Genomic DNA, 106744 nt, shown 5'->3' with positions numbered 1-106744 from the left:
TGGAGTCCTCATGAAGTTCCCCTTAGGTGTGACACTCTTCTGAACTCCGAGTATTGGTGCCTTGCTGGAGTCCATATCGTCCTCTCTTCAACAATTACATAATGCCTACCTGCCAAAACAAACCCAAGAAATATATGAACACAATTACAAGACACTTTTCACACAAAGTTGGAGATAAACAATTGGGAAAAGATTAATTGTTCATGGGTAGGCCGAGCAAATATAATAAAAATGTCAATTTTACCTAAGTCAATCTATTTATTCAGTGTCATACCAAACTACCAAAAATTCTTTTTAGAACTAAAAAAAAAAAACAACAAAATTAATCTAGAAGAACAAAAGGTCAAGAATATAAGAAGAATTAATAAAAAAATGCAAAGGAAGGTGGCCTAGCCATACCAGACCTCAAATTGTATTATAAGGTGGTAATTATCAAAACAATCTGGTTGTTAAGGCTAAAATTCTAGCTAGTCTGTCTAAAATATCTAATGAGTGGTCGCCAATAAATTATAAGCTTTAGCAAGAGTTAGACTTTTAAGCATTTATTAAGGAGAATAAGAATTTGGTAAAGAGAGAGAGAAAGGCCTAGATTTCTATCTATTAAAGGGAGAGCACATTTTTAGCTCCCTTCTCCGCCAGCGTCCCCAGGAAAAAAAAAGCGAGCCCGAGCGCCAGTCTCTTCCTTCCTCCTCCCACTAGCCCGCGTCACTTCCTGACTCCTGGTCTTGCCCTCAAAGACCTTCCCTTCATGGGCAGAACTCTTCTACAGTAAGTATCCAGCAGGTGGCGTTATTCCAATCGTTACAGTCCCCCCTGTTGTTCCTCAAGAAACAAAATGTTTCCTTGACGGAACAGTAAAAAGAATATAATAACTATTGCTAACTAATAATATGTGAACAACAATATAGAAAAGGAAGAGAGGAAAGTTTTGTCCAGAGGGGCGATTTTTTTTTTGTCCTCATGAACCGACGCTTTGACATTGGTCTTGCAAAGGGAGGGCCTCTGCAGAGAATACATGTTACAGATGGTGTATATTATAACAGAAAGAGAAAAAACAACAACAAAAACAACAAATCAAAACTGTTCATTTAAAGTCTCTGAAAGTCTTTTCTCAGATGTCCTCTAGGTGTAGTCATGGAATGGAAGTCTTTTCAGGGGTTGATGTGTGGATGCTGGTAATCAGCCAGGAAAATTTCCTACAAAATCGAGCTTAACACAACTTTAAAATAGCTTTGTCAATAATCAAATCAAACAATGAAAGTTCTCAAAAACATGTCTAAGGGAATTCATAATCTTAGTTGTTACACATGAAACATATAATAAAACAAAAATTGAACCATTCTTTAAAATTATATTATTATTATAGTCCCCCTTTATGGAGGGTAATTGAGAAGACAATTGCTGCGATATTAATTTTTTAAAATAATTTTTATCTTTGTTTCATCATTTTTTGCATCATCTGCCTAATTATCCTCATGCCATTATGAGAAATTTAAAAATCTAATATAATTGGTAACAGGTGTCAAGGCCAAATTCAACACTGTATTTATCATGACACCTGAGATAATTATGGGGGTTACCATAAAAGAACAGAGAAATGATGGGATATGAGCATTCCCACACTTGAGCAATATGTACTGCCCATGCAGTATGTCAGGCTTAAAATAGGTGGATGGAATATATGTCCATGCCACCGAACATATTGGAGGAAACTGAGTCAGACTTAATCAGATGCATGGGATTGAGATGTCCATGGCATCAGGCATATAGGAGGGAGCATAGAAGCCAGGTGTAGAAGTGAGATGGGTGGGATGAATACTTCCAGCCATCCGTACAATATTGTGGGGAAAAATAAAATAAAATATTAAACCAAGAGAATCCAACCTCAACATTTGTCAAAAGCCGTTCCCTCAGTCATACCTTGACTTCATGCATGTCTCCCCTCATGTGACAGTTCAGTGTCTGCTCTCGCATGTATTCCTCTTGTGATTGGATGGCATCTTGGCCAACTGGCATCTGATAACTCAGAATAAAGGCAATTAATGTCTTAAATGATAAGTTCCCATAATCCAAGTCTCATATGGATTTAAAATTGAGGATAATAAATGATTGCAAAAAATGTGAATATATCTTGACTCAAAATATAATATATAATTATGCAACAATTTCAAATAATACCCTTTTTTTTTACTTAGTATACAATTACTTTTGTGAAAAATCAGAACATATTTAAATACAAGTTAAAGCACAACAGAATCTCAAAGAAAACTTTTTTTTTTGAAAAAAGAAAACTTTTACAAATGTTCCCCTCTTTTTTTTTTTTTTTGGAATATGCTTATCAAAAATAATACTTCTAGAATCAATTTACACTTGCCATGGCAAACAATTTGCCAGGGAAATGCTTTAAAGAGTTTGATCAAATAATCAGTTGAGAAAAAATAACAAAAACAAACAACTCAGAATATGGGAGCACAATACTCCTAGAATTAACATTGTATAATAAAATCAAAACCATCTTGCAATGTTTCAAAATTAGATAGACAAATGAATAGAAGAAAATACACATGGAACAATAAAATACAGTGAAATTCAAACTAAGGAAATCTAAATGAATATGAACTTAATATCAATAAGAGTATTATAAAATATAAACTTGATCATATGACTATAAAAAGCTTTACAAATATTCTCCTTGTTTTAGAAACTAAGTATAAGACACAATCTCAAAAGCATGAAAATCTCTATGAAAATAAACCCATACCATTAATTTCAAAATGTATATGTAATGGCATAGAAATCCTATGTAACCTCTGAACTGACATTAATACTCTGAGTGAATTCAGAACACTTTTGATTCCGGTATCTAAAATTCCCAATACTCATATCAATACCTTGCTGCTTACTTCTACATTTCTGTAAAATATATACCCTTCCATGGCAAAAGAAGCAGAGTCTTGAACTATGTTGACTGTCATTCTTATTCAGCTTAAGTTTTTCTTCTTTAACCCCTCTATATTGTCTGTCGGACTTTTCACCATACAAATGCTTTATAAGATTACTAATTAAAGACAAAAGCAGGTTAGCAAAATTATGAACAAAACGAGCATATCTGGAATTTAAAGAGTTTTCTAAGATTGTCTCAAAAGCACAGCCAAGCCAGGGAAGGGCTGAGCCTGAAGCTGCAAATGCAGGTAGAAAAAGTTGAGCATGCGCATCAGATCTCTGGACTTCCCAGGCAGGGGAAGCTATGGCCTTGGCCATAGGAGGAGTAGAGGGTGGGGTCTGGAGAGGAGGGGAGGGACCAGAGCAATTTGAATCAGACTTGATTTTGAACTCAGGCCTGGATTCCTCTTCCCCCACTTTGCCTCCAGGTGCTAGGGGATTAAAAGCTTCTAGAGGGTGGGTCATTGCCTCCAGGCATGCAAAATTAGAGCAACAATTAGTGTTAGAACTGGGAAAAGCTGCGGGAATCTCTTCAGGTTTCTCTGAAAAAGCATGGTTGGGAGAGGGAGAGATATTTCCTTGTGTGAGTACGTTGCTGGCTCTTTTAACAAAAATAAAAAGAAAAATAGAAAATCCACAAAAACAAAGCATTAACATGATCTTATCCCCCATTTGTCTGGTTAAACAGACTAAAATCAAAAATAGGGTAATTAGGGAGTTTAAAAGGTCCATTTGAAAAAATTTAAAGGTAAAACACAGCCAGTACGCCAGTACTTAGCAGTTAAAGGGAGAGGGAGGGGAAATTTCTTACCCAACCAGAAGATCAGAAGAAGACTGAGGGTTAGCTTATCCCTTCGTGGTCAGCCATCTGTTAAGGCTAAAATTCTAGCTAGTCTGTCTAAAATATCTAATGAGTGGTCGCCAATAAATTATAAGCTTTAGCAAGAGTTAGACTTTTAAGCATTTATTAAGGAGAATAAGAATTTGGTAAAGAGAGAGAGAAAGGCCTAGATTTCTATCTATTAAAGGGAGAGCACATTTTTAGCTCCCTTCTCCGCCAGCGTCCCCAGGAAAAAAAAAGCGAGCCCGAGCGCCAGTCTCTTCCTTCCTCCTCCCACTAGCCCGCGTCACTTCCTGACTCCTGGTCTTGCCCTCAAAGACCTTCCCTTCATGGGCAGAACTCTTCTACAGTAAGTATCCAGCAGGTGGCGTTATTCCAATCGTTACATGGTACTGGCTAAGAAATAGAATGGTGAGTCAGTAGAGTAGATTAGGTACATAATACATTGTAGTAAATTGCCATAGTAATCTAGTATATGATTAACCCAAAGAAGTTTTGGGGGCAAAAACTGATTATTTGACAAAACTGCTGGGAAAACTGGAAAGTAGTATGGCAGAAACTAGGTATAGACCAACATCTCATACTATATACCAAAATAAGGTCAAAACAGGTACATCATTTAGACATAAAGGATCATAACATGAGCAAGTTAGGAGAACATAGAATAGTTTAACTGTCAGATCTATGAATAAGGGAAGAATTTAGTTCCAAACAAGATATTGAGAGCATTGCAAAATATAAAAGAAATAATTTTGATTATATAAAATTTTAAAAGATTTTGTACAAATAAAACCAATGCAACCAAAATCAAAAGGAAAGCAGAAAACTAGGGAGAAATCTTTGGAGCAAGTTTCTCTGCTAAAGGCCTCATTTTTCAAGTATTAGAAAACTGAGTTAAATTTATAAGAATACAAGTCATTTCTCAACTGAGAAATGGTCAAAGAATATAAACAGGCAGTTTTCAGACAAATAAATTAGAGCTATCTAGTCATAAGAAAAAATGTTCTAAATCACAATTGATTAGAGAAATGCAAATTAAAACAACTCACACCTATCTGATTGGCTAATATGACAAAAATGGAAAAGGGTAAATGTTGGAGGGGATCTAGTAAAATTGGGACACTAACACACTTTTGGTGGAGTTGTAAACTGATCCAAACATTATTTGAACTATGCCCAAAAGGCTATAGCAGCTGTTTTTGTAGTGGCTAAGAACTGGAAATTGAGAGGATGTTCATCAATTGGGGAATCCCTGAACAAATTATAGTATATGAGTGTGATAAGATATTATTTTGCTATAAGAAACAACAAGCAGGATAATTTCAGAAAAACCTGGAAAAACTTACATGAACTGATACAAAGTGAAGTGGACAGAACCAGGAAAATATTGTACACGGTAACAGCAATATTGAATGAATGAGGAAGACCTGTGAATGACTTAGCTATTCTCAGCAATACAATGATCTAAAACAATCCCAAAGTACTCATAATGAAACATTCTGTTTGCCTCCAGAGATAGAACTGATATTGTCTGAATATAGACTGAAGCATATTATTTTTTGCTTTCTTTCATTCTTCTTTTGTTCAAATCTTCTTGTACAAAATGATTAATATGCATCATTGAACGTATATAACCTATATCAGATTGCTTACCATCTCAGGGAAGGGGGAGAAGAGGGAGGGAGGAATAGACTTTGGAATTCAAAACTTTAAAAAAAATGTTTGAAATTGTTTTAATAGTAATTGGGGGGAAATAAAATATTATTTTTTTAAAAGGTCACACTCCTAAGATACTGCCATCCTCAGGTGACTGGCTTTCCACTTGTATCTGTAGGTACATCCTCCCTAGTTACCATTTTTACTGCCTCAGGTTGGCAGAGGGACCGTTTCAGTTTTTTCAAGTTCAGAAGGACATAAACCCAGTCAATTCTATCTCTGGATACTTATTCACCTAAGATTGAAGAACAAACTCAAGAGAAATGTAGGCACTATGTGCTTATGAACACAGTGCTGCTGGATAAGGGAATGCAACTTGCCTTTACTCATTATCTAGAAGAAAAAGAGAAACAAAAGGAGTGGAATGATGGGCAAATCACTCCTTTTGTTAGTGTAGCTTATGCACTCCTGAGTTATCAATACTATGACACTTCTGCCAACTGAGATCCATTACCATACAGTACCAGAACCTCAAGCACCAAGGCTCCACATGGAGTTGGATTAGAATGGTTCTTCCCTGCTATGGAAATTTATTTTGATTTGGGGACCCTACCTTTAGGCTGAGATTAGAAAGCCTTAGGCCCTCAGGGTCTCTCCCCCTCCTCCTCAGCTTCAGCTGAGTGAAAAAGCCCCGTGGGCTATACAAGACACCAGGTCAGACAGCTGGGGGAAAATAAAAGCCCCAGCTCCCTCCGACCTGAGCCCTGAGCGGAGCTATCCAAAAGATCCTGGATAGCCCGTGCTGAGACACGAGCTGCTCGAGCACCCCGCCCCCCCCCCAGCTGCAGCTCTGGCGGGCGGATTAGCTTGGTCTGTGGGGGCGAAGGAAGCCCGGAGATTTGAGTGGAGAGAAGAAAAGGTATATATAGACCTGGGAGTTAGACACCCCCCCCCCCCCCCCCCCGGGCATTGCCACTTTCCAAGACTGCCTACTAAGTCACAGAAGTATCACAAGCTACATCATTGAGAGGATTACCCACAAAAACAAAATTACAGGAATACTTGAAATTAGTGAAATAAATTTCATGTTGCTATTTTTAATGGTTTCCCCCCTCCACAAGTATTAGACAGAGCTTATGCAACTCTACCCTATCTCATCTGCCTTTTCTCCAAAGGATCCTGCCTCTGCAAAGTCATTCTGATCAGTGTTAATGATCCATTTTTCATGTGTTCCTTCATTTTCTTTTACTCATCCACTCCCAGTGTGCTAGTGCTATTTAGGTAAAGTTGAACCCAAGCTATATGGTATCACAAGATCATAGATATAGAACTGAAAAAGAGGGGGCAGCTAGGTGGCGCAGTGGATAGAGCACAGTCCCTGGATTCAGGAGGACCTCAGTTCAAATCCGGACTCAGACACTTGACACTTACTAGCTGTGTGACCCTGGGCAAGTCACTTAACCCTCATTGCCCTGCAAAAAAAAAAAAAGAAAAGAAATTAAAAAGAGGCAGTGCGACATAGTAGATACAGTGCTAGACTTGGAGTAAGGAAAACTTGAAATCAAATCTTAGATCTGACATTATTTATCTGATGGTGAGCAAATCATTTCCCTTCTAAGTCTCAGTTTACTCATCTGAAAAAGGAGGGAATTAATGGTCGTCTCCAACTTTAAATCTCTCATTTTATCATCCAACCCTTTTACTTTACAGGTAAGGAAACTGAGTCTTAGGGAGGTTCGGGTCACAAGCAACAGAGGTGAGATTTGAACTGAAGTCCTCAGACTCCATGAAAACCCATGAATTTGTTTATATTTACATAGTCATAACTTGTCCCTAAACAATGTCAGTTAAACTCTCTTGTTATCCTATTTTAATAACTCTGACTCACCAAAAAAAAAATTGATTGCAGAGCAATTAATTTCATTTCAGGGTGTTTCTGTTGTGCCAAAAAGATCAACTTGTTCACACAAGAAGAAAACTATGAAACTATACAGATTAAACACAGGCAATAAGAATTTAGATTTAAAAAGCATTCTTGCACATTAGAACCTTAGTTCAGCTTAAACAATATTAAATGTTTAAGGTTTATATGTAGGCCAATATAGAAAAGATGGCTGGCACACATATGGTATGGATAGATATCTCTGGAGTCTGGCCCACTCCACTTGAAGAGAGACCAGATTTTGAAGAGAATAGGAAAAGGGACATGGCTGGGTATTTGCTCTTTCCCCAAGAGGGATATTGAACTATCATGATATCAACCACACTTCAAATATAGTTTGTCTAGAGGTTAAGAACAAAAACTACTTCTCTAATCCCTCTTAGGTGGGAGAGTAGCCTTTAGTTTATACTAATCCTCACCAACTTGAGGTGTCCCCATTAAGTATAGCTACTCACTAAAAAAAAATCACAAATATATATATATATATATATATATATATAAACATATATATATATATAAAACCTATATCAGATTACCTGCTGTCTAGGGGAGGGGGGAGGGAGGGGAGGGAGGGAGAAAAATCTGAAATTGTAAAGCTTGTATAAACAGAAGTTGAGAACTATCTTTACATGTAACAGAACAAAATAAAATACTTTATTAAATTAAAAAAAATATTTAGGAAAAAAATCACAAATAGCAAATAGAATATAAATCCACTTATTTAAACAAAACAACAAACAGTAATCAGAGAAGTTATACTGATTAAAATATACCAAAGAATACATAAAGTAAATGAGCTCTTCATCTGGAAGCAGATCTCAGCTTAACCAAAGAGAGAGGGAATGATCTCACTGAGAGGAGATCCAACCTCAGCTGTCTCCAGAATTTCAAGCAACAAAACAGATATGTCATGAGACATTAGATTCATTCATTCATTCATTTGTTCCTTTAATTAATGTTTATCAAATACTAACAAAGCTGACTACCCTTCCTTTGGAGCATCATATCAATAGCCATCTTCAGAAAGGAGGAACAAAATGTTTCTAAAAAGAAAGGAATGTAGTGAAGTGAAATGAAGTATCTGGTTAAAAAGGAGTGAACTTCAATCATCATTGTCAGGAAACTTGAGTCTCATAAGACCCAGGGTAGTTATTGTGAAGCTAAAAGAATAAACGATGTATCTGTAGATTTATTAGGCCTCCACTTGCAATTATTATTCCCTGTCTCATTTCCTTAGCCAATGGCTGCTATTTTCCCCATATGTGTCTGTCCAGCTCATAGAATTACAGAAAAGCTGGAAGGGACTTCAGGGATCCTTCATTCCATTTTTAGATAACTTAATTGCAAAGGAAGTTTTTCCTTATATCAAGTCCATCTCCTTCCCTGAAACTTCTCCCATCACTTCTACTTCTGTTTTCTGAGTACAAGGAGAAAAAGGCTGATCCATCCCTCTGTTCACATGACAAATGCTTGAAGATAGCTATCATGTCTCCCTACAGGGTCTCTTCTCCAAGCTAAGAATTTCCATTTCTTTCAATGGATCCTTATATCGCATGAGCTCTAGGGCCCTTCACCGTCTTAGGTACCCTCCTTTGGCCACTTTCCCATTTATCAATGTCCTCTCTTTTAAAATGTGGCACACAGAACCAAAAACATTTCAGATGTGTGTCTAGGGAAGAGTAGGAGATTATACCTCTCTACCCTAGTCCTGGATACTCTTTCTTTTTTTACCTTTTTTTTTTTTAATTTTTTTTTTTTTTTGCAGGCAATGGGGGTTAAGTGACTTGCCCAGGGTCACACAGCTAGTAAGTGTTAAGTGTCTGAGGCCGGATTTGAACTCAGGTACTCCTGAATCCAGGGATGATGCTTTAACCACTGCACCATCTAGCTGCCCCCCTGGATACTCTTTCTTAATGGAGCCTTGATTACATTAGTTTTTGTGACTGCTATATCATACTATTGACTCATATTGAATTTTTGATCTACTAATACTTTATCTACTAATATTTTATTTTTCTCAACTGTATATAAAAACAAGTTGGGGAGCAGCTAGGTGGTGCAGCGGATAAAGCACTGGTCCTGGATTCAGGAGGACCTGAATTCTAATCCAGCCTCAGACACTTAACACTTACTAGCTATGTGACCTTGGGCAAGTCACTTAACCCTCGTTGCCCTGCCAAAAAAAAAAAAAGAAAGAAAAAGAAAAACAAGCTTAATATCCATTTTTATTATGTAGCTTTAATTTATTTAGATACTGATTAAGGACCCAATGGGAGTGCTTTCTTAGGAGAGTGGTGTTTTTTTTAATTTTTGAAGAAAGGCATTTTTTGTTGTATAGGTTAAATTTTTGAGTTCCAAATTCTCTCTCCTTTCTTCTCTCCCCCTCCCCGAGACAGTAAGCAATTTGATATAGGTTATACTTGTGCAATCATGCAAAACGTATTTCCATATTAGTCATGTTATGAACGAAAACAGATTAAAAAAAAGAAAAAACATGAAAAAAACAAAGTGAAAAATAGTATGCTTCTATCTACATTCAAAATCCATCAGTTCTTTCTCTAGAGGTGTATGGCATTTTCCATCATGAGTCCTTTGGAACTGTCTCAGATCACTGTATTGTTGAGAACAGCTAAGTCATTCACACTTGATCATCATATAATAGTGCTAAAACTCATCTTTTTCAAAGGTCCTACAATTTACCCATTCTTCTCCTGCCTTATAATTGTGATTTTGCTGGAAATCAAAGTCTAGCTCACTAACCTATTAGATTTTAAACTCCATTCTCTCTCTCTCTCGCTCTTTCTCTCTCTCTCCACCCCCCCCCATTTTGAAAACTAGGACGATACTTGCCTTTCTTTTTTTTTTTAATTAATTAATTTTTTTTTTTTGCAGGGCAACTGGGGTTAAGTGACTTGCCCAGGGTCACACAGCTAGTAAGTGTCAAGTGTCTGAGGATGGATTTGAACTCAGGTCCTCCTGAATCCAGGGCCGGTGCTCTATCCACTGCACCACCTAGCTGCCCCAATACTTGCCTTTCTTTAATACCAAACCTTTAGACCCTGACATATGCTTAGTTCTCTTCTAGTACTGGCCCTCAGTTCCTTAAACCAAATTCTTCTATTACTCATTCTCTAAGATGATTAAATCTATCTAGGCACACCTTTGTACTCCACCCTTATACCTACCCTAGCTTGAGATAAAGATTGAAGTTTGAATATGGGAATACTTCAGCAGCTCTCTGATACCATCTGTGTAGCTACTCCCTTTATTCATGCATTCTACAACCTATAAATTCCTTCTTTTGCGGTTCAACGAATTCTCCATATCCTTCTATAGAGGATGTACCCAACATCCTAGTCTTCTTAATATTTTTTAGTATTTAGTCAGTGTCAGTGCAACACTTGAGTAGTTCATCTGTTATCATTCATTTTCACTATGTAAAAAATATCTTTCTGAAATTTTTTGCATAATGTCTTTTACACTCATTTTTGCAAGTAAGTTATTATTGTTAATATGCCACAGCCTACTTACACCCATCATGCATCTTTTCACTGCCCTTTGGATCACCAAAGCTTTGATTCTTCTATGAATGTGTTATTCCATAATTCACAGTCATATAGCTATACTGCAATGTAAGGGGCTAAAATTCTAGCTATACTGTCTAAAATATCTAATGAGTGGTCGCCAATAAATTATAAGCTTTAGCAAGAGTTAGACTTTTAAGCATTTATTAAGGAGAATAAGAATTTGGTAAAGAGAGAGAGAGAAAGGCCTAGATTCATCTATCTATTAAAGGGAGAGCACATTTGTAGCTGCCTTCTCCACCAGAGTCCTCAGGAAAGAGCATGAGCCAGCACACCAGCCTTTCCCTTCTTCCTACCACAAGCAAACGTCACTTCCTGACGCCAAAGAAAAGACCCATGGTCCTGCCCTCAGAGGCCCTCTCCTCATGTTGGAGCTTTCTTACAGTAAGTCTCCATCAGGTGGCGTCATTCCAATCATTACAGCAAGAATATTAGTATTAAAAAGATATGCTCCTTGGGGGTAGCTAGGTGGCGCAAGTGGATAAGCACCGGCCCTGGATTCAGGAGTACCTGAGTTCAAATCCGGCCTCAGACACTTGACACTTGCTAGCTGTGTGATGTTGGGCAAGTCACTTAATCCCCATTGCCCTGCCAAAAAAAAACCCCAAAAAAACAAAAAACAAAAAAAAAAGTCAAGGGAGATTTTAAAAAAGATATGCTCCTTGGGGCAGGTAGGTGACACAGTGGATAGAGTACCAGCCCTTGAGTCAGGAAGACCTGAGTTCATATTTGACCATAGACACTTGACACTTACTAGCTGTGTGATGTTGGGCAAGTCACTTAATCCCCATTGCCCTGCCAAAAAAAACCCCCAAAAAAACAAAAAACAAAAAAAAAAGTCAAGGGAGATTTTAAAAAAGATATGCTCCTTGGGGCAGGTAGGTGACACAGTGGATAGAGTACCAGCCCTTGAGTCAGGAAGACCTGAGTTCATATTTGACCATAGACACTTGACACTTACTAGCTGTGTGACCCTGGGCAAATCACTTAACCCTGATTGCCTTGCAAAAACAAAACAAAACAATATGCTCCTGTGGCAAGGAGAAGCTTGAGATAATTAAAATCACTGTACAATTATCTAAATTAGATAAACCTGCTATCTTCCTGTTCGATTCTTTTTGGGGGTGGAGGGAAGGCAACTGGGGTTAAATGTCAAGTGTTTGAGGCCAGATTTAAATTCAGGTCCTCCTGACACCAGGGCTACTGCTCTATCCACTGCTCCACTTAGCTGCCCCTTTCCTATTCAATTCTTGATCCAGCTCATTATCCATCTGCAATAGCTGTCCAAGATCCATGCATTCTTGGACTAACAATGAGTTAGTCTGTTCAATTTAATGTTATAATCTAAGATATATGCCTAATTAATCTTTCATTTGTCTCCTTTGAGTAACCATGAAGAGGTAGTTAAGGGTAGTGAATAGGGTGCTGGACATGGAATCAGAAAGACCTGAGTTGGAATCTAGCCTCAAATGCTTACTGACTCTGTGACCCTTGGTAGGCCACTTTATCTTTGCCTCAATTTCCTCATCTGTAAAATGGGGATAATAAGAACAACTACCTCACAGGGTTAGTGTGAGGATTAAGTTAGATCATAATTATAAAGCAGTTTGCATATAAGTGTTACCTCTTGTTATTTTTATTATCTCACTGAAGAAGTTCTGTAGTGTTCTGAGGCTCAATGCAATCAAGATGTCACCTGTAAAAAGGAGTACCCAGTAGTTCCCATAATCTATATATGAAATCTTTTCTACTGAATTTTGTGCAAGATGTCTTTCATAACAGTGGTAAACATAATGGGCAAGCACAACTCCCTCTCACATGCCTTACTTGATTTTGAAAATAAGAGTTTATTTGAACAAAGTTATCTCTATGATTGCAAGGATTCTTGCTTCATCTTAAATATGAGAGAAAATTTGTTTGAAAAGAGACCTTAAGGCTAGATTTTGCTTCCGGGAGTTGTTTTTTTTCCTTAATAGTATTTTATTTTTATTTTTTACATGTAAAGATAGTTTCCATTATTTATTTTTGTTGGATTTTCAGTTCCAAATTCCCAGAGTTTCCTCTCCTCTCCCCAAGACAGGAAGCAATCCGATATAGGTTCTATATGTACAATCATGTTAGTCATGCTGTGAAAGAAGAATCAGAACAAAAGGGAAAAACCACAAGAAAGAAAAAAACAACACAACAAATAAAGTGAGAAATACTATGATTCAATCTGCATTCAGACTCCATGATTCTTTTTTGGATGTGGAGGGCATTTTCCATCATGGGTCTTTTGGAATTGCCTTGGATCATTGTATTTCTGAGAAGAGCTAAATCTATCACAGTTGATCATCACACAGTTGATCACAGCAAAATGTTGCTGTTACTGTGTACAATGTTCTCTTGATTCTGTTCAATTCACTCAGCATTAGTTCATGTAAATCTCACCAGGTTTTTCTGAAATCCACCTGCTCATCATTTTTCATAGCACAATAGTATTCCATTACATTCATATACCACAAACTTGTTCAGCCCTTCCCTTGTATGGGACAAATTTGCCTCAGTTTACCCAAATAATTCGAGGAGACCACCAAATCAAGCAGAGACAGATTTATTACATTTTCGTGAGAATGAGTGACCCCATGCAAGGGATGAGGAGCGCACTAATGAGCTCACAAATTGGTTTTTTATGGAAGTTTTGAGGGGGGGTCCCCTAGTGCACAGGGTGAGCTCACAATCTAACATCCAATCCTGTCGCACCCAGGATGTGTGTTCAATGCGTGATCATGGTATAGATACATGTTCCAAGAGCAAGGGGGAAGGGAAGGGGAAAAAGGTGAAATCACAGGAGGGGGAAAGGGTGGAAACCACTCTACCTGTGTAAGGAGGGGCAAGGGGGAAGAGGGGAGAGATGGTACCAGGAACTGGGGCTTAGAAATGCAAGAAGGGAGAGACAGTATCAGGGTGGGTCTGCGCTAGCAGGAGACAGCTCTCCTGCTTGGTCATAGAACAAGGGGGGAGTAAGAGGTGTGTTGTAACAACCATGGCTAACCATAACAAGGACTGGGGGCTTTGGAATGTTGGCAGGGAGGGATGGTACCAGGGTACATCAAGTTCAATAAAACAAAATACATGATTCCGGTTATTAGCAATGTAATAAAACATGAATAGAATAATCTAACAATAATAGGGACTGGGGACTGGGTACTTTCCAGACCTCATCCTCAGAATCTTAACTGACTCAAGTCCACTGTATCTCATTCACCCCAATTGATGGGCAACCCCTCAATTTCCAATTCTTTGCCACTACAAAAACAGCTGCTATAAATATTTTTATACATGTAGGTCCTTTTCCCCTTTTTATGATCTCTTTGGGATACAGATCTAGTTAGTGGTATTGCTGGATCAAAGGGTATGCACAGTTTGATTGCCCTTTGGGTATAGTTCCAAATTGTTCTCCAGAATTGTTGGATCAGTTCACAACTCCACCACTCTTCTTGCTTTAATTTTCTTGAGAGCCATTTCTACTTCTTCATGGTATATTAGGAACTGTAAGAGTTCTGGGATGGTTCCATTGGCATTGATAAAGAGAATAGATCATTATAGAAATGTAGCTGTCTCATTTGGCTTGTCTATCTAATTGAACATCATTTTATGGATAATAGGTATTTATCCACTTGGTTTTTCCCATGTGGATAGTTATACCACACCTTTTTAAGTGGTTAATGATATCATCCAGTATTCTCTTCAATGTTCCAGGATTTGATGCACCCAGCATAATGTTATCTTCAAATAGGAGTATCTGGAGGAACTCACCATCAAAAAGAAATTCCTGGGGGCAGCTAGGTGGCGCAGTGGATAAAGAGCTGGCCCTGGATTCAGGAGTACCTGAGTACACTTGACACTTACTAGCTATGTGACCCTGGGCAAGTCACTTAACCCTCATTGCCCTGCAAAAAACCCAAAACCAACCAAACAAACAAAGAAACAAAAAGGAAATTCCTCTTCAATTTGAACTCAGGTCCTTCTGAATCCAGGGCCAGTGCTTTATCCACTGCACCACCTAGCTGCCCCCCTGTTTTACATATATTAATTGATATTAATGATCAGAACATCTTTAACCAAGGTTATCCCTACTGTGATAGCTTTCGGAGACTCTTATATAATTTAAATGTATGCATATAATAAATCTAATTGGTTTTAAAGTAGCTCCTTGATCTGCCAAATCCAAAGCTTTTTTATAGTTAACAATAAGCATAATTGATTCTTCCCTTCTTTGCATCTTTCATTGATTGTGTGATGGTAAATACAAGGTCTACTGTGGAATATTGCTTATAAAAGTTAGCCTATTCCCACTAATTTACCCATTAAACATGCTTTTCCCACTAACCCCTTCCTGAATGATATTTTCTATGCATGTGCATATTATTTTTATAAAATTGTATATAGAGAAGTAGTGAAAATTAATATTAGCTTAAAGAAAGCTTGATGAAGGTCCTAACTAGAGTGGAAGATGACTTGAACTTCATCCCATGCAACATATGAAGACTTAAAGGAACTCATACCAAAGAAAGTAAACACAATCCGGAAAGCTATATACAATGATTTCTACAATAATATAAGTGGAAAAAACAACAAAAAATAAAAAACTGAATGCTATGAAATTATATTCAAGGGGGGGTGGCTAGGTGGCACAGTGGATAAAGCACCGGCCCTGGATTCAGGAGTACCTGAGTTCAAATCTGGCCTCAGACACTTGACACTTACTAGCTGTGTGACCCTGGGCAAGTCACTTAACCCCCAGTGCCCTGCAAAAAAAAAAAAAAAAGAAGAAATTATATTCAAGGTGTGCTCCAAAGAAAAGATACAAGAATGATACAAGAATGCACTTCCCTTCTTTCTTTGAGAGGAGCACTGTATAATATGGTTGTCCTTGGTTGATATGTTCATTTTTTTTTAAACTGTTTTTTCCCTTTTTTAATTCTTTGGTAAAAGGGACAGCAGAGTATCCTTTCTAAAAGGAAAGAAAAGACTAAGAGAGAACAGTCTACCTACTAATATGACTTATCGCTGTTTAGTTGTTTCAATTGTGTCTGACTCTTCATGACCCCATTTGGGGTTTTCTTGGAGAGGTTTTCCATTTCCTTCTCTAGTTCATTTTACAGATGAAGAAACTGAGGCAGTTAAGTGGCTAGATGGTGGCATTTTAATGGTAATGAGTCCTTTTCTTTTTGCTTTACTTTTTGCTTCATGCTTTGTCCTTTGAAGATGTAAGTAACAGAGTAGCAATAAAAATGTATGAAAATAGGGGGCAGCTGGGTGATGCAGTGGATAAAGCACCAGATTCAGGAGGACTTGAGTTCAAATCCAGCCTCAAACACTTGACACTAGCTGTGTGACCCTGGGCAAGTCACTTAACCCTCATTGCCCCCCCCCCCCCGCCCAAAGTATGAAAATAATGATCCTCTCCATAATCAAATATTGACATTTTAATCAGAGGAGGGTTGTTCTTGAATTGTTCATTCCTTTTGAAAATTTTGCATGGTCATTTTTTATTTTCCTCCCAACTTTGCCATATGATACAAACTCTGGGCCATCGTCAGTCATGTTGACTTTTGTCTTGCCACTGGATTCTGATGACTCTGGAGGAGAAAATGAGGCTGATGACTTTACATTGCTCTGCCTCACTTAAATCCAATTACTTGCAAGTCAAGGCATCACCATCTTGATACCATTGGTCCTTTATGAGAACAAAGGAAGAACAGCAACAGTACAAATACACGCAACTGAAGCCCATAGAGGCAATGTATAATAAAAGAGACACTGTACCAGAAGTCAGAGCAACTCACATCTCTAACTAATGAGGAGCTCTGAAGAATTAAAGAATGTTGTCAAAGAGTTATATGACAGTAAAAAAAAAAAAAAAAGATGGGCCGATCATATTATGACAAAAGGACAAATAGAATGTAAGACACAAAGGCTAACTAGTTAGGCACGTGCAGAGAGAACATACAGAGCAGTGGGATACCTCATGATTCCTAGCCCTGAAATTAATTTTCTCCTTTCATGAGGGCCCCACCCAGTTGCCTTCTGGGAGTCATCAAAGGATGAGTCGCTCCCTTGCTCAGTGGGCCTAGCTCGTATCTTGGCTGGCCTGAATCAAACAGGTTGCTTGGCTACTGTTCTTTCTGCTTACCAGCTGCTGCTGCTGCTACTAGCTCCAGGACTCTAGATGTTCCTGAAACCTCAGATGGTTTTAATAGATCTCCAACTCTCACCATTTACCTGGGCACTTCAAACTATTCATTTACCTAAAATAAAGAAATAATAAGCACTTAAGAAACAAATGCCATGTAATGGTGGACATGTCGTGGCTGGGTGGGATATAGGGCCTGCTACCCTTTTCCCATGCAGTGGCTCAAAGCAATCTTCCTCACTCAGAATCTACAAGGGAAGAAAGAGAGGGTCTGCTCAAACTTTTTGTATACAACATCAATTCCAATTTGTCAGTCAGTAAGAAGACTCTTTATCATTATTAGAGGCAGCCAATGGCTCAGTAGACAGAACACTGGGCCTGGAGTCAGGAAGACCCGAGTTCAAATACAACCTCAGATGCTTCGTAGCTATGTGACCCCTGGGCAAGTCAATTAACCTCTGAATGCCTGACAAAATGGATCTGCTGGATCCACTAGAAAAGGAAATGACAAACCACTCTAAGTATCTTTGCCAAGAAAATCCCAAATGGGGTCACAAAGGATTGGACGTGACTAAAATGACTGAACAACAACATTGTCATCATTACAATACCAGTCCCTTTAGTCACTTATGGCCAGAACAAGGTTCACCAAACCTCCACATGTTGCATTAGAACCAGGCAGGAAGTATTGCATATGGTCCAAGAACTGGAGCTTCATTATAAATGGTTTATTTTCATTCTATAACCATAAGACTAAAGACAGACCTATGATTTCAATGGTATAGAGAACTGTTTTGAGGAAACTTCCTTTATCAAAGCAAGTCCCATATTCTTTGCAACTTATGGTTTTAGACAGTTTTTTGGGACACTATGATGGTGAGTGATTTGCCTATGTTCACACAGACATTATGTGTCGGAAATAGGACTTAATCTTTCAGCCTGAGAGGCTAGCTCTTTATCCAGAACAGGACAATGTCTCTCCAATTTTCCTTAAAACATGTACTAGGTTTGCCACCAGTGGGATTTTAAGTTGTGTAATATGGGCACAGCAGTCATTTTGGTGATGCTGATTCAGACCCATAGAGAGCAGTAATTATTGCCATCTGGGCATGTCTGGTAATAACTATATTTTGACCCTGCCAGTTGAGAAGGAAAATATCAGTAATATTTTTTTCCATTCGGCAGTTCTCCAAGTGTCTAAATGTTTTATTCTCACTGACAACCAGGAAAACACACTGAAGGACAAGCCCATGGGGATTTATAGAAATCAGTATGCAATAATGTCACTTTACTGGTCTCTGAGAGATATAAAGTTGGAAAATGGAAAGGAGTGAACAGACAAAAATTAGGAGGAAGTCTACATGTCTTACATAGACCTTTTTCCAGCAGAAAATGAAGGTTTTTGTTTTATTTTATTTTGGTTTTTATTTTTAGAAATCATGGGTTTGAACAAATCCCAGGACTTCATTTTAAGTCAAAAAATATTCAGAGTACCTATTAGGTTTAGACTACCAAGCTAGGCATTTAAAGTATCTCTCTACCTCCAGACAGAATTTATCAAAATCATTCTGAACAGCCACTAGAATTATTTATTTATTTGTTTATTCGTTCAATTCATTCATTCATTCTTTTGTTCATTCATTCATTCATTCATTCATGGGGCAATGAGGGTTAAGTGACTTGCCCAGGATCACACAGCTAGTGTCAAGTGTCTGAGGTCAAATTTGAACTCAGGTCCTTCTGAATCCAGGGTCAATGCTTTAATCCACTGCGCCACTTAGCTGCTCCCAGTATTCCTTTTTTTTTTTTTTTTTTTTTAGTGAGGCAATTGGGGTTAAGTGACTTGCCCAGGGTCACACAGCTAGTAAGTGTTAAGTGTCAGAGGCCAGATTTGAACTCAGGTACTCCTGACTTCAGGGCCAGTGCTCTATCCACTGCCACCTAGCTGCCCCTCCCAGTATTCCTCTTTAAATAATTGCACCCTTTCACATGCAAATTCAATTAGAATAAAATAATCTTTTATTTAGGTGCTAGAGAAAGTAACTAAGAGAGATAGACTCTTGAGGGGAGAAAATGGTTTAGAGACATGATTCTCTGAAACTCATTTCTCCTTGAACAGAAGAAAGGCAAAAGCTTTTATAAATGATAAATGGAGTTACCAAATGGAGTAGCCACCTGACAATGGAAAGTTCCCTTTGCTGGTGGGGAAAGTTTGAGTGAGAGGCAGTGGTCTGGACTTGTGGAATTATCTCTGTCCCCTGGCACCCATCAGACAGCAGCCACTCTTAATAGGCTTATCTCCCTTGCTTCTCAAGGTGTGTCTGTCCTTTAGTTTAGCTGGCCAGTTTAAACTTTAATAGTCCCAAATTCCTTGATATGTGCCAACCCTATAACAGAAAGTATCTTTATAAATGCCTAAGAACCTCACTTTATATAACGTATGAATTCCTAAAAAGTTATTTCTCAACTGAATTGCTACAAATTAAATCTTATTTAAAATACGCTATTTGAGCTACTATTTAATAATGTAAACTAAAACTCCAACATATATTTTGTAAGTTTAAATTTTTATATTTCAGGCTTTTTTTTTTAAGTGAAGTCCTACTCAAAATATAAAAGTTAGCTAATCTACCTCCCTGGTTTTACAGATTAAGAAACTGAGGTGGGAGACAGCTAGGTGGCACAGTGGATAAAGCACTGGCACTGGAGTCAGAAAGACCTGAGTTCAGATTTGACCTCAGACACTTGATACTCACTAGCTGTTTGACCCTGGGCAAGTCATTTAACCCTCATTGTTCCCCCTCCCCCCCCAAAATAAACTGAGGTTAGAGAAGTAAAGTGATTTCTTTCTTTCTTTTTTTTGTGGGGCAATTCAAAACGATAGTTTATGAGCCCCAAATATTTATTTACTTTTACCATTGAACCATCCTAATATAAAATGACACATTTAAGCACAGGCCCACCAATGTAGTATTAGCAGAGCTGTGAATCGGTCTGATCATTTGTGCAAAGCAATATGGGACTATACTTTAAAAAAAACCAAAACTATATTCTTTAACCTAGACACCCCACTTCCAATCATATACCCCAAGGAAGTAAAAGACAGGAAGAAAGTTCTCATGTGTACCCAAATATTCATAGCAGTATTTTTTTATAGTAGCAAAGAACTGGAGTGAAAATAGGTGTCCATTGATTGGGGAACAGCTGAACAAATTGTGGTATATTAATCTAACATAACATACAGATAAGAAATAATGTATTTGAAAAATTCAGAGAAATAGAAGACATATAACCTGATACAGAATGCAATAAGTAGAATTTTAAAAATTATACATTCTATAACTCCCCCCAAACACCAGGCTTTGCAAAATCTCACAACAAAAACCGCATTGCTTAGGGGGGAAATGGGGTTAAAGGGCACAACAATCAGACATTTTGTCAGGAACACATAAAAAAGATAGAAATCTAATTTTTAAAATGGTAGCACAATTTTATACATGTTTAATGGTTAAAAAATACTAACTACTACAACAAATAGTGGCAATGTCTGCAGTTTTAGGCTGCTGCTCAGCCTTCGCCCAAGGCAAATTGAGCAGGGACAGGCCCCAACTGTGGGCCTGGGTGGGTGGGGCCTTGGGCTAGAGGCCAAGTCAAAAGAGGAAGGGGGAGGGGATACTTCAGATGGGCCCAGCTCACAGCTCCTACAGCAGATATATAATAAATATGGCACTTTACCTTAACAAAGATGAAGTTTTTATGTGGAAATGGGACTGAGAAGGGTTACAGTTTGGGAGTTATTGTGAAGTGGTATCGTTTTCTACATTATTGATGTTTCTCCCAGAAGAAATCTGAAAGAAGCCAAATCAAAATTTGGATTATGCTCAAAATCTTCCCTAATGTATTATTCTCATTGGAACACATTTGCATTTTCAAAACACACATTATAGCAGAACTCGCTGTCTACACAATAACTATAAAAATGCAAGTGGAAAGGGGCAGCTAGGTGGCACAGTGGCCCTGGATTCAGGAGGACCTGAGTTCAAATATGACCTCAGACACTTGATACTTACTAGCTGCGTGACCCTGGGCAAGTCACTTAACACTCATTGCCCCACCAAAAAAAAAAAAAAGAAAGAAAAGAAAGAAAAAAAAATAAAAAAAATGCAAGTGGAAAGAACAACAAAAAGAAAGAAAAGAAAATCAAATGCTGTAGAATCATTATGGAGCAAACCTGGTCCCAGAAAAAGAGTTGAGAAAATGCACTTCCCTCCCTTCGTTGTCAAGATAGTGAACCATGGTTTTCAAATATTATCAGACATACTCAAAATATTGCTTAGTTTTATTAAGCTACTTTCCCCCCTATCTTTTAAAAATCTTTGTTAGGAGGGGTGGATAGGAGGGTGGGAAAGGATATAGACAGAAATGAATGAGATGAAAAAATGAAGGCATGAACATGATTAAATTAATTTTTTAAAAATTTCATTTAATCCAACATTTTATGTGTCTGAACTCCTAAAACTATAGTTCGTTGCATTCTGTTAATGTGAAACTTCAATAATTTGCTTGTTGACACAATTAGGTCAAACGCAAAGGTCTTTTTTGCCATAGCATGAACAATTGTAACAAAACATTCCCTAAAAAAATTACTACAAATACATATGGTGTCAGCGGGAAAAGTGAGTATATGGATAATATACAGTAATAGAGATATAGAGGGAGCACACGTGGCCAATACAACTTATATCTCTGACACAACAGAGCCCCAGTGTCTTCTCTTATGGTGTCCTCATGCTTCTCCCCTGAGCATAACATCTCTACTGGGCATCTCATTTTGCTGAGTTCCCTGGGCCTGCTCATATCCATAACTCAACTTGACTTCACAGCTGACTCTCTCTTGACTCTCAGGAATTGCTCTTGACTGACTCTCCTCAAAGCTATCTCCCATTTTAAGAGCTACCAAGTGATTGACTGATCCTTCAACTAGCTAGTTGAATGGCTAGTCAGCATATAATTCAATCCAGCAATTTGAAGAATTGTTTTCATACCTCATAAAGGAATAAAGATGTACATCTGTCTTTTACAACTTGTGAATGCATCACTCTGAGTTTCTTACTCTTTATAATTTGTAAATTCAATGTCTGAAATAAATAAGGTCTGAAATGACATTTGTCCCACACTGGCCACATATGTGAAGGTATACACACGGAGGGGATACTTGTAAGGTCAAGACATACAATGTGTCCAGGGAAACATACACTTCTGAGGTTTCAGGGCTGTGCTGATGTCTATTCACCACTAGTCATCATGTTGTCTCTGGCGGTTGTTTCAGGTTGAGTTTTTCTCTGTTACTCTCTTCCGAGTTTTATTTCTTAAGAAGTATCCATTGGCTCTCTGTTCCCATCTACTAAGGCATGGTGTCTGAAAACATTCTCCCTAACAAGTGCAGGATGTACTCTTTTAGTTCATAAGTGAAGTTATGAGCTACCAACCTAGCCTATAGAAGTTAACCACAGTGACCCAAGGCTAAAAGGTATATTCTTTTGACGCCCAATATCTGGTGTTAATTTGCAGTCCATTGTCCCAATAATTATATAATGTAATGTTAGAAATTTCTTTATAACTCTCATTTAACCATGAAAAGAATTCCTGTGCCCCCAGAAGATTTCATTTCAGGGATCTTTCCCCCCAAATACCCCACCAGAACTGTGTGTTGGCTGGGGCTATTAAAATATAAATAAAACAAAACAAAAGCTAAGCAAAGAGGATAGTAAGGTTATCATCGGGGGTGGCTAGGTGGTGCAGTGGATAAAGCACCGGCCCTGGAGTCAGGAGTACCTGAGTTCAAATCCGGCCTCAGACACTTAACACTTACTAGCTGTGTGACCCTGGGCAAGTCACTTAACCCCAATTGCCTCACTAAAACAAACAAACAAACAAACCAAAAAAAACCACTAGAGAGCAAAGGAATAGGTGGAACTTCCCTTAAAATAATAAGTATTATCTACCTAAAACCATCAGCAAATATTATATGTAAAGGGAATAAGTTAGAGGCATTCCCAATAAGATCAGGAGTGAAACAGGAATGTCCATTATCACCTCTATTATTTAATATTGTATTAGAAATGTTAGCTATAGCAATAAGAGAAGAAAAAGGAATTAAAGGAATTAGAATAGGCAAGGAGGAAATAAAACTTTCACTCTTTGCAAATGATATGATGGTATACTTAGAGAATCCTAAAGAATCAACTAAAAAACTGCTTGAAACAATTAACAACTTTAGCAAAGTTGCAGGATATAAAATAAACCCACATAAATCATCAGCATTTCTATACATGACCAACAAAGCTCAGCAGCAAGAGATAGAAAGAGAAATTCCATTTAAAGTAACGGTAGACAATATAAAATATTTGGGAGTCTACCTGGCAAGACAAACCCAGGAACTCTACGAACACAATTACAAAACACTTTTTACACACATAAAATCAGATCTATGTAATTGGAAAAATATTAATTGCTCATGGATAGGCCAAGCTAATATAATAAAAATGACAATTCTACCTAAATTAATTTACCTATTCAGTGCTATACCAATAAGACTACCAAAAATTATTTTATAGAGTTAGAAAAAATAATAATGAAATTCATCTGGAAAAACAAAAAGTCAAGAATATCAAGGGAACTAATGAAAAAAATGCACAGGAAGGTGGGAAAGCTGTACCAAATTTGAAGTTATACTATAAAGTAGCAGTCATCAAAACTATTTGGTACACGGGGCAGCTAGGTGGCGCAATGGATAGAGCACCGGCCCTGGAGTCAGGAGTACCTGAGTTCAAATCTGGCCTCAGACACTTAACACTTACTAGCTGTGTGACCCTGGGCAAGTCACTTAACCCCAATTGCCTCACTAAAAAAACCCAAAAACCAAAAACCAAAACCAAAAAAAAAACTATTTGGTACTGGCTAAGAAATACAGTGGTGGCTCAATGAAATAGGTTAGGCACAGAAGACACAGTTGTAAATGACTATAGTAATCTACTGTTTGATAAACCCTAAGACTCCAGCTTCTGGGATAAGAACAAAGTATTTGACAAAAACTGTTGGGAAAACTAATATTGTTTTAGTGTTTTGTTCATTTTCTCCTGAGTCTATCAAAGAAGAAAAACCAAAAGGAACAAAAAATATATTCATGATTGCCTATCGTTTCACTACTTAGAAAATTTTTCTTCACTTATTTCTTCATTTCATATTTTAGATTTTATATTATTCTTATTTCTTTCCCTACTTCAAAGTACCTTTACTTCCATTCTATTGTAATCCCTCTTCATAGTGTGGAGGTGACCTGGATTCTTGTGTGTGTGTGTGTGTGTGTGTGTGTGTGTGTGCGCGCGCGCACAATGAGGGTTAAGTGACTTGCCCAGGTTCACACAGATAATAAGTATCAAGTTTCAGAGGCTGGATTTGAACTCAGGTCCTCCTGAAAACAGGGCCGGGGCTTTATTCACTGTGCCACCTAGCTGCCCCTGTGACCTGGGTTCTTGAAGGTTTTACCAGCTCCTACCAAAGTGGAACTTTGAATACTACCTTGTAATAACTGAAGTTCAGGCTAAATTTGGAGAGATTAATCAGAACGTTAACCAACAGATGACCATTTTTTTTTTCAACCTTAAATACCTAGTGAAGATTATTTTGCCAAGTCATGGAAAGGTTTGAAGCTGTTTTGGTTGAGGGAGTATTCACATTGGTAATATTATAGATCTTCTGAAATATTAAAGCATATAGTACTCCAAAATAAACATGTCAAAAAGTGGATTTATCTTCTTAACTCCTAAAACTGCTCCTCTCTCAATTTCATACTTATGGTTGATGGCATGACCATTTTCCTAGTTATTTAAACTGGAAAATTTGGAGTCATTTTTAGCTCTTCCTTCTCCACAGAAACAGATCAGTTGCCAAGACACATTTAGTCTACTTCCATAATATTATTCATGTGTCCTCTTTTCTTCTTCTATTAATGCTACCATCATCCTAGTTCAGGCCCTGATGTCTTCCCTCCAGGACTATTACAATAGCCACCTAACCAGTATCCCTTTCTTCAGTCTCTTCTTCCTTTTCAATTGTCCTTTACTCAGATGTCAAATTAATTTTTATAAGGCACAGTGCCTAGCACAGTGTAGGTCTATTGATAAAGGCACAGTTCTGAATTTCAGTCCCTGGCTTGAAAACCTTTAGTCACTCCCTATTGCTTGTATAGTGCAGTTGAAACAACAGTAGCCCTAGAGTCAGGAGCCTGCTTCTGCTATTTACTACCTGTATGACCTAGGACAAGTCACTTATCCTCTCTGGGCCTCAGATTCCTCTTTTGTAATATCAAGGGAGTGGAATTAAAGGATCAGAAGTTCCTTCTAGCTGTAGGTCATTGATTCTGTGATCCTACGGCTATCTTGAATGAACAGGTCCTTGAAAATGCTTGTTGAATTGAATTTATTAAAGTAAATAAATTTTTTCCAAAACAAAGAAAACTAGTTTAATTCTTTATGTATGATTCCAGTAATAATAATATTGATACATCAATTTTTAAAATTAAGGTATGCACAATGTGCAAAGCACAGAAGTAATTATGAAATAGCATTTAAAAAACCCAACCCAACAATCTGTTCTATTGGGGAATCATAAACTAAGTAGCTTATTTTTTTAATTAAAATTTTTTAAATTAATAAGGTGGTTTTCTTGTTGTTTTTTGTTTTTTGCTTTTTTGTGGGACAATGAAAGTTAAATAACTTGCCCAGAGTCACACAGCTAGTAAGTGTCAAGTTTCTGAGGCTAGATTTGAACTCAGGTCCCCCTGAATCCAGGGTTGGTGCTTTATCCACTGTTCCACCTAGCTGCCTCCTAATAAGAGTTTTAAAAAATTAATCTGTTACTCTTGCTTCCATGGCCCCATTAAGCAAATTTTTTGTTTGTTTGTTTTTTAGTGAGGCAATTGGGGTTAAGTGACTTGCCCAGGGTCACACAGCTAGTAAGTGTTAAGTGTCTGAGGCCGGATTTGAACTCAGGTACTCCTGACTCCAGGGCCAGTGCTCTATCCACTGTGCCACCTAGCTGCCCCAGGCAAATTTCTAAAAAGCAAACACCCTAAATAAAGCTCTCAATACATAGCTGCAGAATCTGGAAAAACAAATTCCTACATTAGTCATATCTGAAAAAAAAAGTCTCTTTCTTCATCTTAAGTTCATTATTATTTTGTCAGGAAGTGAGGGGCATATTTCATTTTCATTCTTTTGGATTTGTCATTTATCATTCCATTGATCAAAGTTCTAAAGTCTTTAAAAGTTGTTTTTCTCCAATACGTTATCATTATATAAATTGTTCTATTTCTGTTCACTTTGCATCTGTTCATAGAGGTCTTCCAGGTTTCCTCTGACACTGCCCATTTAAATATTTTATATGGCACAATAATATTCCATTACATTCATAAACCACAATTTGTTTAGCCATTTATCAATAGGAAGACATCCCCTTAGTTTCTAATTTTTTGCCTACTAGAGAAAGAACTGCTATAAATATATTTTTTGTAAATACAGATCCTTTTATTCTTTTATTTCTTTGGGGCATAGGCCTAGGAATGGTATAAGTAGATTAAAGGCAGCTAAGTGGCACAGTAGATAGAAGACAGGGCTCAGTCAGGAAGACCTGAGTTCAAATGTGATTTCTGACACTTTATGGCTGGGGCCCTTGAGCAAGTCACTTAAATTCTGCTGATCTCAGCTTCCTTGATTGTAAAATGAGGATAACAGCTGTGGGCAGCTGTGTGGCTCAGCACTTGACCTGAAGTAAGGAAGACTTGTCTTTCTGAGTTCAAATCTGGCCATAGACACTTACTAGCTCTGTGACACTGGGCAAGTCACTTAATCCTGCTTCTCTCAGTTCCTCAACTGTAAATTGGACTGGAGAAGAAAATGGAAAACTATTCCATTATCTTTGCCAAGAAGATCCTAGTCAGACATGACTGGAAAGAACCGAATAAACTTGACAGAGGATCAAATGGAAGAGTATTTATAAAGTGCTTAGCACACTGTCTGGCACATAGTAGGTTCCATATAAATGTTTGTCCTTTTTTCCTATCCCTAAAAGGGTACATACAATTTGATAACTTTCTAATCATAGTTCCAAATAATTTTCTAGAATGGTTGGACCAATTCACAATTTCACCAACAGTGCACTAGTGTACCTTTTATCCCACAGGACCTCCCAATTTGTTATGCTCCTCTTTTTTCATCACTGCCGATCTGATAGTTATAGGGTAGAAGCTGGGTTGTTTTAATTTATGTATCTCTAATTATTAATGATTTAGAGCAGTTTTTCACATCATTGTTGATAGCTTGGATTTCTTCCTTTAAAACCTGCCTCTTGGGGAAGCTAGGTGGCACAATGGATAGAGCACCAGCCAAAGTGTCAGGCGTGAGTGAACAAAAATTTCTTATTTTCTTTAAGCTTCAAATAATATAAAGATTTTAAATATGTATGTTAGCATATTTAATAATATCCACCATAAAATTAAAATTTTCTAAGGAACAATAATTTGCACTTAAAATATTTTAATTACCCAGATGCAAGAATACAATTTGCATTGTCACTCAATTATTTTCTCAGTCATCAAAAGAAGAACTGACATTTTCTAAGAATCCAGGCTTTCCTTCTCTGAAATTCATGATACTTGCATACTTGCTGCCAAAATTACTCTTTGTGGGACTATTTCTCTTTCCCACTGAACATGGGCATCTGGACCCAGAGTGGTCAAAACACCCTCAGTCAGAACTCTGCACATCTTTAAGTATCGTGCAACAATGTCTCACCATTTTTAAGATGCATGAAAGCAAAAACCCAGGGAATCCAGCTACCCCCTACACTCATCCCACTGCCTCAAATTAGTTGTAGATGTGTAGGAGTTACAAAATCTGGGAGAGTACCTAGTCACAAAGGCAAAAGAATTCATCAGCATATTGATTTTGCAAAGGGTGTGAGAGTCAGTGCTGGAGAAAGTGGGTGGTTTCCCTAAGAGAGAAAGGAGTTAATTGCTCTTAATCACATTTACAAACGATGAACCAAAAAATTCTGATTATTTCAAGAACTTGTAAAATCATATTGCTGTTATGGAAAGAACTGTCATCTATGCACAGAATTGTAAAACTTCCGTTTTATTCCTGTTTTTGCATCTCCCGAGACATCCTAAATTATAATTGCATGAGTTTTTGAACCTAACCTTTTGTTTTGAGAAAGGTTAAATACATAAAATAAATTAGATTATACCATAATCAACGCTAATTTTAATGAAGGAAAGAATTGCTATTTCTAAATTGTGTGGGCGTGTATGCCAAGGTAGGGGGTGCATAGTATAGACAAAAGTTTGTGGTTAGGGAAATTGCATAATTGGTAAATTGATCTGTTCTGAATAAAAATAATAATAGATACATTCTATTCTGGTCTCATTACAGACCACCTCCCCTTTTCCAGCCTTAGGGGAGGGAGCCTTTAATAATGGTCTGTGTAAACTGATGCCCAAGCAGAAAGAGTTTGAAGAAGAGCTGCTTGTACAAGTTAAAACCGAAGAAAGAGCAACCAAAAAGAGAACAACCCCTGAAACAAAACAGAACAAAAACTTTTAAAAAGTAGAATTTCAAAAAATGGCTCTCTTTACCAAGATCTTGAAAGCCCATTACAAGCCAGCGTTAGTGCCCGAGTGGAATGGGATTTTTGATCGTCTAATTTTTGTCAGCAGGTTTCACCAGCTGCCCAAACTTTCTGGCCCCCAGAACCTGGAGGTACGGAATAATGCGGCAGGAACGGGAGCTGAGGACAAAGAAGAGGAGGAGATGGTGGCGGCAGGGGTAGGGGAGGTCCCGACGGCCACCCCGCAGCAACAGCATCCAAAGGTAAAGACCCTGGAGGAAATGCCAGGGCCCAAAACCCTGGCTAACCTGGTGGAATTCTTCTGGAAGGATGGCTTTAGCCGCATCCACGAAATCCAAGTAGGTATCTCTTTCTATCAAGGAGTGCTTTAGATCCCCAACCCGTCCCTCCACCCAACACCCCGCTTCTGCTTGCTTTGTCTTGCAAACTAGCCTAGAACTTAATTGATTCTTCTGCACACCAGCCTGCGCTGGATGTCACTGCTAGTGCTCTGTAACTTAACCTGCCCCAAGTACATTTACGCTTGAAATCTGTTTCAAGGCATCTCGAGAATTCGAAGTGGGATTTTGGGGAGGGGGGGGCCAGTTATAAGCACAGAATGTTTCAGCGTCTAATTGAACTGCACAGTCCCTTTTGGCTGATTATGTAAGGCGGGAAAGGAGAAAGTGATGAGGTTTGGGGGTTTTTTGTTTGGGTTGGGGGAAATGGTGGGCTCTCTTTGCCACATTTTTTTTTTTAATCCGTGTAAACCAGACTGAAGAGACTTTAGGACTTTTACCCATTTATTGACTTTAACCAAATATAGCTTTAAAAAACTGGCAAGCGGAAAAGAGAGGAGTTTGGGTTCCATAAAGTGAGATTGAGGGCTGAGGTAAGAGATGTTGGGTGTATGGGGTGTGTGCGTGTGTGTCCCGCGCACAATGTTAAGAGCCTAAGTTGCACAGTCTCGATAAAGTGGGTGGCTCTTTTGCGCAGGGCAGCGGCAGCGACTGAGTATCGTGTCGCGCGACAGAGACTATTGCTAGAGGCTAGCGAGGTGAGGGTGGGGAAAGGCCTGAGAAACAGGGTTTTCCTGATGGGGAGACCGGAGGTACTCGGTGATACTGCCTCATGGAACCCAGGGGCGAATGAGAGACGGGCTGGTGTGGGTGAGAGCTGAGGAGAGGTAGATTATCGTTATTATCGGAGAGACTAGCAACATCAATGAGAAGAAGTTCTCAGAACTAACTGGTTCATTCCTTTTTTTAATTTGGCGCGTTCGCAGAAACCGAGAGAAAATGAGAGACTAGCGATGCGGCATAAATTTGCGCTCCTCACGGATGGCGATTTTAAAACGCCAAACGTCATCCCATTCCTCCCACCCTCGCGCACACTAAGGGCGGGCGATTCGGTCTCGAGCCCCTCCTTCCAAGGCCTCCACGGTAAGGGGCGGGGCTCAAGGGCTTTGATCCAGCCACTCGCTCCCAGACCAAGGTCTCTAAGCTTGTCTCTGCAAGGCGCATGCGCAGGGGTAGGCTAGTTCGGTCCTGTAGAGTGTCGAAAGTTGGGGAAGAGGGGGGAAAGATTCGGTTCGTTCACGGTGACTCTACATGGGTGTGTCAAGAGTCTTCGGTGATTAGAGAAGGAAAAGCACTTCATCCTCTATTCCAAGGACGTTTCTTTTGTTTTGGGCGCCCATCTCTCCAGTGTTTGGAGGTTCTCAATACTCTTAATATCTCATTATTACTAGCACCCCCCTCCATAATCTAGAATAAGCAAGCCCAAGCCAGTGGTTGCTTAGGAGACACTGGCGGTCACGTGGAGCTCAGGGGAGATAAGGGAAGGAAGGTGCAGGGAGGAGTGCGGGCGGGGCGAGGGCACTTTTCTGATTGGTAAAACATCATGCAGTGGGCGGGGAAAGGTCCTTATGCAACTGCCCTAGTTCTAGTCCAGGCGGGGCTGGCCTCTGTTCTAGCGGATCTTTCACCTCTGTGCTTCATGGTCTAGTCTGTCAGCCTCGCGTGCTGTGCTCAGGGCGTGATTTATCTACGGCTATTAAAATTTTGGGATGACAAATGGAACCTTCTTTTATGAGGTTATTAGTCAGCCCCTTACGTAGTTTTCGAACTGTATCCTGCCCAAATGCGGGCACCCCTTGGCACAGTCATCGCTGTGCCATTCGTTATGCCCGGGGTCGACAGTGCAAATTTTAAAAAGTGAATCTGTAACTTTCTCACACACGTGTACACATCCTGCTTCTATTTTCACTCGTCATTCTCTGCTTTACACAAGCCCAGTTCGCCGAATGTCTGAGTTGGAATTAACCTTGTCTGGTTCCTATTCATTTTACAGATGAAGAAGCCGATGGCCTTAGAGATGATTTGCTTAAGGTTTCACAGCTAATAATTGCATAGTTAGAATTTAAACCACCTTCCTATTTACCCCACTGACTCACAGGGAGTAATTATTTCCATTAGAAAAAGATGCTTGTTACAAAATCCTTGATCATAAAATGACAGAGATGTTCTCCGGGATCTCTTCCAGCTTTAAATCCTATGAGATGCCTTTAATTGGAAACTTCTTTGGTACATTTCAGTGCTTAGTGTTTACAGATCATTAACTACTGCGGAGAAGGAAAGAGAAATATTGAAACTAAAATGTTGGGGAACCACTGACAACTGATAATCAGAAGAAAGACCAAGGATCTATGAAATTAGAGTAGAAATCAAGGGGAACATGATTTGATTTACCAAGCTGAAAAAGGTTTTAAAGAAATTTTCAGAAAACTATTTTGTAAATCATAAAAATCTATAGTTCCCTCCAGAAAATTCATTCTTGTATTATTCCATAATTATTTCTTAGTGTTTTGACGTCATCACTATCCCTTCATGATACATTTTAAACTTTTTTTTCTTTTTTTAAAAAAACCTTATGCTGGGTGTCCATCAGTGCCCTCCTAATGATTTAAAGTAGTTACAGGTCCTCCACAATCACTCGGTGAACAAATATTTATTGAGCAGCTCTTTTGTACGGTGTATTTGTATTTGGTGCTATTGGTTCTACAAAGGACATTTTAAGAAAGCTCAAGAAATTTATAGTCTAGTTGATCAGATAAGATATACATACGAAGGGGGCAGCTAGGTGGCGCAAGTGGATAAAGCACCGGCCCTGGATTCAGGAGGACCTGAGTTCAAATCCGACCTCAGACACTTGACACTTACTAGCTGTGTGACCCTGGGCAAGTCACTTAACCCTCATTGTCCTGTTCCCCCCCCCCCAAAAGATATACATATGAAAAGTTAAATAAGGCAAGGCAAGGTGTAGAAGCACAGAAAGGACATTTTCAAGATCAGCTAGTGCTTGATAAGTGGTACAGTCAGCAAGTACTAGATGCCCAATAGAGAAATAAATCACTGGATGGGGAGAGTCAAGAAATGGAATTTGAGCCGGGCCCTGAAAGATGAATAGGCAGTTAAGGACTCTGATCAATGACATGGAGCCGAGACAAAGCATGACTCCAGAGGATTGTGGATGAACTACCAGACTTCTGACAAGGAAGTGATGGATTCAAGATGCAGAATGAGACACATTTTTTTTTTTTTGATGTAGAGAATGTGGGTTTTGCTTGACTATGCATATTTTTACTAGAGTTTTTTTTCCCTTTTAAATAGGGTGAGAGAAAAAATTCTTGTTAACTGAAAAATAAACTTAAATGAAAACAAGAGATAAATGGGCTTTAGATAGGCAGAATGGGAGTTGAGGGGACGTTTGAGAGCAAATGTATAGCAGTGAGTTATGTTGGAGCTCAGAGGCAATAAGCAGATCTATTAACTAGAAAGGTTATTACAGGAGAGTAGTAGAAAATAAAGCTGAAAAGGTACTTAGGCGGCCTCAGACACTTGACACTAGCTGTGTGACCCTGGGCAAGTCACTTGACCCCTATTGCCCTGAAAAGGAAAAAAAAAATGTATCCATACAATTCCTATGTTTAAAAAAAACAAGATAAAAAAAGGTGCTTAGGAAGATTGTGGAGGGCTTTGAATTCGTTAAATTTTGTATATGTGTGTATTTTAATGTGTAAATTAATTTTACAGCCAAAAACATTTAATTGTCCAGTAGCTACAGCTTCTGTGGGATTTTTTTCCAAAAGTTTTTTAAAAACCAAGTAAATTAGCTCTACTTTTAAATACTGTGATACTAACTTGACAGCATTTTACTGAATACCTGGAGAGATTTATGAGTTCTTTTTCTAGATGTATATAATTTAATTATATTGGATTCTTACATTCTTAAGTATTGAATGTATTCTTATTAACAAATTTTCAAATAAGTTTCTTCTGATACAGGAAAATAATGAAATATTGAAAACATTGCTGGGGGAAGCAGAAAAGAAATTATAAAATCATATTACATTTAAAACATAGTTAATACTATAGAGATAGTTCTGCTCACATATACTTTTAAGTGGGTTAATAATGCTTCATGAAATTTAATATAAGAGGGATAAGAAATGACCATAATAGAAAATCATATACTCAATCATGGAACTAAGGGGGGGAAATTCAACTTTTTACACAGTAACATTTTTCTCAGAAACATAATTTTAATGTTGAGTGACTAAAAATTAGGATGCAGAACATACTAACAGGGTTCACCACAAGTAGATATTACCTAACTGTAGCTAGACACATTGCTTCATGGCAATCCTTTCATGTATGTTTGTTTAATTCCCTTACTCACCTTACAAAATATATTCCAAATCTATCTCCAATCAATTATTCTGTCTTGTGATTGGCAAAGTGTTATTTTTTTTGTTGTTTGGTTGTGGGTTTTTTTTGGCAAAGTGTTATTGAGCCCCATGTATATGAATGACAGATAGGTGGTAAAAAGCACTGGCCCACTGCAGTTGGGGTTGAATAAAGAGGGTTATAAAATGAGAAGCTAAAGAAAAAACAGATTATCAACCTCTATTCCTGTCCTGGGGCTTGGAACTAATCCTTTTTATACAACCATATAAACTTTTAAAGAGATAAAATGAGGCCCTGTTGCATTGGAACCTAATGAATAATTTAAATCCTCTTATTAAAACTTACAAAAATCCCACTATTTTAAAGATGCTCACAAATAACAAAACTGATTAGTTTTATAGGTTCTCATAGGAATAGGAATCCCTACTCCTATTATAATCCTTATTTTCCACCCTACTACCATCCCTCTAACTTTAATTTCTTCAAAGTCCTTAAAGTCCATTTATACTCCCTTCTCCTCATCCATCTTCATCATGCTTCTCTACCAGCTTTCATTCTACCAAATTTTTAAAAATGACTTCAGCACCTGGTTCAGTCTTTCTTGCCATCTCATCCCCTATCATTATTCTTGTGAACTTCAATGTTTACATTACCAATCCCATTAACAAGTCCTTCTACTCTTCTAACTGCCAAGAAACCCCATTTCAGCCTTATACAGGAATACTCACCACAGAACTCATAATCTTAGGGAACACATTACCTCCAAGACCCTGAAGGTTAAAAAGTCTAGTCACAAAAGATATCTCATTCTCCCAACACTCAAACTCTTACTTAAAGTAAACCTGTTTTTTGCCCCTCATTGTGGCCTCTGATCCCTTCCAGACTATTGACCCTACTCTGGTTTCACTGTCTCCAAATAGCTTCTACTCCATGATTTTCCACTTTTGTGAGTCACTAACCGCTACTATAGAATGCTTTGGAGCTGTCAGACCTTCCACTATTGTTGACTTGTTAAATCTTCAACCATGGGCAACCCCCTAATTTCCAATTTCTTTAATTTTTCTCCTAGGCTACTGATTATAGCTGGACAAAGATACAAAATTTGGGTATAAATGTATAAGCTTTATAAATTCAACTGCGTCTTCACCATTATTCAGTATTCCTTCTACTTTTAATGACTCTACTTCCTCTTGCTGACTATCTCAAACCTATCTCACTCTCAGCCTCAGTATTTACAAAAGATGACAATTGCCTATTTCATTGAGATTAAAGCCTTTTTGTGGGGATTCTCTCAACTCCCCTTTCTCTGATTCTCAAAAATGTATTCATTCTGACCTACTTTCTTCTTTTATCTCAGAGGAAGAGTTAATTCTACCCTATGTTATATATGATTCCTTGACCTGTGTCCTTCCCTTCTGTCTTCTCTAGGAGCTTGCTGTGACTGTTAATCTCTTCTCTTTTATGCATTTTTAAGTTTACAAATCTGCTCTCAAGCCCAAAGAAAAACTTCTCTTGACTCTTCTTACCCCTCAAGCTTCTGTCTCACCTTTCTCCTCTAGTTCACAGGCAGACCTCTTGAAAAGGGTTTCCATGTCTTATACATTTACTTTCTCACCACCCATTTTTTTTTCTCTAGCCCTCGCTATCTGAGTTAAATTCTCACTGATCTTAACTATTCTACTCTGTAAATTGTCAAGGATCTGTTTACCAAATCTTGTGCTTTCTCCTATTCGTTGTACAGTTTACAAACAATGCAAAAAATAGCATTATTCTACAAAGATTCATGCCTACAATAAACTGGTGGGTCTGGAGATTATATTCACTTCCAAATATATGCTAATAAATTTCACAAAAATATCATTTTACAAAGTTCTCATAGGTTATTGTTTGTCTTGATGCATTCAAAGGCCTTTTTCAATCCAAACACAATAAAGGAAAGGGAAAAGAAAATCAAGCCATCATGCTCAGAAGGAAAATCTAATCTCTCCAGAGCTCCCAAGACGCTGGGCTCTCCTTTAAGGGATTAGGAACCTTATAATACTGATAATAATTGGAAATCATCCCCTCATTTTTTATGTGAGAAACTAAACTATCCTCCATGAAAATTTCACTAGGTCCCTGAAATGCATAGGGCACATGAAATTATTCTAGGGATCCTTTATTTTTTTTGTCATAACAAAGACTTTTATTTTATTTTTTAAAGTATTTTATTATTTTCCAGTTACATATAAGGATAGTTTTCAACATTTGTTTTCACAGGATTTTTAGTTCCAAATTTTTTTCTCTGATCCTCCCTTCCCTCCCTCTTCCCCAAGATGGAAAGCAGTCTGACATAGGTTGTATATGTACAATCACATTAAACATATTTCTACATTAGTCATCTTGTGAAAGAAGAATCAGAGTACAAGGGAAAAACCTAAAAAAAAAGGAAAAAAAGAGTCCAAAAGTAGAAACAGTATGGTTCAATCTGCATTCATAATTCACAGTTCTTTTTTCTGGATGTTGAGAACATTTTCTGTCATGAGTTCTTTGAAACTGTTTTGGATCATTGCACTGCTGAGAAGAGCCAAGTTTATCCCCATTGTTTATCACACAATGTTGTTACTGTGTACAATGTTCTCCTGGTTCTGTTCCTCAGCATCAGTTCATGTAAGTCCTTCCAGGTTTCTCTGAACTCCTCCTGCTCATCATTTCTTACAGCACAATAGTATTCCATTACATTCATATACCACAACTTGTTTAGCCATTCCCCTATTGATTGGCATTCCCTTGATTTCCAATTCTTTGCCACTACAAAGAGAGCAGCTATAAAAAAAAGAGAGAGAGCAACTATAAATATTTTTGTACATGTGGGTCCTTTTCCCATTTCTATGGTCTCTTTGGGATACAGACCTAGCAGTGATAGCACTGGGCCAAAGGGTATGAACAGTCCCATAGCGCTTTAGGCATAGTTCCAAATTGCTCTCCAGAATAGTTGGATCAGTTCACAGCATTAGTGTTCCAATTTTTCCAGAGTTTTTTTAATTTGCATTTCTCTGATCAATAGTGATTTGGAGCATTTTTTTCATATGGCAATAGATAGCCTTGACTTCTTCATCAGAAAACTGCCTGTTCATATCCTTTGACTTGGGGAATGACTTGGATTCTTTTAAATTTGATTTAGTTCTCTAGGGATCCTTTAAACTCATATGGCGATTCAGTTGAAAGTTCATACAAAAATATTTCATCTGGGGCCTTGGCCATTTATAAGGCACCCTGAATTTTCACAATGGACCCTTGCAGCACACAGGGCAGTTTAAATAGAAGTCCAAAATCACTCTTCATTAATAAACAGACTAATGTAAAAAGATAAAATAATAAGATGTACCCAACAAATGCCAAAGAAATATGTAGCCTCTCCCCAAAGGGATTAAGCACTTGAGATTCCTAAGACGTGAGGAAAACCTTATCCTCTGAACCTGAAGTCCATAAAGATCTCATATAAGACATCTGAACTCAAGTCACAATAATACAAGTAATCCAGGTATGCTTAAAAAGAAAAAAAAAAAGAACAGATATGAACTCTCATGGCATGTGTTAAGCTAATTGCTAGCCACTAGTATTTTAGGGATGCAACCTCTGCACTGCTCATATTAGCTCCCATATTTATAAGTGGATACAATATTACAACAGATATCAAAATATAAGTATTTGACCAAGCAAAATTTATATCAGAAGAAAATGGCATTGATATGTAAAGAACACATATTGGAAAATTGACTTGTCTTTCAAAAAAGAAGAAAAATATTAATCATCTCTAGTGTAAGGAATTAATTGTGATTTGGGGTTTCCATCACCCCATCTTTGCTTCATTATGGCCTAAGAGAAAAGATGGCAGAGAGAAGCCAGCATGTTGCTTGAGCTCTCCTTCTGTTCCCTCAAAAAGAACATTAAATCAAGCCTCTGGACAGATTCTGAAACTACAGAACCTGCACAGAGACAGAGAGACACAGTCTTCCAACCAGAGATAATTTAGAAGACTTCGGGAAAGGTCGGTCTCGCTTGGGCAAAAGGGAGGCGCAGCACAGGGTGGATGGGGTTGAGGCAAGTCAGCAGGAAGCTGTGGGCCATAGCCGAGCACCTGAGGCCCCTGGATCCTGGCTCAACAAGCTGGTGGTGCAGCAGGACAGTGGCAAAACCCACCTGCACCAGCCGAGAGGGCAGGTTGCCAGCTGGAGGGCCACTCATAGGACAGGCATGACCAGGCCTACCAATCCCAGCGTAGCCAGCAAGCCCAGGGTGGTGAGAAATCCACAAGCCATAGAGGCCTCAGTGTAGAAAGCCAGTGACACAGCCCCTATACCTCAGCACAAAAGCCTAAGAGAAGATGGGTGTGTACTTTAAGAAATTATAGAACAAATAACACAAAGAACATTTATTGAGTCAAAGTATCAAACTAAAGTACCTAACCCCCACCTAGGAGTTCCCCAACGCCCACACGGGCCTGGCCAAATTATAATGGGGCAGCCCAGGAGGTGTGTTAAACCAATTGGAGAGTCAGCATGACTAAGAACGACCCTGCCCGTGGGAGAGGGAGGAGGAGAGAGAGAAGGTGGAGAGAGAGAGAGAGAGAGGAGCTGGTGGTGTTTGATCTTCAGACCTAACCAGGAGACACTACAAAGCTGATTCTCCTTAGAACTGCAGATTCCAGGTGGTGGTGAGTTTGTGTTCCTTCCAGTGAGGCTGGCTCATTAGGCCAGCTGAGCTGGGAACAAGTTTAGTGTTTGAGTTAGTTTTTTCCAGACCCAAGCTGTTCTGAGTAGCTGAGGAAGCAGAGCTTATTCGAGGTACCTGGAGGCCTTTTTACCCTAAAGATTTAGATTCTAACTATCTATGAAGTGGGTCATATTTTTCCTTTTCTCTACCCCCTTTCTCATTGTCCCTAGCTTTATTAACTCCATTTGTGTTGTAAATTTTGTAACCATTAATAAAACCTGATTTTTTGGTGGAAAAGAGTCTGTTTATCTCCTTTCTTATTAGTCTGGGAGACATAACTGAAAAAGAGGAAGTTTGGAGAAGGGGAAGCTCTGGACCTAGAGATCTTCCATTCTTTTCTTTCTTTTTTTTTTTTTGGTGAGGCAATTGGGGTTAAGTGACTTGCCTAGGGTCACACAGCTAGTAAGTGTAAATTGCCTGAGGCCGGATTTGAACTCAGGTCCTCCTGAATCCAGGGCCGGTGCTCTATCCACTGTGCCACCTAGCTGCCCCCCCCCCATTATTTTCTAAACCCCAATATTACTGCGAGTCGCCCAATTAACTCTCCCCACACTATACTATATACTAGTCTACTCTCCTGGGGTATCCGAGAAGAAGAGTACTAATGGAAAATTTCTCCAGTGAGACACTTCAAATGTATAGGGCACCCATATAACCTAGTTGAAGCCTTCACAGTATAACACTTCCTCCAGTGTACTCCCTTCAACCTGCACTTTCAGCTTTGTTCTTCTGAGGGCAGATTCTAGGGATAACACTAAGACAAAGCTTCTTAAATTGTGGTTGCGACTCTATTTGGTGTCACGTAATTGAATGTGGTGGTGGTGGGGATGAAAAATTTGGCAATGGTAAAAGGTTATGTATAGCTATTTTATATACTTGTATACCCAGGGTTGCATAAAGGTTTTTCAAGTGAAAAGGGGTCGGGAGTGGAAAAAGTTTAAGGCAGGGCTTGCTCTACGTGGCTTCTTCTAATACTGTAGCTCACGAGTTCCTAATGTTATGGTTTCCATCAATCTGGTATTATTTAACTCACAGCAAAGAAACTGACTAAGATGATAGAATAATAACAGCTACAAAGCATTCCCTCCATAAAGCCAGGTTGTCATCACCCACAAATACAGTGGACTCCTTGTAGAGTCCTCGTGAAGCTTCTTTTTGCTGGCAAGATTCCTCAACTGGACTTCCAGGGTCTGCTTCTCTTCATTGCCAGCTCTCTTCTCTGCTTCCATGATTCCTAATTCTCAAAGCTGCTTCTACCTTCAAGTGACAATCTTTTCTGTATGTATAGATGTCTGGAATGACTCTGCTTCTTCACTTGTGTTTTCATTTTTCTTGAAACAATGAATTCTAGAACTGTTGGATTTGATGCCTCCTGCTTTGATATTAAACACTATGGTCAGTTGTGGGGAAAGGAGAGGAAAGAAAAAAGAAAGTAGAGAAATCCTTTCTCCCTTGGAAAAATCTTTATCCAGAGGCAGCTGTCTTAAAATTCTCTACATTCAGGAACTTGTTCTAGGGCTTAGATGTTTAAAACTCCCGGAGGTCTGACTAATTTGTTTGCTCAGCCAATCCCATTTTCCATTTTTGACTCAGGGATATTACAAAGTAACAAGGTGTTGCTTTAAAAAACATCATATTAAAACTTCATGTTGTATGACTACATCAACTGAGCCAGGAGAGATGGGGAGCAGTCTATTCCCCATTCTTTTACATGGGCAGATGTTCTCTCAAGAAGCACTTAGAAGTCTTGAGATCGGGGACTGTGTCATTTATTTCTTTGTATTCACAATGCCTAGCACATAGTAGGCATTTAATAAATGTTTGTTCATTTATTTGACTGCCTTGGTTCGTTGCCTTTTTTGTTGATGCTGTTCCTTATGCATGGTATGTTTTCCCTTCCCTTTCCTTTAAAGCTCAACTCAAATGCCTTTTCCAGCCTTCCCTGCTGCCTCGACTTGGTAATTACTTTTAAACCATCAGACCTCCAACTCACATCACACTTTTGTTTACACCTTATTATATTGTGTTATAGTTCATTTTGGATGACCTTTCTCTTACTAGATGATAATGCCCAATTAGGACAGAGACTGTGTCTTATTCTAACTTTAAATCACACTCGATGACTACCATAGTGCTTTGCGCAGTTTTGGGGGTAGTCTATAACCGATTTTGTGAATGTGGGAAATCCTAGTGTGGAAGCTTCCCTCTACCAATCTAGAGCTGTAATTCCGTTATTTATAGGCTTAGAGAATAGCCTGTAGCACCGAGAGGTTAAGTGATTTGCTGAATCTCACACAGAAAATATATGTCAGAGGCAAGACTTAAAATAAGTTGTCCCTGACTCAAAGGCCAGCCCTTTATTCATTGTACCAAGGGATCCATGGATCATAAATTTAAGGGGGTTCTATGAATTTGAATGAGAAAAGATACATCTTTCCTTTCACTAATATCTAAAATGTAGCTTTTCCTTCAGTTAATGAATTTTAAAAATCATTATGAGAAGTCTATAGACTTCACCAGATTGCCAGAGGAGTTCATGCCACACAAAAGATTAAAAACTCCTGCAGTAGGTTATGCCATTTCATTCAATGGAAAATAGATGCTTAATTTTGTTCATTTGCTTAGTTTGTTGAATAAAATTGGTTTACATTTTATCTTCTTTTTTTCTCTGACAATTACAGCATCAGGTATTCCATATCCAGGATGATTATTTTTAATTATAATGACAAGTGTTTTAATTCGTCATCTGCTCACTAATGTCTGTTCAACATACAATATTCATTTTTTTTAAGTATAGCTCCTTTTCTGCTTATTAACGCCTTCACTTTTAGCCTACTTTTAATTTTTCCAACTTAATCTCTGGTTTTATGTTCATTTCTGAGTAATCTACCCTTAAAAATGATTTGTTTTAGTGAAACATCCTGACCCTTTTATTCAAATTGGTCATCAGTACTTTCAAGGGATAGGTAACTACTTTACTACTCTTGTAACAGGTTCAATTTTATTTTACTTGAAATACACAATAATGTATTTCTCCTAGTGCTTCACCTTACCAAGTAAATCTCTTACATCTGTCTTAGGAATTGAAAAAATCCTTATCTTATGAAACATAGGTTTAGTTCAGTAATATTTGTAATAACTTGTTTACATTAATTTTACTGTTTACAAAGTGTTTTCCTTAGAACAATCCTGAAGTAGGTAGTGCTGAAGTATTATTCTCACAATGTCAATAAGGGAATCAAGACTCAAAGAGTTTAATTAAGCAGTAGAACCAAGACTTGAATCATGATTTTCTGATTCCAAATCCAGTGTTATTTTTCACTATAACATTATGTGGGATAGAGACTTTGATTTGTGACATATTTTGGCAAAATCAGGAAAATTTTTTGTTAAAGTATATCCTTGTAGAATATTTTCCTTAATATGTATTTTTTAATTCTTTTCTGATTTCTCCATGATATTGCAGCAAAAACACACACTGGAATATGGAAAAATCTTCAAGTCTCACTTTGGTCCTCAATTTGTAGTGTCTATTGCGGACAGAGACATGGTGGCTCAGGTTCTCCGGGCTGAGGGAACCACTCCCCAGAGAGCCAATATGGAGTCCTGGCAGGAATATAGGGACTTACGAGGGAGATCTACTGGGCTTATTTCTGCGTAAGTACGTACATGTGTTTAGACTGTGTCAGTAATTAATGGATCTCATGCAGAACTTTGTCTAACTGCTCAGGTTTGCTCCATCCTAAAAAAAACCCTTTCCTTGAATCTTCCAGCCCATTTACTGTTTATACCCAAAGCCTCCACTTTGTGACAGCCTATTCTCTCATCAATCCATTTCAATCATGATTTTCCCACCCTGAAATCACTGAAACTACTCTTTCTAAGGTTACCACTGACCTCCAATTTGCTAACTCCCAATGGTGTCTTTTTTCAGCCTTTCTTCAACATTGATACTTCTGACCTACTAGGTAGCCTTTTCCCCCTTGGCTTCAAAAATGCTGCATTCTTCTGACTCTCTGTCTAATTCTATAACCACGCCTTTGGTTTCTTCATAGGATTTCCATTTTTCTTTCCAGCCTCTTAATGTGGTTTTTCTGCAAGGTGTTCATATGCAGTTTCAAATAGGACATTGCAATTTTCAATATTCATGTGTAGTCATTGATAATTATTGTAATAAAAAAGGTTCTCTCCTTGCTCCTTTTCTCCTGCTACAGTCTTTCCCTTGGCAGTCAAACTTATTCTCCTAACTTCAGCCTCTACCTCTGATTATCACCTGTAGCTACAACTCTGAGCCCTTCTCTATTCTGAGCTTTAGACATATGTCTTTACCTGTCCCAGGTGAACATCCCACTGGTATCATTAAACTCTGCTCCAAGCTGAGATCACTATCATATCTCCAAAAGTTATTTTTTTCCTACAGATTTCAGGTTCTATTGGTGGTGTAACCATTTAATTATCTGGTCCTACATGTTAGTAACCTTTAAATTTTCCCTCACCGTCACCCTTACCTCAAATATACAATCAGTCACGAGGTCTTGATTTCATCTCCATGAAATCTCTCAAGTTTGTGCTCTCTTCTTTATTGATACTGCCAGCCTAGTGTAGGCCTCTTGACCACTCACCCGTAATATTGCAGCAGCCTCCTTATAGGTCTTTCCACCCTAATCCTATTCTTCATACTTCTCTCATAGTAATCTTCCTTATTCATAGATTCCTCTGCTCAGAAATCTACAGGTGGCTTCCTGTTGCCTACAAAATCACATTCGGATTCCTTTTCCTGGTATTCTAGACCCTTCACAGCCTGGCATAATTCTACCTTTTCAGTCTTAACTCAAAATTCTCCTCCATACACTGTTTGCTGTGACCAAATGAGGCAACAAAATGCCATTGCTCCCCCCCCCCGCAACCCCCCCCCCATAACACTGCATTCTCTGTGCTTATAGGGGTTCACATTGTGCCTTATGCCTGTAATGTCTTCTTACCCTCTCCATCTGTTGAATTCCTACCTATCCTTCAAAGTTCAATTCAAGTGCAGGCAGTTTATCTTCCTAATCCATTTCCCCCTCAAGCTTCACACAACACTTTGTTTTGTAAATCTGTAATGTGATTTGTTGTGTGTGTTGTATATTACTGTTTCTCCTGTTAGAGAAGGGCAGAGACTGATTTATGTAGACTTTTTATCTACCTCAGAGCATAGTGTAGTGATCTTCAAAAGTATCTGTTTTAAAATACATTTGTTCTGTTGTATTTTATCCTTGTTTTAAAGACCATAGAAGCTTTTTAGGTCATTATTCAAAATAGCCTCAAATTATTTTTTTCTTATTTTTGTATTATCTTAATGACAATAAATACAAGCTAAAAATACAAGTTCAGGAGGGTGAATTAGGTACAATCTTAACTGTTGTAGATAAGTAGCATTGATTCACATCGAAGTTCCCTGCTGGCCAGATCTCAGTTTTCCAGTTCTATAGAAAGGAGATATTTTTCAAATAGCCTGTTGGAATTTAAATATTCATATATAAAACAATGAAAACCATTATAATTTTTTTAAACCGTTAAACAATAGAGCTGGAAGTACCTGCTAATGATCATTTGATCCTGTTGGTATGTAAATTTCTAAACCTGTACAGTCTAACCAGACCATAATTTGGAACTAAAATTCAGCAGTGTCATTAACAAAGAGTTGCAGTAATTTTAAAAAATTTTCATATCTTTTTGTTTTGTTTCATTTTGTTTTTTGGTGAGGCAATTGGGGTTAAGTGACTTGCCCAAGGTTACACAGCTAGTAAGTGTTAAGTGTCTGAGGCTGGATTTGAACTCAGGTCCTCCTGAATCCAGGGCTGGTGCTCACTGTGCCACCTAGCTGCCCCAAAATGTTCATATCTAATGACTTGGGTTTGAGTATGTTTTTCACTGATGTTGGTTGGTTTGCAGCACTTATGTATCATATAAATTTAGGGCTCAAAGGGAATAAGCGGCAGTAAGCCAAATGATATAGATGGTTCTTTCTTAATGATCTCCAGGGACAAAGATTCCACAGTCTTCCATTCTAGCATGTTATTACTTTCAAAGCCAAGGAGTGCTACCTTATATCCAACCCAAGTTTCTCCTTAAAATTTCATCTTTTACTGTTTAGTCTTCCTATCTGAATGATTGACATATCACACATTTACTTCACTGTCATCAAGAAATTCTTACAAGTTCCTTGTGATTCTTTACCTGTACACACTTGTATAAAATGATTCAAAATTCTTTTTTTTTTTTCCTTTAGGGAAGGTGAACAGTGGCTAAAGATGAGAAGCATATTGAGACAAAGAATTTTGAAACCCAAAGATGTGGCTATTTTTTCTGGAGAAGTCAACCAAGTCATTGCTGATTTGATTAAAAGAATTTACATCCTCAAGAGCCAGGAAGCAGATGGAGAAACTGTGACTAATGTTAATAATCTTTTCTTCAAATACTCAATGGAAGGTGAGACATTCAACATATAAGATCAGGAAAAAAAAAACAAAGATGAGTGAACATTTCACAGGGGTTCAAGTGTTTATTTTATTAGACAAGGGATCTTTTTTTTTTTTTTAGGGGGAAAAGGGAAAGTCTTACCATAATATGGGTCAGATGATACCAAAGAATGGGCTGTGAAAGTATATGGTGAGCTGTGTGACCCTGGGCAAGTCACTTAACCCTCATTGCCCCACTAAAAAAAAAAGTATATGGTGGTTTTCCCAAACTCTATTTTTCTATCGCCTGTGTTTCCATGCATGTTACAGAAAATTAGAAAGTTGGGGAGGGGCTGATAGATGGAAGAGAACTGACAAAACCTTCAAGTGACAACTGTCAGACTGAGGGGGAAAGGAAAGAAAGAAAAACTATTTTAAAATAGATGCAAGAACTTGAAAATTATAGAAAACAGTCTAAGGCTGTTTTTGTTGTTCAGTCATTTCAGTCATGTATGACCCTTCTTGACCCCATTTTGGGGTTTCCTTGGCAGAGATACTGGAGGGGTTTGCCATTTCCTTCTCCAGCTCATTTTTACAGATGAGGAAATTAAAGCAAACAGGGTTGTGACTTGCCCAGGGTGACACAGGTAGTGTCTGAGGACAGATTAAAACTCAGATCTTTCTGACCCCAGGCTATCTATTGTGCCACCTAGCTGCCTCTAAGACTATTTAGTATGAGGTTAATTAGATCTACATACCTAAATAGCTACTAATGATGTAGTGGTATAGAAAGACTTTAGAGTTAAAAGGCTCAGAAGACCAGGGTTTGAGTCAGCTCTGCCACTTGTTAACTGTATGACAATCTTAAGCAAGTCACTTCACATTTCGGGCCTCTGTTTCCTCATTATCAAATGAGGAGGGCAGACTAGAACATCTCTAAAGGTCCCTTTCAGCTCCAACAGTCTGTTATAAACAGCCTAGTTCAGTAATTAATATTCATAATGGCGATCCTGATCATCAAGTTTAAATTAAGTTGAATATTCTCCTTAATGAAGTAAAGAAATATGTAATACATTTTGGAAAGATTCCCATCAAGAAGGATTAGCATTTTTTAAACAGTTTTTTTTTTTGGGGGGGGGGTTTAAAGAGATAGGCTGGGAGCAGCTAGATGGCGCAGGGAATAAAGCACCAGCCCTAGATTCAGGTGGACCTGAGTTCAAATCTGGCTTCAGACACTTGACACTTACTAGCTGTGTGACCCTGGGCAAGTCACTTAACCCTCATTGCCCCGCAATAAATAAACAAACAAATGAGTGAATGAATGAATAAATAAATAGATAGGTGGATGGATGGATGAATGAATAAATGAATGGATGAATAAATAAATAAATAGATGAATGAATGCATGAATGAAAAAGAGATAGGCTTCAGTTTTGTGGAAAACTCATTCATGTCAGAATGCCTTAAATATAGGAAAAATAGAGTTTAGTTACATTTTATTTAGAAATATTGTTTGTTAAAACTACTGGTTCAGATTTCCATGTCAGTGGCATTAGGAGGAGAGTTGTGGGATTTCTTCTAATTTGACTTTGTTGTTTTCTTCATTGTTGAACCTGAGCACAATAATATCATCTTTTTTATCATAAAAGTATTTTATTATTTTCTAGTTACATGTAGAGAATTTTCAACATTTGTTTTTATAAGATTTCTAGTTTCAAAATTTTATCTGATATAGGTTATATATATATATACAATCACAACAATAATATCATCTGCCAAAGAGTTCTGTCAATGAGCAAATAATAGAACACTTGAGTCTTTCCACATAGCTGTTATTTTTTTTTTTCCTTTGGCAGATTTATAGGCATCAGGAAATATAGAAAGAGTCATTCTGTACTGATGAACCTAGATATGCAGCAAGTCATCAGAATCTAACAAGGCTGGTAGTATAGGACTAGAAAAGGCACAGCTTTTTGTATGCTATCAATTAATCTAACTATAATCTTAAAACTGGCAAAAACTTGAGATCATCTTAGTCTAGGAGTCAACCTTCTTTTAAGGGAGAAAAGCAACTTTTGGTAATAGTCTTAAAACGCAACTCTACAAATATGCACACACATATACATACATCTATATGCATATATAAATATTTGAATATTATACGTATGTGTGTATATCAGTTGATTTCAGAGTATTGCATCAACTTCATCTACACTTAAACATTTTGATTATTTTATTTAATTTATACAAGTTAATATGAGAAAAACCAAATTATAATTATTTATTGTCCTCTGAAGGCCTTTGTTACAATGTATAGGTATTGCCTACAAACTGGAGAGAGGCCCCCAAGGTTCTCCTCTTTAACCATTACTGAAATTATATTTTCACTGTCTGTCTTACATATGGTTACAACAATCCTGTAGAGTAAGGTAATGCAAAGAGAATTGTAATTTATGTTTAAATGGCAGGAAGAGCCTGAAAAGTATGAAAAAATAAACAGTGAAAAGAAGCAATAACATAACAGCTAGCAGGCAATAACCAGAGGGCTGGAAGAGAAATGGGGAAAGAAGATTGTTTTTGTTTTTGTTTTCTTTTTTCAGGGCAATGGGGGTTAAGTGACTTGCCCAGGGTCGCACAGCTAGTAAGTATCTCAGGCTGGGTTTGAACTCAGGTCCTCCTGAATCCAAGACTAGTGCCTTATCCACTGCGCCACCTAGCTGCCCCAAAAGAAGATTGTTGAACTGGAAAAGTGACTGAGGAAGAAATTCTGATGTAGGGCATCGCATCTGGAATTGTATGCTTTGAGTAGTTAGAGTGGGGGCATAGGGGCAGAAGCATGAAAACTATGTGGCTCTGACTAGAGATTCCTTATTCCTTTGCAAAATAAGGAGATGAATTGAAATATAGGTATAAAGTGTATTCTTTATTTTGGTAAAGTAGCTTTAGGTATCCACCTAAAAGGGCCCGTGTTGTTTCTTTGTTGCTGACCCCTGATATAGTCTAATCTCTTCATTTTGCATATAAAGAAACCATGTCTCAGAGAAATCAAATGACTTGTCCAGTTTCACATGGCTAGTAGCAAAACCAGAACTTTGTCCAAACTCCAAGCCTATAATATTTTGTTTTTCTTAAAGGGCTCTCCCATTATCACTTATCCAAAGGACAGAGTTTTTTTTAGAGTAATGATTTAGGACAGTCAAAATGACAAAATCTTGGGGCAGCTAGGTGGCACAGGGGCACCTAGGTGGAGCAGTGGGTAAAGCACCAGCACTGGATTCAGGAGGACCTCCGGCCTCAGACACTTGACACTTATTAGCTGTGTGACCCTCTAAAGTCACTTAACCCTCATTGCCCTGCAAAAAAAGAAAGAAAGAAAGACAAAATCTTGCTTACCAATTGTGATTACCTCAGAATTCTAGCCGAGTAAATCCAGATAAGTGACCAATTAGGTGGCCAAGTGAATATTGCTTGAGGTTGGAATGGACTCCTCTCCAAGGGCTCAGAAGTTGGGAGAATAGTGAATGTAAGAGCAAACCAACTATGACCCAATGTCTCTAGAGTAGCTTGAAGGCCAGAGAGCTCAGCATGGCCACACAGCTAGTAAATGTCAGAGGCAGGAACTGGATCCAGGACTTCTTGACTCTATATCTAGCACTCTACTCATTAAGCCATACTGCCTTTTCTCAAACTGCTATAGTTTGCTAATAATGAAGGCTAACATTTATGTGGCACATTGAGGTTTATACAGATAGCATTTTACCCAAATTATCCTATTTAATCTTCATAACAGTCTGTGAGATAAATGCTGTTATTGTCCTGATTTTATAGATAAGAGTGCTGGACTAGATGGCTTTTAAGTCTGTGACACTAGTTTTTTGGCCTATAGACAGGGAATTTCTTGGAATATCAGACCTGGAAGAGACTTTAGAGATCACTGAGGCTCAGAGAGGGAAAGTGATTTATCTGTTTACATAGCAAGTAAGATAGCAGAAATGCTACTCAAAAACCGGCCCTTTGCCTCTAAAGCCAGTGCTCTGGCATGCTGTCCTTTCTGTGCTGTTCTCCCAAACTGGAATGTTTCCCTGTCTTTACCTCCCCCTTCAACTTGTGCACGAGTCATCTTCTGTTCTCATGATGTCCAGAGTCCCCTGTGTTAGTGCTTTTTCCAGTTAATTTCAGTTTAGTCCAACTCAACATTTATTAAGCATCTACCTAAGGGCGGCTAGGTGGTGCAGTGGATAGAGCACCAGGCCTGGATTCAGAAGGATCTGAGTTCAAATCCAGCCTCAGACACTTAACACTTACTAGCTGTGTGACCCTGGGCAAGTCACTTAACCCCAATTGCCTCACCAAAAAAAAAAAAAAAAAAAGCATCTACCTGTGATGTGCAATGCACTGGGCTAGGCCCTGGGGATACAGAAACATAGACAAAATTATTCCTGTCTTCAAGGACTTTATATTCCCAGGCCTGTCTTCCCCAGGTAGTACATTATTTTCCAAGCCCATCCCATTGTCCTTTCTCCTGCCTGGGCAGTTATCAATTATATGACCATAGAAAGTAATTTGTTGAGCTAGTTCACCCTAAAATGCTAATAATTGTTATGGCCTTATGTACCATCCCTTCTAGGGTTATTTCCATTTTGATAGGATTCTCTTTTTCTTGGTCCAGAGGAATCTCTCTCTAGTGGTAGAATTTCTAACAGTGGCAGTCTGATGGGAAAAATATTTTGGGGTTGGAATTAGGGTTCCTGATATCCCTCAATTTACACAATATATACAAGCACCTGTTTCATTTGCTGCCTAGTTGTTCCTGGGATATGGGTTGTTCACACTGGCCCTAGAGATACTTCTATAAGCATTCTCTAAGGTCAGTTCCTATCATTATGCCCCTCATTTTAAGGAAAGGATGCATGATGGGTGATAAGAAAAAGGGATAAAATCTAAGAAACTGAAAGCATGGGGATGCAAGCAGATGTTTTTATATTTTTAAATTCTAGTCTAGAAGAAATTACAAAAATGAAAAAGGAAGCATACATAATAATAAGGTTACAGATAGTAATTTTTGAAAACCCTTTTTTCTTTAAGTATGGTAAATACAGTACATATCACATGTATATTTCATCTCATGATCTGATTTAAAGTGATTCATTGAAATATAGAGATATGTAAATAAATAGTCTGGTACTGATACGTTATTTTATAAGAACTTTCTGATTTTTAATGAGATTCATAGAATGTTAAAGCTAGAAGGAACCTTAGAGATCATCTACCAGGGGTTCTTTTTTTGCAGGGCAATGGGGGTTAAGTGACTTGCCCAGGGTCACACAGCTAGTAAGTGTCAAGTGTCTGAGGCCGGATTTGAACTCAGGTACTCCTGAATCCAGAGCCAGTGCTTTATCCACTGCGCCACCTAGCCGCCCCTACCAGGGGTTCTTAACTTGAGGTCTGTGCACTTCATTTTAAAGAATATTTGGATAACTGTATTTCAATATAATTGGTTTTCTTTTTAATCCTATGTATTTTATGTATTTAGAAACATTATTCTCAAAAGGGTTCCATACTGCCAAAAGGGTCCATCTCTTCCATCTCTCTCTCTCTCTCTCTCTCTCTCTCTCACACACACACACACACACACACACACACACACACACACACACACTTGATTAAAAATGCTTGATCTAGGGGCAGGTAGGTGGCACAGTGGATAAAGCACTGGCCCTGGAACCAGGAGGACCTGAGTTCAAATTCGGCCTCAGATACTTGATACTTACTAGCTGTGTGACCCTGGGCAAGTCACGTAACCCTTGTTGCCCCACAAAAAAAAAAAAAACAAACATAAAAACAAAAACAAAAGTTTAAAGAGACTTTTGGGGCAGCTAGGTGGTACAGCGGATAAAGCCCCGACCCTGGATTCAGGAGGACCTGAGTTCAAATTTGGCCTCAGACACTTGACACTTACTAGCTATGTGACCCTGGGCAAGTCACTTAACCCCAGTTACCCCACAAAAAGAATGCTTGGTCTATCATAGTTCCTTTATTTTGACAGGTGCAGAAACTGATTCATAACTACTTAAAGCATTTAAACTCATTTAAGAAACCATTGTTTTAAAATGCTGACCACTTAGAAACCACCCTAAGACTAATGAATATAGCTGTATTATATACCTGTGTAACTATTTATTGCTATTACATATCCTTGTTTCTTTGTTTCTCTCTCTCCTGTTTATTCCTCAACAATCCAGTGAGCCAAAATTCACAGAGATCCTTCCAAGTTGTTAAAAATGTAGAGGGTCAGAGATAATAAAAAATCAAATCAAATCAACTAGCCACGGTCTTTTGGGAAGGAGCAGGGCAGAAATAAAATTTTATATAGCACCTTCTATGTGGCAGGAACTATGTTAAGCGTTTTTTTTACAAATATTATCTTATTTGATGGGAGGAATATTTGGAGAATATTATCAGGAATCCAAGTTCATCAAGCAGCCTAAAACTAGAGGAGCAGTAAGGATCAGGGTGGGTGAAGCTGAGCTCCTATTGGAGCAATGTAAGGAATGACTCACTTGGACATTTCCTGACCCATGGCTACCTCATTCTTGTTGGCCTTTCACTTTCTAGCATTGCTGTAGATTATCTGCAATGGTCATAGGCGTTTAATCACTGTGCTTAGGTTGAGGAATATCTTTAAATTGATCATTATTTAGTTTAAAAAATATTTTGGTTTGACGAAGTTTATTTTAAAATTTTAATTGAAAAGTCCTATAATTAACAAAACAAAATATATCATCAATCCAGTTTAAAAACCACTGATAATGGAATTCAAGAAGAAAATGGGCCAGTGAAAACAAATCCTTCTTTGTGCCAAGTCACAAGGACTCTTCCTTGGATTCTTGAGTGATCTGGGCAAGAGGTTCCCAGCCATTTTGTGATAAGCAGCAGCTTTTCATTACCCTGAAGCTTTGCTATCACTTAAGGCAATGAGTAGGTAAGGTAGTAAGAAGTGGGTTTCTCATAATCAAGTTAGGCTATAACTCCTTATCTGGGAATCTTGGGAAAGCAAGGACAGAGTGTGTGCCCAAGAAGAGGCCACAAGATGGTGACTGGCTTGGAGATTCACTGGTAACCCCATTGACTGGGACCTTTGCTCTGTCCGGACCATCTTTAGATTTCTTACTTCAGTCTTCCAGATGCATAGCACTATCATAGGATATATAATTTTTTGGTAGCGATGATGAAATGAAGCGATGATTTGTCAATTTCTAATGGCAAATCTTCTAAGCTTTTGAAACTTAGTATTATTATTGCAACTTTAGCCTTGGTAATGTCATCATTTCAGAAGAGGGCTTTTAAACTCTTGCCTTTTTCCTATCTAGGAGTGGCTACTGTTCTTTATGAATGTCGTTTGGGCTGCCTGGAAAACAATGTCCCCCAGCTGACTGTGGAATACATCGAAGCACTGGAGCTGATGTTTAGTATGTTTAAGACCACCATGTATGCAGGAGCTATTCCCAAATGGCTTCGCCCATTTATCCCTAAACCCTGGAAAGAATTCTGCAGATCCTGGGATGGACTCTTCAAATTTAGTAAGAAAAGAATTGAAGGGTCATTTTTTATAAAATTAGAATTGGCCTGAGTCTACTGCCTGTCATATATCTAATTTTCATCTAAGACATAGAGTTATTTATGGCAGAGATTGACTTGATGTACAGTATATTTATAGTAAATGTTATTTGTATTAATAGACTTTTAGCTCATTTTTGAGAATTAGCATGAAACATATAAATAATGCGACTGAATAAAATTCTTATATATACCAGAACTAATACATCCAAATGAGTATTCACTTGTTCCAACAATACAAACAGTGGGTTAAAATATTTTTAAAATTTCTTTTCAAGAGTTGCCTTTAGAGCCTGTGGCCTAGTCTTTTAAATATCCTCAGTGGTAACAAATATTCATATTTTGGGGATGAAATGATTTTTCAGAAACAGCAGAAAGTCATTTGGAACAAAAGCTGTTGAATGGAGTATGTGATCCATCTTGGTAATAACATTTTGAGGGAATGACAAAGTGTGATATGCTCTCTCCTTGGTAGAGAGATGTGGGACTACAGCTACAGAATGTTGCAGAAGCTATTAGACACAGTTAATTGGTTGGTCATTTTTGTGCAATTTTTTTTCTCTATTAAAAAGGCCAAAACAAAGTATTCGGGAGGCCAGGGTATATGTTGGGAGATTACTCTGGGTCTAAAAAAGCAACAACAACAAAAGGAATCAATTTTTACCCTTTTTTGGGGGGGTGGGCAGGACAATGAGGGTTAAGTGACTTGCCCAGAGTCACCCAGCTAGTAAGTGCCAAGTGTCTGAGGCCAGATTTGAACTCAGGTCCTCCTAAATCCAGGGCCAGTGCTTTATCCACTGAGCCACCTAGCTGTCCAGGAATCAATGTTTAAAAATGAAAAAATTATATAGAAATGGACATGGAAGTAGAAGATCACAGGATTGAATCCCACATTTTGCCCCACAAAAGTCTAACCCGTAATACAAGTAGAACCCTGTACATTTTCAGTGCAAAATAGTAAATCCAATATAATGGCAGTGTTTGTGATAAATATAAAAGCAATACAATTTAATGAGAATTTTTTAAAAATCAAGTGCCACTACAAGTTATACTCATTTTCTTGTATGACTTATAAACTTATCTCAAGATGCAATTTGAAAGGATGTTCCAAATAATGCTAAAGAAATGGCAGCCATTTATTTGAATAGTAGCCTTTCAGGGGGACTCCTTTATTGATGTATAAATTGTGTTATATTTACTTTACATTTTCTCATTATCCTGTAGTCTTGACCGTAAACTGACAGGTTTTTCCACCCTAGTTTGATCTTCTATTAGGATGCACAGAGAGAAAGAAATTGAGTCATCAGTGTATGATTCACCCTGTAAATTTTTTCTTCACTTGCATTTTCAGTCCAAATGAAGTTACAAGTTTTCTTTAAATTATTTTAAAGTGGAAGAGATGTTTCAAATATTTTATTTCACTTTCTGTCCTATTGAATTAATTTTGAACATATTCAGTATCTCCTGTGGCCTTGTTTACAGATATGATTTGAAGTGGAGGCCGAAAAGAGGGTACCAGCACTAGAATTTTTGTATCAGTTAATCAAGAAGTATTTATTAAGTGCTTGCTATGTACCAAGCACTATGCTGGCTGCTGGGGATAAAAAGACAAAAGTGGACCAATCTGGGCCTGAAGGGGCTTTCATTTTACTAGGGTTTGGAAGGGGGGAGGAAAACAATGTGTGTATGTATATATTTACATGAAAAATAAATACAATATGATTTGCAGTAGAGGAGAAGGGACACCAGCATCTGGATAGATCAAGAGAGGTCTCAAGTAGGAGGTGATTTTTGAGCTGAGTCTCAAAGGAAACTAAGAATTCTAAGAGGCAGAGGAGAACTGAGACTATATTCCAGGCTTGAGGAATCTTTACTGAAAGGGAAGTGGATCTATCACTATGTGGTACAGATTGACTTAGCCATGGAGTCTGTGAAGGAGAGTAATGTGTAATAAGGTTGGATAGGTAGATTGGGGACAAGTTGGGAAGGGCTTTAAGAGCCAAAGGAGTACATGGTAGCTCTTAGAAGTAATAGGGGGCAGTTAAGTGGCACAGTGGATAAAGCACCAGCCCTGGATTCAGGAGGACCTGAGTTCAAATTTGACCGCAGACACTTGACACTTACTAGCTGTGTGACCCTGGGCAAGTCACTTAACCGTCATTGCCCAGCAAAAAAAAAATATTAATAAAATAAAATAAATTAAAAATCAATAAAAATTAAACTAAATTAAAAAAAAAAAGAAGTAATAGGGATGGGGCAGCTAGGTGGTGCAGTGGATAGAGCACTGGCCCTGGAGTCAGGAGTACCTGAGTTCAAATCCGGCCTCAGACACTTGACACTTACTAGCTGTGTGACCCTGGGCAAGTCACTTAACCCCAATTGCCTCACTAAAAAAAAGAAAAAAAAAAAGACTTTAGAAGAGAACATAGTGGAATCCATTAGTGACTTTCTCAAAGTCTGAAAAACCCCGTGTTCTAGAATGATTGTCCCTGATTCAGCCAAGTGCAATAACCATAACTGTCTAAGTGGATATTTTTTAAAAGATAATGCTAGTTTTGTACACCAGAAGAGCCCATTGCACTTCTGTCACTTTATAAAGGCATACAGCTTCATCTTATTTCATCACCATAGGGAGCTCCCATTGTAGAACTCTCTCTGCCAATGCAATATAACACCTGTTATGTAACTTGTAGTTCAGAGGATTGCCCCAAGCAACAAGAGGTTAAAAGACTCTCAAGGAAACACCAGCTAGTCTGGGTCAGAGCAGGACTTGAACCCAGGTCTTCCTAACTCCATGGCTAGTGCACTATCCACTCTAGTGAAGGTTCTTAATTTTTTTGTCGTGGACCCCTTTGGTAATATGGTGAAGCCTGTGGATCGCTTCTCAGAATAGTGTTTTTTTTTAAGTACATAAAATAAAATACATAGGGTTGCAAAGGAATCCAGTTATATTGAAATATAGCTATTAATATTACTTTAAAAGTTCACAGATCCCAGTTTAAGAACCACTGCACTACACCACATTGCCTTTCCACTTGTACACCATACAAACGACATGTTCCTGACAAGCAAAAGTAGGTTTTTCATGTTTTCCATATAAGATGAAGCTATTGCCTTTTAGTTGTAGTTGTGAAACTGCTTTATTCTGAATGTAGCTTGTGCCTGTTTAGATAAATAATTAAAATATAAGTGGAATGCACATGCTCACATGTTCGTGTTTTATATGTAAAAGTGATCATTTGAATGTAGGTCCTGTTCTAGGGTCCAAAATTGTGTGATTCTCAGACTAATAACCTCCGAATGGAGTTGTTTCTGGGATTGTCAGGACTAAGGTCAGATGACATCTAAACTAGTGTATTCAACTAATCATTTTTTTAAAAAGAAATTTATCTTTAAACAGGCCAAATTCATGTTGACAATAAGTTGAAGGACATTCAGTCCCAACTGGACAGAGGGGAAAGTGTAAAAGGAGGACTGCTCACACACCTCTTAATTAGCAAAGAGCTAACATTAGAAGAGATCTATGCCAACATGACCGAAATGCTCCTGGCTGGGGTGGACACAGTAAGTTGTTTGTATTTTGTTTTCTAAAGAGACAAAGACATTTTAACCTGATCAGCCTTTGCAGTCCTATGGAACCCCAATTTTGAATGGTAAGTTAAGTTTGCTATTGAACTTTAAGGACATTGCATAGTTTAATGGCAACTGACTTTCTGTTTTCATTTAACCAGCTTTTTGACCTGGTAAGGATTTCCAAAAGAAAACCACACTTTTCTTACAAATTATAGTGTAGGTACACAAGACTGTTAAAGATTTTGGATAGCATTTTGTTTGTAAGGGCCCCTTTGACTGGTTTCTAAGCCTTTTGCTTGTGTAGTATAATACCAGGAGTGTAGAGCAGATGAAGGTACTGAGAACTTCAAAAGGTATAATTTTAACATAAAAACCTCCATTGTATAATCACATTTTCTCATCCCCTGTGGAGAAGACTAAGGAATGAGCTCTGGTAGTGATGAGTAGCTTGAAGGTATTTCAACATTAGGAAAATGAGGTGTGTCATTTGCAAAATTTCTAGATATTTTGCAGGTAATTTTCCATACCTTTGTGGAACTGGTATTTTTGAAATAATACTAATTAAGAAAACATCATACAGAATAGGGTAATTTAGAAGCAATTTGACAGTCTAGGTCTTGGGCAGGAAATAGGAAAAGAATAGTTTGGTTAATTGGTTTTCATTATCTAGTAGGAAAGATATGTTTTGTTTATATAATGAAATAATCCCTTTTGTTAATTGTTGTATCTTGGTTTTACATATATATGTATATATTTATATAGATATGTATGCATCTATTATCTGTATGAAATTTTAAGTGTCTATTTTTGTTTCTTAAAATCTAAAAGGTAAGAGCAAAGTCTGCCAAACTTGGGGTAAACGGTAGAGAGAGCAGGAAACTCTTGGACCGGGAATGAGTTGGGAAGAATTTCTGGCAGGAAACTATAAAAGTTCTTAGATGTAGTAGGATATTGCTCAAGGCTCCTAAATAGAGAGAAACGAGTTTTCTGAAAAATGGAAAACAATGCTTCTGGTGTTATAAAACAAAGATCATCTTACTAGAGTCTGTTGTACTATACTGAAAGTAAACCAGCAGAAGTAAAAGAAGTCCTGACAGACAAAATTAAATTAAGCAAGAATTTATTAAGCACCTGCTGTGTATAAATTAACTATGTTAGGCTACTGGAAACAAAGACAAAACTGGAAAAACCATCTTTGTCCTGAAAGAGCTAAAAGGGTCCAAGTAGAAGAGGATTTCATTGTAATTACATATTTGTTTTTTAACTCTATATGCTGTTGTTTATTTATGGATTTGTTTTGGGTAATATTTGGCCTACGGAACATCTTAAATAGTTATTTTTCTAACCTTGTAAAGGATCCTTTATCATGATTGCCAGTGTCTAAGAACTGCCAACTGACTCGGATGTACTTTCCTCCTGCCACCTAGTGGCAACAAATATTACAGGGAGAAGAATGGCGAAGAGTACCCAGTTACCAAGTTACCAAACTGGATTCCCAGTTTAGGTTTATCAGTTGACAAACTGTGACAGCCCTCTTATTCACTTTCATATTGCCATTTTTATGTAGAAATTTCTTGTGTTCTTTTTTTTTTTTTTTTTTTTAGTGAGGCAATTGGGGTTAAGTGACTTGCCCAGGGTCACACAGCTAGTAAATGTTAAGTGTCTGAGGTCAGATTTGAACTCAGGGCCAGTGCTTGTGTTCTTTTCATGGACATTTACTTAGTTTTTAAAATTCCCTGTGTTTCAGAGATCGGGTTTAATTAATTAATTGATTGATTGATTTTTAAAAATCAAAATGCACCCTCCCTCTGCTGATGCAGGTCACAGCCTCTCTGACTTTCTTTGAGACTCACCTGGCTGAAAAATTCCTTTCCCTGGAGCCAATATGATAATGAAGATCTCAGAATTGAGCTATGCTGGGATTGAGCCCTTATGTATAAAAGTCCTCTAAACCCCCTGAAATACCTAAAACAAAACCATGTTTTGGGGAAACAATATGATATGGGCTATAAAAATCAAATTTTAGATGCTGGAAAAAGTATTTTTATTGTGGAATAACATCACTCATAAGAAAATGACACAGAATCATAGAAGCAATAAAAATCAACATTAGTATAAACTTTGAGGTCTAAAAGGGATCAAACAAATTAAATTAAATATTGGACTGTATTTGAGAATCGTGACACTATTCTTTTTTTTTTAATCCAGTCTTTTTTGTTTGTTTTTTGTTTTTTGGCGGGGCAATGGGGGTTAAGTGACTTGCCCAGGGTCACACAGCTAGTAAGTGTCAAGTGTCTGAGGCCGATTTGAACTTCAGGTACTCCTGAATCCAGGGCCAGCGCTTTAACCACTGCGCCATCTAGCTGCCCCCTATTCTTCCTCCCAAAGAATGACGGTGTGGCTATGAAGAAAGAAAATGGTATTCTTATATATAGTAGGCAGTCAATAAATATTTGTTGATTTTATTTGATAAATATATTGGAACAAATGGTTGAGCAAACAGAACCTTGAAACCCATCTCCAAAGGACCAATATGGTTTTAATCCAGACTTGGAGGTCCAAGTCTACATTAGGGTAGGTTAATGATCATTTTGGATAGGAATGTCTCCTTTGGACTGGCATTTCTGTGTCTAGGGGGTCTATAAGAAGCCAGACTGGTTCTTGAGATGATTCAGATTCAGGGAAGGTTTAGAATCTTTCAAAAAGTAAGTAGCTTGGGGGCAGCTAGGTGGTGCAGTGCATAAAGCACCGGCCCTGGAGTCAGGAGGACCTGAATTCAAATCCGGCCTCAGACACTTGACACTTACTAGCTGTGTGACCCTGGGCAAGTCACTTAACCCCAATTGCCTCACCAAAAAAAAAAAAATAAGTAGCTAAACTAACATAATGTCATATCTGGCAAGAATTTTCATAAATGGTAGAACACTATTGTTCACTCTGTCTTCCTAAAAATACAAGTTAGCACATGGAGTGGTTGACCAGTGCCAAGTGTGGCCTTCTGGAGCAGTTCCATCCAGAATCAAGGGACCAGTCTAAGTCCAAACCAGTTAAATATTCTATATTTACTGAGATGAAGTATTCAGAAATAAACTCATCTACTGCTGTTTATTAAAAAATAGCATTTGTAATATGTAGTTGATTTTGTCTTTAATAATATTTAGGTTGTGTTTTTTTCTGTGATTTAGAAAGAGGGAGATTTGTTTTGGCAAAGTAGAGAGTATTATGTGGAAATAAAATATATAATCTAATATAGTGATATAGTCTAATCCATTTGACAGATGCTTAGCATAGCTCAAATGTGTGGAAAATGGAATGCCTTGTCTAGAAATTTCCTGGTTTTTGAAGCACTTACTTTTTAGTTGTTTCTGTAACCCTCTTTAATTTTGCATACATGTATGTTTTCTGTTTATTTTTTATTAGACTTCTTTCACTTTGTCATGGGCTGCATACCTATTGGCAAAGCATCCTGAAGTTCAGCAATCAGTGTATCATGAGATCATTAAGAACTTGGGGAAGAAACATGTTCCAACTGCAGAGGATATCCCCAAAGTACCACTGATCAGAGCTCTGCTCAAGGAAACCCTAAGGTAGAAAGCTTTCAAGTCATGTCAAGGGGCAGCTAGGTGGCGCAGTGGATAAAGTATTGGCCCTGGATTCAGGAGGACCTGAGTTCAAATTCAGCCTCAGACACTTGACACTTACTAGCTGTGTGACCCTGGGCAAGTCACTTAACCCTCGTTGCCCCACCCAAAAAAAAAAAGTCATGTCAAGAAATATACCTTTAAAGCCTCAATTCCTTCTCCAAGGTGATTATAATGAATAACTTAGAAAGCCAGTTCAGTTAAATCTTGGACTTACCTTTAAGTGCTTAAACCATTTTTCTATGTACAACAAAGTCATCATTCATTATTCAAGTTTCTGGATTATGCAGTAGGGGAAAAAATTCATGGCAAAAAGTGCATTGCTTACTAGACGTCAGAGGCAATTTTTTTTCATGCCTGACTTATTACCTTAATTTGCATAGCATCTGAAGTACCTATTATAAAATATACAACTTAATTCTACAAAGGACATGACTTTTCAGTCTACTAGCATTCATTAACCAAATTATTTTATTCTGGGTATTTTGGGGACTATTTATTTGAGAGAATTGTAGTTCTAAAGTATGCAGTTATTTGAGCTACAAATTGTTTATCTTTGCAATCGTTAAAACTATTCCATATTTTATGTCTCTTTAGGTTATTTCCAGTTTTACCAGGAAACGGTAGAGTAACCCAAGAAGATTTAATTATTGGAGGGTATCTAATTCCAAAAGGAGTGAGTTTGGCATGCAGTTAGGGGAGGTGGTTGGGATTGTAATCTTTTCTGTTATTTACTTAGGTAAAACTTCATAACATCCCCTTTTTTTGCAGATACTTTGTTGCAAATAGGGAGCTGAATGAACTATGAGGTGAAATATATAATAATGTTTTGTCAAAAAGGAACCCTGTCGGGGCAGCTAGGTGGCACAGTGGATAGAGCACCAGCCCTGAATTCAGGAGTACCTGAGTTCAAATACAGCCTCAGACACTTGACACTTACTAGCTATGTGACCCTGGGCAAGTCACTTAACCCCCATTGCCCTGCAAAAAAACACAAAACAAATAAACAAACAAAAAAGGAACCCTGTCATTGCAGAAAACAAGAGTATAATTTTCTCCAGTAGTCTACTGTAGGAAGTTCCAATATCCCTCAGAACATTTCCTTTAAAGGAAAAAAAAAAGAAAGCAAAATCCCCAAATAGTTAAAGAGCTAAGAACAGTGCTTCACATATTCCCCACTTCTTTTTTACCTTCCCCTTCAACCTAGTCTTGCATTTTTTGGTTCAGTTTTAAATCTTTTTTAAAACAACGGTGAGTGTTTATTGAGTATCTACTGTGTACAAGATACTGGGAAGGCGGGGGAATTTGGTATACACAAAAAGAAAAGGAATGGTTCCATTCCTTATTAAAGAATTCAGGAGTTTTGAAAGATGACATAAACATATGAAAAGTTTTTATAAAACATGAGAGCTAGAACCTAGAAAGTATCTAGTCCAGAAGGGCATTGAGTCCCAGAGAAGTGAAATGAATTTCTTAAGGTCACTTACGGAGTCAATACCAGAGCTAGGATTTGAACCTATGTCCTAGAACTCCAAATCCGACACTATTTCTATGCTGCATTGCTTAAAAGAATGGTCACTTCAGGTTCCTAACTTACATATAGATGAATAAATGCTTATTGAAGTGAAATGATGTGAAGTGAATTATAGTCTCTACTTGAACACCTTTAGTGTCAAGTACTCACTACTTTATGAAGAACTGTCTATTTAGATGGGTATATGATAAATAGAACATTTATTAAGCACTTCCTATGTGTTAAGCACTGTGCTAAGGACTGAGGACCCAAAGAAATACAAGGAACAAAGCAGTCCCAGTCTACAAGTTTATAGGGCAATAATGAAGGGGAAGTAGAAAGGGGCTAGGTATGAGAATAGGCGGCAGTGTAGTGTAGAGATAGTTGGGGGATGGGGAATGGGAGGCTTGGTTCTAGGCACAATGAGGCAAAAGCTCATCTATCACATTTTGTCAACCCAAGGGGTTCCAGCAGGAGGGAGATAAGGACGATGGCTACAATGCAGGTTGCATGGTATAGAGGTGGCTGGAAAGAACAAATGTAATTATTACAAAGTTCTTCCTTATTTTAATCCAAAACCTGTTTTCCCTTGATTTCCACTCATTGTTACTAGTTCTGTCCACTGGAAGCCCACACAGGATAAGTCTGAATTTTTTTTCTCCGTGTATCAGCCCTTCAGCTAGTCCTTCAAACATTCCACATTTAACATGGCTAGGTATGAACAAAATACTTCAGAGGGTTTGGGCAGTTCACAGTACAGAGGAGCCATCATATCCCTTGTTTTGAACATTATACTTCTTTTATTTATTCATTTATTCATCCATCCATTTATTTAATTGTTTATTTATTTGTTTGTTTCTTTAATTTTTTCATGCTATACTTCTTTTAAAAAAGCCCAGGGGCAGCTAGGTGGTACAGTGGATAGAGCACTGGCCCTGGATTCAGGAGTACCTGAGTTCAAATCCGGCCTCAGACACTTAACACTTACTAGCTGTGTGACCCTGGGCAAGTCACTTAACCCCAATTGCCTTACTAAAAAAAAAAAAAAGCCCAAGACAACATTAGGCTTTTTGGCACCCATGTAATACTATCAGCTCTGTTGAGTTTGCAGTCATGATTTGTGCCTTCACTCTATCTCAGACATACCATCCTGCCTTGGATGTTTTCCATGCCCATAAATGTTCAACCTCTATGATTCAGAATTCTGAAATTCCTTTCTTAGGCTTCTTTTCTTTCCCTCCTGCCTCACTTTTCCTAATTCCATTTTTCATCCTTATCACTCCACCCCTTCTAGTCACTCCACCCCTTCTGCTTTCCCAGTCACCTTTTCTCCCTTCACAATCTGTATTTAATCTGTTCAGTTTTAAATTGTATACTCAAATCTCTGTCCTATCACCACTCCTCTCTTCTCAAATCCTAGCTCTGGGTTATTCCCACTGACTTCCTTTGCAGTTCCTTCTCCTTATTGCTGAATACCTCTATAGAAAGTCACATAACCATGCTAATGGAGTATGCTACACATTTATGTTAGCTAATCTGAATTAGACCATCCCTGCTACACAACAATCCTATTTCTTCCCTCAAGAACTCCTCATATTTTATGAAGGAAATAAAGGTCCTTTGCTATGAGCTCCTTCTCACCAGTTCTTTATTGTAAATTTCCTCTTCAATATCTCCCATTTTCTCCTCCTTTCCTCTAGTTAGAGGAAAAGGTGATCTTTTTCCTATTATGAGGTCCACTTCTTTCCTTATACTCGATACCATTCCCTCAAACTTGAAAGGAGGTTGCCCCTTCAGTCAGCTCTTTCTCTTTCTAATCATCAATCTCTTTTGATTCCCTAGGACCTTCCCTGCTGCCTACCTACATGCCCAGACATGATCTTTCTTAGGAAAAGCCTCTTGATCCTGCTTTCTCCTCAAACTAACATCCTATATATATATTGGTATAGTATAAAGGGTCTAGGATCTGGAGTTAGAGGACCTGGGTTCAAATCTTGCTCTGTTACATTATTCCTGTGTGGTAGAACCTGGGCAAGTTATTTCATTTGTCTGAACCTCAATTTCCTCTTCTGTAAAAGGAGGTGGTTACATTAAATGACCTCTAAGATACCTTCCAGCTCTAAATGACCCTATGATCAAAATTCTTAGAAAAAACTATGTACACTCATTACTTCCACTTCCTCACCTTCTGCATACTTCTAAGTCCCTTATATTTCTGGTTCCCAGTCCTACCATCTGACTGAAATTACGATCTTTAGAGTTACCAATAATTTCTTTATTGCTAAGTCTAATGGATTTTCGTCAGTCCTCATTCTTCTTGACTTCTCTATTGTGTTTGACTCTTACTGCTGACTAGTCTCTTCTCCTGGGGTATTTGTGGCACTGCTCTCTACTTATACTCTTTCTTCCTATATTACCATTCCTCAGTTTCTATTAGTGCATCTTCTCTATGTGTCTACTCCTCTCCCTTTGTGTGGCCACTACCTTCATTCTGGGCCTCATTTCTCCTTGCTTAGCCTAGACTATTACCATAGCTTCCTAACTGGTTTCCTAGATCCTAGTCTCTCACCTCTTCAATCCATACTCCAACTAATCAACAAGCATTTGTTAACTTTCTCCTATGTGTCAAGAGTTATGGGAAGCCTGGGGATACAAGTTCAAAGAATGAAACAATCCCTATCCACAAGGAGCTAACATTTTAATGGAGGAGGCCAAAAGGATGTATACAAATTTATGCATCAAATAAAGTAAGTAAATACAAACACATACGCAGTAACTGAAAACAAGGTAGTTTGGGAGAGAAAACACCGGCACTTGTAGAAATCAGGAAATGCAGAAGGTAGCTACATTTTATTTTATTTTACATTTTTTTTTGTTACATTTGGGTTCCAAGCTGTTTCCCTCCCTCCCTCCCAACCCCACACTAGAGAAGTCCATAGTTTGATGCAGACATATATATATTATATTACATATGTATTATAATAATATGCATATATATGTATATTATATGTGTGTATAATAATATGTAAAATTATATAATACGTTGTTCAACATATCAGTTCTTTCTCTGGAGGTGAATAGCATTTTCCTTCATAAGTTCTTTGTAGTTGATTTGAATATTAATATTATTCAGAATAGCTTAGTCATTCTCATTTACTCTTCCAACACTATTGCTATACCTATATACAACATTCTCTTAGTTCTGCTAGTTTCACTTTTCATTATTTCATGCAAATCTTTCCATGTTTTTCTAAAATCAACTAGTTCATCATTTCTTACAGCACAGAGGTATTCCATCACAATCATATACCACAATTTATTCAGCTATTCTCCAACTGATGGGCATCTTCTCAATTTCCAGTTCTTTGCTACTACAAAGAGAGCTGCTATAAACATTTTAGAACATTTAGATTCTTTTTCTTTTTCCCTGATCACCTTGGGAAACAGACTTAATGATGGTATTGCTGGATCAAGGTATACACAGTTTTATAACCCTTGGGACATAATTCCATATTGCTCTTGAACTTCATTTTAAAGGGAAAAAAAAGATTCTATGAGAAGAGGAGAATTGAGGAAGGAGTATCCAGTTGTAGTATAATTTGTCAAAGCTAGGAGACTTATGGTCATTTTGAGTTTCTAAATGCTGTTCTTGGGGGCAGCTAGGTGGCACAGTGGATAAAGCACCAATCCTGGATTCAGGAAGACCTGAGTTCAAATCCAACCTCAGACACATGACACTTACTAGCTGTGTGACCCTGGGCAAATCACTTAACCCTCATTGCCCTGCCCCGCCAATGCAGTTCTTGGTCACAGCATAAGAAAAAGGACTAGATATTTTCCTCTTATCTCCTCAACCGCTCAAACCTCTGCAAAACAAATTATGCACCAAAGATAAACTTCAACTGTATGCATGATTTAGGACACATAGAATCCAAAAGAAGTGTTATGGATGTCCTGGTTCCACACTGCAGAAGTCAGCTTGGTCCAGGACAGATAACCAGAGTACATTTGTAGTACTCCAAACTATGGCTGGGCAGGAAAGAGAGCTCAATAACACATCCCATCCAGTCTTCCTCTCAGAGCCTCAGCAACCCAAATTACAAAAATCAACCCCACAGCACCAGCATGGCAGCTTTCTGAACTTTTGACTTAGGGCCAAAAACTGAGGAATAAAAGGAAGGGGACAGAGCACTTGGGCAAGACATGGTATATGTGGGGGTTGTGTAACACTCTACTAAGCCTGAGGGAAGTACTCAGCATCCGGCTGGGGCTACATCTGTCCACACAAAAGTCACTTGGGGCAGAGTCCCAAGCTGCTGAATGGTGAATTGCCCAGTGTGGGAGGAGGGTAGGACACTTTGAGATGTCCCTCAAGGAAACCACAGAGGGGAGGGAGACAGAAAGTAAGTAATAAGGCAAAGTAGGGAGGCAGGGAAAAACTAAAAATATGAAAGATCTCAGGAGAAGAAAACTCAAAGGCCTTGAACATAAGCGGATAAATCAATGGGGAAAACATTAAAAGCAGAAAGAAATATGGCCTTCAGATATAGTAAATGAGTTCAGGCATCTTTGAATAAATGATCCAACATTTGATAGTATAAAACACTCTATGGAATTTGAGAATATAGACAACACAGTGTTCCTGAGTGGTTCAAAAGAGAAATAAAAATTATAAGAGCAGAATTTATGGTCTGCACAGAAAAAATAATGAGCAGAATAGAAAAACTAGAATCTATGATGGCAAGGCTCACCAAAGAAACAAAATAGAGAACAATAGGTTGGGAATGCAAATGCATAGAAGTGAAGGATTACTTAGAAAAAAAGGCAAAAACCCAATAATATTGAAAGAAAATAGGTTCACTATGCAAGCAAAACACTAATCTTAAAGACAGGATGCATAGAGACAACTAAGGATCATGGATCACCCAGAATAATATGGCAAGACAAAAAAACCTTAACACCATAATGCATGAAATAAGAGAACTTCCCAGAACTTCTGAACATAGAAAATCAAATACTGATTGAAAGAATTCATAAGTTGCCATTAGAAAAAAAGCCCAAGGATGCAAATTCTAAAACACATAGTAGTTAAATTAAACAATTCACTTCAGTTCTACAATCTGGAGAAAGACCTTCAAATACAAAAGAAAGAAAATTAGAATAACATGACACTATTCTACACCCACTGGAAAAAGGAAAACACAGGAGGGGATGGAATGTGTTCCGAAGAGCTGTAGAGCTCAGGATACGACCCAGGGTAACTGACCTTGCAAATCTGATCTTAACCGTAAATGAAAAAAGATGGATTTTCGATAATAAAGTGGTATTTGAAACATTCATTGAGTTTCTAAATGCTATATTTTTTCTCTATTAAAAAAAAAAAACTTTATTGATTTTTGTTGTTTTTTTTTTTTTTTTTGGTGGGGCAATGAGGGTTAAGTGACTTGCCCAGGGTCACACAGCTAATAAGTGTCAAGTATCTGAGGTCAAATTTGAACTCAGGTCCTCCTGAATCCAGGGCCACCACTGTGCCACCTAGCTGCCCCTTAATGTCTTTTTTTACATCACCATTATTTCCTTTAGAATCTTTATCCTCCCCCTCCAAAAGAACCATCTCATACAGTGTATAGTATTTTTTGAGACAAAGAAAAAAGAGAAGTAAATTAGCATAACTGATCAGTACGTCAAAAAGAAAGGCTGAAAATCTATGCAGTGTATAACACTCACCACTGCATAGGGATGGGATGGGATAGGGTTATCTTTATATAGCTCTTCCTTTGAGCCATGCTTGTTCTTTATGATGCTAAAACACTGGCTTTCAATTTTGTTTTTGTGGTTGTTCTGTTCATTTACACTGTTGTCATCATTGTATATATTTTTTGAGGGGCTCTACTTCCTTAACTCTGTATCAGTTCATGCAGTTCTTTCCATGTATCTCTGTTTTTATCACATTCATCATTTCTCACAGCACGATAGTATTCCATTATATTCACATGCCACAATTTGTTTAGTTATTTGGCAGTGAATGGTCATTTACTTGTTAACCAATTCTTTGCTATCATAAGAAATGCTGTCATAAATATTTTGCTGTATATTGGGATTTTCTTATTAATGGTCTCCTTGGAGTAACCCTTATAGTGGAATCTCTGGGTCAAAGGGTGTGAACATTTTAGTCACTTTATTTGCAGAATTTCAAATTGTTTTCCTGCTTCAGCGCTTTACCTGTTTTTCCACAACCCCTCTAACAGTGACTATTCTCATTTTTTGTCATTCTTGCCAATTTTCAGGACGTGAGGTCAAATACTGGGGTTGCTTAGATTTATATTTATCTTATTAATAGTGATTTGGAACATTTTTCATATGGTTGTTAATAGTCTGCCAGTCTTCTTTTGAAAACTCTTTGTTCATATCCTTTGACCCCTAACTATTGGGGAATGACTTTTGGTCTTATATATATTCTACATGCTTTCTTACACACTTTTCACCAATCTTACTACTTAGATTACTCATCATAGCATAGATTCAACCCTAAATTCTCAAAAGCTATTCCAGGAGAACTGGTTATATCCAGCTGGAAAGGTATGTACTATGGGCCTAGTGACAGACCTGATATCATGGGAGGACTAGATGAGCAGAGTTAGGAAAGCTTCATTACTAGATTAGACACAAGGTGAAGAATAGTTTTTGGTCATAGAAATTCATAAAACCACCTACCAAGGTATAATGGAGGTGCAACTTGGATGAGAAAAAAATCTTCCTTGATGAATTTAAAAAGCAATGTTTCGGGGCAGCTAGGTGGCACAGTGGATAAAGCACTGGCCCTGGATTCAGGAGGACCTGAGTTCAAATATGGCCTCAGACACTTGACACTTACTAGCCGTGTGACCTTGGGCAAGTCACTTAACCCTTATTGCCCGACAAAAACAAAAAACAAAAAAATAAAAAGCAATGTTTCATTGATGCCTTTTGTCTTTATATCACATTTATTTGTGGGAAAGGAATACATAGTTATTTGTGGGGAGGAAGCTCTCCCCCCACCTCCAGATTAACTCGTCCTTAGTGATAAAGTGAAATAATTAAACAAAAGCATACAGTGACTGAATCTAAAAGTATGTATCTTGATTTTTTAATTCTTCAAAGTCTATCTTCATTTTAGGGATCCTCTTATCTATATTTTTGTAATTATTGCATTTGTTGTTCTTTTGGTTCTGCTTATTTCAGCCTGCATTAGTTTATACAAATGAAAGACATCACTTTACTTTACTTTCCTCAGTTGTGAAACAATAATAATAATAATAATAATAATAATAATAATAATAATAATAATACTTACCTCTTAGGGCTGTTGTGAGGATGATATTTGTAGTGCTTAGCATAGTACGTGGCATGTGGTAGGTGCTTAGTAAGTGTTTGTTTCCTTCCATTTCTCGCCTAACCTTGTTTTCTTTTTCATTTCCAATCTGAATAACCTTCTTCATGATATAACAATAGAAATGAAAAAGAATTTAAGTAATTCTGCCTTCTCCGTCATCTATTAACATCCATCCATCTATCCATCCACCTCTAGCAGTACTCCTATTCATTATTTCTTCCTTTTCATATCTTCAGTATAACTTTAAAAGCCCCAGTTCTTTGTTCCTAATGTTACGTTTGCAAGCCTTAACTCACTTGGGGATTTTTGTCTTCCTGATGTGATTTTTAGAGGCCCATGCTACCCTTTTATGTTCTTGCTTGGTTCCAGTTATTTTGAATAGAATTTCTCTTTCTAGCTCTTCTCTTTGGGTTTTCTTGGCACCATACAGGATATTGATGATCTGTGTGGTTTTATTTTTTATCCTGCAACTTTGCTGAATTTATTGCTTCACTTTTTTCAGATAAGTCTTTAAGGTTTTCCTCAATAAATCCCATATTTTTGTGATGTTTTTATGCCCCATTATATGCACCAAGTATCATAGCACCTAAATATTTAAAGGAAAAGTCAACTGGAGAAATAGATAGTTACATTTTAATAGTAGGGGCCCTAATTGTACACTTTCGGGCCTAGATAAATCTAACGAAAAGATAAACAAGAAAAAAAGAGCTGAATAGAACTTTAGAAAAATTAAAGATGATAGATCTGTAGCAATTACTAAATGGGAATAGAAAAGAATTTACCTACTGCTAATATGAATACAGTACCTTTTGTGGCCGATAGGTACAATGTGAATAAATTTATTTCCCCTTGAAATGTTTATTGAATGTATCCCTCTGCTTCATTATCTTGTGTAGCCCGATAATGGGATAACTAGCTATTTGTACGCAGCACTTTTATAAAATAAGACCACATAATGGGGCATAAAAACATAACCGAAAATATGGGAAAGCAGAAATACTAAACATATTATTTACTAGTTTTGTTGCAATGAAAGTGATATTCAATAAAGGACCCTTGAAGAAAAAATTAATTGGAGATAATATAATTCTAATTAATTGGCTAGTAAAAAAGCAAATTATAGAAAATATTGAAAATTCATCAAGAAAATTTATTTATAGATACAGAAAAAAGGCTTTTGACAAAATCCAGCACTTATGTTTATTTAAAACTCTAGAAAGCATAAAAATAAATAGGCCTTTCCATGGAATAGTAAATAATATTTATCTAAAAACAAGAGTAAATATTATATGTAATTGTGAAAAGTTACAGGCCTTTCCAAGAAGGTCAGAGGTAAAGCAAGGATGCCCGTGATCACTACTACTATTTAAGGTAGTCCCAGAAATACTAGCTATAGTAATAAGACATGAAAAAGAAATTAGGAGAATAGGCATAGGCACAGAAGAAACAAAATTATTGGGTTTTGCAAGTAATATGATTTATTGAGTAAAGAGTTATCCAAAAAAATAATTGAAGCAATAAATTCAGCAAACTTGCAGGATAAAAAATAAACCTGGGCGGCTAGGCGGTACAGTGGATAAAGCACCAGCCCTGAATTCAGGAGGACCTAAGTTCAAATCTGGCCTCAGACACTTGACACTTACTAGCTGTGTGACCCTGTGCAAGTCACTTAACCCTCATTGCCCCACCCAAAATAAAAAAAGATAAAAAAAAATAAACCCATATAAATCAACAACATTCTGTATATTACCAACAAAGCCCAACAAGAAGAGCAAGAAAGAAAAATTCCATTCAAAATAACTGTAGCAGCTATAAAATATTTTAGACTGTATCTTTCTAGACATGCTAGAAATTATATGAATCCAAGTATAAATTACCCTTTGGCAAAGTTGACAAAAATGAAAAATGACAAATGTTGGAGAGACTGGCAGAAAATAAGCATATTGACCCATTGGTGTGAATTGGTCCAGCCATTCTGGCAAGCAGTTTGGAACTCTGCCCCAAAAGTTACTAATTGGTGCTTATCATTTGACCTAGCTATTCTAGTATTAGGATTATACCCCAAAAAGATCAAAGAAAGAATAAAAGGAGCTTATGTACAAAACTATAATAACTTTTTTTGGTAGTAGCCAAAAATTAAAAACTAAGGGAGTGCCTTCCTATTGGGGAATAACAAAATAAATTATAGTACATGAATATAATGGAGTAGTACTGTACCATAAATATGATGATATGGAGCATTTCAGAGAAAACTGGGAAGACCTCTATAAACTGGTGCAGAATGAAGTGAACAGAATGAGAATAAGTTATCCAATAATTGTGTTATCATAGAATAACAACTCTGTAAGACTTTAGAACTCTGATAAATGAGTTCAGAGTACTAAAGAAGAAATATTCCACCTTCCTCCTGCTAGAAAGGTGATAAACTTAAAACATAGAATGCCCAAAACAAAAACAACATAGAATGAGACATTCATTTTTAGATATGCACAGTGGGGGGGGGGGGGCGGCTAGGTGGAGCAGTGGATAAAGCACCAGCCCTGGATTCAGGAGTACCTGAGTTCAAATCCGGCCTCAGACACTTACTAGCTGTGTGACCCTGGGCAAGTCACTTAACCCCCATTGCCCCGCAAAAAAAAAAAAAAAAGATATGCACAGTGGGAATTTTTTGTTGGAACACACACACACATACACACATATATGCATACACACACATAGGAGCTTTTTCTTTTTCCATTGTTCACTTTGGGGGAGACAGTGAGAGGGAGAGAGATAATAGGTCCTCTTTTAGAATGATGATATGATTTCAGTGGTTGCTTCTGGGTAGGACATCATCTCTGTAGTGACTGTTTAACTGGCATTTTTTTCACCCACTCTGCTTTCACATTCCACAATTCTTTTCTATTGTAAATGGTTTCCTTAGACGCAACTAGCTCTATGTCATTATGCTACATCTTATGAAGAAGAAAATTTCCCAATGGCAAAGGAATTCAAACCTGAGCGCTGGCTGAGAAAAGGAAATATGGACAGAGTCGACAACTTTGGTTCCATTCCCTTTGGTTATGGCCTCCGCAGCTGTATAGGAAGGAGAATTGCAGAACTAGAAATTCACCTTGTAATGATACAGGTAAGAGATGCATATTCCAAAACTTTTTAATTTGATTCCTTTCACTCTGCTGAATTGAATTAAGTTTTTTAAAGAAGTATTTTTAGGTTAAAAAGAAAAAAACTTCGGGCAGCTAGGTGGTGCAGTAGATAGAGCACCTGCCCTGGAGTCAGGAGTACCTGAGTTCAAATGTGGCCTCAGACACTTAACACTTACTAGCTGTGTGACCCTGGGCAAGTCGCTTAACCCCAATTGCCTCACCAAAAAAAAAAAAAACAAAAGAAAAAAACTTTTTGAAGACTTGAATAGTATTATTTTAAATCAAAAGTTCTTAATCCTTTTGTGTGTGTCATGGACACAGATTCCTCAGAATAATCTAATATTTTAAAATACATTAAATAAAATGCATAGGACTACAAAGGAAACCAATTATATTGAAATGTAATCATCAGGGGGGCGGCTAGGTGGTGCAGTGGATAAAGCACCGGCCCTGGATTCAGGAGTACCTGAGTTCAAATCCGGCCTCAGACACTTGACACTTACTAGCTGTGTGACCCTGGGCAAATCACTTAACCCCCATTGCCCCGCCAAAAAAAAAAAAAGAAATGTAATCATCAAAATATTTGAAAACAAGTTCACATATTCCAGGTTAAGAAGCCCTCCCAAATCATCTTGTACTAAAAAATAAACCCCTGTGTCATCCAATGTGATATAAAAGAAAATTTATATTTCTCTTTACTCTGAAGCTCTCTTTTATTTGTTGAAATATTTGTTCCTGGCCATAGGTGTTTAAAAATCAGGGTCCTTGGGGTTACTAGGTGGTGCAGTGGATAAAGCCCCGGCCCTGGATTCAGGAGGACCCGAGTTCAAATCCGACCTCAGACACTTGACACTTACTAGCTGTGTGACTCTGGGCAAGTCACTTAACCCTCATTGCCCCACAAAAGAAAAACAGAAAACAGGGTCCTTGAATTTGGATGTCATGCATATTGTCTTCCACTTGAAACTGCGAGAGTTTTAAATTAACAATAGTATTTTTTGTTCTTTGGACAAGAAAACATTGGTCATACTTGTAAGTTCATTTTGCAAATGGAGAAGGTAGTATCCATTCTCTAACATAAGCATACCTTAGAAGGAAGTTTCCATTTCTTATTTCCAATTTGGAGTAGGAGTGATATAAATAAGTATGGAATTTCATGACCAAGTTCCTTCCTTTGTCCATTTGATATTCTGTCTCTGAGAAAACTCCAAGTGGAAGAGATAAAAGATAGTTTTTGTGACGAATTCTAAAATTTAAGCCTTTAAAATTTTTTGCTTTTTGGTTGAGGCCTGAAACTATCTGTGGTCATAAGATCATGGAAACATGGATTTAGAGTTGGAAAAGACCATAGAGGTAGAGGTATTCAGATACTCCCCACTTCCTACACTTTATATGAGGAACTGAGGCCCAGAGAGGTCAAGTAACTTTCCCAAGGTCCCACAGTAAAGGAAGGAGAGCCAAGATTCAAAATCAGGTCCTCCAGGGTCCTTTCTGCTTTACCACACTGCTTTGGGGCCAGTGCTTAGTATGGTGCCTGGCACCAAGTGGGCACTTGATAAGTGTTTATTGAGTTACTGACTGTTCACTGGATCTGTTAGGCTACTGTTCAGGAGTGAATACTCTATTTTCAAATGAATAGACCCTTATTCATTTCTCCTGGAGATAATTTTTCTCAATTAATTTTCTTCAAAATTATCATTATTACTTTGACTCCTTGGAATTGACAACAGTGGTATCAGTTTTACTTCCATAGGAAACTGTGCATTTTTGTACTTTAGAGAGCTAGAATGTTCATTATCTCTTTCTTTCTTTTTAGTTGCTTCAACATTTTGAGATCAAAACTTCTCCTCTAACTAAAGCAGTTCATGCAAAAACTCATGGGCTTCTGACACCTGGAGAGTCCATCAATGTGCGATTTGTCACCCGAAAATGAGACTTGCTTTTTAAAGGACAGCTTTAGCAGATCCAGCATGGAAACTGGTTTATGTCTCCCTGATAGAGGTCAGGGGCTCTTTTGTGCTGCTGATCACTTGTGGAGAGTAAGTAAAAGAATCGTTTCCAGAGACTGCTTGATTACAGAAAGACCCACAACTTTCTATCCTTTGCACAAAAGAGAACCACAAATCTGTATATGGAGTGATGTAAAAGAAAATGTCTATTTTACCATTTCATTTCAGAAGCTCTTTTTTCTTTGTTGAAACGTCTGTTGCTGGCAATAGGTATATAAGAACTGGGGGCTCTGAATGTAGATGTCACCTATATTATCTTTACTTTGAGTATGCAAGAGTATTTAATTAACAGTAATAGTTGGTGAAAGAAATGTGGGTTGTACTTGTATTTGCACATTCATTTCTCAAATGGAAAATACAGAGTATGTAAACTAACACTGACCAAGGACTATATATTAACAGGAAATGTCCATTTCTTTTTTCCAGTTTGAAGTGGGGGTATTGGGTGCTAATTTGTAACACTATAAATTGGAGAAGAAAAAGTTAAATATCATTATATCCTCAAGTTCCAGTTTTGCTATCTCCAAAATAAATTTGTAAAACTGAAAAAAACTATAATCTTATTCTCAATTCATAATTTTTATTGAGCTTACACATAAATCCTTGTTAAAAATAGAAAAAAAGATGATCTGGGAAAACATTTTTTTGGGGCAGCTGGATGGCACAGTGGATAAAGCACCAGCCTTGGATTCAGGAGGACCAGAGTTCAAGTTTGACCTCTTGACACTTGACACTTACTAGCTGTGTGACCCTGGGCAAGTCACTTGACCCTCATTACCCCCCCAAAGAAATATTTTTTTTAAGAAATAGGTAAACAGGGGCAGCTAGATGGCGCAGTGGATAGAGCACCGGCCCTGGAGTCAGGAGTACCTGAGTTCAAATCTGGCCTCAGACACTTAACACTTACTAGCTGTGTGACCCTAGGCAAGTCACTTAACCCCAATAGCCTCACAAAAAAAAAAAATAGGTAAACAATATGGAATTTCCTTTTGAATTTTAACTGCTGGCTTGGCTAGTCATGAAAGTTAAAAAGTAAATCTCTTCCTGTGAAATTGCTTTAAGTTGAAGAAAATGTCAACAAAATGTAAGCACAATGAAACACTGTGTTAGCTCTAGAATTTCCGGAACCGTTTCTGTTTACATTATGAGCAGATCAGCTAATGAAATACAAATTTCTAATTTAGAATTTAGAGCTGGAAATGCCTGTAAGGAATTTTTAGTCCAAATTTCTCATTTTATTGCTAAGGAAATGGAGGGCCAAGAGAGGTTAAATAACAAGTCATCTTAAATGTTAGGACCAGAAGCTCCTCATTAGAGCTGAAACAAAGCATCTGTTTGCTAGGTAGAGGCTGCAAATTGTGTCCCTTGTGTGTTACTATCTCCCAGAAACTTTGAGCCTGCCCTCTAACACCTGTGTAACACCACATGGTATTGGAGCTAAAAGACTGTCAGAGACCACTAGTCAGATCTCTGTATTTTGCAGATGAAAAGGCTGAGAACCAGAAAAGGGAAGTGTGTCTTCAATAGCTCAAGAGTTTGGCCTAGAGCCAAACTCCACTCAGTCTTGTGTTCTTTCTTACCACAGAAAGTAGAATTTTTTGCCATTTGCAAAGAATGCGTTTTAATTCAGCAACATTTAACAATCTGGAACAGGACACTGTGATAGACCTTGAGGGAAATACAGTTTAAATAACATGGTAACAACTCTCAGGAAGCTTATGGTTTACTAGGAGGAGAAGACAAAAACCCAGACAATAGTAATATAAGGAACAGTACATCAGAGTTGCAAAATGAAGTGCTATCTGATTTCCTAAGGGAATCTTAATTATCAGCTCTAGGGGAAATCAGGAAAAGTTTAGTGGAGAAAATGATACTGAAACTAGATTTTAAAAGAAGAATAGGAATGCCACAGGTAAATGTTAAAAATGTTCATCACCCCATCTCCCCTCCTCAGAGCATGTTCTCCCTCTTCCTGACTTTCTTACCGATTATCTTTGTTCATGCTTATGTATCATGCCCCTTCAATAAAAAAGACTTGGGCGGGGGCAGCTAGGTGGTGCGGTGGATAAAGCACCAGCCCTGGATTCAGGAGGATCCGAGTTCAAATCCGACTTCAGACACTTGACACTTACTAGCTGTGTGACCTTGGGCAAGTCACTTAACCCTCATTGCCCTGTAAAAAAAAAGAAAGAAAGAAAAGACTTGGGTATTTATGAATATGGAACCTGTCTGCCAAGCTACCTATCATGACAATCACTGATAGTTAGCTGAGAGGCTCCTTCTTCATAATAGAAAGACTGATTTTTAAACTGGGTTCTTTAGTGTCATTCATTTCCAACTGCATTCAGTTCAATGTATCTTTTAATGTTACTTTTACTTCAAAACTTTCTTCCAACTAATATACTGTGCATCTTTCTTCACCTTCATCAAGTTAGACCTCAAAGTGATTCATGAATAAAACCAGCATTAATATCCATTTCATACTGTTTTTGTATATACTGTTGAAACCTAAATCTGACAATTATAATTTAGTGTGAATATCTGTAAAAATGTGTATAAATATGAAACTATGTCAGATTAATTAATCAAGCTCTGGAATACTTTTTGAAGCAGTGGTTTACATATTAGTGTTTATAAAATTCACAAAACATTCTATTAGAGAATGAAATTAAAACATTAAGAATAATGATCAAACTGGAAATGACCTCTTAATTCTTTACTTTTTAGCATAAAACAATGAGTGGTCTGAGTTTTGTAAAATGAACTTGGAATCTTTTTGTGATTCTGCAATATTATTCATGAACCAGCAAAATTGGTTACAAATGAACATTTAGCAAGTTACCAATCTCTTCTTAGTATTTCAGTAAGATACCTTGGTGCAGCCACCATGCTGGAACCTCAGGAGCAGAAAGACGAACTAGGGCCAGGATTATGATTAAACAGGAGGCGAAGCTAATAAATCAGATATGTCCAAATTTAGTCCAGAGATTTAAAGAAAGAGAAGACAGATAACATAGGTCCAGACAGATAAGAGTCCAGAATTCAGAAGGCTAGGCAGCAAGAATCAGGAACTTAGACTAACATTGGAAAAGAAGAGAACAGAATCTAAGTAAAAGGCATGGGAATAATGATGGAACTTCTGCCCAGTTTTCCCTAACAACTATTCCAACAAACAGATCTAGAAAAGGCACAAGACCAAGTTCTGATGGCAAAATCCAAGAAAAACCAGCCAATTAATTCCAAGATAAGCTGTTTGAAAAAAAAAAGGAAAAGGTTCTGTCAAATTCCTCCTATGATACAATTTTTTTGTTACATTTTAAGTTCCAAACTCTCTCTCCTTCTCTCCCCACTCCACATTAGAGAAGGCCAACAATGGAACACATATAAATATGTGTAAACCCATACTATGCATGCTTCTATTTATCAACTCTTTCTCTGGGTGTGGATAGCATCTTCCTTCATAGGATCTTCATAGTTGATTTGAATATTTATAGTACTCAGAATAGCTTGGTTGTTCCAATTAGATTAGGTTGTAAAAAAGGATGTTCACTATTGACATTTGATTGAGTGTTAGAAATGCTAGCTATAGCAGTAAAACAAGAAAAAGAAATAGAGGGAATAAATATATGTGAAAAGGAAGCTAAATTATTGATTTTGCAAATGATATAATAGTTTACTTAGAGAACCCTAGAAAGTAAAATAAAAATTAATTAAAAATAACTTCAGCAAGTTTCAGGATAGAAAATATGTCCACATATATCAACAGCATTTCAATGTATATTACTAACAAAACACAAAAAGAAGAAATAGAGAAATTCCATTTAAAATAACTACAGAATTTATAAAATGCTTTAGAAGTTACATACAGGAATTTCAGTATATGAATGCAACTACAAAACATTCTTTACCCAAATAAAAACAGACCTAAATAATTGGTAAAATATGCTTGCCTCGTGGGTGAACCAAGCAATAAAGGGAAAAAAAATAACAATACTACCTAAATTAATTATTCAGTGCCTTATAGAGCTAGGAAAATAATAAAATCTGGAGGAAGAAAAAGTTAAGAATCTCAAAGGAAATAATGAAAAAGAAAGGTGGGGAAAGGAAGTCTAGCAATCTATAGCAATCTGTACTACAAAGCAGTAATCTTCAAAATATTGTGGTACTGGGAGGTAACATTTGCTTGGTTGTGAAGGACTTTTATAACTATTTTGTTTTGTCCTGCATATTTCAATTTACCTTAATTTTTGGTGCCTATGATGAGCAGTGTCTTCCAAAGCAGAGGAGAGGGAGCCTAAGCCATGGGGCATAGAACAGCAGGTCTAAGGGCAGTGCTAGGTCTGTTGCAACCCTCCAAAAATCAGGAAATATTTAAAATTAGGAAAAATTAAGTTAAGTAAAACAAACAACTAAAAAGTAAAAAGAAAAGCAAAAAGTAAGCTTTCCCTCACAGAAAAAAAATTAATATCAAGTGAGCGGGGTGGAGGTGGGGGGGGGGGGGCCGCCCGCCCCCCCCCCCCCCAGCAAAGGAGTTCTACCAATTGGGATTAGGGATTTAGAATTACCTGGAAGTCATCTCCTCTCCTTCTGATACGAAAGCCACGTTCTAAGTGAAAATTCCTCCCATGTGTCTCCTCAGCACGTAGAGCAACCCATATATTTCCCTAACAGATTCCTTTGCTGATTCAATTCAGATGGAAGCCTGGGTGCGATCTATCCTGGAGTCCTTGTAACATGTAGGGTACCCCAGTTTTCTCTAGCGGATCCCTACAAAACCATAGAGTCCATCAAATAAAGGACCAAACTTACAATATAAGAACTGGGCTAGGGGCAGCTAGGTGGCACAGTGGATAGAGCTCCGGCCCTGGAGTCAGGAGTACCTGAGTTCAAATCTGGCCTCAGACACTTAACACTTACTAGCTGTGTGACCCTGGGCAAGTCACTTAACCCCAATTGCCTCACTAAAACGAAAAAAAAAAAAAGAACTGGGCTAGCTCAAAAAGAAAGTAAATAAACTCAGATGTCTCCCAAACACATGTGGGAATTCTAAAAAAAAAAAAAAATGATGAGACAGCATGGTTGGTTGGAATCAGCCCCTTTGATCCCAGACAAGCTATCCAACATATTGGTTTCCCAAGATAACATTATCATGAACTTCCACATAAAGGCTCTATTAAAATTCCTTTACCCCAACTTGTAGCTTTAGTAAGGAGGACTTCTTATTTGGAATAATGGGTAGAATAGAGGGTAAATAGACTTAACAAAGTTGGGGTAAAGTTAAATGGGTAACTGAGTTTTGGAGCTGAGTGGACATATGATATGATATGATGTCATTAATTATATAATATAAAAGACATATACACATTGGATTCCCCATTAAATGTAAGGTTCTTGTGAGTAAGTATTGTTGCATTCTTATATTTGGATCCCTATTGCCTAACACAATGTTTGGCAAATAGTAGGTTGTTAAAGAGTTATTGTTGGTTGATTTCAGCTTCACTTTCTCAGAAGTCTCAATTTCAAGTTCAGAAAAGTGACCAGACTTGTGAATTCTGTTCAGCCATTTCTAGCATCTCATGTCTTTAATAATGATGGTAGGGGCAGCTAGGTGGCGCAGTGGATAGAGCACTGGCCCTGGAGTCAGGAGTACCTGGGTTCAAATCCGGCCTCAGACACTTGACACTTACTAGCTGTGTGACCCTGGGCAAGTCACTTAACCCCAATTGCCTCACTAAAAAAAAAAAAAAATAATGATGGTAATGATCCCTGGGCAGGAACCAGGGAGCTGATGTGTTACATGTGGGGTGCTACATATGCTCTTTCCCACAGAATTTCAACAGAAAATGTGAGAAACATCCCTTTCCTTCATGACCTATCAGAAATCACCCTGCATATCACTGTACACTAACAAGCTTAGGTGTGATAGTTGGCTTTTGTTTTAGACAGCTTCTTCTAGGACTTCTTATTATCTGTGATTTTCACCTCCTTTTCCCACCATTTTCCTAAAAAAAAAAAGTCTACAGACTTCTCTAACATGTCCCAGCAGCCTTCTCACTTTGGAAGATCTGTCCACTCAGGGTTCTGCTGGTAAATGTTTAACAACTAGCTCTCTGAAAAACAGAAACAAAAACATGTGACACACTTATAAGTTTAACATTTTCTTTCTCACTTATTAAAGTTTAGACAATTGGCAAAAAGCCCATTTCGAAGATGTAAATGCCCACACTGAAAATTTACCAATAAGCTCTCATAAGCTGTTTGAAGCTCTGTCTCCACCTCAGTGGCCCCATCCTTCAATTGATGAAGTCCTATTGGAACCTCCATTTGGAGGAAATGCCCAGGCCAATCATGTTTACTCCTTCTTACTCCTGACCTTTGGGATTTTGCTATATCCGCCCCCCCCCCCCCCCCCCGTTCTTTTCTCCCTCCCCTTTTCAGCTGCCTTTTGTATATTGTTTTCCCCCATTAAAATGTAAGCTCCTTCTATTCAGGGACTGTCTTACTTGTGGTTGTCTTTCCAGAACTTAGCATGGTACCTGACACATAGTAAGCATTTTTTCCCCCTTTATTTTTTTTGGGGGGGTGGTGTCAATGAGGGTTAAGTGACTTGCCCAAGGTCACACAGCTAGTAAGTGTCAAGTGTCTGAGGTCGGATTTGAACTCAGGTCCTCCTGAATCCAGGGCTGGGGCTTTATCCACTGTGTCACCTAGCTGCCCCCACATAGTAAGTATTTAACGCATACTGTCGACTTATTGATTTTTAAGGTTTTGACTAAGAATAGGTTCTGGGTTCCTTTGGTGCCAACTTTGGGTATTTTTGGTACCACTTTAGAGTATTAACTTGAAGGGGTTCCAAATTAATATTGGCAGAAGCTCCTTTCTCTTTGGAGCTTTCCTCATCCCTTCCTATTCTTTTCTCAGAACAATCATATGTGCTTTTCCCCCTATGGCAAAGGAAAGAACACCTCCAGTTTTTCACAGGGGAGACCCTTTGGATAATGAACAAATCTTGACTATGAGACTTTGAAAGGGAAAAGTTCTACAAGGTTCCTGTGCCTTAGATCACTGAGCAATAAATCTTGCTTAACATCATTTAATACCTCATTTGGATACATCTTAGTATGCATTCTGAAATCCTTTTTCTCATTCCTGGAGGGCACTTATAATAACATCTGGAATATATCAATCATTGCAATGCATTAAAAATATTACTTTGATTTGTTTTATAAAAAGGCTCTAATCTGATTGCTGCATAATATATAAAACTAATCTTGGTTTTCATTTTTGAGTTCTCAGCTGAAAGGTTATTTCTGTCTTTGATGTACCACCTTGGTAGGTGGAGAAATGTTTTAGCAACTGTAATGAGTAGAACTCCTCATGAGGAACATTTACAATTACATGGGTAAATGCTGGAAGTAAATTCAAGGATGCAGAACTCTAACTAGGAATTTTTGCATCCAGAGCAAGAGGCATAAGGCTTGCCCTCCTTTTGTGTTGGGGAATAGGACACTCCCTTGTGATTGGGAAGCATAGACTCTGAGGGAGTGGTAGACCAGGGAAGAGTGGTGTACAGCTAGTACCTTCCAATTTTGAGATTTGTTCTCATGAACTAGGTACTAAACTCAGCTATTTTTCCATTACTGATAGTGTGTGGGCCCTGTCAGTAAAATAGCCTGGAGCCAATCCCTCATCGCCTAGCTCTAGTGATGGCTCTGAAAGTGCATTACAGTGCTAGAATTAAACTAATGTGAGGTAGAATGCTGGTATTCACTAAAACTTGGTAATATATTATTCTGAACTCATATTCCTTCAAGGAATCTAGAATTGAGAGGACCTTAGAGATTATCTAGTCCCACACCCCCATTTATAGATGGGGAAACTGAGGCCTGCAGAAGGTTATTGACTTGACTAAGGTTTAGATATAGGAAACTTCAGAGTTAGGATTCAAACCTATGCTCCCTCATCACAAATTCATGGCTCTCTCTCTCAGACCACAGTTCCTCAGTGTACATTGAGATTAGGGATAGTCTGGCATGGGAAACTCCAAGATTCCCTCCTCTACCAATGCAGGTCTGAGCCTCTTTGGCAATTTATAGTCTTAGTTGCCTCAAGCTACCCCTTTATACTTTTTTTTTTGTAGGGCAATGGGGATTAAGTGACTTGCCCAGGGTCACACAGCTAATAAGTGTCAAGTGTCTGAGGCCGGATTTGAACTCAGGTACTCCTGAATCCAGGGCCGGTGCTCTATCCACTGCGCCACCTAGCTGCCCCCCCTTTATACTCTTAAAAATTATTAAGCATCTCGGCAAAGGGCTTTTATGTGGGTTATATCTATCAATATTTTCTGAATTATAAATGAATATGATACAATTTAAAAATATTTGTTATTAAAATATTTATCTTTGAAATATTATTAATTAACCCATTATCTTAACATGAATAACTTTTTAACAAAAAATAATTACATTTTCCAAAACAAAAAATATTTTTATGTTTTATTTTTCCTTGGGAAAATTAATTGCATATAAAAATAATTTAAAACATTTTTTAAAAAAATTTTGAGTTCCAGAGGCAGCTAGGTGGCACAGTGGATAAAGCACTGGCCCTGGATTCAGGAGGACCTGAGTTCAAATATGGCCTCAGACACTTGACACTTACTAGCAGTGTGACCCTGGGCAAGTCACTTAACCCTCACTGCCCCACAAAAACAAACAGTCTATGGCCATACCACCCTGAACATGCCTGATCTCGTCTGATCTCGGAAGCTAAGCAGGATCGGGCCAAGTTAGTACTTGGATGGGAGACCACCTGGGAATACCGGGTGCTGTAGGCTTTTTGCCCCGCTTTTCCTGGACCTCCACTCACGTCCGCCCTCCCCCACAGGAACACACAACCCGCAATGACAGCCCCCGCACCACTCCCCCACCCGAAATCTCCAGGTTTTCACTGCGCCCAGGGCACCTTTCGTCTCCAGGCCAAAATCACACACACACACACACACACACACACACACACACACACACACACACACACACACACACACACACTCAGACAGCCCAAAACTCCTCCGAAAAAAACAAAAAACAAACAAAAATTTTGAGTTCCAAATTATTTCTCCCTCCCTTCCCTTCCTCCACTCTGAGACAGTAAACGATTTGATATAGGTTATACTTGTGCTATAATGGGAAACATATTTCATATTAATCGTGTTGTAAAAGAAAACACAGATATTAAAAAACATACAAAAAATAAAGTGAAAAGTTTTATGCTTCAGTCTGCATTCAGACTCCATCAATTCTCTCTCTGGAAGTGGATACCATTTTTCATCATGAATCCTTTGAAACTGTCTTCAATCACTGTATTGCTGAGAAGAGCTAAGTCATTCACAGTCCTTCTTCACATAATATTGCTGTTCCTGTATACAATGTTCTCCTGAGTCTTTTCACTTCATGTAAGCCTTTCCAGGTTTTTCTGAAAACATCCTGCTTGTCATTTCTTATAATACAGTAGTACTCTATTACAATCATATACCACAACTTGTTTAGCCATTCCCCAATTGATGGGCATCCCCTCAATTTCCCATTTTTTGCCATCACAGAAAGAGCTGCTATAAATGTTTAACAGAAAAATTGATAAAGTAGCACTGTTTTGCATACTTTTGCAAATTTCTGTAATGTCTGGCTTAGTAGAAGACAGCTGGATGCTCATATCTGCTTCCATATTCAATCTGTGATATTTTGGTTGAAGTATTTGAAGAAAATCCAGCCTAATATAGATACATAGTTGGAAAAGAAGGAGTGTTTTTTAAAAAACCAAATAATGTTTCAATATTATTATGAGGGTTAAGTGACTTGCCCGGGGTCACACAACTAGTAAGTGTCAAGTGCCTGAGGCTGGATTTGAACTCAGGTCCTCCTGAATCCAGGGCTGGTACTTTATTCACTGTACCACCTAGCTGCCCCCAAAATAGTCTTTATCTAATTGATTCCCTACAAGGATCTTGGGGACCTCCAGGAGTCTGAACTGCTAGTCTAGAGCATTGTGTCACCCAATCAGAATGTGTGAGAGGCTGGACTTGAACCCAGGTCGTCCTGGTTTCATGGGTGGTTCTCTATCCACTGCTTCTTCTATCCATTCAGAAAATGTGTACCATCTAAATGATACTATGTTGTATTAGCATTATCATATATGGCATGTTAAAAGAAAACAACAACTTGCGTGCATAATGACTCCTCCTGTCTCCTTACCTTGCCCTTGCTATAACGAGTCATAGCTACCAGTCAGTGAGATTAGACAGACAGCAGAAGATCTGAAGTTGCAACTGGAAAAGTTACCTAAAATATAAACAAGCCCACTTTGGCTCCAAAATTATTGCTTAGTGACCCTTAATTTTTTTATTTACATTTTTTGTTCTCCTGAACTTGAGAAATGCCCACGTGAACATTTCCATATTCAAAAAAAGAAAGAAAATGAGGATATGTGAAACTGCATATCTCTATTAAATATAGGTTATATTTTAAAAAGTAAATCTCAAATTCAACAATTTAGTTGCAAAGCTATCTACTTATGCATAACTCTCTCTGAACTTCCTTCCTTTCATTCTATGCATGAACATTTCTTCTTTTTGGGGATCATTATCACTAACCTCTTTATCCCACCACAAATACTTCTCCCCTTAAAACAAATAAGTATTGTCAAATAAAAGAAATTCACACCTTGGCCATGTCTGAAAATATGTCTCATTTTGCAGCTCTATCACTTCTTTGTCAGAAGTTGAGAACATGCTTCTTTAGTCCTCTGATATCATATTGGGTCAGAATTCTTAGGATCTTTAAAATGTATTTCCTGTAAACTGTTGTAGTTGTTATATAAATTTTTTACCTGATTCTGTTCACTTTACTTGGCATTAATTCTTCAAGTTCTTCCAAGGTTTTTCTGAATCCATCCTATTAATCATTTCTTTTTCTTTTTTTTTAAACAATCACAAGTAACTTATTTTCAAGAGTCAATGAATATGAAATTATACAAGTTCATTCATTTGTAAAAACACAGATCCACATTTGTCATAACACAGATGGCAAAGGAAAAAGGAAAAACCAGAAAACTAAGTTGGCCAATATACATGTTTGGACACAGTTGTGTCATGTACACTAACATTCTTTGAAAAAACAGATGACTAAGAGACCACTTTCTATTTAAAGGCATCATCTTCCAAACAGGTTGCTGTAGCATCTACACCTGTTTTCTCCCCATCTTCTCTTAGTACAGCTGGTAATTGTTTTAGTGATTATTGCCCCCTCCGAATGCCTTGTTGACTACGATAGTCTGCAATATACCTGACCATATCCATGGTTCCCATAATTATACCTATTATAATCATATCCCCCACAGCTACTATAGTTTTGATCAATGGTTGTAATTTACATAAGAATGATCATAATAGTTATTAAAATCCTGTTCTAGGGGCAGCTAGGTGGTTCAGTGGATAGTGTACTCACTGGCCCTTGAGTTAGGAGGACCTGAGTTCAAATCAGGCCTCAGACACTTTACACTAGCTGTGTGACCCTGGGCAAGTCACTTAATCCCAATTGCCTCACCAAAAAAAAAAAAAAATCCTGTTCCAGTTTTTGCCCTGACCTTGACCATGACCACCTCATCCACCAGCTTCAGTACCCCCTGTCTTTTTGTTGTTGCTGTTGCTGTCTGCTAGATACCTCTTTGGGCTGTGCGACTTTGATTTCGCACTTCTCTCACTTTTTCTATCAGCACTAAAAACATCTTTGATAAGGTCAAAATGGGTATGTGATTTAGATATAAGGGGTGATACCATTAACAAATTAGAAGAACAAAGAATAGTCTATCTGTCAGATCCATGGAGAAGGGAAAAATGCATGGCCAAACATGAGATGGAGAATGTTATAAAATGTAAAAATGAATGCAAAAAAAAAAATTGTCTTTACATATAATTGGGAAAACTAAAACACTGTTAAAATAAAGTTTGTATATGTATATTATATCTGTGTTTGATATATGTATAAAATATAATTATATATCACAAATAAAATTTTTGAAATGTTAAAAATTAAATAAAAACAAATAAAAAATAAAAACATCTTTGAAAAGCACAAATTAAAATACTCTTGATCTTCCAGCAGCTGTATCTGTTTTTTTTTTTTTTTATTTTTATTTATTTATTTATTTTTTTTGCAGGCAACGGAGGTAAAGTGACTTGCCCACGGTCACACAGCTAGTAAGTGTCAAGTGTCTGAGGCCGGATTTGAACTCAGGTACTCCTGAATCCAGGGCCGGTGCTTAACCACTGCGCCATCTAGCTGCCCCCTAGCTGTATCTGTTTTAATTACGTAGTCTACAGCCTTTCCAAAATGATACAAGTATTCAATCAGATCTTTCTTGCTCATGGTCCAGCTTAGCCTTCTGATAAATATTTATTTTACCATCATCCTGCTGGTTCTTGCTTGTGCTAATTTTAGAGCTCTGGCAGACTCCTCCATGTCACTGTACTTTTTGACATCCTTTATGACAATGGAGCTGCTCTCAGTCACTTGGCTGGAGGAGTCACTGCAGCAGTGCATCCTATGGAGCTGGATTTAAAATGGCAGCAGAACAGTCATTTCTGATAGTGCAATAATATTGTATCATATTCGTATATCATAATCTACCTATTCCCCAATTTTTCTATATCACCCTAGTTTCTTGTTACTTGCCATGATAAAGAAGGCTACTATTAATATTTTGTACATGTGCACACTCCTTTATCTCATTTTTTGGAGATATATGCTCCATAGTGGTATCATTTGGCCAAAAGATATGCATATTTTAATGACTTTGCTTTCCAGAATGGCTGGACCAATTCATAGCTCCACCACCAGTGCCTAAGTATACCCAAATTCTCATGCTCTTTCAAACAACTCTCATTTTTCTTTTTTTTAAATCATCTTTCCCAGTCTAATGGGTTTGAGATCAAACCTTAGAGTGGTTTTAATTTGGAGTTCTCTTATAATTAGTGATTTGGAGCATTTTTCATATGTTGTTAATAGCTCTGATTCCTTAAGGAACTCTGAAATTGATTTCATTTTGGAAGATAACCAACCTAGACCATATTTCATTTAAAATATAGCTGTAAAGAGATAGAAAAATAGCATTGTGGGAAATGGTGAAGTGGTGAAAAAGAACTAACCCTAGTCAGCATATAAGCAATTTGAAAAAAAGATGATTCAATAGTAACAAAGGGTTTACACAATAAATTATTTCTATTTCTACTGCTTAGTGTGATTAGGTGGGAGGAAAACACTAGAAATATGTAATCCTCATCGCCTTTTGGTGGGCAAGGAGCTGGCATATATAGCTATACCTATTTTATACAAGCAGTGTCATGCCCTTCCATTCCATTCTGTACACCATTACTGTGGGATCTTAAGATCCTGGGAATCCTTTAAGGATCACAGGACCATAGATTTGGAGATAGAAGGAACTTAGAAGCCATCTAGCCCAACACACTCATTTTATAGATGATGAAACTGAGGCCCAGAGAAGTTAAATGATCATGTCAAATGCAGATTTACTGAAGAAGCTGGAAATATCTGTCCTGAGAAGACTTGGGGGGGTGGGTTTAAAATGAGTGAGCCTGGCCCTAGGACTCCGTTAACCCCTTCCTTTGATCATGAAACAGATCCAGGACATTTGTGCCACCATTTAATACATCCCTCCCACCACTATCCCTCCCCTCTTCCTTCCACCTCTTTCTCAGGGGTTGATAATCAAATAAACATTACTTTCGATATTGTCAAGAAATTGACTTAGAATTGTCAAGATATTGACTTAGAAAAATCATAGCACCTCTGGGGAAAATTCACAAGTAATGGGGCAGCTAGGTGGCACAGTGGATAGAGCACCAGCCCTGGAGTCAGGAGAACCTGAGCTCAAATCCGACCTCAGACACTTAACACTTACTAGCTGTGTGATCCTGGGCAAGTCACTTAACTCCAATTGCCTCACTAAAAAAGAAAGAAAGAAAGAAAGAAAGAAAGAAAGAAAGAAAGAAAGAAAGAAAGAAAGAAAGAAAGAAAGAAAGAAAGAAAGAAAGAAAGAAAGAAAGAAAGAAAGAAAGAAAGAAAGAAAGAAAGAAAGAAAGAAAGAAAGAAAGAAAGAAAATTCACAAGGAACTGGGATGAGTAGGATACAAAAAAATGCCATCCCCAAACCCACTATTACCTTCTACCACATTCATTCACTTACTCATTATTTACTGAACTTCTTTGTGCAAACTCTCTTAGGTGCTCCAGGGTGAAGCAAACAAAAGTCATGAAGGCAAAGTTTATGCTTTCCAGGTGTCATGTGTGAAGCGTTTTCACAGTGTGATTGGGCAATTTAAATTTTATTAAATTTTAATAAATAAGAATGTGATAGGAATAATAGATAAATGACAAAGCAGATTCTTCTCATAGCTGATGTGTACTTTGGGTCTACACAATTTATCATTTTGTTTATAGAAGCCATTTTTCATTTATTATAAGAAATGAAATAAGAGTGTGTTGTGTTACAAATATGTGATGTATTTCCTTCAACCTCAGGAAATTCACCTTTAAATATCATTTACAGACTGTTCTTTTCATAGCTGTACCCAAAGTTAAACTTGAAAAGTACACATGGATCGCTTATTAAGACTTCATTTTTCTATCGAAATGTCCGCTAGTATTATTTTGTATCACATCTTTCTAATTTTTAGTGTTACTTGGGAAGTGGGTGGGTGAAGAGGAGATTCCTGGTCAAAGTTGGATTCTATTCAGCTGTAAGGACCAAGGTATGTGATGTCAATCAAGTGCTTACATCACCTGTCATGTACAGCAGTAGTGTCCAATTCAAATGGAAAGAGGACCACTAGTCTGTACATAAAGGTTTCATATTGACCTAGTTTTAAAATGTAATATTATCTATGTTTCATTGTATTTTTATTTATTTTTAAAAATATTTCCCAATTACATTTTTTTTTTTAGTGAGGCAATTGGGGTTAAGTGACTTGCCCAGGGTCACACAGCTAGTAAGTGTTAAGTGTCTAAGGCCAGATTTGAACTCAGGTACTCCTGACTCCAGGGCCGGTGCTCTATCCACTGCGCCACCTAGCTGCCCCCCAATTACATTTTAATCTGGTTGAGGTTTCTACCAGGAGTATTATGGATTGCATACAGTCATGTGCCTGACCCTTTTGATGTGTACCATCCAATTCCAGAAAGGCACTCAGTGGTATCATCCCAGCTCCTTGAGATAGATCATCCTCTATTGGAGTCAGTTAACACTCCTTAGCTTTGCCCCTTGGTGGATGGCTCTGCTTTTCTTTCTTGCCTAGGCCTTGGTGTGTATCATCCAATGAGATCGTATTTCAGCCTTCATGCTACTTTAGGATAATTTCCTCCCTTCATCTGGTCCCTGCTAGGTTTCTTTTAAAGTTCATGTGCAAGTATACTTTCATGTAGATTTTTAAACAGACTATTAGAAGTGAAAAACAAAAAGCAAGCAAATAATATCAGTATACCTATCACAGGTTCCCTAGTATACATGACCATCCTCAGGTCAACAACCAACTTGTGCTAGCAGCAGTCCTGCTGCAAACCCAGAAGCTTGGTTCTTTCTATCTGCCCATACTAGGGACCTAGCAAAGTCATTTGCCCATATGTTTTGATTTGTTTTATTTTACTCATGGAAAAATTTTGGCAGTCAACCAATGTCTGCCCCAAGTGCAATAGATAGCTGCCTGAGCTATGTGCACCTTCAGTTATGTCTCTGTCCCTTTAAAATTGGGCAAGTGGTGGGTGTAGCAGTCTGTCACAGGGCATAAATCGCCTGAGTACCTCCTGAAATATATCTGGTCTTTTGTCTAAGTATATCTCAGTCCAAAAGCAGGATGTCATTTGTTCTTCTTTCTCCCTCACATTAAAAAACAAGTCCCCGCCCCCAACCTTGAATCTCTTGTATTATCTTGCTCTGTCATCTAGCCACACAGCTGGACACATTTGCAGCTATGCTAGCAGCAAGGGCTCTGTGAAAAGGGCATGAGTATTAAATAAGCATCTGAGTCACATGACTAACAAAATGGAGGACTAGGTATTTTCTCAGATTCCCACAACCTCTCAAACCTCTCAAAAAAACCGAAATTATGCACCAAAGATAAAACAAGTTCAGCGATCTCCTTGGTCTAAGATACCCAGAATCCAAAAGGTTTAAAAACAAATGAACAAAAAATGCGGTAACCTATGAACTGGCATTTGCTGAACCCAAGATCACTCAGCATCCCTCCCTCACCTCCCATGCACTGCTATGTGAGGCCAAACTAGCAAACCCAAGGACATGACACAAGCTTACAACAAAACCTGCCCCTACACCCCAGTGTCATGAATACCCTGTCTCTAGGCTTCACAAGTTTGTTTGAGTCTTGAAAGCCAGCTTGGCCATAGTCCTTCAGGAGCAAAAGCCTGCTGGGGGCTACATCCTGGAAGTACCTCCACTGCAAAGCTTTGAATTGCTGGTGCTGAACCAGAGAGCTGAGGAACAGAGGCAGTGGGACAGATGACCAGGACAGGACACCAGGAGTGTGGGGAGCTATGCAGCAGTCCACCAAGCCTGAGGGAAAGAGCACTGCTTCTAGCTGGGGACAGTTCTGACCACCTGAAAGTTAACTGGGGCAAAGACCTAGGCTGATGAATCATGAATTGCCTTGTGTGGGAGAAGATTGAGATCTAGCTCCCAAGGAAACCACAGGGAAAGGAGTCAGTGAAAGATAAGGAAAATAAAAGGGGGCAGAGAGACTGAAATTGCTAAAGATTACAGGAAGAAGAAAACTCAAAGACTTTGGACATAAACAGATACATCAACAGGAAAAACAATAACAACAGAAGGAAATATGGCCTCTAAATCCAGTAGAGTTCAAGCATCTCTGAATAAATTCTGCAAAATAAAGGAAAATTATGCAACATGATGAGAAAAGGAACCTGTGGGATTTGAGGAACCACAATGCACTATTGCTGAGTGGTTTAAAAGAGAAAGGAAAATCATGAGAGCAGAACTTGTAGCCTGTGCAGAAAAAGTAATGAGCAGAGTAGAAAAATTGGAATCTGCAACAGCAAACCTCATCAAAGAAATAAAAGATGGCATGATAGGTTAGGAGAGCAAATGCACAAAAGTGAAGGACAACCTAGAAGAAAAGAAGCAAAAAGCATTAAGAGAAAATGTACCGGGGCAGCTAGGTGGCGCAGTGGATAGAGCACCGGCCCTGGATTCAGGAGGACCTGAGTTCAAATCCAGCCTCGGACACTTGGCACTTACTGGCTGTGTGACCCTGGGCAAGTCACTTAACCCCAATTGCCCCGCAAAAAAAAAAAAAAAGAGAGAGAGAAAATGTACTTACTAAAGCAAGAAAAATATACTGAACAAAGACAAGATGCAGAGACTCTTTAAGGGTTATAGATTTCCCAGAAGAACATAAGACAAAAACAAAAAACAAAAACAACCACAACCTTAACATAATAATGAAGGAAATAACAGAAGAAGACTACCCAGAACTTGTGAACATAGAAAAAAGATTTCAGTTGATACAATTGACAGACAGTCTCTAGAAAAAAAAATCCAAGACTGCAAACTCCAAGAATCCTAGTGATTAAATTGGACAATTTAATTCAGATACAACAAATTCTGCAAGCCATCGGGATAAATACCTTCAAACCGACAACAACAACAACAAAAAAGGACATTTGAATAATGCAAGACTATTCTGAACCCACTGGAAAAAAGAAAGAAGGAATGAAATAATGTGTTCCAAAGAGCAATGGAGTTCAGGAGGTAACCCAAAGTGGCCAACCTGAAAATCTGAGCTTAATCATATAGGACAAAATGCAGACATTCAACAATAAAGAATTTGAAACATTTTTAGAAAGAAAACCAGAGGGGCAACTAGGTGGCATAGTGGATAAAGTAATGGTCCTGGATTCAGGAGGACCTGAGTTCAAATTCAGCCTCAGACACTTGATACCTACTAGCTGTGTGACCCTGGGCTAGTCACTTAACCCTCATTGCTCTGCAAAAGAAAGAAGGAAGGAAAGAAAGAAAACCAGAACTGAAAAGATTATCTGCTTCTCAAACACCCCCAAACAACAGAAATAGAGGAGGAGTAAATAAATACATCAGGCATGGAGAATAACAGCCACAATAGAGTGATAAGAGAAAGACCAGTAAGAGACTTCTTTTTAAATGTATAGAAGTAGAAAGGAGTAAAGCAGAAATCTGGTGGAAGAGCCATTGCCAGCTGGAGGAGTAGGACAGGTTAGACATAGGGAGGAGATTTCCCAGAAAATGTAGAAAAAAAAGGTCAACAAAGGAGGCTATAGGTCAGTGGTAGGCTGCATAATCAGAGAAGTGGTGGGGAAGGGGCCTTATTGTAGTGCAGTGTTCTCTCTAACACCTGTAATAATTGGCATTGTTCTGGGAGTAAGACACAATGGAAAAGGGAAATCCATGCAACAAGTTCTACTAGGCAGTGGAACAAAGTGCCTAGAGGGAAGAGCCCAAAATGGATACATTGGAATATTCGGTTACATGAAGAATGCAGAGAAAAGGGAGAGAAGAGATAATTTTAGGAGTCATAAATTAGAGAATGAAAATCTAGAGTAGACAGAAAGAGAAGAGGCATAATGAATGAGAAAAATCCTTTTTTGGAAAAGGGTACAAAAATTAATTTTAAAAACTAATGGGATTCAGGAGGACCTGAGTTCAAAGCTGGCCTCAGACACTTGACACTTACTAGCTACGTGACCTTGGGCAAATCACTTAACCCTCATTGCCCTGCAAAAAACAAACAAACAAAAAACTAATGAACAGGACTAGCTGAAGGAGAAGAGAAAAGGGAGGAATCTGCTTGACTAACAGGAAAAAAGGGGGGAAGAAATATATCATCAGAAAAAACTGGAAAGAAAAAATAAATTATAAACAAACCCTAAATGAAAAAGGGTAACAAAAGAAAAGAATGGATCAGTGGGGAGAGGAAAAGAGCCAGTAGGAACAGGACCACCTTAAAAAAATTAAAGTAACTAAAGGAATGTAATACTGTGTTTACAGCAGAAGAGGGGGAAATCATAACTTAAAAAAACAATTTTAGAGACAGATTGAAAGTATAAAGCTAACTCATAATTTTAAATGTGATGAATTAAACAATCTAATAAAATGGAAAAAGAATGACATATTGGAAAGTAAAATAATACCCTACAATCTGTTGCTTACAAGAAATCCATTTAAAAAACAAAAACAAAAGACATACACAAAATAAAACTGAAAGGATGGGAAACAATTTTATTATGTAGCAAGTAAATAAAAAAAGTAGAAGTTGCCTTTATGCTATCAGACAAAGCAAAAACAAACATTCAAAAAATAAAAAAGGACAAACAAGGAAACTATATTATACTCAAAGGAACCATACATAACAAACCAATACCAGTAATAAACATATAATCGAAATGCCTTAGCATCCAAATTCATAAAGGAAATATTATTTGAGCTTCAAGAAAACATAGACAAATCTGGTACTGGATAAGAAATAGAATGGTGGATCAGTGGAATAGATTAGTTATACAATATACAGTAGTAAATGACCACAGTAACCTAGTGTTTGACAAACCCAAAGATCCAGGCTTTTGGGACAAGAACTCATTATTGACAAAAATTGCTGGGAAAACTAGAAAGCAGTTGGCAGAAACTAGATATAGACCAACATTCATACCATATACCAAGGTAAGGCCAAAATGGGTACATGATTTAGACACAAAAAGTAACAGCATAAGGAAATTAGGTAAGCAGGGAAAAATTTACCTGTCAGATCCATGGATAAGGGAAGAATTTATGACTAAACAAGAGATAGAGAGGATCAAAGGAAGTAAAATGGATAATTTTGATTATATTAAATTTAAAAGCTTTTGCACAAACAAAATCAATTTAGCCAAGATTAAAAGGAAAGCAGGAAATTGGGCGGTGGAAGAATTTTATGGCAAGTTTCTCTGACAAAACTGTAATTTTTAAAAATATGGGGAACTGAGTCAAATTTATAAAAAATACAAATCATTCCCCAATTGATAAATGATCAAAGGATATGAACTGGCAGTTTTCAGAAGAAGAAATCAAAACTATCTATGGTCATATGAAAAAAAATGCTCTATATTACTGTTGACTAGAGAAATGCAAATTAAGATCAGGGGCCAGAACCAAGATGGAGGAGGAAAGGCAGTAAATGCTCAGACTTCCTGACACAATTACTCCAAAAAGACTCCACAGCCAGAAAACAACTCCTGGAGCAGCAGAACCCACAAAAAGGCAACTGAGATTATTTTCCAGCCAAAGACAGCTTGGAAGTTTGGCAGGAGGGGGAGCTAGGCTGGGAGTAGAGTCCAACCCCACACTTGCACTTGACACAGCCCCAGTCCCAGGCAGGCTGTGCCAGAGAAACTTAACCCCTGAGCCTCTGAATCAGTTGCAGCACCAGCATCTTCTGGAACTAAGCTCACGGTCTGGTGAGAGAGCTGAACGGCTGGCCGGGGGCGGGGTGGGGGTGGGGTGGAGGTGGGAACGGGAGTCTATGGGGGTATATGCAGGAGCTAAGGGGGAATTTGGATGTCCTACTCCAGCGAGGATCCAGGAAGAAGCCTTGAGCAGTGGCGGTCCATGTGAGGAAGGAGTGCAGGTTCATTGGAGCTAACAACCAACAGCACACAAAGTTTTTTTGCTGCCTGATTAATGAGCAAATTGGCCTGGGGTTATATACAGACCAGAGAAAAGGCCAGGCAAGTGAAGAAATTGCCCCTTGTTAAATCATAATGCCTGGGACCCCCTGAAGCTTAGGACAGTATAACCTGGAAGCAGGACCCCACACTAAGAAGGAGTTAAAATTCAAGTAAAAGACGGGCAAGATGAGCAGGCAGAGAAAGTTGCAAACCATAGAAAGTTTCTTTAGTGACAAGGAAGATCGAGGTGCACCCTCAGAAGAGGATAGCAATGTCAGGTCTCCTACATCTAAAGCTTCCAAGAAAAATATGAATTGGTTTCAGGCCATAGAGGTGCTCAAAAAGGACTTTGAAGATAAAGTTAGAGAGGTAGAGGAAAAAAAATAGAAAGAGAAATGAAGGTGATGCAGGAAAGTCATGAGAAAAAGGTCAACAATTTGAAAAGCCAAATGGAAAAGGAGATACAAAACCTCTCTGATGAAAACAATTGCCTAAGAATTAGGACTGAACAAATGGAAAACTAGTGACTTTATGAGAAACCAAGACACAATAAAGCAAATCCAAATGAATAAAAAAAATAGAGGGCAATGTGAAATATCTTCTTGGAAAAACTGCTGACCTGGAAAATAGATCCAAGAGAGATAATTTGAAAATTATAGAAAAATGCAAATTAAAACAACTCTGCAATACCACCTCACACCTTTCAAACTGGCTAACATTACAGAAAAAGAAAATAACAAATGTTGGAGGGGATATGGAAAAATTGAAACACTAATGTGCTATTGATGGGGTTGTGAACTAGTCTAACCATTCTGGAACACAATTTGGAACTATGTCCAAAGGGCAACCAAACTGTGACCTAAAAATGGCAACAGTCAATGTTGGAAGGATTGTTGATGGAAAGATAGATATTTTAACACGTTGTTAGTGGAGCTGTGAAATCATATAAGCATTTTGGAAAGCAATTTGTAATTATGCAAATATAGTGACTAAAATGTTCATGACCTTGGAACCAGAGACTCTCTTACTAGGCTTATATCCCCTAAAAGTCATCCATTTAAAAAATCTACATATACTCCAAAATATTAATAGCAGCACTTTTTGTGATAGCTATTTGTGGAAGCAAAGTAGATGCTCATCAATTTGGAAATGACTGAACAAATTGTGGTACATGAATATAATGGAATGTTACTATGCAATAGGAAATGATGTATGTGATGAATACAGAGAAGCATGGAAAGATCTGTATGAACTTATGCAGAATGAAATAAATAGAGCCAAGAAAACAATATGCGCAGTAACTAAATTGTGTGAAAGGAAAGAAGATAATACCAAAAAGCAAAAGTTTATGTACCAAAATTATAAAGATCAAACCAGACTTGAATGATGAGATATGAGAATACTCCCAACTTATCCCTTCATGGAAGTGGGAGGTCCACAGTTGTTACACATTGTACATATTTTCAGACATTTCCAATGTATTGAACAGCTGTGCTGATTTTTTTATTTTTGTATCTTAAAAAAATACTTTTTGTAATATGGGATGGCTCTGGATTGTTCTGGGAGGGATATGTGAGATACTATGGTGATGTAAGAAACAGAAAATATCAATAAAAGTTTGTTTAATTTCCATGAATTGATGCTGAGTGAAATGAGCAGAACCAAAAGAACATTGTACACACTATTAACAACATTGTGTGATGATCAACTGTGATAGACTTAACTCTTCTCCACAATACAATGGTCCACGATAATGCCAAAAGACTTATGGTGGAAAATGCTCTCCACATTCAGAAAAAGAATTATGGAGTCTGAATGCAAATTGAAGCATACTATTTTCACTTTTGTTGTTGTTTTGTTATTGGTCTTGTTTATTCTTTCTTGAGTTTTTTTTTCCTTTTGTTCTGATTCTTCTCTTACAACATGACTAATGTGGAAATGTTTTTTAAAACAAAGTTTGTTTAAAAAATCAGCATCTGAGATAATGTTAGGTAACCCCCAAAATAGAGTCCTATTCCAAGAGTCTGCTCTTAGAAAGATTGTGTACCCTAAAGTATTAATCTCATAGAAGAGTACTTTTTTGTTTTGTTTTGTTTTGCAGGGCAATGAGGGTTAAGTGACTTGCCCAGGGTCACACAACTAGTAAGTGTCAAGTGTCTGAGGCTGGATTTGAACTCAGTTCCTCCTGAATCCAGGGTGGGTGCTTTATCCACTGAGCCACCTAGCTGCCCCCTGAAGAGTACTTTTTGATGTTCAGTCTTTTAAGTTGTAACCAACTCTTCATCACTCCATTTGGGGTTTTCTTCCAAAGTTACTGGGTTGGTTTGCCATTTCCTTCTTCAGTTCATTTGACAGATGAAGAAACCAAGGCAGACAAGGTTAAGGGACTTGCCTAGGGTCATACAGTTAGTGTCTGTGGCTAGATTTGAACTAATGAAGATGAGTGTTCCCAATTCCAAACCCAGTGCTCTATCTACTGCACCACCTAGCTGCTGCCATAGGAGAGTATAGTAGGAGCTATAGGTTCTATTTCATGTTTTAAGTCTTTGTTAATTAATGCTTGTGAATTTTTTTTTTGTATTTTGAGCATTTCTTTTGTGTGGATGAAATAAATAGCGTCCTGTTCTATATAGCCTGTTCTGAACTGTATACTGTATAATTTTTAATCCTCTTTTGGAGAGATCCTAGAAATGAAGCAGACCTAAACTTTAAGTTACTTTCTCACAGGGTCTGCGGAGTTGAGGTAATTGGTCCTTATAGCAAGGGGCAATGAGAAAAGAGCTCACCTTTTGATTTATAGGCCAGGCTCTCCCAGGACCCACTGGGACAACAGTGATCTGTTGTTACACCAACAAATCTCTTTGTTCTTCTTAAAATGTTGAATAAAGGTTGGCTAGTATTATTATTATGGTTCCTGACTCTTCTTCAGATGCCCCATGGTATTCTACAGACTCCAGCTTCCCATTGCTTTCCTAAATAACTTGTTCTCAGTCATTTGTGCCTCACTATGAGACAGTGTTCTATGCATTTTAAAACATAATCCCTAATTGTGCAATGAAAATTCTGGGGAATTTAAATTCAGAGAATCAATAGAGATTTCTTGGAAGGGAGGTGGGAGGGTTGGGTATTAGAGGATGGGGGGGGGATGGAAGGGGGAGCATAAGCTCTCTGAAATAATACAACACAACAGAATAAAGTCCTTCCCATTTCAATTCAATTCAACATGTATTTAGGAAAAGCCTACTATGTACCAGACACTGCTTTAGGTGCTGAAGGAAATGGGTCTTGACTTCAAGGAACTTATATTCCGCTGGGGAGAATGCATACACATGAGTAAATACAAAATAAGAACCAATAACTGGGCAAATCCATTCAATTTTATTTTTCTTTATCATCTGTCACAGTGGCAGTTCTCATTAGTATCCTGTCTGCACCCAACCTGAGTCTGAGGTCTTTTGGTTCATACAATGATCGGAGTCCAGTCCAAGGGCTATTGTCATCTAAGAATAAGAATGAAGAATGATTACAGGGGAAGCAAAGATCATCTAAGAACTGCCTAACAGATATTTGGTAAGTACCTATTATGGTCTTGGCTCCAGGAGGGACAAGACAAAGTCCCTGAACTCTATGAGTTTGTGATGACAAAGTTTCCATTATGAAAATCTCACAGGTGTTTGTTAAGGGCTAAAATTCTAGCTAGTCTGTCTAAAATATCTAATGAGTGGTCGCCAATAAATTATAAGCTTTAGCAAGAGTTAGGCTTTTAAGCATTTATTAAGGAGAATAAGAATTTGGTAAAGAGAGAGAAAGGCCTAGATTCCTATCTATTAAAGGGAGAGCACATTTCTAGCTCCGCTCTCCACCAGAGTTCAAAGGAAAGAGCGCGAGACTGAGCGCCAGTCTCTTCCTTCCTCCTCACACTAGCCCGCGTCACTTCCTGACGCCAAAGAAAAGACTCCTGGTCTTGCCCTCAAAGACCTTTGCTTCATGGGCGGAACTCTTCTACAGTAAGTCTCCAGCAGGTGGCGTCATTCCAATCGTTACATGTTCATAATTATGATGTAGTCCTAGGGTTGTGAATGTGATTAGCAGGAAAAGTAGGAAAGGAAAGGAAAATTTGAGCCAAGACATCATGCTGTGCTTTCTTTTTCCTGGATATTCGTCTTACTTATTTTAATCCCTCTAAATTACATGCACGCCTTTGATTTATAAAGTGATTACAGTGATTTAGGAAAATAGGCTTCAGGTCACTAAATCTAACTAAAAATGGCTTTTATGGTGAGCTTCATCAGAGTGTATAGGATTGTTAGGACAGAATTTTGTATGTATTGACTCATGGTCTTTGTATCAAATGTCTTCATTTAATTGTCTTTCCTTGTTATGAGCAAGGGTGGCAAGGATTGAAATGACTTGATATAAAAACAAAAGGTTTCAATAATACATTCAAATATATATAATGAGTTTAATTAAGCAACAAAATTATAGAATTTTTTAGCAAGGCAATTGAGGTTAAATGATTTGCCCAGAGTAACACAGTTAATGTAAAGTGTCTGAAGACTGAGTTGAACTCAGGTCCTCCTGACTCCAGGGCCAGTGCTTTATCTACCCAGCTGCCCCCAAATGCTAGAATCTTAAAGTTGGGAGGAAATTTCTAGTCCAAGTTCTCTCCCAATTTAAGAATCCTTCAACATCATCCTGGATAATCTCTGCTTGAGTATTTCTTAGTGACGGGATGCTCCCTCATATTGATCTGAAATCTGCGTCTTTGTAATTTTGCCCATTGGTCCATGTTCTGCCTCCTTGGTACAACCCAGAATGAGTCTTATCCTGTTTCCGTGTGATAGGTCTTCAGATTATTGAGACCTGTATCATCAAAGTAATAGCTGACATTTATATAGCTCTTAGAGTTTACAAAGGCTTGATTCTCACATTTTAGAGATGTGGGGTTTAGTCAAGTGAAGTAACTTCCCAGTGTCACACAGCTAGGAAGTAGCACATCTGTCCTTCAAAACTAGGTTTCTTGACTAAATGATAGGGTTTCCCCACTATATATAACTTTTTATCATATTGTTAACTTTCACGTACTCCTTCGAATCTCTTCTCCATCCAAAATATTCCTGGTTCCTTCAAACATTCCTGATGTAATAGGGACCAAAGGCAGTCCTGCTAAGCAAGCTTCAGCTGATACAAAAGGATAGAAAAAGATGAAGTAGAAATGATGACGAGAGAAGCTGGCTCATTGACTTGGGGAACAGGAGGAGAAGCAAAAGAAGACAACATAGCATCTGCAAAGACAGTCTGCCTCTGGCTGTATCCTTCAGTTTTTTCCATGAGTCTGTACCTCTGAGTGGAAATAAACTCATGAGGCAAGGGGTAAGCTAGGAGAGGTTGTAAGCATGACCAGAGGGATCATGGGATAGCTAGTACCTGGGCCCTAATAACTAGGTAGAGTCAAAATTCATCAGAGAAGGAGTCAGCATCCCCATTTAAGTTGCCAGTGTCTGCTCTTGAAGAGAAATCAGAATCAAGCTGATACAATGCAGGTTCTAAGTCTCCCAAATGACCAGACACTAAGCATTTGAGAGAGACAGTAAGTAGAAAAGTAACTCGTTTAGGGTGCTAACTCCAACACTGTGGATGCTTACTAATTCTATCTCTGGAGATGCTTGTATCTCCTGATGAGATTACCTAAGCACCTGAAATATGTCAAGAAACTCTCGGGTTTGGAGCATGTCTATAGACTTATTAAGAGAGACTTGGGGGGCAGCTAGATGGTGCAGTGGATAAAGCACCAGCCCTGGATTCAGGAGGACCTGAGTTAAAATCTGGACTCAGACCCTTGACACTTACTAGCTGTGTGACCCTGGACAAGTCACTTAACCCTCATTGTCCTGCCAAAAACAAAAACAAAAGAGACTTGATGCTGAAAGAAGCCTCAGGAATATAGCACATGTGGTAGTTGTTTTATTAAATCTAGTTTATTCCTTCTACTTCTATGGTAATGAATACTATCTATAGCCAAGTCATGCTTGTATGGTATGCTTTATTAGGTTATACTCAATAAGCTTGGGGCCCACTGAAATGTAAGGGAAAGGAACAAGAAAGAATTCCTTTCCCAGTGGATGGGGATTGAGCCAAGAGACTAATTGGATAAATCCACACAGATTAATCCACATCTCTAGACTGATTAGATGAGCCTACCATTCACAAAGAAGCATAGTTGGGGATGAGGGGAGGAAGATTAAAGGTAGCAGCTCTCAGAGAATAATAGATATTGATGTTTCCCCCTAGGGCCCTCTGGTGTTAGATACTGTGTATAACCTCCAAGGGGATCATGGACAGCTAGTACTTGGGCCCTGATAACTAGGCAGCAGGTGGGTTAAGTGAATATGACATGGTTTCCAGACACCTTACCCTCTTATCATACTCCACTAGTTTCCTATACTTCATAAATGTCTATCTTAAAATATGGCACCTACAACCTGAAAAAAAAAAACCTGCACAATATTTCACAGTTGGTCTGATCAGCTTAGAATACAGTGGGACTGGGGGCAGCTAGGTGGAGCAGTGGATAGAGCACTGGCCCTGGATTCAGGAGGACCTGAATTCAAATTTGGCCTCAGACACTTAACACTTACCAGCTGTGTGACCCTGGGCAAGTCACTTAACCCCAATTGCCTCACCAAAAAAAAAAAAAATAGAATACAGTGGGACTATCACTTCCCTCTCCCTCCTTGATATGGGTACTGTACTTCTATTACCATGGCCCACAATTATATCACTAATGTCTTCCTCTGATAAGTCAACATGACAGAAAGGTGACTATGGGTTCTCAAAGACTTTCATCAGTGGAGTATAAACTCTGGCAGATCCTATAAAGTTAGAATGATAATGCATAGCCCAGAGATGGATTATAATATGTCTGTCATCCAAGGAGCAGTCTAGCTAAATTCAGAGAATTTTATAACCTCCAGGCTTTCTTCTGTATCACACAGCTATGCTAAAGACCATATAAAGGTTTTATAATCTGATCCATAGCTACATCCTCCTAATGTATTCATTCCCTATTAGAAAGTAAGCTTTTTGAGGGGAAGAGTGGTCTCACTTTTGTATTTGTATTTTCAGAACTTAGCACAAAACATGGTAGTGAGTGAACAGGCATTTATTAAGTCCTTGGCTATTCTTCCTGGTACTGGGCCATCTTGGCTCTGAGGCAAGTAAATATTTGCCTATAAGCTATATACAGAGAAAATGGAAAGTAATTTCAGAAGGAAGGCACTAGAAGTGGGAGGGACCCTGAAAGGCCTCTTATAGAAGGTGGGATTTGCCCTGAATCTTGAAATAGTCCTGGGAAGCTAGGGAACAGAGGTGAGGAGGGACTATTCTAGGATGATATGTTTTCTGCCACAGCAAATCTAGTAGGTTGGAGAGGAGTTGCCAGCCACATTGGTGGTAAGAAACCCCATCCCAATGAAATCACAATTCCTCGCAATGTTGAAAGGAAGATTTAATTTCCTTTACAGCAACTATTATCATGCTGTTAGTTGAACTTGTGATCAAAGGAAACTTCTAGGGGCAGCTAGGTGGCACAGTGGATAGAGCACCAGCCCTGGATTCAGGAGGACCTGAGTTCAAATCCGACCTCAGACACTTAACACTTACCAGCTGTGTGACCCTGGGCAAGTCACTTAACCCCAATTGCCTCACCAAAAAAAACAAAACAAAACAAAGGAAACTTCTATTTCTTCTTGTTGTTTTTCCCACATGAACTATAGTCACAAAGTTGATGAGAATGCCAACTATATCTTTACCCAAGTGAAACAAAACAGGGGCAAGGGCTTGCACAATTTCACAAGGATGAAAGGGACTCCTGGAGTATATGATAGTCTGTGTGGAAATGGCAACTGTTCCGCCATGCCGAGACTGTACTTCCACAATGACCTGGTTTCTCCACTAGATGGTGCCATATTGTAGGCTTCCCAAGGCATTTCAAAGACTGGGACAGTCACTGCCAGGTGTTCTTATAATTCTTCAGCTAAGCAACTTAGCTATTTATTTCTCTTTCCGTAGCTGCATCTGCCTCTATCTCCTCTCTCCATGTCCACAGTTATTCCTGTAAGCATAATTGGCAGGGTGGTGCTAGAGAAGCACCTTAAAATAGTCTTGAAACTATGAAGCACCATACTTAAATCCTCATAAATAACACATGTAGACAAGGCACAAGGGTCTGCAGCCACTGAAGAAAAATGATTCAAAATTAACTTCTTGCAGCCTCTGAAGAAAATACGAAGGGCTAGTGAGGGACAGTTGCCCAAACTGTTTCACTCAAATAGGAATTGTGTTCTTTTTTTTTTTTTTTGGACGCTGAATGGCAGATGCAATGCCTTTTTTTTTTTTTTTTGGTGAGGCAATTGGGGTCAAGTGACTTGCCCAGGGTCACACAGCTAGTAAGTGTCAAGTGTCTGAGGCCGGATCTGAACTCAGGTCCTCCTGACTCCAGGGCTGGTGCTCTATCCACTGTGCCACCTAGCTGCCCCTGCATGCTTTTAAAAGACCAGAACAGGGGCAGCATGCTTTTAAAAGACCAGAACAGGGGCAGCATGCTTTTAAAAGACCAGAACAGGGGCAGCTAGGTGGCGCAGTGGATAGAGCACCAGCCCTGGAGTCAGGAGGACCTGAGTTCAGATCCGGCCTCAGACACTTGACACTTACTAGCTGTGTGACCCTGGGCAAGTCACTTGACCCCAATTGCCTCACTTAAAAAAAAAATTAAAAAAAAAAAAAGACCAGAACAACCTTTTACATTTAGGGTCATTGGAGGTATTAGCTCTGACTTTAACCAAATCGACTAAACAAACCCCTGTTCTGAATTAAGTGAGAACTTAGTTCAAATCTTTTCAAGCCAGCATACATTTATTAAACTCCTAAAGCAGGTCAGGCACTGAACTAGTGCCCAGGAATACAAAGACAAAATGCAATAGGCTCTGTCATCAAGAAGCTGATGTTCTGATGGGGGGATATGACATGTACAGAGGCAAAGAAATATAAAATAATTTCAAAAGAGATAGATTATGGGGCAGCTAGGTGGTGCAGTGGATAAAGCATAGGCCCTGGATTCAGGAGCACCTGAATTCAAATCTGGCCTCAGATAATTGACACTTACTAACTGTGTGACCTTGGGCAAGTCACTTAACCCTCATTGCCCTGGCAAAAACAAACAAAAAGAAAGAGAAAAAAGAACAAGAAAAGAGCTAGATTATTAACAACTTGGAAGAAATCAGGAAAGTCCTGGTATAGAAAATGGCACTCAACTATGTCTCAAAGGAATCTGGGGGTTCTCAGAGGCAGAGGTAAGCAGGGAATACAATCCCAGATTATTCATGGAAAGGCAGGGGAATAGCAGATAGAATGTTATGGGTAGGACTAGTAGACCAGTTTGACTGGGTTGAAGAGTATACAAAGGGAAATAAATTAAATGGGATAGGAAAGGTCAATGGCAGTCAGACTATGCATGGCCTTCAATGCCCAGATTGTGAAGCATATTTAGCCTTTCAAGGCCATCAAAGAAAAGATTTAATATTTCCCAGGTGTCTTTTAATGGTCTAATTGCTTTGATGATTTTTTTAAATAATAGAGGCTGGGGCAGCTAGGTGGCGCAGTGGATAAAGCAGAGGGCCTGGATTCAGGAGGACCGGAGTTCAAATCTGGCCTCATACACTTGAGACTTACTAGCTGTGTGACCCTGGGCAAGTCACTTAACCCTCATTGCCCCACAAAAACAAAAACAATTTAAACAATAGAATCCATTTGCATAATGATCATTTTTCATTTTTTATTTCCTTTTAGTAATTTTTATTAAGCCATTCACCCCGGAATTAATTGAAGCCTGTTTTCTGTTAATATTAACCTCACCTAGCTAAAACCTGACTCATGGTATGATAATATCAAGAGAAGATTTTTTGATATCCCTCAGATAAGAAGCCAAAAGGGAATTTGAGCTTTCCAAAGTGATTTAGCAATGTGTAGAAGGATTGACCTCTGTAGGCATGTAAATCTCCCCTCTCAGTCAGCCCCTTGTGAACCCTCTGTTTATACTGTAATCTTTAACCTCACTTAGTTTACCTATAGACTCTGTTTAACTAGGTTTTTTCCTTAGGAGATGTATGAGATTATGATTCTGTTTAACTGTTTGTTTACTTTTATGATACTGAAGGAAGCATAGTATCATAAATGTCTGCTTACCTTTTATAGACTTAAAGAATGTCTATAATTTGCTTATAATTTCTGAGTTGTGGTAGATTTATTTCAGCAGCAGTAAACTATCATCCAAACACAAAGAGGAGAAATGTTTTCCCATATCATTTGATATAAAAATGTTTTGATACTTTTGTTAGTGTTAAATGGCCAGAAATGAACTGACTAATCATTAAAAGATAGGAATCCTGCATACAGACACACAATACCATTATAAAGAACTTTAAGGGAGAGGGACACAAATTCCTTTTCTCTGTACTAGAATTTCATTATATAGAATACCACACAAAATTAGAGGCCATTAGTGGAACTCCTCATGGTAATAGCATTTGTTAGATTTGTTAGAAAGGTATTTAATTTCAGTGTGACAAGGCAATCGAAAGCCAGCCTCAGAACCTAGGAAACCTGATTAAAGTTCTGCCTCTGAAACATAATGACAATGTGACACTGAGTAAGTCACTTAACCTTATGGTCCCCCAGGTAACTCTAAAACTAGAAGATGTAGAGCAGGTACAGACTTGCATTGGTAAGATTTTTCTCCTGACCGATACAAAATGAAATGAGCAGAACCAGGAAAACACTGTCTACAGTAATGGCAATATTGCATGGTGATCTACTGTGAGTAACAGCTATTCTCAGCAATAAAATGATCCAAGACAATTCTGAAGGACCTATGATAAAAGGTGCTGTCCATCTTCAGAGAAAGAACTGATGGAGTCTGAATGCAGATCGAAGACACTTTTTCTTTACTTTTTTTTTTTTAATTTTGGTCTGTGTTTTCTTTCACTCCATGGCTTACATGGAAATGTGTTTTGCATGACTACACATATATAACCTATGTCAAATTGCTTGCCTTCTCAATGGGCAGGAAGGGGAGGGAGAGAGAGAATTTGAAGCTCAAAATTTGAAAAAAAAATAATATTAAAATTGTTTTTTACACATAATTAGGGAAAAATAATTTTGGGGGGGGCAGGGCAATGAGGGTTAAGTGACTTGCCCAGGGTCACACAGCTAGTGTCAAGTGTCTGAAGCCAGATTTGAACTCAGGCCTCCTGAATCCAGGACCAGTGCTTTATCCACTGTGCCACCTAGCTGCCCCAAAATAAAAATTTTTTTAAATAGTTTTCTTCCCTAGCAGGACTTGCATGAACTGATGATGAGTGAGATAAGCAGAACCAGAAGAACATTGTACACAGTATCATCAACATTGTGTGTTGATCAACTGTAATGGACTAGATTCTTCTCACCAAGGCAAATGGTACAGGAGAGTTCCAGGGGACTCATGATGGAAGGGGATCTCCAAATCTAGAAAAAAAAAAAGAACTGTGGATTATAGATGCTGATTGAACCATACTTTTTCTTTTGTTGCTGTTGTTTTTCTATTTTGAGGTTTTTCTTCATTGCTCTGATTCTTCTCTTATAACATGACTAAAACAGAAACATGTTTAATGTTATATATATATATATATATATATATATATATGTATGTATGTATGTGTGTGTATATATATCCTATATCAGATTGTCTGCTGTCTAGGGGAGGAAGGAGGGAAGGGAGGGAGGGAGAAAAATCTGAAATTAGAAAGCTTGTATAAACAAATGTTGAGAACTATCTTTACATGTAACTGTAAAAAAATAAAATACTTTTATCAGAAAAAAAAAAGAGTTTTCTTCAGGGGCAGCTAGGTGGCACAGTGGTTAAAGCACAGGCCCTAGACTCAGAAAGGCCTGAGTTCAAATCTGGCCCCAGACACTTGACACTTACTAGCCGTGTGACCCTGGGCAAGTCACTTAATCTTCATTGCCTCACCTAAAAAAAATTATTTTTTAAGTTTTCTTCTGATAAGTTCCTATTCTGATGAAATTACAGGTCTGGTCCTGTCTTGACACCGCCTGGCCCCCTCAAAATGATGAGGGACATTGAATCAGTATTCTTAGAGCTAAAAGGTTATCTTGTGTGTAGCTTCTTAAAGAGATTTGGGGAAGTAGAAACAGAGCACTAGTTCTTCATTTTACATATTTGCATTAGCAATTCCCTTAAGGGGAGCCATGAAAAGCTAAAAAAGTACAAGATATCTAAAATAGACATAT

General features: G+C 38.0%; 1 protein-coding gene and 1 non-coding gene across 2 annotated transcripts; both read left to right on the top strand.

Annotated features, from left to right (window-relative positions):
• The first annotated feature begins 28825 nt into the window (after nt 1–28825).
• Nucleotides 28826–73696, top strand: LOC122751104 (cytochrome P450 27C1). Its single transcript, XM_043998045.1, has 9 exons — nt 28826–29170; nt 41781–41971; nt 44586–44785; nt 52125–52334; nt 55772–55935; nt 59365–59531; nt 60183–60261; nt 71394–71597; nt 73433–73696. The coding sequence occupies exons 1-9, from the start codon at nt 28826–28828 to the stop codon at nt 73547–73549; spliced, it is 1677 nt and encodes a 558-aa protein (XP_043853980.1). The 3' UTR covers nt 73550–73696.
• An 8643-nt stretch (nt 73697–82339) lies between these two features.
• LOC122752004 lies at nt 82340–82458 on the top strand. The gene has a single exon (XR_006355814.1). It is a non-coding gene; the product is annotated as a 5S ribosomal RNA (ribosomal RNA).
• The last annotated feature ends 24286 nt before the right edge of the window (nt 82459–106744 follow it).

Source organism: Dromiciops gliroides, chromosome 3, assembly GCF_019393635.1.
Source record: "Dromiciops gliroides isolate mDroGli1 chromosome 3, mDroGli1.pri, whole genome shotgun sequence".
NCBI lineage: Eukaryota > Metazoa > Chordata > Mammalia > Microbiotheria > Microbiotheriidae > Dromiciops > Dromiciops gliroides.
Note: the sequence above shows the minus strand (reverse complement) of the source record. Positions and strands in the feature narration are given on the sequence as shown.

Bases quoted from the DNA above. Each gene is read 5' to 3' on its own strand.
- LOC122751104 (XM_043998045.1), top strand. From the start codon at position 28,826: ATGGCTCTCTTTACCAAGATCTTGAAAGCCCATTACAAGCCAGCGTTA. The intron at 41,972-44,585 runs GTAAGTACGTAC...TTTTTCCTTTAG, and splicing joins TCTACTGGGCTTATTTCTGC to GGAAGGTGAACAGTGGCTAA. The intron at 71,598-73,432 runs GTAAGAGATGCA...CTTTCTTTTTAG, and splicing joins TTCACCTTGTAATGATACAG to TTGCTTCAACATTTTGAGAT.